At 47.5% G+C, this 141,835-nt stretch overlaps 4 protein-coding genes and 1 long non-coding RNA gene across 11 annotated transcripts; 3 read left to right on the top strand and 2 right to left on the bottom strand.

Moving 5' to 3' along the window:
• Positions 1-3,685: 3,685 nt before the first annotated feature.
• LOC143639807 (uncharacterized) lies at positions 3,686-9,603 on the top strand. Of its 2 annotated transcripts, XM_077107869.1 has the most exons (5): positions 3,686-3,712; positions 5,842-5,851; positions 6,938-7,057; positions 7,238-7,293; positions 8,547-9,540. In XM_077107869.1, the coding sequence occupies exons 1-5, from the start codon at positions 3,686-3,688 to the stop codon at positions 9,462-9,464; spliced, it is 1,131 nt and encodes a 376-aa protein (XP_076963984.1). In that variant the 3' UTR covers positions 9,465-9,540. The 2 variants fall into 2 exon arrangements, with proteins under 2 accessions (XP_076963984.1, XP_076963983.1); XM_077107868.1 differs by lacking the exons at positions 3,686-3,712; positions 5,842-5,851; positions 6,938-7,057; positions 7,238-7,293 and having other exon boundaries at positions 8,226-9,418; positions 9,459-9,603.
• Positions 9,604-20,676: 11,073 nt separating this feature from the next.
• Positions 20,677-23,092, top strand: LOC143639808 (uncharacterized). 2 transcript variants are annotated; one of them, XR_013154800.1, is made up of 3 exons: positions 20,677-20,760; positions 22,503-22,689; positions 22,886-23,092. It is a non-coding gene; the product is annotated as an uncharacterized LOC143639808 (long non-coding RNA). The 2 variants fall into 2 exon arrangements; XR_013154801.1 differs by lacking the exon at positions 20,677-20,760 and adding an exon at positions 21,110-21,162.
• A 5,593-nt stretch (positions 23,093-28,685) lies between these two features.
• On the top strand, positions 28,686-42,703 carry LOC143639806 (uncharacterized). Of its 3 annotated transcripts, none has more exons than XM_077107867.1 (4): positions 28,686-28,812; positions 38,355-38,430; positions 39,838-39,964; positions 40,769-42,703. In XM_077107867.1, the coding sequence occupies exons 3-4, from the start codon at positions 39,885-39,887 to the stop codon at positions 42,510-42,512; spliced, it is 1,824 nt and encodes a 607-aa protein (XP_076963982.1). In that variant the 5' UTR covers positions 28,686-28,812; positions 38,355-38,430; positions 39,838-39,884; the 3' UTR covers positions 42,513-42,703. The 3 variants fall into 3 exon arrangements, with proteins under 3 accessions (XP_076963982.1, XP_076963980.1, XP_076963981.1); XM_077107865.1 differs by lacking the exon at positions 38,355-38,430 and adding an exon at positions 40,141-40,201; XM_077107866.1 differs by lacking the exon at positions 38,355-38,430.
• Positions 42,704-62,200: 19,497 nt separating this feature from the next.
• LOC143639734 (arylsulfatase L-like) lies at positions 62,201-80,489 on the bottom strand. Its single transcript, XM_077107774.1, has 11 exons — positions 80,413-80,489; positions 80,263-80,307; positions 77,984-78,136; positions 76,879-77,000; positions 73,513-73,635; positions 69,889-70,309; positions 67,518-67,654; positions 67,088-67,222; positions 65,920-66,082; positions 63,905-64,032; positions 62,201-62,559 (listed from the first exon to the last, which is right to left on the bottom strand). Exons 1-11 carry the CDS (start codon positions 80,487-80,489, stop codon positions 62,201-62,203), a joined length of 1,863 nt encoding a protein of 620 aa, XP_076963889.1.
• A 29,265-nt stretch (positions 80,490-109,754) lies between these two features.
• On the bottom strand, positions 109,755-126,958 carry LOC143639769 (uncharacterized). 3 transcript variants are annotated; one of them, XM_077107830.1, is made up of 4 exons: positions 126,842-126,958; positions 113,506-113,632; positions 113,264-113,324; positions 109,755-112,692 (listed from the first exon to the last, which is right to left on the bottom strand). In XM_077107830.1, exons 1-4 carry the CDS (start codon positions 126,842-126,844, stop codon positions 111,195-111,197), a joined length of 1,689 nt encoding a protein of 562 aa, XP_076963945.1. In that variant the 5' UTR covers positions 126,845-126,958; the 3' UTR covers positions 109,755-111,194. The 3 variants fall into 3 exon arrangements, with proteins under 3 accessions (XP_076963945.1, XP_076963946.1, XP_076963947.1); XM_077107831.1 differs by lacking the exon at positions 126,842-126,958 and adding an exon at positions 116,091-116,147; XM_077107832.1 differs by lacking the exon at positions 113,506-113,632.
• Positions 126,959-141,835: the final 14,877 nt, after the last annotated feature.

The raw sequence follows: 141,835 nt of genomic DNA on the forward strand, positions 1-141,835 counted from the left end.
GAGGAAACAAACATACAATGCACTGGGCTGTTAATCCCAGATGTTCGCAGGTGAGATTTGGCAAATGCATTCCTCATGTACAGTATTTGGGGTTTCTGGATGTAACCCTATGTATAAGTCCGGGCACCTATGGAAACGCAAATATTCAAATTTCCAAATTAAAAACAAAAACCTTTTCTCCACCTCCAGCACCCTCAGGGGATTCCAGCTCTGAGTTGAGGGGGCTGAGCCTCCTGCTTATATTTTCAATCACACCCACTCCCCAATGATTTAGGGGAGCCTGGCAATATGGGAAACTCTAGTGTTCTATGGTAAAAATACAGAACTGATTTGGAATAGTGAAAACAGATTATCTGTTGCAGCAAAAGAACCAGGGTCCTGCCGAGAGCACCATCACACAGATCCTCAGTAAGAAGACACTTGGCCTCGGGTCCCCTTGGCTTAGTATGCAGATACCCCAGGCCCTGAGTGCAACCATGGAGCCTGGAGTCCAGCACCCTAGAGATTCCAAAAGCGGAGCCTGGTGGAGCTGAACACTCACTGATTCTCTGAGGCGGGTTATGCTGTCCCAAGACTTTTGGTGGTGAGAAACTGATGTGACTCCATTTTTAAAAAACCAGCCTCTACCTCAGAGCAGGACCTGTCCAAGGGAGGGGTGACTCTTGATCTTGGAAAACCCACAGAGCATTCCTAGGCAGTGTCTTTCTAATTTGCCTGAGGTCCCATTATATATATAAATAATAAACCCAGTGGGGCTTCACCGGGACCTCTGAGCTACATCCCCACCCTTTTCATTTTATTTTAAGAGAGGGTCTCTCGGGGCTGGGGTTGTACCTCAGTGGTAGAATGCCTGCCTCACACACATGAGGCACTGGGTTCGATCCTCAGCACCACATAAAAAGAAATAAATAAAGATTGTATAATCTACAACTTAAAAAAATTAAAAAAAACAAAGAGAGGGTCTCACTGTTTGTAGATACTGACCTGACCTTGGGCTCCACTCTCAACCTCCCTGAGAAGCTGTGCTTTGGGTTTTTTGTGTTTTGTTTTGTTTTGTTTTTTTGTTTGTTTGTTTGTTTTTTAAAGAAGGAGAGAGACAGAGAATTTTTTAATATTTATTTTTTAGTATTTGGCGGACACAACATCTTTGTTTGTATGTGGTGCTGAGGATCCAACCCTGGCCGCATACCCGGGCGACCGCCCTACCGCTTGAGTCACATCCCCAGCCCACTGTGCTTTGTTTTTGTGTTGAGGTTAAACCCAGGCCCTCGCCATGCTCAGAAAGCACTCTAGGGCTGAAGCCTAGCTCAGCCCCAGGTGTCACCTCTGTACCAGAGGCTAAGCCAAGGCTTCCCACGTGGATTAGTTCCCAGCACAGCTGAAAAGCTCTTGGGGGAAAAAGGCTAGGGCCAAGAATCTGTCACTCTACCCAGTTTCAGCCAGTGATTGGATGGTGTTAGCTGTCAATCACGATGCAGAGGCGGGCCTGGAGGCCATCCATCCCGGATGCTGGGGGAACTGTCCAATCAGTGTGCAGAGGGAGAGGAAAAGCGGGCTTCCGCAATCTCCGGCGTTTTTTCCTCAGCAACTCTGCTCCTCACCGAGAGTTCTCTGCTCCAGGACTCAGGTGACTTTGCGCAGCCTGTGTTCCCCCCCCCCCCCCCCCGGAGGTTCCTTGAGAGGACGCCGGGTCACCACAGAAGTCAAAAATGGTCAGTTTGCGACCAGGGCTGAAGGTACGCGTCACCACCTGCCTTGGGGCCCTGTGCCCTGGTGAGCTGGGGAGCTGAGCGGAGTCGTGGCCCTGTCCCTTGGCCTCGTGGGGTGACCTGGGTTTTGGGTTTTTGAGGTGAGGTGCTGAGCGTGGCAGAGTCCCCGCTGGAGGGTGGCCCTGGGCCTTGTCCCCTGGTTCCCTGGGTTTGGAAGGGCGGCTCAGGTCCCTGGTGTCCCCTTTGCTCCCTACTGGTGGCCCGACCCACTCTTCCCAACGTGGAGGAAGCAGGGCCACAATGCACCTTCCTCCTCCCAGGGGAGCTCCTCCAGAGGCTGCTGTAGGTCCTCCAAATTGCAGGCGCCTCCTGCCTTCTAAAACCCACCTTCCCCCCACCTCACAGCTCAGCCAGACGTTCGTTCTTCCCACTCGGTTCAAATGGACAACGTCCGCTAATTTTCATTATCACTTAGTGAAATATTGGAAAGAATCTCCCTCCGTCCCTCCGTCCCTCCGTCCCTCCGTCCCTCCGTCCCTCCGTCCCTCCGTCCCTCCGTCCCTCCGTCCCTCCGTCCCTCCGTCCCTCCCTCCTTCCTCCCTCCCTCCTTCCTCCCTCCCTCCCTCCCTCCTCCCTCCCTCCCTCCTCCCTCCCTCCCCCTCCCTCCTCCCTCCCTCCTCCCTCCCTCCCCCCTCCCTCCTCCCTCCCTCCCCCCCTCCCTCCTCCCTCCCTCCCCCCTCCCTCCCTCCTCCCTCCCTCCTCCCTCCTCCCTCCCTCCCTCCCTCCCTCCCTCCCTCCCTCCCTCCCTCCCTCCTTCCTCCCTCCCTCCCTCCTTCCTCCCTCCCTTCCTCCCTCCCTCCCTCCTCCCTCCCTCCCTCCTTCCCTCCTTCCCTCCTTCCCTCCTTCCTTCCTCCTCCCTCCCTCCCTCCCTCCTTCCTCCCTCCCTCCTTCCTCCCTCCCTCCCTCCCTCCCTCCCTCCCTCCCTCCCTCCTTCCTTCCTTCCTCCTCCCTCCCTCCCTCCCTCCTTCCTCCCTCCCTCCCTCCCTCCTCCCTCCCTCCCCCCTCCCTCCCTCCTTCCTCCCTCCCTCCCTCCTCCCTCCCTTCCTCCTTCCCTCCTTCCTTCCTCCTCCCTCCCTCCCTCCCTCCCTCCCTCCTTTCCTCCCTCCCTCCCTTCCTTCTTTTCTCCCTCCCTCCCTTCCTTCTTTTCTCCCTCCCTCCCTCCCTTTCTCCTTTCCTCCCCCCCTCCCTTCCTCCTTTCCTCCCTCCCTCCCTTCCTTCCTCCTTTCCTCCCTCCCTCCCTCCCTCCCTCCCTCCCTCCCTACCTCCTTTCCTCCCTCCCTCCCTCCCTTCCTCCTTTTCTCCCTCCCTCCCCAGCCATAACTTGTGATCCTCCTGCTTCAGCCTCCCACATATCTGGAATGACAGGTCTGTGCCACTGTCCCTGGCAAGTAGAACACTTTTGAAAGCATTTGTTTTCTATTTGTGAATATTATACCTGAGGGGAAAGAATAATCACTTAACACTTCCTTCTGTTTGGTCCAAATAACTGCCTTAAAGGGAATAAGGAGGTTGTTTATAGATCCAAAGGATATGGAATCCTGGGCTTCATCAATAGAGCATAATGCTCCCTTTGCTGATAGTCCATGATGTAGAGTCACCCCAGTCGTGTAGTCACATAAACACACCAGGTAATAATGATGTAGGGAGGAAGGAGAAAAGGCACTGAAGATAGCCAGAAACAGTTTTATCTGGCTGCAGCCAGTCTTGGCATTGATTTTGCTGTAATCAATCAATCAATCCCCTGAACCCTGAGTTCAGGTGGTTTTAGAATTTTATACCAAGCATGTAAGGGAAGGGGCTCAGAAGTTTACATTGTAATACCGAGACCCTCAAATAACTCTCAGACCACACAGTCTCATTCCAGTTAAGCCTTTATTGCTAGCTGGGGGCAGACACTCTGCTCTCAAAAGAATGAGATGGTCAGACTGATGCCCCTGCCTTCAGTTGGCTCCATATTTAAGCAAAAAATCCCACAAAAGGGACGTTTGGGGGTTCAGGCAATGCAAGCAAGCCTGAAAGTTGTGGTCAGTTAATCTCCACTTGGCAACATAGGTCACTCTGTGTTCTTGGGAGATTTTCATGAACAAAAGAATACAAACTGCCCCAGTTATGTCCTTTTTGAGTGTCATTGCTGATTTCACAAAATGGAGCTACATAGTCAAGTTGTGACATCACACACATAAAAGCAGCTTTTTCTTTCACTGTTCTGGCCAACTTAACCCTTCAAGGACAGCACCTGAGAAGGGGAGAGCTTCTTCTCCCCTTTCTTTCTTCCCCCACCAGCTGTTACCATGGAGCCCAGTTGGTAACTTCTCTGTGAAATCCAGCTCAAGGCCAGAGGCCTTGTTTGCACAATTCTACAAACTACTATACTGGATACAAGTGTGTAAAACTAGTAAGGGGAGTTTGAGTCCAGCACTTGGAGTGCTAATTTATCCCAGACTAGAGCTCTGCCAAGTAAAACAGGGCAACACAAAAATAGGAAGTTATCTACACTGAACTTTTTTGTGGAGACTCTTCTGTTGACAGTTATAAAATTAGCCATGGTGAAGATTTCTGGAGAAACCCAGTTAACATTTTCTGTGAAAAAAAGGGGATGCCACTACAATAATGTCTGATTCATTTACTGTCCTTCATCCCCAGCTGTTTTCAATATGATTTTCAGAAAGAATCTGGCTATGTTGCCCAGACTGGCCTGAAAGTTGTGCTCCTCCTGCCTCAGCTTCCCAAGGGATTAAAAGCATTGACAACCCCAGCTACAGAAAATAGTTCATTTTAACCCAAATATTAATGACCATACTAAGGAACATGGATTAAAGTTACCCTGAATCGTGTGTGTCCCTCCCTGGAAGAGATTACATCATTTCTTTTTTTCTTCTTCTTCTTTATTTTCTTTCTTTCTTTCTTTCTTTCTTTCTTTCTTTCTTTCTTTCTTTCTTTCCTTCTTTCATATACCAGGGAGCAAACCCAGGGCCACTTAAACACTGAGCCACATCCCCAGCCCTTTTTACATTGTATTCTCAGATATGATCTCACTGAGTTCCTTATGGTCTCACTAAGTTGCTGAGGCTGGCTTTGAATTTAGCAATCCTACTTTAGCCTCTCAAACTGCTGTGATTAGAGTTGTGTGCCTCTGTGCCTGGCCTATATGAACTTTTATAAAAGAAACTTGTGTATCACTACATTAACCAATTGCATTGATAGGAACATCAGATTGGTGGGGTACAGAAAAAAAAAGAAAGAAAATTTCTTCTCCATGTCTGTTATTGAATTCTGTGCTTTGGTAGATTTTGGAGACTAGGCATCTGGTAAGGTTAGTGATATATTCTGAGAAGTTTTGAGAATTGTGATATGATACAGAAATCAAGATAATTGGCTATGAAAGGACTTAAGGTAGCCCAAGATAATTTTTGCTCTCCATACAGAACCCTGCCTTTCCACCCTCATGGTGGTCTAGTTAGCCAAGTACTCTGAAGGTTGTTTGATGTAGATTCAACTGTATAGAGAACTTGAGTTCACAGCTGTAAAAATCTTCTGTTTCTCCTTTTATCTTCCTTAGGTGTAGACACCATGTCAGATTTCTTGGGCAGAGGGTCCCATGTCCTCAGTCACTATCCTCTCCTGGAGCTGCCACAAAGTGCCCACAGGTGCCCTGTGCCCTGCAGGGTGAACAGAACTTCAGGCCCTAAGTCAGCTCCTCCTAGAGGACAGCCTGAGGTGTGGGGTGCAGCCTCTCAGGGAAGCAACTGGGAGCTCTGGGCTGAGGAATCTCCTGGAACAGGCCTCATCTAGACAGCTACTTACTTGGGACCTTGTTTTCCCAAAGCTCTGTTATCATTCCTTGGAGACAGGTGGACAGTCAGCCTGTGGATGCTGGTGCTGAGGGGCCAAGTCACCAGTGACTCCTGCCCTTTCAGTCTCTCACAGTGTGAAGCAGTGAAACCTCTCCCAGAGCATAAGGACCACCCACCCCAGTGCAGAGCTGTGCAAACCTGAAAAAGCCTCCTAGAGTGGAGTAATGCTCCAGGTCTCTTGGAGGGTGATCCTGGAGGCTTTCAGTGAGCAAGACCAGGAGGGAGCATGTCCCAGCTGTCAGGGACCTTCCCTGCCCCTTGAGCCTGACACATGTGTGCTCCCTCAGCACCAAAGCTTTCTGTGAGTCACTTGAAATGATGTGCTCACTTATCTGAGGCCCAGGTTTATTTATTCAGAGCCAAATGGGATGGACTATTATTAAAGAGGCTAGAAAGAAGAATGAGCTTAATCTCTACTTAACACATTGTGACAACCTGTGTGAAAGGTTGTCTAAATGTTGTCTATAAAGGAATCTCCTCAGTGACCCCATGCCTAGAGGGTGTGGGTCGGGGCTGGTTCTAGGCATTTTTTTAAGTTGGAACAATAGACTTGCAGAGGAAACAAGACATCAGTAAGTACCATGTTGTCTATATTAACCTTGTAGGTACAGGGAGCCACTGTAGTTGGCAGAATCTCTCTCAAATGCTTAGTTTCATGATTCCTGCAATTTCCTAGGTATCACCTTTCTTTTCTAAAGATAAGAACTATCAGAAGTGCTTATGTTAGCTCTGTACCACACAGGATGTTTCTAGGACATGTAATAGAGGTGAAACCAACAAAGAAGTTAGGAGTGATGTGGGAACCTATCTTACTTCCTGTGAACTCACCAAAGAAAGAGTATAAAACACTCTGATGTTTATCTTCTGAAGAGCCAATTTCTAGTGTTGGAGTGGGTGTAAGAAATTGAGTGCAGGGCTGGGGATGTGGCTCAAGCTGTAGCGCGCTCGCCTGTTATGCGTGCGGCCCGGGTTCAATCCTCAGCACCACATACAAACAAAGATGTTGTGTTCTCCAAAGACTAAAAAAATAAATTAATATTATAAAATCTCTCTCTCTCTCTCTCTCTCTCTCTCTCTCTCTCTCTCACTCTCTCTCTCTCTTTTTCATAGTTCAGGACATCTGTTATTCTAGATTAGTTACTTTAAAAAAAAAAAAAGAAATTGAGTGCAGTAAAGATTTGATGGACCAAATTGTGGAATTAATCGAGAGGCCAGAGAATCATGTGAACATCATTCATGTTGCGTATAGATTTCTCATGCTGTCAATCTCTCCTGGCCTCCACTATACATTTGGTGGGATATTTTAGATCTCAGTGACCTTGGTGGATGTGGCTGTGAACTTCACCCAGGAGGAGTGGGCTTTTCTGGATGCTTCTCAGAAGAACCTTTACAGAGATGTGATGCTGGAAGTCCTCAGAAACCTGGCTTCTATAGGTAATAATGATGTTTTTAAAATTAATCATATAGAGAATTCATGCTTAATTTGGTCATTTATGTAGAAGATGAAAAGGGAATCAGTTGGTGAATTATTGCAGCATAAATGGCACCTACGATTTGGCAAAGCATTTCTAGCTCCTAAATATTTATAAAGATTGTTCTGTTCTCTCATTTTAGGAAACAAGTGGGAAGACAAAACCACTGAAGATCAAATTGAAAACTCTGGGAGTAATGTAAGGTAACTGTACTCACAAGAGGAATTTGTGAGAGAATCTGAAAACTGTTATATAAGTTTTAAAGCGAACCAACTGAAGAAGTATGCATAATTTGAAATGTATTTATTCTTTTAATATTTTTTACCAGAAATATATACTTAGCTGTAACAGGTATTCAGTTTTTTCAAAGTATTTGACCTGCAAAAAGTACTATGAAATTGCATATGTGAATATCACTATTTGGATAATAGCCATAGAGAAGCTGTGTTGCAAAGGATTGTTTCCTTTCAATCTATTTTCAGGCAAGTTGAACAAGTCAGAAAACCTAGCCTTTATGTGATGTTGGCAGTAATGTAAGGACCTATAAATAAATAGAACATTGTGAATGAATCAGGCACCAATTATATGCTGGTCACTTCTTCTTCAAAGAAGTCATATGGTAAATTTCAAAGGCACAAAATAGTGTGGGGAAACCTTCAAATTGATTCCAATTCTTAATTGAACAAAGAAAAATTGTAATAGAGTAAATCCATGTGTGCAAAGACTTCATATGTTCTTTATTCCTTCATAGGCAGATCACATCTCACTCTGGACACAAATACTTCAAGCATGAGGAATGTTCAGAGAAGCCATATGAATTTAAACAATACAGGAAATCTCTGGTTTCTCTCAAAAGTGTTCACACACAAATGTTTTTACAAACTGGAGATGGACCTTATGAAAGTACAGTATGTGGGAAAGTCATCAGTTGTTCCAGTGGCATTCAAAGACACGAAAAAACTCATACTGAGTGGCAACTCAATGAATGTCAACAATGTGGTGAAGCATTTTCTTCTCTCTCAGGTGTTCAAAAAGACATGAGAACACACAGTAGAGGTAAAACTTTGAAGAGTAATGTATTTGGGAAAGCCTTTCATTTTTCTTCTTTAGTTAGAAGACATGAAAGTACTCATTCTGGAGAGAAACTCCGTGAATGTAAACATTGTGTTCAAACCTTCTTTTCACTTGAAAGTCTTCAAACTCACATGATCAGGCACACTGGGCATGCACATTTTAAATGTAAGATATGTGGAAAAGACTTTGCTTACCCCAGTTTATTTAGAATACATCAGAGAACGCATAGTGGAGAGAAGCCCTATGAATGTAAGCAGTGTGACAAAGCCTTTGCTAGATCCAGTGACCTTCAGATTTATGGAAGAATGCATACTGGAGAGAAGGCCTATGAGTGTAAGCAGTGTGGAAAAGCCTTCACTCAGGCTTCTGGCCTTCAGTCACATGAAAAAAATCATACTAGAGAAAAACCCTATGAATGTCATCAGTGTGGCAAAGCCTTTGCTAGATCCAGTGACCTTCACAGACATGAAAAAATACATACTGGAGAGAAGCCCTACGAATGTAAGCAGTGCGGCAAAGCCTTTGCTAGATCCAGTTACCTCCAGATTCATGGAAGAACACATACTAGAGAGAAACCCTATGAATGTAAGCAATGTGGCAAAGCCTTTGCTAGATCCACTGACCTTCAAACACATGGAAGAACACATACTGGAGAAAAGCCCTATGAATGTAAGCAGTGCGGCAAAGCTTTTGCTACATCCACTGTCCTTCACAGACATGAACGAACACATACTGGAGAGAAGCCCTATGAATGTAAGGAGTGTGGCAAAGCCTTTGCTATGTCCACTAACCTTCAGATTCATGCAAGAGTGCATACTGGAGAAAAGCCCTATGAATGTAAGCAGTGCGGCAAAGCTTTTGCTAGATCCACTTTCCTTCACAGACATGAAAGAACACATATTGGAGAGAAACCCTATGAATGTAAGGAGTGTGGCAAAGCCTTTGCTGTGTCCACTAACCTTCAGATTCATGCAAGAGTACATACTGGAGAGAAGCCCTATGATTGTAAGCAGTGTGGAAAAGCCTTTGCTACATCCAGTTACCTTCACTCACATGAAAAAACTCATACTGGAGAGAAGCCCTATGATTGTAAGCAGTGTGGAAAAGCCTTTGCTACATCCAGTTACCTTCACAGACATGGAAGAACACATATTGGAGAGAAGCCCTATGAATGTAAGCAGTGTGGCAAAGCCTTTGCTAGGTCTGCTAACCTTCATAGACATGGAAGGAAACATACTGGAGAGAAGAATGTGGAGGATTGGATATATCCTGTCAGTGTAAGTATGAGTGTATGAGTGTAAGGAGTGTGGAAAAGCCTTCACTCAGTCCTCTGGCCTTCACTCACATAAAAAATTTCATACTGGATAGAAGCCTTATGAGTGTACGCTTTGTGGCAAAGCCTTTGCTAGTTCCAGTGACCTTCAAAGACATGGAAGAACACATATTGGAGAGAAGCTCTATGGTTGTAAATAATGTGTAAAAGCCTTTGTTACATCTTCTCAGCTTCACTTACATGAAGGAAGCCATAGTGGAGAGAAATCATACTCATGAAAACAATTGGCAAAGTCTTCTGTTAATAATGTTTCACTCATTAACATGTAGTAAGTTTTCTGGAGAAAAATTCTCTTGAATGTGAAATGTGGTAAATCAATATTTCTTGTCAAATTCAAAAAGAATAAAGTGCTCACATGTCTGAATCATTCAATCAATAAATGTACCTATCTATCTATTTATCTATTTTTCTGTCTATAAATTGTACTGGGGATTCAGTCTGAGGATCCTCTATCACTGAACCATATCCCTTTTACTTTTTTTTTTAAAGAGAGAGGGGGAGAGAGAGAGAATTTTTTTTTAATATTTATTTTTTAGTTTTTTCGGCGGACACAACATCTTTGTATGTGGCGCTGAGGATCGAACCCGGGCTGCACGCATGCCAGGCGAGCACCCTACTGCTTGAGCCACATCCCCAGCACCCCCTTTTACTTTTTATTTGAGTCAGGGACTTGTGGAGTTCCTTGGTGTCTTCCTAAGTTGCTGAGTCTAGCTTCACATTTGTGATTCTTCTGCCTGAGCTCCCCAAGACTCTGGGATTAAGGGCATACATGACCACATCTAACTGAATAATGCTTTAAATGTAAAAAATTTAGAAAATCATTCCATTTTCCCTGCTGCCTTCATAGCCATTTTACTCACACTGGGACAAAAACCCTCAGAATGTGGAGGATTGGATACATCCTATCAGCTTCCCATCTCAGCCCTGCTTTTCTTCTCATATGAAAATACTCGTGGAGAGAAACCTGAGAATGTGAGAAATGTGGGAAGTCTTCTAATTTTCCCCCATTTTTCTAAGGACTGGGAAGATACTCCTTGAAAGATTCATTTCAAAATGAATAAATTTTATGCAAGTAAGAAATAAAAATGGCTCAGGTGTTCCAAAGACATAAAGAGGATTCACATCTAGGAAAACCCTACTGCTCTTTAAACAATGTGGTAACAGTTTCACCTTTCCAGTTTCTTTTTGAGTATTATGGGAGAACTCACTCTGGAGAAAAGCCTTGTATATAAAAATGTGGTGAAACCCTCAGTTGTTTCAGTTTGTTTTAGACTTACTCATCAAGCTTGAGGGAATTTTTTACTTTATTTTATTTTACTTGTTTTGGTACCAGGGATTCAGCTCAGAGACACTTAACCATTGAGCCACATCCCAGTTCTTTTAATTTTTTTTTCAAATATTTAGACATGGTCTCACTGAATTGCTTAGGTCCTCACTATGTTGCTGAGGTAGACTTTGATCTTGTGATCCCCTGCCTCAGCCTGCTTTGTCACTGAAATTAGTCAAGCAACCCATTCTGCAAGGAACCTTTTTTCTAGAAAACCACTGTAGGTATGTAAAAAGGGTGTATGACTTCATTTTTTTTCTTTTTTATCTATTCAGAGGTAATGAATGCACCCTGGAGTAGATGTAGGGATTATTTCAGCATAAAGATGTGAAAGCAACATGTTTCTCCCAGTTAAATATCTCTTCTTGTTAGATATAATTTTTCTCACTATATTTTTTGCATCTGCAGTCAACTCTCCGATATGATGACATAATCTTATATTTACTTTGTATGTGTGTGCAAAATCTAGTGTGTAATATGATTTTGTACATACAAGTATGCTATACAATAGTACACAAGGTTTGTGGTTAAAATATATTAACCTGTATTTGTAGTATTTTAATTCTTTTTTAGAGTTTTCATCTCTCTTTTTTTCTTGAGTCCATTTTCTCTCATATTGCCCACTTTGATGACTTTTATATGTGTTGTGACAAAATAAAAATTGTGAGAGGTTTTAAATATAATTACCAGGGTCATAGAAGAGAAAATAAACATTACTATTGTAATTATCATCATCATCATCATCACCACCACCACCACCACCACCACCATCGTCATATCTAAAGTGCATAAGCCCTGATCCCATCCCTACCCCTTTTTATTTATTTATTTATTTTTTAACTTTTTATTGAAGTGCTTTTTAAATTCTTCCCAAGGGGCTCAGTATATTGGTGGGGCTGGGTTTGAACTTGTGATTCTCATTCTATAGCCACTGGGATTACAGATGTGCTATCATGCCTGGCTCCTGGATGTTTCTTGAAACTTTGATGTAAATCAATATGTGCCTTCTTTCTGAGAGTTTCCAAGTCCTAATTGATTCACAGGCAAGAATTACTTTTTAATGTGTTTATGTATACTAATGCCCTTCAAGCTCTAAGACTAGAATGATTCTGAGCATCACAAGGACATTAATTCACACCTTATACTTCAAATTTTTGTATTTCCAGTTGGAGTAAACTGAAGTCCATTTAAAAAAAATTTTATTTTAGATAATTTCTGTTGAAAACAGGGTGGGAGAACTGCTTTAGTATTTAAGGAATCAAACTATTTATTTCTGTTAAGATCTTATGATAAAATGAAATGTAAGTAATCACTGAGTATTACAGAATTTTTTTTTAACAAACAATTTTATTTTCCCTCTGTGCACCAGACACCAGCTAATCAATTTTGCAGAGTCTCAGAGACTATGGAAGGTGGACTGTTGCTCATGTGAGTGTTCTCTAGAGCACCCAGTGAAACTACAAAAGCAAACACCTGGGAGGGGTGAGTTGTGTCACCCACACATGCACACTCACACCCACGTACACACGCATGTACAGGATCAAGTCACCCTTTTCTCTACATACCCTCCCTAATGCAGTTCTTTCATCCTCACTGTGTAATGCAACTATTGATTTCTTCAACTTTTCTCAAAACGATGCTGCCCACTACTTTTTCTCAAAAATTATTATTACTTCATGACTTCTCAATTTATTCTTTTGTGTCTTTCTAAAGTTTGGATACACATTGTGTATGTGAGTTGAGGTCTGTGCACTCCACCATTCTGTACAGATTGGCTAAATGTCTCTTTTTTCCTCCTTTGCTCCCTTCTTTCCTTCAGATTTCACCCAGGAGTGCTCCACCACTGAGCTTCCTCCTAGCCCTTTTGTTGTTATTTTTTGAGATGCGGTGATGCTAGTCTCAAACGTGTGGTCACCCTGCCTCAGCCTCCTAGCAGCTGGGACCATAGAGATGTGCCCTTTTGTGCTCTGTGACTGGCCTCTTCCTTTTCCTTGGTGTCTTATTGTCCTGTTGATGACTCTGGGACCACCACTCTGTCACTCATGTTTCTTCTAAGTCTCATGTGTTGTGTTGTATGTAAGCATATTAAAGGGCATTATAAAAGTTGTAATTTGTATGTATTCTTTGGAGAGGCATCTTCTCAAAATATACTTTGCCCTGTACTACTTGAGTGGCTTTCTATTTCTTTTCTTTCCCTGGTGCCAGGGACCCAAACCTGCCTTGTGCCTGCTAGACAGGCGCTCTAGAACTGAGCCCTCCCCTAGCTCAGGTGGTGAGTTTGCTGCTGCTGTGTGTGTGGACCCCACTGATGACCACTTTGGTAGATGCAGCTCTGCATGCCTTCCCCCGTGTTTTCACCTGGTCCCTTTCTTAAACATCTTTTACAGCAGGGAATTTTACCCACTGACATCCACCTTAGCTTTTCTTCCCATGACTAATACTTAGGTGAAATATGTCAGAAAACCCAGGCTGGACTTCTCTCTGTGTTCAGGGAACCTCAGTAGCCCTGGGAACATCATGTGATGATTTTCTTCATACACAGCATGTGATCAAAACTAGGTAAGGAGGGACCCAGTCGAATGTCCTAATGTATTGGTGCCCCCTTCTGCACCTAAGAATCTTAAATAAGCTTCTTCAGAGACCCTCACCATAATTTTCTTTAAAACAAATATCAGGAAAAGGTTTTCAAAAGGTATCAATATGTGTTAGAATGAAGATGTGATGATGTTACTTTTTTTTTTGAAAGTTTGAAAGTTCTCTGAATAATCTAAAAAATAATTAAAAATTCACTTTCTTTGAACAACCAAAAAAAATTTATGTAGACTCCTACAAAAATAAAATAAAATAAACCTCCACCCCCTCCCACTGGGTGTAAAGATAATGAAATTCCAACATCAAGGTCCAGAAAATTTTAGGTGATACCCCTCTGAACCCTGCCGCTAATAAGTCAGCTCCCTGAATCTTCCTCAGGTGTCCAGCCTCACCTGCCCCACATCACTTATAGAGCCTCAAATGGCAAAAGATTTCACATGGTACCCAGGAATTCTTTTAACATTAACAGCAGGGTCTCTGATTGGAATTCAGGATCACTGGTTTCAAGGTTCCTAGACACTTTAGAGCTTCCTTACCCAGCAGTCATGACCCACACAAAATCCACAGTGGGTGGATTTTGTTTCAATAATGGGAGGGTGGTCACCCTTCATGAAGGCAGTACACCTCTTGACCTTACAGACAATAAATTTCCAGGAGTCCTGCTTGCCAGTGCTTGCTCTGTGCTTCAGGGGGTCCTAATGTTGCTATAAACTCTGGGTGTTCTTGCTGTGCTCTGCTGGGGTCATTCTATCCAGGAGGCCTGGACACCACTGGTCCTGGGGTCTATTAATGACTGTGGAGCAGGAGGCACTTGCATGGATGCCCATTTACTCCTGGGTCTGATGAACTTCCTGGGCCATGACCACCCAGTCGTGCTTGGATCTGCTCTTCACTGTCACCTTCTTCCATGCACTGCCTGAGCTCAGAGTCCCCTCAGTTTTCCACACTCATGTTCCTCTTTCCTGATGGCCTTGGTGGCCACCAGGGACCGTACCTCCTCTTAGCCTCATGGGCTCCCTCCAGACCCCTCTCAGATCAGGGTCACCATGGTGTACACCACAGGTTTGGCATCTCCCCCTTCTGTGGAGTCTTGATACACTGGGCCCTAGGGTCAACCTGGTGTGTGCCGCAGGGTGGGCATCTCTCCCTGTTCTGTGGAACCTGGTACACTCTGCCCCTACCCTGGGTACCCTGCAGGGAGGACAGAGGGCCTCTAGCAGAGAACCTGGGTTCTGATCTGCTGTGATAGTGTGATTTAAGGACCTCCATTGACCTGTCCTGTGCCCACCCTAGGGAAGACTCTGCAGGGCACCATGGATGTATTATGCTCCCTGGAACATGCCCCCAGGGAGAACTGTGCTTGTGTCATCTGTGACTGGCTGTGATTTATAATTTGTTTTATTTATAGTCTGAGGTAAACATAAATTTCATTCAACCAAAAGTGAGTTGACCAAATGAGAAAAGGGACTTGGGAGAGAAAGATTTCTTTTTCTTTGAGAGCATATTTCTTGATATTATAAGTGCTGCTGGGATGGAGAAAGCATGATTTGGAGGGAACTTGAGAAAAGCAAAGCAAGTGAAAACATTGTGACATGGGCTTCTGGAAAGGTGCTTTCAGCTGCTTCAATGGATAAAAGTGAAATTGGACCATTGATCTCAATTTGATGTATTTTTACATAAGAAAAAAGACCCTCCCATTATTGAAACAAATTCATGATGGTTAAGGCTGCTTCCATGTGAGGTGCAGACTCTGTTTTATTAATATAACATTAAAGATAGGTGTTATAATGTTAGCAGACTGGAACACAAGTAAAAAGCAGATGCTGTGGTAACATTTTTGACACACAAGAAAATACATCCGATTTATGTGTCATTCATTATCTCTCTTTCCTCTCTTTTTCCAAAATTTTAAATCAGAATAATTATGACATATCATGATAGGTGAGTCATGGATATCTGTGACTCACATTTGATTTACCCAGGGGTACCTAACCCCTGAGCCCCATCTGCAGCCCTATTTTGCATTTTGGGGTCTCACTGAGTTGCTTAGGGCCTCCTTTTGGCTGAGACTTAATTTGAACTCAAGATTCTCCTGCCTCATCCTCCCGACTGTTGGAATGACAGGCGTGCCCAACCATGCCTGGCTTTGTGCGTGGGTTTTAACACCCACGATGTCTGAGGGTCCTGAGGGGGTGAGGGCATAGGATACCCTGTTCTGAGCACACACTGCAGGAAAGTGACAGGAGGGCACATTAGCCTTCACTTTACCAGTCTCTCTGGGATCGCTACCCAGATAGAGCAGTGATGGGGTCTAGGCTGCTGGCTGGAGCTTCTGACCACCGTCCCCAAGTCACCCACCTGATTAGAGGGCATATCTCCCAGTGAGAAAGGCTTCTCTTCTTGGGGTGCAGAGCATGGCGGCTGCCAGTTGCTGGGTGAGTCTCACGCCATCCTCCGCCAGCCGTTCGATATTGGGGGTCCTGAGCAAATCAGATGAATGTCATTTGGGAAAGGGATGGAAACACACTGGGCTCCCAAAGAGGCCAACATGGAACTTCCCGGGGATGCATGGCACCTGTCTTAGTGCGCCCAACTCTGAGTTTGCAAAGGACAGATGAGGCTCACCCTGGGCAGTTCCTCCTACAGCCCTCCCCCACCTCAGCTGTTGCCAAAGCAAAAAAGGGCCCCCAGATTTTGAATTTTGACTTTGGCCTGGGGGCTGGCACACAGACATCTTGCTGATTTCACTTTCGGGGGGTGACGAATGACAGATGTTGAACAGTGATTATAAACACAGGCTGCGTGAGAAGCTTTTGTCCAGCCAGGAATGAGGTGGGTTCTAACCCCGCTTGAGGCAGTCTGGGCTCAGCCAGGACCTTGGGTGGGTTGTGGGTGAAATGCACATCTGCATGGTGACATTCTCCACTTACAGTGGGTTATGGGGACATCTTGTCACAATAACTCTATGGTTACATCACAGGTCTTCTTAGGAAGATGGATCCCAAAAATATTACGTTTGAAGGAAGAGATGACCAATGTCTCACACAAAGGCAAAGTTTTTGGCTTTTTCTTATTTTTTTTGGGGGGGTATGCAACCCATGGGGCTTGTGTGCTTTGAATATCCCATCAACATTCCTGAAGGGTGCATCCTGAGTTTCCTACCAGCTTTCTCAGGTGAAAAAATCAACGAGAAAATGAAACACTTCACCTAAGAGCTTTTGCAGTCAGATGTGCAAAAATTGATTGAGAATCTCACTATAGATACAAATCCCAAAGGCAGTGACCAAGCCCCTAGAGCTCAAGGAATTTCCCCACATATTGGCAGATGACAGATGCTAGTCTCTTCTCTTCTACCTTGGAGGAGGCTGCATCTGGTGGGAGCGAAGCTATACAAGCTCAGACCTTGTTCTTCATGCACCCAAAGCTGACCACGTAATGGTCCCCCATAAGGACAGTTCTATTCCCCTGAGGACAACTGGCAAAGTGCAGAGACACTGGTGATGTCCCACTTTGGGATGTGGTGCTATTGGTGAGCAGCAGGTGGAGACCAGAAATATTGTTCAACATCCTACAATGAACAGGATGGGCCCATCACAGAGAGTGATCTGGGCCAGTGCACCAGTAGGACCAAGGCTAAAGAACCCAGCCTTAGCATGAAAATCTGTCAGTCCTTCCATTCATCCAGCCAGCCAGCCACCCAGCCAGCCAACCATCCATCCGCCCATCCATCCATCCATCCATCCACTCACCCACCCACCCATTCATCCACCATTCAACCATCCATCATTCATTTATCTATTCATCCATTCACCCATCCACCCATTTGCCCATCCACCCACCCACCTGCCTGCCCATCCACCTATCCATGCATCCATCCATGCATCCATCTATCCATCCACCCATCCATCCATCCTTTCATCCACCGAGACACATACCCAACATCCATCCATCCATTAATCCATTCATACCTCCGTTCATCCATTCACCCATCCACCCATCCATCCAGGCAACCATCTATCCATCCATCCATCCATCCACCCATCCATCTATCTATCCACACACCCAACCATCCATCCATCCATCCAGGCAACCGTCCATCCATCCATCCATCCATCCATCCATCCATTGATCCATCCATCTATCCATCCAAGCACCCATCCATCCATCCATCCACTCATCCACCCATCTATCCATCCACCCACCCATCCATCCCCCCTCTATCCATCCATCCATCCAGGCAACCATCTATCCACCCACCCATCCATCCATCCACTCACCCATCCACCCACCCATCCATCCATCCAGACACCCATCCACCCACCCACCCATCCATCCATCCACTCACCCATCCACCCACCCATCCATCCATCCACTCACCCATCCACCCATCCACCCATCCATCTATCCACCCACCCATCCATCCATCCACTCACCCATCCACTCACCCATCCATCCATCCACTCACCCATCCACCCATCCACCCACCCATCTATCCACCCACCTATCCATCCATCCACTCACCCATCCACTCACCCATCCATCTATCTATCAACCATGGGTGGATGGGCAGATAGATGAATGGATGATTCCTGGATGAAAACATGGGCAGATGGGTGGTTGGAGGGATGGCTCATTCACGGATAGATACATAAGATTCATGCTGATGGATTTGGGGTAAAATTCTAGTGATTTGCTAACCCTGAGAATAAAGGGCTCAGAATGGAGGACAATTTTACAAGCCTGTGTGTAATCCTCTATACAGTTTAGCCAAAATAAGAAAATACCCCACACTCTCTACGATCCTCTGGCCTCCAAAGACCCCCATTCAGAACTTCTCTTTGGCCCCCATTTTGGCCCTGGCTCCCCCACTCCCCACTAAGACATGATTTTTGCCCTAGTCCTCAGTCATACTGGGGATCAGGGTTTCTGTGAACACAGAATATGTGAGTATCTTTTGGACTCACGGCTTTCAAATTCTTTGGGTCTGAACCCAGCAGTGGCATTGCTGGGTCATATTATGATTCAGTCTTAAGCTTTTAAGGGGTCACCATATTGTTCTGCCAAGGGCCACCTGGAACCCCAGGAGCTGAGAGAGGCAGGGGAAGCCTCCCTGGAGCCTGTGGAGGGAGCTGGACACCATTGTAAGAGGCAGGTCCTGTCCACACCTTGACCCCAGAACCTGTGAGTGGGACCTTGTATGGAAACAGGGTCTCTGCAGAGGTCGTTAGTGAAGGGTCTGAGATGGGCTCCTCCTGGGTCAGGTGGCCCTCATGTAATGGCCATGTCCTCACAAGAGACAGAGGAGGGGACCCAGACCCAGAGAAGGAGCCACATGGAGATGGAGGCAGAGACTGCAGTGAGGGGCCACCAGCCCAGGGCCTCCTGGAGCCCAGGAGCTGGAGAGGCAGGAGGAGCCTCCCTGGAGCCTATGCAGGGAGTTCAGGCTGGGACCCTGGTCCAGCTTCTGCCCTCCAGGGCTGGGGTAGGGGGAGATGGTTCCTGGATTACTTTTAAATCTCTTTGTTTTGGGTTATTTATTACAACAGCCCCAGGAAAACCCTCACAAACTCAGCCCGGCCTCAAATTGTTTGAGAGGGCTATTTTCACTCTTGGAAAAGAATCATGTTTGGTGCTGAGTTCCGCAGCACTAAGAAATTTCATTTGCACTGGTCAATTTTAAGTGAATTATTCCCCTAACTGCACACACACAACACCACCCCACCACCCAAACCGCACTCTACCTCAGTGTATGGTTCCCATAGCAACCAACATCCCGGATGCCCAGATCATCTGCCAAGATCAGCAGGATGTTTGGCTTGGAGGCGTTCGGTGATTTCGGCTCACAGGTCTGCAGAAGCCAACATAGAAGGAGGAGAAGCAGCGTGGAGTCCCTGCAGAGGAAAACAAAAGGCAGAAAATAAATGTACAAGATTTGGCATGCAAAGTATACACCATGCACATGTAGATGTCAGGGGTCTATCTATCTCCTATGATGCTAACTGAGCCCCGAGAGAATTATCCAGCTGTGGGAAGCCTCTGGTTTTGCACGGGGTCCAACAGCCCAAAGCGAACCAGGGTGGAGTCACTACTGCTCATGGCCACACAATCAAGATGAGCTGATAGGCTCATTTCCTCCCTGCACCCAAACTGGAGATTCTCAGCAAGCAATCAGAACCTGAGCCCTCATAATAAGAAGGTTCCCTCCACTTCAACCCCATGAAAACAGAGCAGAGGTCCCCTCTTTATCCTCTGGGAACACATTCCAAAACTCTCAGAGGATGTAGAAAGTTCAACTAGTACCTAACCCTATATAGACTACACTTGTCCAGTATATATAGATGCCTGTCATAAAGTATGATTTATAATCTAGGCATAGCAAAGGATGAACAGGGCAAATCATAACCAAAAAATAAAACAGTTGTAACAATGTGCTGTGACAAATGCCTGACTTACAAGTTTTTCACTTTCTGTTTTTTTTCCACTTATTTTTGCACATTCGGGAACTGAATCCTGGGAGATTTCTGACCACTAAATTAAGGAACAATTACTGAGTGCATTTGTGGTGACCTTTTGTCGCTACCAACACACCGGGGTGACCCTGGAAACACCCTTTCTTGTCGTGAAAGTCATGGTTTCTTTGAGTTTGTTTTGTCACTAAATGGGTCCTCTGTGTTAAGGTCTTTTGAGCTCAACTCTCAGTACTGTGCGGGCGAACTTGGTGAGAGTTGGGGTTCAGAGCCTGGGGCCTGACGTTTGGGGTCCTCGGTGGGTCAGAAGGCAGCTGATGGTTGGCAGGCGCCTTGGCCCACAGTGCGCAGAGCCAAGGCTGCGCTAAGCGGCAGGCAGGGCACTGGGAGGAGGGGACCGCAGGGACACAGATGGGGGATTCACAGCAACCCTGGAGACGCAGTGCAGCCGGCAGAGAAGAGAGTCCCTGAGCGTCTCAACAGGGGGCCAGGCGCCCCACCGCCCCAGCGGCTACTGGGAGCATCGCTGGCTGGCGGGTTCTGGGCTCCACCCGCCCCAGGACCCAGAGGGACCCAGAGGGTTGTCGAGGACACGCTGGGCAACCGGGGAGGGCGGGCGGGCGGAGTTACTTGAGTGTGGACGGGGGAGGGTAGCCGGAGGGAAGAGGCGGGGGTTCCCATAGATCCTGTGCGCCTGGGGGTGGGGGACCGGAACCCAGTCTCACTGCTGGAGAGACGGGGACACGCGAGGGCGCAGTGGGCGGACTGGAGGACCAGGAGCGGGACGGCGAGTCCTAGCGCTGGGAGGGGGATCCAGCTGTGGCAGGGGACGGGGATGGAGAGAAGTCAAGGGTCCGCACCCTGCTGTGTGGGTGGGTCATAAGGCCATGCACAGCTGCGCTGGGGCGGGATGGGGGACTTGGGAGCCAGGAGCAGGACGGGGCTGTCCTAGAGTGGGGTGGTGGGCGTGCTGGGGGTGGGACAGGGACCAGCCTGAGTGTTGGGCACCACGAACTGGGGCTACGAGGGGGACGCGCCCTGGAGCTGGACTGCGCCTTCCTAGAGGGACACAGCGTGGAGGGCGGTGCAAGGGTGTGTTCTAACGTGCGCAGTGGACTCCAGGGGGCGGCGCAAGGGGCGTGCCCTAGAGGGGGCGTGCTGGGGTTGGGGCAAGGGGCGAGCCTCAGTGTGGGCGGGCAACGCAAAGCTGAGGCTGGGAGGGGACGCGCCCAGGAAACCACCAGGGCCTGTCTAGGGGGAGACTAGGCCTTAAGGTGGGGTGGCGCAAGGGGCGTGCCCTAGGATGGATGGACTGAACATGCTGGGGGCTGGACAGGGGCGGGCCTCAGTGTTGGGCTCCCGCGGAGCTGTCCGGGGTACACACAGGGGCCCAGGAGCGAATTTGGGGAGTGACTTAGAAGGGGACGGGGCGGCGCAGGGGTCCAGTGGCGGCCCTAGAGTTGGAGGGACGGTCAGTGCTGGGGGGGGGCGGAGGGGAGAGAGGCCGGGGAGTGGGAAAGTAGTGGCTTAGACTGTTCCTGGGGGCTCCCCAGCAGCATCAGGGAGGGGGCGCGGGGCGTGCGGGGGAGACTCAAGCCGGGCCCGGAGTCGGGACCGGGTGGTTTTCTGGGAGTGATGGGGTGAAACGGCCTTATGGGGAGGGGACCGGACAGGAGTCTCAGCCGGGGTCAAGACCGTGTTGGAGGAGGGGCAGGATTGTGTCTTAGAGTGTGTGACAGGCCATGGCTGGGGGGGGGCGGACCAGAACGGGACACGGAGTGCTTCCAATTTGTTGGGGAGACACGGGGCATCGGGCCGCGTGTCTTAAAAGTGTGTGTGTGTGTGTGGGGGGGGTTACAGCAGTGTCAGAGTGGGGCAGGGGACGTGCCTTATAGAGATTGTGGGACTTGGCCATGGGGAGGGGTCCCGGCTCCGAATGGGAGGGGCAGAGCAGGTCTTAGTGGGGGGACACTCCAGCGCATCTGTGCCGACCTGGTGTGGGGGACACAGGCCATGAGGGGGCAGAGAGCGGGTCTTGGAGGGGTTCGGAGGCCCGAGGGTCTCAGCGTGGGGAGGCGAGTCTCTGAGGCCCAGGGGTGGGACCCGGGAGCGGCCCCGCGGGCGTTGCCAGCGCAGTTTCCGCGGCTCGACCTGGGCCCCTTTGCTGCTCGGTTGGCGACCCCTCCTCCTGTTCGGCCCCCCACCGCCCTCTGCGCCCCTCCCCAGCGCTGCTCTCTGGGCTGTGCAACCTTCGCTTCCTTCCCAGGGTCTCCCGCTGTCCCCTCCCCAGACCTGAGTGGCTCTGCGTCCCAGGGTCCCACGCAGAGACACTTCCCCTGGGCCTGCGAGCGGCCCTCTGCGTGGATCCCATGGCTGTGCGCTGGGATCTGGGCGCTGTCCTCTCCACCCACTGGGCTGCTGGGCGTGCTCCTGGACCCTGGTGGATCCGATTAACCTCGGGAGTGGCGCCTGAAAACAGGTTCTCCCGGGTCCCCACGGCCTGGTGAAGCTGGGGCTTCTGTAACTGCTTAATCTGGATGGAGCCCCAGCAGAGTGACTGCCCCATACAGCCAGGGCATTAGGGAACCCTCCTCTTTTTTTATTCCTTCCAAAGGTCTTGGGACAGCCCCACCCCCGTCATAGAATTGGTGCGAATTCAGCTCCACCAGGCTCCGTGTTTGGAATCTCCAGGGTGCTGGACTCTTGCTCCTTTGTGCACGCAGGTCCTGGGGTGAAGACAGAATTAAACCGGCAGTCAGTATAGACAAGGAAATGGAGTGAGGCCAATTCTGATGAGTCTGGCAAGTTGGAGACTGTTCCCTGAGGGATTGAAATGTTAGTTCCTTCAGAGCCCTCCCTCCACCCTTATGGAGAACCTGCCCTTGAGCCAATCTGCTGCTAAGATAGCTTGTCCCAGGAATTGCCCCTCCCTATGGGGAGCTACAAGGTTTTTGATTAATTGTCCTTGGCTGCTCCATCCTGCCCTTCCCCCTTCAGCTCATCTGGTTCCCACCTTTGGACCAGCTCAGGAGCATCCCTGGGCCTAGTCAGGTTCCCAGGAAGGAGGAAGATGAGGGGAAGAAGGCCGCAGAACCAAGGAAGCCTAGGACACATGAAAAGGGCAGAGCACCTTGCTTCTTGGGATACCAGGACACCAGCTATGGCCCCTTCTCCCTCCCAGGAGAAGTCTGTGTCCCCCCTTTTTAAATAAACCCTGCTTTATATGCTTGCTTCCGCGTGCTCCTCTAATGTTCAAACTTCAACATGTGGGAAGGCAGAACTCCTCACCAGTAACCTCGGTATCATTTGGAGGTCCTAGGAGCTCCTGATGCTTAAGTGCAGTTAGTGCAGCTGCCACTCTTGAAGACTGGGGTGAAGGGCTTCCACGCCTAGGCAGCTCCCAATCACCTGTTAAGTGTTTTGTTTATGATCCTCATGATATGGAGAACAGGGTACCCGTCAATCAATAATAAAAGCACATGTAGCCTGAGAATGCAGGAAAATTCCCAGAATGAGGCCAAGGACACAATTGAGACAGGCCCCAAGGTGTGTTTCAGTATCTCTCAGGATACAAACAATAGTGTTCTTCCTAAAGAAATTCACAGAGGGCAGCAGCTGGGGATGTGGCTCAAGCAGTAGTGTGCTCGCCTGGCTTGCCTGAGGCCCGGGTTTGATCCTCAGCACCACATACAAACAAAGATTTGTGTCCACCGAAAACTAAAAAATAAATATTAAAAAAATTGTCTCTCTCTCTCTCTCTCTCTCTCTCTCTCTCTCTCTCTCTCAAAAAAAATTTAAGGAAAAGGAAATATGTGGGGAGCCACTCTGAATGACCCCCACCTTCCAGTCCTGAAGCAAGAGGCTCTGACCAATCACTACATTTCATGGTGACTTGGGCATTGTCCCAGCTCAGAAAGTCGAGGCATGTCTTCAGATGTAGGTGTCACCCTGAGGTTGAGCTACACTCACCTGTTCCTCTGTAATCCTACCCCCTTGCCCCGTTTGGGATAGAATGGTCCATGGAAACTCCCTTTGTGTGTCCCCTGCTCTTGCTCTGCCTTTGGGTGTGGCCTTCCTAGATGTCAGTCAACCTGCTGACACAGACATCAGGAAGTTAGACTCAGCCCCCTGAAACCTGACCCCTTGCCTCATTGGAATGGCTTCTCCTCAATAAAAGGGTTCAGCGTGTGTGTGTGTGTGTGTGTGTGTGTGTGTGTGTGTGTGTGTTCATTCTCTCTCTCTCTCTCTCTCTGTCTCTCTCTCTCTCTCTCTCTGTCTCTCTCTCTCTCTGCAGACCCTTACGGTCAGAGGAGCCATCACAGAACCCCCCCAAAAGGTCTCAGTGTCTCTCGTGTGGTTATTCCGTGCAGCTCAGTTCCCCTGGAGTGACCCTGAGTGTTTCCGTGTGAGGAAGCGGCAGCCAGTGATGCAGACAGGGTCCCTGTCCACTTTCTGATTCTTCGAGCTGTCTGAAGTGTGAGCTTCACCCAGACCAAGGCGGCCCCCCCTTCACTTTGAAACCGTCCAAAACGGGGCTGGCAGGACACTTCTCGTTACTTTTCTGGCCAGGGGTGGGCAGGAGAGTTTCAAATTTCAAATCCCCCTCCCAGGGAGCACTTGGGAGGCAGTTGGCCTGGCCCTTCTGCCGGAGGAAGAGCCCACCTCCAACCCCAAGCCCTTCCTGGCTATCCTGACCAAGGGGACCTGGTCTCTAGCAGGGCTTCCCCATCCCTCTGTGGTCTCCCCTTCCTGATCGGAGTCTTGTTGGAAGCCAGAGCCCCAACCTGCATTCACTCAGGCAGCCAGGAGGGAGATCTGGGGCAACGTTGGGACTAGTTTGCTCATTACGTTTCCTGATCTGGGTCTCAGGTGCTGATCAAAAGTGGGCCTGGGGGGTTAGCCATGCTGGGATTGTCACTCTCTTGAAAGTGCCTCTGTGTAGAGCCCTCCATCACCTTTGCAGCCCAGGGAGCCTGGGACACTGTCCCCAGTCACAGACCTTCCTGTCCCCTCCCCCTTGCAAGAGCAGCCTCCAGAACCCAGCCTCTTCGTGGGAAGAAGATGTGGCGTGTCTGTCATCCTGTCATTGCCTCCCCTCCCATTGTCCTCGTGGCACCCCACTCTTCTGTGCAGACACCAGGCCCTTCTTCAGGCCCCAAAGTAGCTTGTGATGGAAGTTGAGCCTGGAATGTTCATTTTGGTCAGAATGTGAAAGGATGCTTCCATATCCACTCTCCACGGAGGCCCTGAGGGCAGGAGGATCATGACGTCAGAGCCAGCCTCAGCAAAGACAGGTGCTAAGCTACTCAAGGAGACCCTGTCTCTAAATAGAATACAAAATAGTGCTGGGAGGGGGCTCAGGGGTTGAGTGCCCCTGAGTTCAATCCCTGGTACCCCACCTCTCGCAAAATCAGCCCCCTGTTCCTGCTGATCAGAAGAACCATGGCCTCTAAGAAGCTCCCCTGCTTCTCCTTTACTAACAAAGCAATAAAACTTATCTTCCCCGCAAAGCTGTGTCCTGATTATTGGATTGGCACTGCAGACAAGGATGGAGTTTTCAGTAACTCCTTAACCTCATGTATTTTGGAAAAGAATGCATGTGCAGGTCAGCATGGTTCGCCCCATTTTACAGGATTATTCTCTTAACCTTCTGTTCCCACCATTATAGTGTGTATCCCCTAAAAGACTAAGAGACACGGGTACACACAGCTTTCGCAGAGAGTCTTTCAGGATGGAACACCTGGGGGAGCAGGCAAGTTGCAGTCAGCATTTTATCCTCTGGTTCACAAGGTCCCCGCTTCCCACCCCAGTTCCTTGTTGGCAAAGTACTATGGGATGTACCAACTTCCAGATCTTCACCTTGGTTTCCCACTGGGCTGTTTAAAGAAGTATGCTGCTGGGCAGAGTGGCACATGCCTGAAAACCCAGTGGCTTGGGAGGTTAATGCAGGAAAATTGCAAGTTTGAAGCCAGCCTCTGCAGCTTAGTGAGGCCCTAAGCAACTTAGGCAGACCCTGTGTAAAAGTAAAAAAGAGCTGAAAATTTGGCTCAGTGGTTAGGCAGCCCTCAGTTAAATCCCTGGTATCAAAAACCCCACATATTTTTATGTAAAGCAATACACCATTAGTTGTCCCCACCTCCTTTTGTCCTTTTGTGCCAGGAAAGTCTTCTTGGATTGAGTGCATCTTGGACATAGACCATTTTTACTTTCCTAAATCAACACTGTTTCTTTCTCTCTTGGTCAGGGTGACCCCTCCCCTACCTCCTGTGTGTCCAGGGTGGTTCAGGTGCATGGATTCGGCATCTGCCACATCCACAGTCTGGGGCTGTATGGTAATTCTCCATTTTACTCTACTTGCCCTCAGGCTGCCTTTCTTAAGTCTCAACTCTACATTTAAGGCAACATACTATATTTTAAATATAGATCAGTGGACTTTTTATTTCTCACACCAGGTACATCTAATCAGAATAAGCGACTCATTCATACTAACAACTCCAGCTAAATAGAAAACCATTATCCTACCTAGCTCTCCATCCTTCCACAAACAGTTGTAAGTCCTTTTCTACATTCCATTTTTGTATACTTAGTCTTATACATGTCATATCTCTAAAATTACAAACTAAATAGTACCTGGCTGGAAAAGTTATTGCATCAGGACATTCTAAATTCTAACTCTTTTGAGGAAGTTAAAAGGAGACCAGTGATGTAATTAAGAATATTGTTTATTATTTTTATTATTTATTTATTTATGGTGCTGGTGATGGAACTCAGGGGCACTTGGCCACTGCACCACATACCCAGCCATGTTTGGTATTTAATTTAGAGTCGGGCTCTCATTGAGTTGCTTAGCACCTCATTTTTACTGATGCTAGATTCGAATGAGCAATCCTCCTGTCTCAGCCTCCTGAGCCACTGGGATTACAGTCATGAACAAACATGTTTGGCCTAACCCTCTTATTTGTCAGTTTCTTCATTTGATTGATAGTAGATTAGAGTCACCATATGGAGTTATTCTCTCAGGCCCATTACAGTAATGCTCACACCCACCTTCTTTGAACCACAATAAAAGGGACGCTCAGAGGCAAATTGCCTCTGCCCTCAATTCAGTCTCTACCATGGGGGACAATAAAAGCTCCTGGAATTCAATTTTCAGCCCTGGGCAGCTATGTGCCCACTTTTCCACACCGGTGGGAATATGACTTCTTACACAATAGCCCCCCTTGGCCATGGGCAATATTGTTAGGTAGAATGAACTTGGGCCAGTGAGGAGGATGTGAAAGACTTCACAAAGCCCAACTTAAGAGCAGAGAATAAAATTGTACTTAATTTCCAAGAGGGGGGTAGACATGACAGGCAGTATTGGCCCCAAGTGGCAATTTTTTATGGTTTATATGCAGGGTTAATGGGCCAAGCTGAGCAGGGTTTTCATTTCTCTCTGGTTTGACTATCAGTTGAAACCCAGGAAGCTGAGAGTGCTGGGTCAGCTTCTCGAGGTATATTGCTTCCTAGGGCTTGTGGCTTTTCTTGAAAACCTTGAAATGGAAAGAATACACTGGAGGGGGACTTGTTCCTGACAAAGTGAGGTCAGTCTGTGCAGTAGAGTGACATGTGTCAAGGGGGCAAGTGAGCTCACAGACATGTTATAAGACCACAGATGCCTGAAGCTTAAATCCTACAGATAATACTAAATCCTAGATACAATTTCCCCTATACATACATGCCTAGGATTATCCTTCTATAAAACCTCAAAGTCCTTGTCAGCACCTGAAGACAGCATAAGGACAGGGTTTCCTTGTCTTCCTGGTGTAGCTGCCCTGGTCAAAGTTTCTTTCCTGCTTTGCATCATGACCTTTTCTGTTTGATTTTGGGGCAAACACCTGACCAGACCTGTGGGATCCCCAGAGTCAGGTCTCTGCATGAGACTTCCTAACAGTCGAAGTAGAACATCTACACTAAGCACGAGGCACCCATTTTATTTCCACCGCACATTGCTGCCCTAGAGGACTGCCTTCCTTCCTCCCCCACCCTCTCTGCTGGGGATGGAACCCTGCGCATCAGAGCCAACCCCAACTGCTTCCTTTCATAGCTCAGGCTGCCTCCTCAAAGCAACAGAGGCCAGGAGGTGAAGAGAATTACTAAAATAGATTTCAAATTGTTCTCATTTTTATATATTATATATGGGTCATACATATGATACCTTTAAATAGTGTTTCAAAAACTTGGAGACTGTGTCTTTCTAAGTCTCTAGAGGTCACATCAGCTGGAAAAAAATATATATCACATAGTTCTTTCTTTTTCTTTGAGGTACTGGGGAATAAACCCAGTGGGGCTTGACCTGGACCTCTGAGCTACAACCCCACCCTTTTCTTTTTATTTTAAGAGACGGTCTCACTGACCTTGGGCTCCTCCAGCCTGAGCCTCCCTGAGAAGCTGTGCTTTGTTTTTGTGTTGAGGTTAAACCCAGGGCCTCGCCAGGCTCGGAAAGCACTCTAGGGCTGAAGCCTAGCTCAGCGCCAGGCGTCACCTCTGTACCTGAGGCTAAGCCAAGGCTTCCCACCTGGATTAGTTCCCAGCACAGCTGAAAAGCTCCGCCTGGAAAGGGCTGGGGCCTAGCATCTGTCACTCTACCCAATTTCAGCCAGTGATTGGATGACGTTGGCTGTCAGTCACGATGCAGAGGCGGCCCTGGAGGCCGTCCATCCGGGATGCTGGGGGGAACTGTCCAATCAGTGCACAGAGGAAGGGGGAGGGCGGGCTTCCGCAATCTCGCGGTCTTTTCTTCCTCACCCACCGGGCTGCTCCTTCTCCAGCCGAGTTCTCTGCTCCAGTAACCCAGGTGATTCTGCCGCTGCCTGTGTACCCGGGGATCTCGGGTGCCCGGAGGTTCTTCCAGAGGACACTGGGCACCACGGAAGCCAAAAATGGTGAGTTTGCGACCAGGGCTGAAGGTGCGGGGTCAGCACCTGCCTTGGGGCCGGCGGCTGAGCTTCAGAGGGCGGGAGTCCACGCTGCCGGGTGACCCTGGGTCCTGTCCCCTGGTTCCCTGGGTTTGGAAGGGCGGCTCAGGTCCCTGGTGTCCCCTTTGCTCCCTACTGCTGGCCCGACCCACTCTTCCCAACGTGGAGGAAGCAGGGCCACAATGCACCTTCCTCCTCCCAGGGGAGCTCCTCCGGAGGCTGCTGTAGGTCCTCCAAATTGCAGGCGCCTCCTGCCTTCTAAAACCCACCTTCCCTCCACCTCACAGCTCGACCAGACGTTCGTTCTTCCCACTCGGTTCAAATGGACACCGTCTGCTAATTGTCACTTTTCATCTAGTGAAATATTGAAAAGAATCTTCCTTTCCTCCCTCCTTCCCTCCCTCCCTCCTTACTTCCTTCCCTCCCTCCCTCCTTCCTTCCTTCCCTCCCTCCCTCCTTCCTTCCTTCCCTCCCTCCCTCCTTCCTTCCTTCCCTCCCTCCTTACTTCCTTCCCTCCCTCCCTCCTTACTTCCTTCCCTCCCTCCCTCCTTACTTCCTTCCCTCCCTCCCTCCTTTCTTTTTTCCCTCCCTCCTTCTCTCCTTTCCTCCCTCCCTCCTTCTCTCCTTTCCTCCCTCCCTCCCCAGCCATAACTTGTGATCCTCCTGCTTCAGCCTCCCACATATCTGGAATGACAGGCCTGTGCCACTGTCCCTGGCAAGAACAACACTTTTGAAAGCATTTGTTTTCTATTTGTGAATATTATACTTGAGGGGAAAGAATAATCACTTAAAACTTCCTTATGTTTGGTCAAAATAACTGCCTTAAAGGGAATAAGGAGGTTGTTTATAGATCCCAGGGATATGGAATCGTGGGCTTCATCAATAGAGTATAACTGCTCCCTTTTCTGATAGTCCATGATGTAGAGTCACACCAGTCGTGTAGCCACGTAAGCACACAGGGTAATAATGATGTAGGGACAAAGGAGGCAAGGCACTGAAGGTAGCCAGAAACAGTTTTATCTGGCTGCAGCCAGTCTCAGAGGGCACTGCTTTTGCTGTAATCAATCAATCCATCCCCTGAACCCCAAGTTCAGGTGGTTTCAGAATCTTATACCCAGCATGTAAGGGGAGGGACTCAGAAGTTCACATTGTAATACCGAGACCCTCAAATAACTCTCAGACCACACAGTCTCATTCCAGTTAAGCCTTTATTGCTGCCCAGTTGCAGACACTCTGCTCTCGAAACAATGACATGGTCAGAGTGGTGCCACTGCCTTCATTTGGCTCTATATTTAAGCACAAAAACCACAAACGGGACGTTTGGAGGTTCAGGCAATGCCAGCAAGCCTGAAAGTTGTGGTCAGTTAGTCCCCAGTTGGTACCATAGATTTCTGTGTTTGGGGGGATTTTCATGAACAAAAGAATGCAAACTGCCCCAGTCATGACCTTTTTAAATGTCATGACTGAGTTCACAAAATGGAGTCAACATAGTCAAGTTGTGACATCACAAACATAAAAGCAGCTTTTTCTTTCTCTGTTCTGGGCAAGTTAACCCTTCAAGGACAGCACCTGATAAGAGGAGAGCTTCTTCTCCCCTTTCTTTCCTCCCCCACCAGCTGTTTCCATGAAGCCTAGTTGGTGACTTCTCTGTGAAGCCCAGCTCAAGGCCAGAGGCCTTGTTTTCACATTTCTATGAACTACTATACTGGATACAAGTGTGTAAAACTAGTAAGGGAAGTTTGAGTCCAGCACTTGGAGTGCTAATTTATCCCATACTAGAGGCCCAGTAAAATAGGGCAACTCAAAAATAGGAAGTTTATCTACACTGAACTTTTTTGTGGACACTCTCTTGTTGACAGTTCTAAAATTAGCCATGGTGAAGATTTCTGGAGAAACCCAGTTAACATTTGCTGTGAAAAAAGAGGATGCCACTATAATAATGTCTGATTCATTTACTGTCCTTCATCTCCAGCTGTTTTCAATATGATTTTCAGAAAGGACCTGGCTATGTTGCCCAGCCTGGCCTGAAAGTTGTGCTCCTCCTGCCTCAGCTTCCCAAGCTGTTGAGATTAAAGGCATTGACAACCCCAGCTACAGAAAATAGTTCATTTAAACCCAGATATTAATGACCATACTAAAGAACATGGATTCAAGTTACCTGAATGATATATGTGTCCCTCTTTTCTTTCTTTCTTTTTTTCTTTCTTTCTTTCTTTCTTTCTTCCTTCCTTCCTTCCTTCCTTCCTTCCTTCCTTTCTTTTCTTTCTTTTTTTCCTTTTCTTTCTTTTCTTTCTTTTATTTCCTTTCTCTTTAATATACCAGGGATTGAACCCAGGGCCACTTAAACACTGAGCCACATCCCCAGCCCTTTTTACATTGTATTTTCAGATGTGATCTCACTAAGTTCCTTATGGTCTCACTAAGTTGTTTGGCTGGCTTTAAATATAGCAGTCCTCCTACCTTAGCCTCTCAAGCTGCTGGGATTACAGTTGTTTGCCACTGTACCTGGCCTACATGAACTTCTATAAAAGGAACTTGTGTATCACTGCATTAACCAATTGCTTTGGTAGGAACATCAGATTGATGGGGTACAGAAAATAAAATAGAGAAAATTTCTTCTCTATGTCTGTTATTGCATTCTGAGCTTTGGTAGATTTTGGAGACTAGGCATCTGGTACGGTTAGTGATATATTCTGAGAAGTTTCGAGAATTCTGTTCTGATACAGAAACCAAGATAATTGGCTATGAAAGGACTTAAGATAGCCCAAGATAATTTTTGCTCTCCATACAGAACCCTGCCTTTCCACCCTCATGGTGGTCTGGTTGGCCAAAATCAAGTACTTTGAAGGTTCTTTGATGTAGCTGCAACTGTATAGAGAACTTGAGTTCACAGCTTCTCCTTTTATCTTCCTTAGGTGTAGACACCATGTCTGATGTCTTGGGAAGAGGTTCCTTTTGGACACCTCACAGGGTCCCATGTCCTCAGCCACTATCCTCTCCTAGAGCTTCCACAAGGTGCCCACAGGTGCCCTGGTCCCTGCAGGGTGAACAGAACCTCAGGCCCTGGGTCAGCTCCTCCTAGAGGACAGCCTGAGGTGTGGGGTGCAGCCTCTCAGGGAAGCTGCTGGGGCCCCTGGGCTGAGGAATCTCCTGGAACCGGCCTCATCTAGACAGCTACATCCTTGGGACCTTGTTTTTCCAAAGCTCTGTTCCCATTCCTTGGAGACAGGTGGACAGTCAGCCTGTGGATGCTGGTGCTGAGGGGCCAGGTCACCAGTGATTCCTGCCCTTTCAGTCTCTCACAGTGTGAAGAAGTGCAACCTCTCCCAGAGCATAAGCAACACCCACCCCAGTGCAGAGCTGTGCAAACCTGAAAGTCTCATAGACTGGAGTCATGATCCAGGTTCATGGGAGAGTGATCCTGGAGGCTTTCAGTGAGCAAGACCAGGAGGGAGCATGTCCCAGGTGTCAGGGACCTTCCCTGCCCCTTGAGCCTGACACATGTGTGCTCCCTCAGCACCAAAGCTTTCTGTGTATCACTTTGAAATGTTGTGTTCACTTATCTGAGGGTCAGGATTATTTATTCAGAGCCAAATGGGATGGACTATTATTAAAGAGACAAGAAAGAAGTGGATTTTAAAAAATCTAGTTACATTTCCATTGTTAAAAATCCCAACTTATAGCCGGGTACAGTGGTGCACACCTGTGATCCTTCCTGCTCCACAGGCTGAGACAGGAGTGTTGCAAATTTGAGGACAGCCTTAGCAACTTATCCAGGCCTTATGCAACCTGGTAAGACTGTGTATCAAAATAAAATATAAAAATGACTGGGGATGTGGATCAGTAGTAAAATGTCTCTGGTTTTCATCTCGGGGGTATCAAAAAAGAAAGAAAGGAATGAAAAAGAAAACATCTAATTACCTAATTTACCTTTTGCTACCCCTGAGTATGTATAGAAATTTTGTTAGACTCAATCTTGTCTTTTCATTGATTTCAAATTGAAATCCAACCCTAGATTCCAAAATGCCACGTAAGATACAGAGAAACTCTGTCTTGCATTGTTGCTGCAGAATTTGAGTCCAATTCTACAAAAATAGTGGTGGATAACTTTATGAATGTGATTTCATGAAAACTAGTATCTGTCCTTCACAAGGTGATGACAAAGGGATGACGGTTTTTCACTGTTGTTGTCTGGACTTGGCAGGTACATGTTAACTGTGGTTTTTTGGTATCAGGCATGGAACCCAGAGTTGCTTATCCACCAGCCCCTTTTTAATTCTTTGTTTTGGTACAGAGTCTTGTTACATAGCCAAGGGCCTCAGACTCCTGAACCACTGGGGTTACAGCTGTGCACCATCACACCCGTCTTCATTGTAAATTTTAAGGACAATTTTGGCAATACCTGAAATATCCAAGTATGATCATTTAATCACTGAATATCAGTGAATTAGTAAATGACACTCATTTTCTGGAAAGGGGAGATACATGTGTCTAAATAAGGGTGCTGATCCCCTCAAGAGCACTTCCACTATGTCACCTGATTCCTGTTCCCTCCTAAATGCATCATCCTAGGGCCACCTCTTTGGGAGCTGGCCTTTTAGCTTATGAAATTTGGGTGCAACATAAATGGTCTCTCTCTATTCTCTCTGTCCTGTACAACATTTTGGCTGGTCTTAGATACAGTCTACAATTTTTTAGATGTAGTTTTTCTTATGTTTACCTCCAAAATACAGTAAATCATGCCCTAAATTTCACAGAATTTACTGAAATGCTCTGTGTTTTTTAAGAGAGTGTAGATCATGGGAATATTCAATCTTCTTTGTGAGAAAGTGTGTTGTTTATCCATTGATTTTGTTGTATTTTATGCCTCTAATTGTGTACCTTTTGTATTATAATCATTTTTATCTCTCACTACTTGTATTTCAGTGTGTGTGTGTGTGTTTGGCCTGCTGGAGATTGATCTGAGGGAGGACCACATACATGCTTGGCAAGTTTTCTACTACTGAGCTACTCTCCAACCCAAGAGAATTAGTATTGTAGACTGTTGTTTATTTATTTGCTTACTTATTGAGTGCTGGGGATTGATGCCATGGACTTGCTCATGCTTAGTTATCCTCCAGAAATGAATTTCAATTTGTGAGCAGCATTCTGGAGTTGGGCAGGAGTTTTACTGGGGAATAAACCAACAAGCACTTGACCACTGAGCACATCCTCAGCCCTTCTTATTTTTTAATTTATTTTTCTTTTTTATATTTTGTATAGTTTTAGATGGACAGAATACCTTCATTTTATTTATTTTTCTGTGGTGCTGAGGATCATACCCAGTGCCTCACACGTTAGCAAGTGCTCTGCCACTTAGCTACAGTCCCCGACCCCCTTTTTATTTTTGATGAAAACCAGTCTCACTAAATTTCTGAGTGTCTTGCTAAGTTGCTGAGACTGACCTCAAACTTTTGCCATTTCTCTGCCTTGACCTCCCTAGTGGCTGAAATTACAGATGCACACCTCTACACCAGCAGTTGGAATGAGTTTTGAAGAATTATAATCCAAATTTCTCCAGATGAAAATAGTATTCAAAATCAGTTTCCTTGCTTTTGCTCATAGTTTTTAAATTTGTAACTATGACTCTTCCTCTTTGCTTTATTTTTGCATTATTATATAAAAGGTACTTAGCATATAATATTGTTTCTTCTTATTTTTTTTTAAAGAGAGAGTGAGAGAGAGAGAGAGAGAGAGAGAGAGAGAATTTTAATATTTATTTATTTTTTTTTTTTTTTAGTATTCGGCGGACACAACATCTCTGTTTGTATGTGGTGCTGAGGATCGAACCCGGGCCACACGCATGGCAGGCGAGTGCGCTACCGCTTGAGCCACATCCCCAGCCCCATAATATTGTTTCTTATGTATATATTTGTAAAACTTCATGGCTTGGTAGTTTATTTACTTATTTATTAGATAAATTTTGTTTTTATGAGCAATTTTAGGCTTACATAGTTTATTAGTCAGTGTTCTCTAGAGGAACAGTATCAAGAGGAAGTATGATTTTAAAAGGGGAGGCCTCCGAACAAGAGGGATCAATGGTGCTGTAGTCCAGACCAAAGATTCTGGAAACTCCCTGGAGAATCACTGGCAGAGTCCACTTTGGGAGAGTGAAGAAGACAAAGCCTGATATCCTTAAGCCATTGCAGCAGCCATCAAGAACCCATTGAGGGCTGGGGATGTGGCTCAAGCGGTAGCGCGCTCGTCTGGCATGTGTGCGACCCGGGTTCGATCCTCAGCACCACATACAAACAAAGATGTTGTGTCCGCCGAGAACTAAAAAATAAATATTTAAAAAAAAAAAAAAAAGAACCCATTGAGGGGGCTGGGGATGTGGCTCAAGCGGTAGCGTGCTCGCCTGGCATGAGTGCGGCCTGGGTTCGATCCTCAGCACCACATACAAACAAAGATGTTGTGTCCGCTGAAAACTAAAATAAATAAATATTAAAAAAAAAAAAGAACCCATTGAGAAGAAAGGAGCTTGCTTGCTCTGCTGCTGCTTCCTTCTTCTTCCAACTTTTGTTCCACCCAAGACAGGGTCCTATTGGATGGTGGTGCCTACCTTAAGGAGGTTCTTCAGTTTGGTTCACTGTTCCACATGCCAATCATTTTAGACACATCCTCATGGACACACCCTCACGGACACACCCAGAAGCTGATTAATCATCGGTATCTTTTAATCCAATCAAGGTGACAATTTAATGTGACATTACTCATAGTATCGAATACCCCTTCTCTCCAGCTGATAGTCTCCACTGTTTTCAACATATTGCATTGGTGTAGGGTGTTTGTTACTTACTAAACCAGTATTGAACATTTGATAAATAGAATGGATGAAGCAACACATTTCATCCTTTACCTTAGGGTTCCTCGTCTGTGTGATGTGATTGTGTGTGTCACATAGTATACAAGATAATGTCATACAGAAGAGTTTCACTGCTCTGGGAATCCTGTGTTCCCCCTGTTCATTACTCCTTCTCATTCCTTCATCCCTCTCTGCTCCCTAAGTCCCTATCATCCATTAGTTCTCTAGTGCATCTGTAATGTTTTCTTTTCCAGAATGTTCTTGACTTGGAATATTACTGCACTTGGCCATTTCAAACTGGCTTCTCTCACTTACCAGTCTGCCTTTAAGTGTGCTGTATCTTTCTAGACTGCAGAGCTCATTTTCTGGGTGATGTTCTTTGATGTGAATAAACTGCAGCTTTTCCATTCATTATTGAAAGGTGCATCTTCCTTGCGTCTAGCTTTGGGCAGCTCTGGAAATGGCTGCTGTAGTCACTGAAGTGAGGGTTTCTGTGCCCATAATTTTCACATCATTTGCATAGACACCTGGAGTGTGATGGCTTGATTGTACAGTTTTTTGCATTTATTTATTTATTTATTTTTAGAAAGAGGAGAGAGAAACAGAGAGAATTTTTAATATTTATTTTTTAGTTTTTGGCAGACAAAACATCTTTGCTTGTATGTGGTGCTGAGGATTGAACCCGGGCCACATGCATGCCAGGCGAGCAAGCTACTGCTTGAGCCACATCCCCAGCCCAGTTTTTTGCATTTATGATTATGAGCATCATTCATAGTTTTCTATTTAATACTTTTCTTTATCTACTTAATTTGGATAATATGGTAACTTATGCTTCAGAAAGAAATAGGAGGTGTTAACTCAGCTTCTATGTTCTGGGAAAAAAAATTAGAAAATTGGTGGCAGTTCTTAAGTGTCTCATGGAAGCCTGTTTGAGATGTCAGAGCCTTGCCTTGCCTTTTTGGGTAGTAATTAGTTATTGATTCTGTTTTTTTTTTCAGCAGCCATGGGCTCATTTGTTTTGTGTATTCCCCTTGTGTGTAAGTTGTAGGAGACTGTCTCTCTCAAAGAAATGGTTCAGTTTCTGCAAGTTTCTAATTTGTGTCAAGCATGTTTATGATAATCTTCAATTCCAATGCATTGTTTTTGTTTTTGTTTTTGTTTTAATTTTAATATTTTATTTTTTAGTTTTCGGCGGACACAACATCTTTGTATGTGGTGTTGAGGATCGAACCCGGGCCGCATGCATGCCAGGCGAGTGCGCTACCGCTTGAGCCACATCCCCAGCCCCAATGCATTGTTGATGATGACACTTTTAAATCTGTTAGTAGGTTTTCAGTTCTTTTTGCTTTTTTCTTTTTTTTTTTTTTTTTAAAGAAAGAGTGAGAGAGAGCGAGAAAGAGGGAGAGAGAGAGAATTTTAATATTTTATTTTTTCAGTATTTGGCGGACACAACATTTTTGTCTGTATGTGGTGCTGAGGATCGAACCCGGGCCGCACGCATGCCAGGCGAGCGCGCTACTGCTTGAGCCACATCCCCAGCCCGTTTTTGCTTTTTTCTTTAATTTTTTTTTGTATATTTTACACTTTTATTTCTTTCTATTTATGTGTCAGTGAGGATTGAACCCACTTTCTACCGAGCACTAGGCAAACACTCTTCCACTGAGCCACAACCCCAGTCCCGGTCCTCTGTATTCTTAGCCTTATGTCAATTTATCAGTGATGCTAATGTTCATGAAGAACTTGATTTTGCAGACTGTTCATTTCCTGGTTGCAGTTTCATCAACACCTTCTGTTAATTACCTGTGATTAATTTAGGTTTCCTTGCTCTTCTTTCTCTGGTTTTTTGAAGCAGCAGTTTCAATGGTTGCTTTTAGCTCCTTTTCAGAAATTTGCATTGGATGACTTAGATACCAATACAGCACCACATCTGGTGCTCTCTATGAATTTCCCATGATGAACTTTTACATTGTATTCCTTAAAAATGGTCACCTTGGTACTGGGGATGTGGCTCAAGCGGTAGGTAGCATGCTCGCCTGGCATGTGTGCGGCCCGGGTTCGATCCTCAGCACCACATACAAACAAAGATGTTGTGTCTGCCAAAAACTAAATAATAATAACAAAAACAACAACAACAAAAAAAAAAGGTCACCTTTTCTCTTGAGTCACCTTTTTGTCCTGTGTTTGTTTAGAGTCCTGTGTTTCAGGTCCCCTTCCCTGGAGGCTTTTCAGCTGCTTCTGATCTGATTTCTGCTTTAGCTCTCATGTTCTTTGAGCGTACATGGGATTTCACTTGTAGTGTAGCACTTGTAGGGGTGTGGCTTATTTCATGTGAAGTGTTGATGTGACCCTGAGACCTCAGTGTTTTTCCCCTTTGGTTGAAGCCTGCCGCAGCCCGGCTGCAGCAAAATAACCGGGGGGTGACGAATGACTTGTGTACGTTGATGCAGCAGGAATGAGAGCCGTTTATTGTAGGATAACAGAGGTATTTATACATTTTGCACAGCTTATCTTAATTAGCATAAACTAGATACAGCAGTCAACCAATCAGGAATCTCCACACTTAATGGCTCGCTTTTGTTACTTTACAAACCACTCCCTCTGGCATTTTGCCAGGCGCCATCCAGTCTTGTTTACAGACTTTAACATTTCTCTGGCAAAATACCAGGTGCCATCCTGACTTGTTTACAGACTCTAACAGAAGCCCATGAAGCCCTCCTGTCTCCATCATTGTCCTCACAGAGGTAGGCTGCTGTCTCTGGGTGTAATTGTGCATTCTTGATTGTTTGGGGTGCTTCTGTATGTTTTCAGTCCTTGAGTGTGGTTCTGTGTCAGTGGCAGGGACATTTTCTTTTTGCCTGTTCCATCACTGTGCAGACATCATAGCATGCTTACTGATGTGCATGGTGGCCTTTTCACACCCAGACTGTGTGGCACAGTTCAGGAATCTGGGCTAGAAACTTGTTGCTTTACCACACTCTGGAAGCGTTTCTGCCTTAGGTTTGTTTGCAGCGCCATTCCTACACCCAGGATGAATGTCTTTCACAACAGACAACCATTGCACATGTGGCCCAACATTGATCAAAATGTCCTTGAACAGAGCATTGGTATGTGTCTCATGACTGTACATTATGGTAGTGAACCGGCTGCTGTTAAGAAGAGTTTGAGAGTCATTGGACATTCATTATTGCTATGAGACTTAGAAAACTAGTACCTGCTGTTTATTAAGAAGATTGTTTTGAGAGTTATAAAACTTTGTAAGACTGTCACTTGGACAAGGTGACATTTTTGGGTCATCGAGTTATTTCTAAGACATGTGCCATCTTTCACTTACTCCATTCTGGTTTTACAGTAACCACAGGAAATTATAAAATTATTGTGTTTATTAATAAATTAATCAAATGGAGAACTCATGTTTGTTTTGGTCATTTAATACTAAGCTAGTTGACTAATTTGTTCTTGAGTAAAGCACCTGCAAACTTCTAGTTGTTCTTAGTGTAATCACACAGGATGAGCTCAATCTCCAGTTAACACATTGTGACAACTTATGTGAAAAGTTGTCAAAATGTTGTCTGTGAAGGAATCTCCTTAGTGACCCCATGCCCAGAGAGTATGGGTGGGGGCTGGTTCTAGGCATTTCTTTAAGTATGGAACAATAGACTTTCAGAGGAAACAAGACATCAGTAAATTCTATGTTATCTATATTAATCTTGTAGGTACAGGGAGCCACCAGAATGTCTGTCAAATGGTTAGTTTCATGATTCCTGTAATTTCCTACTCATCACCTTTCTTTTCTAAAGATAAGTACTATCAGAAGTGCTTATATTAGCTCTGCACCATACAGGACGATTCTAGAACATGTAATAGAGGTGAAACCAATAAAGAAGTTAGGAGTGATCTGGGAGTCTTTCTTACTTCCTGTGAACTCACCAAAGGAAGGATATAAATCACTATGATGCTTGGCTTCTGAGGAGCCAATTTCTAGTGTTGGAATGGGTGTAAGAAATTGACTGCAGGAAAGATTTGATGGACCAAATCATGAAATTAATCAGAATTTCAGACAATCCTGTGGACACCAAGCACGTTGAGTACATATTTCTGATGCTATCAATCTCTCCTGACCTCCAGTAAACATTTGTGGAATATTTTAGATCTCAGTGACCTTTGAAGATGTGGCTGTGAACTTCACCCAGGAGGAATGGGCATTGCTGGATCCTTCCCAGAGGAACCTTTACAGAGATGTGATGCTGGAAGTCATAAGAAACCTGGCTTTTATAGGTAATTATGATTTTTTTTAATCAAATAGAGAATTCATGTTTATTTTGGTCATTTGTACAAAACATGAGAAGGGAATCCATTGTAAAATTATTGCAGCATAAAAGGCACCTACAAGTTTGGCAAAGCATTTCTGTCTCCTAAAAATTCATAAAGATTGTTCTGGTTTCTCATTTTAGAAAACAAATGGCATGAAAAAAACATTGAAGATGAGATCAAAAATTCCGAGATTATTCTAAGGTAATTTTGCTCACAAGAGGAGTTCTTGAGGGAATGTGAGAATGTCATATAATTTTTAAAACAGACCAACCCAAGAAGTATGCATAATTTGAAATGTATTTATTCTTTTAAGAGTTTTTTTTACTAGAAATATATACTTAACGGTAACAGATATTCAGTCTTTTCCAGTACTTGGCATGCCAAAAGTATATGAAATTGCATGTGAATATCAGGATTTAGATAATTAGTATAGGGGGGCTGCATTGCAAAGGAATGTTTCCTTTCGATATCTTGAGTTTCAGGCAATTTGAACAAATCAGAAAACCTAGCCTTTACCTGATGTTGGTAGTGATGTAAGCCTAGGACCCATAAATAAATATAAAATCATGAATGAATCAAGCATTGATAATGTGCTGGTCATTCTTCAAAGAAGCCATGTGGTAAACTTCAATAGCCAAGAAGATAGTGTGGGGAAACTTTCAATGAGATTCCAGTTCTTAACTGGACAAAGAAAAATTTTAATAGAGTAAGTCCATGTGGTTGTTATATGTGTGCCAAGGACTTCATATGCCCTTCATTCCTTCATAGGCAGATCACATCTCACTCTGAACACAAAAGCTACAAGCCTGAGGAATGTGAAGAGAAGCCATGTGAATTTAAACAGCACAGGCAATCCCTGGTTTTTCTTAAAAGTGTTCACACACAAATGTTAATACAAACTGGAGATGGACCCTATGAAAGTACAGTATGTGGGAAAGTCACCAGTTGTTCCAGTGACATTCAAAGGCATGAAGATACTCATACTGGGTGGCAACCCTATGAATATCAACAATGTGGTGAAGCCTCTTCTTCTCTCCCAGATGTTCAAAGACACACGAGAACACACAGTGGAGGAAAACCTTTTCAATGTGAGGTATGTGGGAAAGCCTTTAATTTCTCCTCTTTATTTAGAAGACATAAAATAATTCATTCTGCAGAGAAACTCTATCAACATAAACAAGGTGGTCAAACCTTTATTTCACACACAAGTCTTCAAAGGCACAGGATCACACACACGGGGAATGCACGTTTCAAATGTAAGGTATGTGAGAAAGATTTTGCTTATCCCAGTTCACTTAGAATACATCACAGAACACATACTGGAGAGAACCTGTATAAATGTAAGCAGTGTCCCAAAGCCTTTACTACATCCAGTTACCTTCAGATTCATGGAAGAACGCATACTGGAGAGAAGCCCTATGAGTGTAAGCAGTGTGGAAAAGCCTTTGCTACATCGAGTATCCTTCACTCACATGAAAAAACTCATACTGGAGAGAAGCCCTATGAATGTATGCAGTGTGGCAAAGGCTTTGCTACATCCACTTCCCTTCACATTCATGGAAGAACACATACTGGAGAAAAGCCCTATGAATGTATGCAGTGTGGAAAAGCCTTTGCTACATCCTCTTCCCTTCACATTCATGGAAGAACACATACTGGAGAGAAGCCCTTTGAATGTAAGCAGTGTGGAAAAGCCTTCAGTAGTTTCTCTGGCCTTCATTCACATAAAAAAATTCATACTGGAGAGAAGCCTTATGCTTGTAAGCAGTGTGGAAAAGCCTTTGCTAGGTCCAATAGCCTTCGCAGACATGAAAGAACACATACTGGGGAGAAGCCCTATGAATGTAAGCCGTGTGGCAAAGCCTTTACTAGATCCAGTGAGCTTCACTTACATGAAAAAACTCATACTGGAGAAAAGCCCTATGAATGTAAGCAGTGTGGGAAAGTCTTTGTTAGATCCCGTTTCCTTCAGATTCATGGAAGAACGCATACTGGAGAGAAGCCCTATGAGTGTAAGCAGTGTGGAAAAGCCTTCACTCGTTTCTCTGGCCTTCACTCACATAAAGCAATTCATACTTCAGAGAAGCCTTATGCATGTAAGCAGTGTGGCAAAGCCTTCGCTCGTTCCTCTGGCCTTCATTTACATAAAAAAATTCATACTGGAGAAAAGCATTATGCATGTAAGCAGTGTGGCAAAGCCTTTGTTACATCCAGTGGCCTTCACAGACATAGAAGAACACATACTGGGGAGAAGCCCTATGAATGTAAGCAGTGTGGCAAAGCCTTTGCTAGATCCAGTAGCCTTCACTCACATGAACAAACTCATACTGGAGAAAAGCCCCATGAGTGTAAGCAGTGTGGCAAAGCCTTTTCAACATCCAATTACCTTCAGGTTCATGGAAGAAAGCATACTGGAGAGAAGCCCTATGGTTGTAAAAAATGTGGAAAAGCATTTGTTACATCTGCTCAGCTTCACTTACATGAAGCAACCCATAGTGCAGAGAAATCATAGTCATGAAAACAATTGGCAAAGTCTTCTGTTAATAAGCTTTCACTCATTAACATGTAATAAGTTTTCTGTAGAAAAATTCTTAGAAAAAAAAAGAAAAATTCTTTGAATGTGAAATATGGTAAATCAATATTTCTTGTCCAATTCAAAGTGAAGAAAGTGCTCACATGTTTGAATCTATCTATAAATAGTACTGGGGATTTAGTCTGGTGGTCATTTATTACTGAGCCATGGTGAAGGCGATTTCCCACTCACTGTTTTTTTTTTTTTTTTTTTTAAAGAGAGAGAGAGAGAGAGAATTTCAATATTTATTTATTTATTTATCGGCGGACACATCTTTGTTTGTATGTGGTGCTGAGGATCGAACCCGGGCCGCACGCATGCCAGGCGAGCACGCTACCGCTTGAGCCACATCCCCAGCTTCCACTCACTGTCTTGACAGGGTCACAGTGACAATTAATGCTGGCAAAGCCGCACTGGTTGGTGGGAATCCGAAACCATGAGACCCTCTTTTTATATAATTGGGACTTTTCATTTTCATGCTTATGTTTCTGACAGGAGGCATGAGTATGTTAAATGCCGCACGCATGCCAGGTGAGTACGCTACCGCTTGAGCCACATCCCCAGCCCTTAATTGAATTTTTTTCCTCTGTCTGACTAGCTCGAGAGGCCTTCTCTTTTACATGAATTTTTTCCTCTCACTAGCTCGAGAGACCTTCTCTTTTACTTGAATTTTTCTACTCTAACTATAATACAACCCAAGAAGATAATGCCAAACAAAACTGAAACAGAGTGAAACAAAATTGGAACAACAGAAAATCATTATAATAGCCTTTCTATCCTCCTGAAATGTCCATCCATCCTTTCTCCCTATCTGTTCCTCAGATGTGAGCGGTTTTTCTTCCATCTCACTCATCTCCAGGGACAGGCAACTTAAAACAAAAGTGAAGCAAAACAAAAGAAGAATCTTAAAATGGCTACCCATCCTCTCACCCTGCCCTCAGGGGCAAGCAATTTACCTTATAAATTACCCTCAGTCGCTCCCCGTGCAGCCCACCAAATGCCGCAGTCTGGCTGGGCACAATTCAGGAGCCACTTGTCAAAAGAAACTAACTTTATTTTTAGAACCACACACGCCAAACAAAACAGCTCCTCAGGAAAAAACCCTCAGAGCCCAACTGCCACCACCAGCTTCCCACAAGCCACTCTCACACCCACCAGCCTCTTCACCTCCCACAATCCTCCTGTTCTTGAGGCCGATTGGCTGGGTAGCGTGGGCGGAGCCAAAAAAGTCCCCCAATGAGTAGCTCTGTGGTCTGAAAGGGCAGGGAAATAGCCCAATGAGCATCACCGCAGAGGAGCCAATCAGCTAGATGTTGCTGGGGCCACTGTGAACCAATCATCAGCTGGTAGTCTGAAAGTTTGCTGGGGCCCCTTCAGCTGTGGCTCTCAACACCAAAGATAGGATAGTTGTTGTTATTGTCTCTGTTCCAGACTTTTGCTGTGTCTCAGTGTTCATTTGGAAAGGAAGGCCAAAAGAGCATGCTGTGGCACTTCTGTTTTTAATAGACACAGCTTAAGCCATCCAGTAGCACTTCATCTTTAAAACATAGTTTTGAATGTTCCCCAGGATTACTGAAAACTTTCTTTCCACTTAATGAGACAGTGTGGCAATTTCCTAGTTTTACATCTTTGATTCACTAGAAATATTGCATAGTGGTGTGTGAGTACTTGACACAGTCTGGACTTCGTTCTAATAAATCCATTTGCCAAAGGCTTGCTCCTGGGCAGTGTGAAGAACTGGAGTGAATGCAACTGTCCTGGGGTGTGGGTATTCTTTGTAGGAGTTCAGTCTTGGTGAGCACATCAGTGCAGGAATCAGACTCCTAGGAGGGCTACAGAATCTCCTGACAGGACTGCCTACATCTTCTGGGCAATAGTGTTGGCATGTGAGCTGGCAGGTGTCCTCAGCCAGAGCAGCATATCAACACATGTGTGGCCACCTCCTCCTCTGACTCCCCTTCACCAGAAGGAAACCAAGCCTCTGGTGAGAGACACCTATCACAGGGAGCAGGGATGGAGCCTGGACCCCTGTCCAGCTGTATGACTCCTGGAACCCAAGTGTAGCCTGAGCTTTCCCCAGAACAAGGCAGAACTCCCACACCCAGTATCTTTAATTTTCCCTTTAAAACTAGGAAAAGAGGGCTGAGAGGATTCCTCGGGGTGCTTTCTGGCCAGGCATCTAGTGTGGATGGGCTGGCACTGGGGTGGGCAGCAGAGTCTCAGTCCTCTCCTCCCACTCCAAATCCCCCTCCAGGGAAACCTCTGTGTCTTGGCTGTTGTGCTGCCCTTGCTGCCAGAGGACAGCCCCACCTCAACCCCCAAGCCCTCTGTGGCCGTCCTGACCATGGGAAAGCTGGTCATCCCTCAAGGCTGTTTGACACATCTCTGGGTCTCATGTTCCTACTTGATTCTTTGAATTGCCCAGAGCTCAAGGCTGTATGCACCCAAGTAGCCAGAACTGAGATCTGGGGCAGAGTTGGGTCCAATTCTCACCATATTTCTTGTTCTGGGTCCCAAGGGCTGATGAAACATGGGGATGAGGGACTTAGGCAGGCCTGGGATTGTCACTGTCCTGGAAATGGGTCTTTGAGAGGTCTGTGCAGAACCCCAGATCACATGGGCAACCCACGTGGCCTGGGACCTGATCCCCACTTTAAGATCTGCCCTTGGCAGGAGCAGCCTCCAGAACTCAGGCTTCACATGGGAGGAAAATGGCATGTCTGTCATTCTGTCATTGCTTCCCCACTCGTTGTCCTCGTGGCACATGACTCTTCTGTTAGACATGAGGTCCTCTTTCAGGTGCCAAAGTCACCTTGCATTCTCAGCTGACCCTGAAATAGTTCATATTGGTAAGAACATGAAAGAAACTGACAGGTTGCCTTTATGTCCCAGGGAGGCCACAAGGTTGGATCACCTAACATTGTGTGGACTCTACAGGCTTTTGTGTCTCCTGGAATGTGCTTTGGGTTTCTGCAATAGCAAACCAAAACAAACACAGAATAACTGAATTCTAAACTCTGATTGACATCATTCTAAGGACTTTCCATCTCATTAATGAAATATTTTGCTTTGTGCCAGGTGTGGTGGTGATGCCTCAATCCCAGCCTCTAGGGAGGCTGAGGCAGGAGGATCAAAAGTGTACAGCCAGCCCCGGCAAAATCGAGATGCTAAGAAACTCAGAGAGACCCTGGCTCTAAATAAAATACAAAAATGAGGCTGGGGATGTGGCTCACTGATTGAGTGCACCTGAGTTCAATCTCCGGCACCCCCATCTCCCCAAAAAGAAAGGCCAACTGTTTCTTCTGATTGGCAGAATCCCAGCCTCTGGGACAGTAATCATGTGCTGCTCCTTTGCTAGCAAACAAGTTTGTTTTTTTCCCTGTAAACTCACAGCTGTGTCCTCATTATTGGATTGGCATTGGGAAAGAGGATGGAGCATTCAGGAACACCTTAACCTCATGTGTCCATGTCTCACAGCTGATATATCTCAATAAATTTTAGTTTTGAAACATTTTGCCTGATGTTGGGGAGGTAGTATAGTAGAGATCACCCATGGTGTCTCTTTTCATGGTGTAGGACTCACATCCTCTTATTTTCAGACTCTATCCATTTGTATCCCAGCAGTGACCCCTGCACATAGCACAGAATTGGACCTTGTTTTCATTCTGTCTGCTGATCTCTACCTTAGGATAGGATTGTTCAGTCAATTGCCATATAATGTCACTATTGATGTAGTTTGATTTATGTCTGCCCTTTTACACTCTTTTATTTTCTTATGTCTTTTTTTTTTTCTCTGTGTTCCTCTTCAGGGTGTTTTTTTGTTTTTGTTTTTGTTTTTGAACCTGACTATTGAGCCCAGTGGTGCTATAACACTGAGCTACATTCCTGCCCCTTTTAAGTTGGGGTGAGAGGGTTTTTTTGAGAGCTGAGGCTATGTTTCAGAGGCTGGCCTAGAATTTTTTACCCTCCTGGCATGGTGTGCATCACCATTCCAAGATACTGTTCTAGTTTTGTTGTTGTTGTTGTTTTCTAAGAAAGAATGTATTCAATATTTTTTTCCAGTTTTTTAATGTATTGGCCTAGAGATATGTCATTAAGTGTGGAAATATTCTCACTTGGCCAAACCCAAAAATGGCCTTGTTAGAGACCTGGCACTGTAAAACCATAACACAAGAAAAAGACCACAGACTCCAATTTTGTGTGAAATTAAAGCAAACTTTTATTTATGTTCCCAGGAGCTGGCCATGTCTGTCTCTCCCCAACCCCAGGCTAAAGATACCCCAGCTCTCTAGGAACACAGTTTTATAGCACAAAAGTTGTAAAATGGGATGTCTTGAGAACTTGCAGATCACAGGATTGGACAAGCCTAATACAAAGGCAGATTCTAACTTAATAATCAACATGGCTTAACATTTCAATGTAGGGAATAAATTCAGATCCCAACCTCAGAATTTATGAGGTGCCACTGAGGTTCCACAGAGGGTTGTTATTTGGTCAGTGGGAGGCAGGATTTATGAAGACCCACAAAGGTTCTGGAGAAGATTGTTATCTGGTCAGGGAAAGCCAGGCATAGGTGAGTAGAAGGCCCAGGCATGGATTGCAAACAAGTTTAGAAATTGCAGTAATTTATAGTAAAACAGAAATTAACTCTTCCTGACTTGATGATGAGATGGCTCCTAATCTTAAAATGGAATTAGGTTGGGTTCATCAGAGTTTCGTTCTCAAATTCATTACATTTATGCTCCCACCCACCTTCTTTGTACCACAATATAAAGGGGGCTGGGAGTGTTCCTCAGGGTTACAATGCTCCTGCCATGGATTCAATGCCCAACACTGAGTGTTAGACCAGGATGCAAGAAAAGACCACTGACTCCAATTAAAGTCAAATTAAAGCAAGCTTATTATTTCGACCTGCCGTGTTGTCTCCCCCACCCAAAATGGCGGGAACAAGACAGCAACCCCACGTTTCCTACAGCCCAGCTTTGTAGCCCAGAAAGTTACACAAAAGGGGGTTACAGATAACAGAACTCTGACAAGCATCACACTAATGGTAGTTTACTTTTTTTTTTTTTTTTTGCTGGGCCCAATTCAGAATTTATGGGACCATTAGAGCCTCAGAGAGGGTCATTGTCTGGCCAGGGAAGGCCAATATTTATGAGGTGTCACTACAGTTTAAGAGAGGGCTGCTATCTGGTCAGAGAGCCAGGCACGGGTGAGTTCAAGGCACGGGCAGGCATTCCAAGCAGGTTCAGAATTTGCAGTAATTTATAGTAAAGACAAAATTATCTTTTCATGGCTTTGTGGCAAGATGGCTCCCAATTTTAATAAAAGATCAGGTTGGGTCTATCATGAGGCGGGGGGCGGGGGAAGCACCTGGGGTTCAATCCTCAGCCTTCAAAGGATATGTGGCCACTATTCCACATTTGTGAAAATGCGACTGTGTATTTGTTATTCTCTCCCCGCCCCCGCCATTGTGCATGGGTGATATTCCTAGGTAGAATGACTTTGGGCCAGTGTGCAGGATGGGAAAGACTTCACCAAGTCCAAGTTAAGAGAAAAGAATTGAATACAATTGAATTTACTTTCCAGGAAGGGGTAGATACTGAAGCCAGAATGAGACAAGCAGTCCTTACAGACAGGTAAATGGAGTCAGGTCTGATCTAAGAGGCCAATTTTGAGTGAGTCTGGCAAGTTGCAGACTGTCCTCTGAGGGATAGAAATGTTAATTCCTCCAGAGCCCTTGCTTTATGCTCATCAAGGACCTGCCCTGGCTCCTTCCTGTTGCTAAGGTAGCCTGTCCCAGGAATTGCCCCTCCCTACAGGCAGCTTTTAGGGTGTTAATGTGTCCTTAGCTGCTGCATCCTGACCTTCCCTGTTCATCCTCCTTGTTTGTCACCTTTGTGCCATCTCACCAAGCATTCCTGGGCCTAGTCACCAAGGCAGGAAGGAGAAAGATAAGGGAAAAAGCATGGAGAACACAGGAAGCCTAGGACTCATAGAAAGACTGAACCCCTTGCTTCTGGGAACACCAGGATACCCCCTCTCCCTCCTGAGGAGAAGTCTATGTTACTCATTTAAAAATAAACCCTGCTTTGTGTGCTTGCCTGGGCTTGCTTCTCTAATGTTCAAACTTCAACATGTGAGGGGGCAGAACTCCTCCCCAGTAACCAGCGGTATCAACACCACAGGCCATATGTGCCCCAAGTGGGGTTTCATATGCAGGCTTCATGGGCCGAGCTGAGCAGGGTTATTATTTCTTTCTGGTTTAACTATTGAGAAACCAGCCTCTACCTCAGCGCAAATCCTGTCCAAGGAAGGGGGCGTGACCCTTGTCCTTAGAAAGACCCACAGAGCACTCCTAGGCTCATACCCACCCTGCTGAGTTGTTTATCTACAAATAACAGGAGAGATCTGCAGTCCCAGGTGTCCCTGACTCATTCAGGCTAGGTAGGGAGCCATAGCAAACCCCTAGCTGCCACCAATCAGCATGACACTCGGAAATACCTGGGATGTCAGATGACCCTCCCAGTAGTTTATGGTGGTTGATAACATGTTGGGAAACCATGTAGTTCAGCACATACTCCCTTCATGGCCTAAATAAATCACTCTATGGAGAAGGCAGTGGAGTCCCTGCCTTCCCCAAAGAGTGTATAAAACTGCTGCAAACCCTGGGCTCAGGACCTCCCAGCGTCACCAGCTGAGGTGTGTGTGTGGAGGACCGAGCTAGCTCGCAATGAACACTTCTTTGCAGCTTACATCGATCTTGGTCTCTGGTGGTCTTTTGGGGGTCCCAAATTTGATGATAACACAGCTAGAAGGAGGAAAAAGGCAGTATCTTTTCCAAGTGGCCCTTTAATATTTATTAACATTTTTAAACTTTATGGAGAAATAGTTTACAGAACAATTTTAACAATGATCATTGGGTAAAGGAAGATAAGTACACTAATTAGTAAAGGGATCTCAACACAAAAACTCATTTTCCCTGGAAGCAATGCACAGCAGCAGACGCAGCGACACAGACATGGAAGAGTGCACCAAATGAGGACGACCTATCACAAGCACGTGAGGATTGAAGACTGAACACCACGGAGGAGGCTTGTAAAACCAGCGGTCATAACGCAGGACGGCCAGAAGGGGGCACTCTGCTCAAGGCGAAGTGTTGAAAACAGGCCCCCTGCATCAAGGACAGGACTGTAAACTCAGGAAACTGGATGAAGCCTCTGCACAGGAGCACAGCCCAGAGAGCAGAGAGTGACTGCAGAGACGTGAAAGAGAGGTCCCGCGAGGTGTTGGAAAGGAAACCCTTTCAATCTAGAGACCTCTAGGCCAGCTAGGGATTAAATTGGCAGTAAGAGAGATTCAGGGAGAGAAGCTACTCAGTCCTTTGCATGTGCAGGGGCATCTTCCTCAAGTAGAGACCCAGAAAAGGGCCAGGTTGCTGAAGACTGCGGAGCCCCTGGAGTACAGAATGGAACCAGCGGGTGTCAGGATGGTGGAGAGGATGACAGGAGGGAAGGGAGCTGGGTGGGGGAGGAGGGGACCTTGCTGTGCAGACAGGTCTCGGGGTGTCCGAGCTGGCGGGAGCAGCCCTCTTCCTGAGACTCCTTCACTAGCACAGGTTCCCTCACACACGGGGTCTTCAGAGCCACTCCTGTGCCCACAGTGGCTCATAAGAACAACCTTGGAACCAGCGGGCATATTGGGGGCCTGCTTTGGTCTCCTGGAGTCACAATTCAGGGTGGCCTGTGGTGAGCCTCAAGGTTGGGCTGATCCCTCTTTCTCTCCAAGGCACCCACGTGGGAAGGGTCGGCCAAGGCCGAGGCTCCTGAAGGCCTCCTCTGGCACAGTCCATGGGCCCAGTTCTGTTCCCCTTGTGCGGTCCCCACACAGCCACCGTCCCTCACTGCAGCATGCAGCACCCTCATGCGTGTTCTGGGTACATCATGTCACCCCACTCTGGAGGCCCCCTGAGTCTACTGCGTTCCCTTTTGGATGCTGTGGTGAAGACACCTGGCGAGAACCGCTGAGAGGGGAAACGCAAATTTGTTCTCATGGTTTCAGAGACTTAGTCCATGGCCAGCCAAGGCCACTGCCCTGGGTGGGTCTTTGGGGGCAGAGCATCACCTTGGAGGAAGGGCGTGGAGGAGGGGAGATGCTCAGGGCGTGAGGTCAGCTTCTGCCACAGCAATCACTTCCCACCCGCAGAAGAGGGTGTCACATGCCATCGCTTTTGGTTGTGGTCCACGCTAGGTTTTCTCTGTGTCTAGGGTTTCTTTGGGGGGCAGTCTTTTGGTCAGTTTTTCCATAGTATTATTTATTTATGTTTTACAGCATACAGTGACACCATACAACACATAGTCATGACATATAAGCCTTTGTGTTCGCTCTTCCCTGCAGCCGAGGTGTCCAGCACAGGTGGCAAACCTCACCCCAGTCCTCCCCACTGCTGGGCCTTCTTTGGAAAGGGCAGCTATAAGGTGCCCACTCTGCATGGCCACCCACAGTGCTCTTTGTCTTCTGACTCACATTCAGTTCCAGGGTCATCTCCAAACCTGGAAGATGAAGTCCATGTGAACGTTCAAATGTGGTTTTTGTAAAATTGCTTCTATGCCAAAATGAAATTCGGGTGGTTTAGACGGCTTCCCTTTTATTGCTCTTATTTGGAGATCGCAGGAAGACATTTGGACTGAGGAGCTACAGTGTGCTGTGCAAGCCCCCCACTTCTTGGAAGTTTGAGCAGGAGGTCTCTTCATTGCGTGATCCAGGCATGGCCATCATGCACAGCCACCCGCAGAACAGTGTTGTCCTGATGGTCCTGTTATGCTCGAATTCAGGACCCCCCAAAAGACCACCAGAGACCCAAGATCGATGGAAACAGCAAAGAGGTGTTTATTGCGAGCTACCTCGGTCCTCCACAGGCACACACAGCAACTGGTGACGCTGAGAGGCCCCAAGCCCAGGGTTTGCAGCAGTTTTATACACTCTTTGAGGAAGGCAGGGACTCCACATGCATCATAGCATCTCTTAGCAAATCATCACACACCGCGGGAAAATCATAAAACAACCCTAAAACATGATTAGCACACTGGCTCGTGGGAACAAGTTGGGTGGAGGTGATTGGTTACTACAAGAGAGGGATTCGTTTGAACTGATTGGTTTAAGCCAAGAGGGGTGTTCCTGCTGAGCTACGTCGTTTCCCAACACCATAAACTACTTGGGGGTCATCTGGCATCCCAGGTATTTCCCTGTCTCATGCTGATTGGTGGCTGCTAGGGGGTTGCTATGGGTCCCCCCTAGCCTGACTGAGTCAGGGCACCTGGCACAGCAGATCTCTCCTGTTACTTGTAGATAAACAACTCAGCAGGGTGGAAATGTGCCTAGGAGTGGTCTGTGGGTCTTTCCAAGGACACGGGTCACACCCCCTTCCTTGGACAGGCTTTGCTCTGAGGTAGAGGCTGGTTTTTCAGTCCTGGCTTGGAGACCCATTCACCTGCTCAGTGTGATAGTGACAGCCACACTGAGAGCCCCACAGAGCCGACTGGAGACGGCTGACCCAAGGCCCTCAGGTAAGACAGTCCAGACAGCAGTACTTTGAACTTTTCATAATTCCATGGTATCCACGTCGAACACGTGTAGTACAGCTGTCTGTGAAAGGTCTTGTCGCTCCCTTCAACTTACAACTGGCAACTTCCATCAGCGGTCCCTGAGCCCCTTCCCCAGGAGCTGGGCACTCTGTACAACCTTTGGAGGCCATGACTGCAGCCCTGCTGTGGCCCCTTCCCCCTGTGCTGCTGAGACATGGATGAACAAGGGCAGTGACCATCTTCGTGGGAAGAGCCGGAGCCCGGTCCAAACAGCTTCTCACATTGACCTCAGGCATCCATTCCGAGGTCACTAGTGACTCCCCACATCAACATGAAGTCACAATGCACAATCCTCATGGGCCACCCTGGGCACCCAGCAAAGAGCCCAGGACCTCCTGCAATTAGAGGCTGAGACAGAGGACCCTGGTCAAGCCTGGAGGAGGCCACTCTGCAAACAGAAGGTGCTTCCAGGTTGCACAGATTTGCAGGTGCGGTGGGGTGGGGAGCCCCAAGGGACAAACCTGACTCAATAAGACGTGGCATGTGCCAAGGGATCAAGTCTCTGCTTCTGGCTTTCGGTAGTAATGAAGGCTCCACCCTCAGGACCCCCTGTCCTCCCCAAAGCCCTGACTTTCTAACACCCACACTCAGGTCATTTGCCTGGTCCAGGGCTGGGGGTCACTGTGATGTCTTCCTGGGCTGCTGTAACAAGACACCCCAGCCAGGGGGAAGGGGGGTGGTGGCTACAGACCACAGACCCCGACTGCCCTCAGCTCTGCGGACTGCTGCCAGAGATCCAGGTGTGGCAGACCCCCCTGGGCCTCTGAGGGCTGCTTCCTGCTCACAGATGGCTCCTTCTCCTGGCTCCTCACATGTGGAAGGGCAGCAAGCTCTCTGGGTCCACCCTCCTTCCATGCATGGCTGCACCTCAAGAGCTCAGCCCCTCCCAGAGTCTCACCTCCAACCCCAGCCCCTGGGATTTGGATCCCACGCAGGAAATAGTGAAGACAGCAGAGGAGCTCACAGAAGGACCTTTTCAAATTCTGGAAATGGCCCTCCGACCCTAGGGGTCCCTGGAAAGAGAGACAGCCGCTGGAACTCGTTATTCTGATAGAGGGGACACACAAAGGGAGATTCCACAGAATATTCTATCCCAAGAAGTGCAAAGGGGTCAGGTTTCAGGGGGTGGAGTCTAGCTTCCTGATGTCTCCTGTCAGCAGATTGACTGACAGCTAAAAGGCCACGCCCATCTCATTTTCTGTGTGGGCATCATAGGCAGAGCAAGGGAAAGGCCACCTACATCACCAGCCCAGACAGAAGGGCAACCCGGTTTAGTCCATCCACTCTCCACATTCTCATTGCTCAGTTCCTGTGTGGCAGCTCCAGACACTCTGAGGTCATTGCACTGGTCAGAGGACTCCTGGTCACTGTATTAGTCTTCCTGGGATGAGGAAACAATCCATACAACATACTGAGCTGCTAATCTAGGATATTCGAAGGTGAGATTTGGCAAATGCATTCCCAAGGTACTGTATTTGGGCTTTCTGGATATAACCCCATCTGTAAATCCGAGCACATATGGAAAAGCAAATAATTTAAATTTGCAAATTAGAAAAACAAAGACTGTTTCTCCAATCCCAGCACCACCTCTGGGGATTCCAACTCTGAGTTGAGAGGGGTGAGACTGCTGCGTGTATTTTCAACAAATGCCCCACCCCCAAGGGTTTAGGGCAGCCCTGACCTTTGGGAGGCTCCGGTTTGGTTTGGTAAAAATACGGAACTGGCTTGGGACAGCGAAAACAAGATTATCCGCCTCTATGGAAGAACCAGGACCAAGGCCATCATGCAGGTTCTGCGTTCCAAGTCCCTTGGCCCAGGGTCCCTTTATCTTAGCACGCAGCCACCCCAGGCCCTGTGCGCAACCACGGAGCTCCAGTCCAGCACCCTACAGGTTCCAAACGCGGAGCCTGATGGAGCTGAACTCGCACCAATTCTATGATCGCGTAGGGGCTGTCCAAGACCCTGGGTGAGATGAAGAAATAGGGCCCCCTGAGCCTCCCTGGCTGCCTGGAGGCACCTTGCTCGGGCCCCCCCCCCCCCCCCCCGGGTTAAACAGCTCCCGAAGCGCCAGCCTCGCCGGGCAGCCGGGACCAGGGAAAACCTGTTTCCAGGTGCCAACACCCAAGGCCCAGAGTTGGGAAGTTAATCATTTTAAGCCGCCGGGGGTCCAGGCTGCGCGCCCCCAAACCCGATGGGAGGAGACGCCACGCCGCCGCAGGTGGGATCGAGCGCCCAGGTCTGGGGTCAAGGTCCTGCAGCGGCGCCAGCGCGCAGCCTCGGGATCCCCGCAGAGGGGAGCCCGCAGGGCCAAGGGACACGCGCTTCGGACACCGCCAGGTTCGCGGACCCCGGGACTCGTCCCACTCAGGCCCGGCGAGGGGACCAGCGCGAGCCTCTGGGAAGGAAGCAGAGGTGCCCCGAGAGACAGCGGGTCCCCGAAACCCAGCCCCGGACGCCTTCTCTGCGCAGGGCTGGGGTGGGGCGCAGAGGGAGGTGTGGGGGGGGGCGAGCAGGAGGGGGGGCACAGGCCGAGCAGGAGGGGGGGTGCCCGGATCGAGCCGCGGAAACTGCGCCTGCTACGCCCGCGGGACGCTCCAGGGTCGACGCCCCCCTCCCCACGCATGCACTTTTTAAGACACGCAGCCCGATGCCCGTGTCTCCCCTATGAAACCGAAGCCCGCTAAGTCTCGTCCGGGTCCTCTCCCCCGCCACGGGCTTGGGTTCCCTCCCCAGCCACAGCCTGTCACACACATTCAGTAAAACACAATCTTGCCCCTCCCCCAACATGGCCGTCACTCCCGCTGAGACTCCTGTCCAGTCCCCTCCCCATATGGCCCTCTCCTCAGCTCACCACCTGAAAAGCACCTGGTCCCCACCCGGGACCCACCTGGAGCCCTCCCCACCCCGCACGCCCCGCGCCCCCTCCCTGATGCTGCTGGGGAGCCCCCAGGAACAGTCTAAGCCACTGCTGTCCCGCTCCCGGGCCTCTCTCCCCTCCCCCCAGCACTGACCGTCCCTCCAACTCTAGGGCCGCCACTGGACCCCGGCGCCGCCCCGTCCCTCCTAAGTCACTCCCCAGTTCTCTCCTGGGCTCATCAGTCCACCCTGGCGCAGCTCCGCGGTGCCCAAACCAAAGGCCCGCCCCTGTCCCGCCCCGTCCTGCTCTGAGGTCCCTAAGTCCCCCATCCCGCCCCAGGGTAGCTGTGCCCGCCGACACCCCTCGCCCCCTCTGGACCCTCGACTAAAAAACAGGGACTGCGGACCCTTGACTTTCCCCCATCCCCCATCCCCGCCCCCCATCATGGCTAGGTCACGCGGGTCCTCCAAGTCGCCCACTGCGCCCCCGGCCCTCCAGCACTGAGCCGAGCCTCAGGTCCCCCACCCCCACGGCGCCTCGTCCCCTCTCCCCGCGCACACGATCTAAGGCAGCCCCCGCCCCTTCCTTCTGGCTACCCTCCCCCAGCAGGGCTTGGTCCCCTTCCCCCCCACACACACACAGTGACGTCCGCCAGCCCTCCCTCGCCGGTTGCCCCACCCCCAGCGCGTCTGGGACAGCCAGTCCCTCCGGTCCTGGGGCGGGTGGAGCCCAGGACCCGCTCTGGTACCCTCCTGGTGGCCGCTGGGGCGGTGGGGCGCCTAGCCCCCTGTTCTGACACTCAGGGAGTCTCTTCTCTGCCGGCTGCCCTGCGTCTCTGGGGTTGCTGTGAATCCCCCATCTGTGGTTTAAAATCCTAGTGTCCCTGCGGGTCCGGTCCTCCCAGTGCCCTGCCTGCCACTTAGCGCAGCCTTGGCTCCGCGCACTGTGGGCCAAGGCGCCTGCCAACCCTCAGCCGCCTCCTGACCCGCCAAGGACCCCAAAGGGCAGGCCCCGGGCTCTGAACCCCAACTCTCTCCACGATCGCCCGTGCTTTACTGAGAGTTGAGCTCAAAAGACCTTAACAAGGGAGGAGCGCAGACAGGTCTGGTGACAAAACAAACTTAAAGAGACCGAAGGGTCACCGGGGTGTTTTTGGTGAGGCCTGCAGTAGCGACAAAAGGTCTCCACAAATGCACTCAGTGGTCAGAAATCTCCCAGGATTCAGTTCCCCGATGTCCAAAAATAAATGGAAAAAACAAAAACAAACAAACAAACAAAAAAAAAAAAAACAGAAGTGAAGAACTTGTGAGGCATTTGTCACAGCACATTGTAATAAATGTCGTGTTTTATTATGATTTGAATCATACGTTTTGACAGGCATCTATATATACTGGAAAAGTATAGTCTATACAGAGTTAGGTACTAGCTGAACTTTCTACCTCCTCTGAGAGTTTAGCAATGTGTCCTGCGAGGATCAGGAGGGGGCCTCTGCGCTGTTTTCATGGGGATGAAGTGCAGGGAACTTTCTTATTTCGAGGGCTCAGGACCCGGTTGGTTGCTAGGAATCTCCAATTTGGGTGCAAAGAGGAAAAGGGGCCTCTCACAGTTCATCTTGATTGTGTGGCAGTAACTGCTACTCCTTCCTGGTTTGCTTTGGGTTGTTGGACCCCGTGCAAAACCAGAGGCTTCCCACGGCTAGATAATTCTCTCGGGGCTCAATAGGCATCACAGGAGTTGGGTAGTCTACTTGTTTTCTACTTGTTGGATGCCAGGATCAAGCCCTCCCCAGACCTCAGCCTTCTAGATGTGCGTCCTGTTCACACCTTACTTTAGGAAGTTGCTCTGCAGCTTCTACTTTGCACACCAAATCCATTTATTTTTTTGCCTTTTGTTTTTCCCTGCAGGGACTCCACGCTGCTTCTCCTCTTCTCTTTGCATGCCTCTGCAGACCTGTGAGCCAAAATCACCCAACACCTCCAACGTATGTGTTCCCACGTCTCTTCGTGATCCATGGTCACTCGGCTACCTTTTCGCAGCGGGGAGAGACACGGAATCAACACACAGACTCCGGGAAGTGGTGAGAGAACTGGCTGGAGACCCACCTCAGGCCACCCTCCAGTAGCTCGGTTTATTTTTGGAATGCGCACAACTGTCATAGGGTTCGAGTGGGGCGTGCCTGCCAGTCACACACCAGCACCTTAACATCTATAAGCCAGTCATCTTCTGCCTGATGTAACCGCACTATGAGGAAGCAGTAGATATCGCTGCCGTGAGGGAAGGCAGTCTGGAAGGGTCTTTGTCCCTAAGGGAGGGGGGCCATGACTTGGGGGATTACGTGCCCTGAAACATTTGACTCTTGGTTTCCTGACCTGGTAGTCTGGTAGCTTGACCACGCTGACCACAAGTGCTGAGGATGTGGTTGCACACTCACTGGAGCAGAGTGCCCCGTCCTATAGGTGTTCCTGTCAGACCCTGGGCTGGTGGCCCCTCACTGCAGTCTCTGCCTCCATCTCCATGTGGCTCCTTCTCTGGGTCTGTGTCCCCTCCTCTGTCTCTTGGGAGGACACAGCCATTGCATGAGGGCCCCCTGACCCAGGAGGAGCCCATCTCAGGACCCTTCACTAACGACCTCTGCAGAGACCCTGTTCCCACACCAGGTCCCACTCACAGGTTCTGGGCTCAAGCTGTGGACAAGACCTGCCTCTTACAATGGTGTCCAGCTCCCTCCATGGGCTCCAGGGAGACGTCTCCTGCCTCTCTCAGCTCCTGGGCTCCAGGTGGCCCTTGGCAGAACAATATGGTGACCCCTCAAAAGCTTAAGACTGAATCACAATATGACCCAGCAATGCCACCGCTGGGTTCAGACCCAAAGGATTTGAAAGCCGTGAGTCCAAAAGATACTCACATATCCTGTGTTCACAGAAACCCTGATCCCCAGTATGATTGGGGACTAGGGCAAAAAGCATGTCTTTGTGGGGTGTGGGGGAGATAGAGCCAAAATGGGGGCTTATTGAGGCCAGAGGATCTTAGAAAGTGTGGGGGAATTTCTTATTTTGCCTAAACTGTGTACATGATTTTATAAAGCTTTGTAAAATTGTACACTGTTTTAAGCCCTTTATTCTCAGGGTTAGCAAGTCACAAGAATTTTACCGCAAATCCATCAGCATGCATCTGTCTATATATCTATCCATCTGTCTATGTACCAGCCATCCCTGCTTCCACCCATCTGCCCATTTTCTCACACATGCATGATGTATTGGTCTATCTACCCACCCATCTACCCATTCATCTAATCATCCATTCAGACATACATACATCTTTCCATCTGTCCATTCATCCTTCCACCCACTCACCCATCCTTTTTTCACCCATTCATGCATCCACCTCCAACTCATCCACCCATCTACCCATTACCAGACCATCCATCCATCCATCCACCCATCCACCTATCTACCCATCCACCAATCTATACAGTCATCTACCCATCCACCCATCCATCCACTCATCCACCTATCCACCAGCCATCCACCCATCCACTCACCCACCCACCCACCAATCCACCCATCCATCTACACCTATCCATTCATCTGCCTCTCCATTCACACATCCACCAATCTGTCCATTCATTATCTATTCATCCACCATCCAACCCTCAAACCACCCATCCACCATCCACCCATTCATTCATCCATCCAACCATCTACTCACCCACCCACCCATCCTCTTATCCACCCCTCCATCCACCCATCACTAATCCATCTTTCATCCATGCATCCTCCCCTCCATCTACCCATCCACCTATCCATCCAACCATCCAGCCATACACCATTCCAGCCATCCAACCACACATCTACCCATATATTCCTCCATCCATCCATTCACCCATTTACTCATCCACAAATTCATCTTTCATCCACTCATCCTCCTCTCCATCACCCATCCATCCATCCTTCCAGCCATCCACCCCTTCATCCAACTATAAACCCATTCATCCATCCACATGTCCATCCAACCATGCATCCACCCATCTATCCTTCCATCTACCCATCCACCCATCGAACCATCCACTTCTCCATCCACCCATCCACCCATCCATTGACTCATCCATCCACCCATCCAACCATCTGTCCACCCATCCATCCACGCATCCATGCCCTCATCCACCAACCCATTCAGCCATCCATCCACTCATTAACATATCAGTGTGTTTGTCTGTCCATTTGTCCATTTATATACCTACACCTACATACATACTAAACATACCGGCCTTAACTGTGGTTTCCCAATCCAGCTGGGCCTGCAGGAAGTGAGACTGTCTGCAAAAAAGTGAGACTTTTTTTTTTTTTTAGTTGTCAATGAACCTTTATTTATTTACATGTGGTGCTGAGAGTCTAACCCAGTGCCTCACCCATGCCCGTGGGTGCTAGACCCTCTCCACCAAGCCCTGGGCACACCCAGGTTTTATTCTGCTCATGAGCCCCAGGTCATGTGCAGTGCCTCCCTGGGTCTCGGGAAGAATTGCACTTCTCTCCCTCGCTCCCTGGGTACCTTCAATGTCACATGCTGTGGGAGCTCCGTCCTCCAGGGAACTCCCAGCCCAGGAGCTCTGTTCCAGCCCATTTAAAGATGAGGCCCTGAGCAGCCCAGGGAGACCCTGTCTCTAAATAAAATACAAAGTAGGGCTCTGGGTGGGGCTCAGGGGTCGAGTGTCCCCGAGTTCAATCCCTGGTTCCCCGGTGTCATGCTCAAATTCAGGACCCCCAAAAGACCACCAGAGACCAAGATGGATGTAAGCAGCAAAGAGGTGTTTATTGCGAGCTAGCTCGGTCCTCCGTGTGCACACAGCAACTGGTGACGCTGAGAGGCCCCGAGCCCAGGGTTTGCAGCAGTTTTATACACTCTTTGGGGAAGGCAGGGACTTCACATGCATCATAGCATCTCTTAGCACCACCACGGGAAGATCATAAAACAACTCTTAACATTGATTAGCACATTCACTGGCGGGAACAAGTTGCACAGGGGTGATTGGCTGGTATAAGAGGGGGATTCATTTGAACTGATTGGTTTAAGCCAAGAGGGATGTTCCTGCTGAACTATGGGGTTCCCCAACACCATAAACTACTGGGAGGGTCATCTGGCATCCCAGGTATTTCCCTGTCTCATGCTGATTGGTGGCTGCCAGGGGTTTGCTGTGGGTCCCCCCCTAGCCTGACTGAGTCAGGGACACCTGGTGCAGCAGATCTCTCCTGTTATTTGTAGATAAACCACTTAGCAGGGTGGGCATGTGCCTAGGAGTGCTCTGTGGGTCTTTCCAAGGACAAAGGTCATGTCCCTTCCTTGGACAGGCTTTGCTCTGAGGTAGAGGCTGGTTTTTCACCCCATTCTCCCCCCCCAAAAAAAAGCCCCCTGTTCCTGCTGATGGGCAGAATCATGGCCTCTGGGACAGTAGCTCCTGTGCCTCTCCTTTACTAACAAAGCAATAAACTCTGCCCCCACCAAAGCTGTGTCCTCATTATTGGATTGGCACTGGGGACAATGATGGAGCTTTCAGTAACTCCTTAACCTCATGTTTCCACCCCCCACAGCTGTTATCTGTCACTAAAGTTTTGGTTTTGAAACATTTTGCTGATTTTAGTAGATGCTGAAGCACAGCCTTCTCGTGCTTCCTCAGAGGACCCAACTCGGGGCACTCCACCACTGAGCCAGGACCCCTGTTGTGTTTTCTATGGTAGAATCTCAGAAAGGAAGTATGTTGGGTGCTGCTAGGTAGACTATCAGATGTTCTGAGCATGACCCTGGGTTACAAATGCTCTGGGGTCAGAGGGAACTGCTTCCCTGTGCAGAGGTATTTGAGGCAGGTTGCTTAGATAGGGGAAGGTGAGAAAGTTCAACACAGCACATAACAGAGAGCACCGTTATCTAATAACAGTTAAATCATAATGCAACAAAACATAAGCTCTACATTATGATTTCCAGCCTATTTTAATGCACAATGTCAATAATCATGTTGAAGTCAGCTGTAGTGGTGCACACCGGTAAATCTAGTGACTCAGGAGGCTGAGGAAAGAGGACTGCAACTTGGGAGTCAGGCTCAGCCACTTAGCAAGGCCCTAAACAACTTAGCGTCTGACTCAGACTAAAATAATAACAGTTAAAATAAGAATTTTCTTGATACATTTGCAGAATTCAAAACTTGGCACTTAATGGGTTAAGAACACGGAGCCTCTGTGGGGACTTGGGCGTCAAAGTCACCAGAGTCAAGGGTGTGGCTGGGTCTGAAGAAGGTGACCCCGCCCAGAGGATGCTGAAGAACTCAGAGGTGACAAGTTGGAGCTGGTGACAAGGGACACAGCTGGCCCACTGTGCTGGCTTTCTCTTCCACACAGCATGGGTGGTGGGGAGGAAGCAGGGCTCCTAGCGATGGCCAGCTGCCATGTCTTTCCTCATCCCAAGATCCACTGGGCTGGAGATGGCTGTGGCCATCAGGCAGAGGTGGAGCTGACTTCTGGTGGTGGCCTGAGGTCATCCATGAGCACTCAGGGTCTGGGGGTGTCTAATCCCCTGGGCTGGGGTGTCTTGTTACAGCAGCCCAGGGAGACTAATACAGTGACCAGCAGCCTTCTGACCAGTGCAATGGCCTGAGTGTGGGTGTTCCCCAAAAAGTCTTTTATAGAAATCTTTACCCCCCCCCACCCCGTGATGCTGTTAGGAAGAAAGGGCTTTGGGGAGGAGAGGGGGTCCTGAGGGTGGAGCTTTCCTTGCTACTGAGAGCGATAAGCCGAGACTTGATCCCTCGGCACGTGCCATGTCTTATTGAATCAGGTTTGTTCCTCAGGGCTTCCCCCCCTCTGCACCTGCAAATCTGTGCAATTTGGAAGCACCTTCTGTTTGCAGGGTGGCCTCCTCTGGGCTGTCCCAGGGTCCTCTGTCTCAGCTTCTAATTGCAGGAGGTCCTGGGCTCTTTGCTGGGAGCCCAGAGTGGCCCCTGAGGGTGCGTTTCATTCAGTGTGCATTGTGCATTGTGACTTCATGTTGATGTGGGGAGTCACTGGTGACCACCGAAGGGATGCCTGAGGTCAGCATACGGAGCTGTTTGGACCGGGCTCCGGCTCTCTCCACGCAGATGGTCACTGCCCTAGGTCCTCTGTGTCGCACCAGCACAGGGGGAAGGGGCCACAGCAGGGCTGCAGCCACGGCCTCCACAGGTTGTGCAGGGTGCCCAGCTGCTGGCGAACAGTGCTCAGCGACCGCTGATGCTCCTCCACGGCCTGCCGGACTCTGGCCACCACTTGGTGGAACCGGGGCTCAGAGTCGGGCGTGAGGACATGAGACTCAGAGGGATCTCTGGAGAGGTCAAAGAGCAAAGGCGGGTCGTGCTGGACCACTCCTTCCCCAATGCAGGGGCAGACCACTCTCCCGTAGCAGGCTCCAGCACCCTCTGGCTGGAAGATCGGCGTCACAAAGTGCACTTTCCACAGGGTTGCTCCTGATGGGGGGACGAGAATCACAGAGAGATGATGTCAGGACAACAACAGGACTCACCCACGTGTCCATCGAGAGGTGAATAGCACCAGGTAAGGTGGCCCATGCCTGTGATCCCAGTGGCTCGGGAGGCTGAGGCAGAAGGATGGAGAGTTCAAAGCCAGCCTCAGCCAAAGCGAAGCCCTAAGCAACTAAGTGAGACCCTGTCTCTAAATAAAACATAAACTAGGGCTGGAGATATTGCCCAGGGGTTGAATGCCCCTGGGCTCTATCCATAATTACCCCTCTCTCCCAAAAAAGACCCGAATAGATATAATTTAATGCAGCCACTCTGTGGAATATTGCACAACCCTGAAAAAGAAGGAACCTCTGACATTGGCTATACCATATGTGAACCTGGAAAACACTATGCTCAGGAAAAGAAGGCTGATGCAGAGCCTGTGCAGGACTTTTTGTATGAAATGTGCAGAAATGAGCAGATCCACAGAAACAAACAATGGTTCAGTGGGCCCAGTGGCTGGGGAGTCTGAGGAGGAGGAGTAAATACTAAGTAGGACGGCTCCCTTTACGGTGAGGAAAATGTTCAGGAACTAGATTGGGGTGGTGTTGTACTACACTGAATGTACTGCCCCTCAATTGAACATTTGAAAGAATCCAGTTTTATGATGTGCTTTATTTCATTATTATTATTATTATTTTACTGAATTGCTTGCTTTCTTGATGCAAAACAGTTGGACGTGACTGCATCGTGGTCCAGAAAGCAAATCCACAGTAGCAAAGAGACAGGAAGGCAAAGGGATAGAGAGGGAAAGACAAATGGGGGGGGCAGAAAACAAGTATTGTTAAATGGGAGAATTACCTGATTATGAAATTCTGAGAGCTGGATTGATTTTTTTTGTTGTTGTTGTTGTTGTTATTATTATTATTATTATTATTATTATTATTATTATTATTTAGTCCTGGCAATTGAACCCAGAGGTGCCTTACCACTGAGCCACACCCCCAGCCCTTTCATTTTTTTTTTTTTAATTTTGAGTCAGATTCTAACTAACAGGCTGAGGCTGGCCTTCACCTTTCGATTCTCCTGCCTCAGCCTCCTGAGTTTATAGGGATGCACCCCTGCACCTGGTCAAGCATTGGATTTTTAAAAAGAAGAATCAGTACTGCTGCTGGGAAGTGGGTGAGGCAGAGAGGGTGAACATGGCCATGGGGAGGGGACAGTGAAAATGTGGTCAAGTGTCACTGAGTAAATGTGACACCAGGAGCAATCATGCACTGTCTAGAGACACCAGAGGCCTCGTCACAGGGTGCTGGGTGTCTGTGTCTGTAGGGGGCCTCGTTGTACTCACGGTCCTGGTCCCGTTGTTGCCACCGGGCTGCGTGCAGAAACCTCTGGCAGTAATGCAGCAGGACCTCATGGTCCGAGTGCTGAGTGGTCCCCAGGAGCAAGGGCAGCAGGTCCCGGCCATCAATCACTCTGCAGGGAGCACATGACACTCAGCACAAGGGGGCGCCAAGGGGCCCTGCAGAGCATATCCCAGGAGAGGAAGGAGAGTTGTGCAGGTGTGGAAGGGCTGGGGGGCCTGGGGGGCCCAGAAGCCTGGGGACATCACCTTGGATACAATGTAACCAGCTTGTTGGTTTGATTGGCATCACTTTTAGATACAATGTACCCAGCTCGCTTGTCTTGATGGGTGGCACCTTTGGATACAATGTGACCCGCTCACCTTTTTGGATTTGGTGTCCCCGAAGTTGCCTTGAACCGGGAAAACAAAGCCAAGCATTGAGGAAACGCCTCTCTATTTTACACGCCATCGACCTTGAGCCCCGTAGAACATGCCATGTCCTTAGACAAGGCCGGGCAGCCCTGGCTCTTGGGGATGGTCACAGGGGCTGGCATCTCCTTATCTGTCTGCCCTGTCTTCTGCTCTCTGCAAATACAGCTCATCCGACAGCCCTGCCCTGTTCGGTGTGGGAGGAGGTCGGCTTAGGGTACCAGGGTCCTTGTCTGCAGGCTTGTGCCACCAAAGGCTGCATCTACCTCTTCTGATTGGCAGTCACAACTTTGCATAGTGCACTGCCCATCACTGTCCTGCAAGGGGGACAGAGCCCAGGACCCCCCTGGACCCCAGTCCTGCAATCGGAGGACACCTACGACACTCATTTAAATGGTGTAGTATTTGCTAATAACCCATGCCCACGCTCCTACATACTTTAAAAAAATTGCAAATGCCTCATAATGCTGAATTCAGTGTGAACTCTGTCTAAATAGTTATTCAGGACAGATTCAATTTTACTTTTTTTTTTTTTTTTTTAATTTGGCTCCAGGGATGGAACACAGGGGTGCTTAACCACGGAGCCACAACCACAGCCCTTTTTTTTATTTATTTATTTTCGAGGCAGGGTCTCATTGATTTGCTTAGAGCCTTGCTAAGTTGCTGAGGCTGGCCTCCACCTTGTGATCCTCCTGCCTCAGCCTCCTGAGCCACTGGGATTACAGGCATGCCCCACTGTGCCCAGCAATGACAGTACTTTAATAATAATAATTAACAGGGCTGGGGATGTGGCTCAAGCGGTAGCGCGCTTGCCTGGCATGCGTGCGGCCCGGGTTCAATCCTCAGCACCACGTACAGACAAAGATGTTGTGCCAGCCAAATACTAAAAAATGAATATTAAAATTCTCTCTCCCTCTCTCTCCTCTCTCTCACTCTTTCTTTAAAAAAAAAATAATAATAATTAATAATAATAATAATAAGGCGGCTAATGGGGTTGTTAAAAGAAAACATCATGAAGCCTTTAAAATTGCTATCTACACAGTTTCCTAATAAATATTAGAAGTAGATTTCTAGTGTATATATTAGAATGAATGAACATAATTAAATGGTACAGCTTTGATTCGTATTTTTATATATATCATGAATGGATCTGAAATGTGAGCTGTATGAATACATGTGCTAGGTGTTTCTCGTGTATAAATTAGATTCTGCTGCAGTATATTAAAATTCATGGACATGTGATTCAATTGCATGAGATACGTGCATAAATTCATGTACATACTTATACAGCTCTTGCAGTTGGATGTGTCATGGGAGATATGCAAATACATGATAGGGTATATATTTGAGGATATAAATTTGAGTATATCAATTAGACCATGTATACTGCATTGCACATAGCACCATGATTAAATTGCATGAGGTAGGTGCATATATTCAGATATAACTGAATATATACCTTCACACACACACACACAGAAGTATATCTCATGCAATTGAATGTGCAACTTGAGATCTGCAAAGACATCTGCACACACACGTATTTTCTGTCCACAAGGTGGAATTGCTTTCTTTGGTCCCTTCTCTACCTGTCCTGGGGCACCTGGCCGCCGCCCAGCTGGACCACGGTGGGGAACACGTCCATCAGACTGGTGGGCTCCTGGATCACTCGACCGGCAGGTAGCACCCCGGGCCACCGGAAGATCCCGGGGACACGGATGCCCCCTTCCCAGCCGCCCATGCCTTTGCCTCCTGCGAAGAGAAAATGATGTGATATGAGATGAGCACGCGTTGACCCAGGTGACTCCGAGTGGATGCAGGCTGGAGCTACCTTTGTCTGCTCAGGTGCGTTCAAATTGGCAGAATGGGGAAGACAGAAGCAAAGGGTTTGGAAAGGGCCACGTCACTGACCCTCTAGGGGACAGAGATGGAACATCGGCAGAGATGGAAACAGACTTGGAGCCTGGCTTGATCCTGTGCCCCCCTTTTGTCTTAGGTTCATTGACAAGTCCCAACCTCCAGGAAACCTTCCTCTAAACAACTCTTTTATTAAATAATAAATTAAGGCTCCTAGGGGAAAAGTCAAAGGCCAGCACTGTCCAGCCATGTTCTTCTGGATGCCTCAGATAATGCTCAGGATCCGTGGAGCCCTGGATCGAACACAATGAGGCTGCCAGGTACCCACCACCTTGAATGCATCCCTCCTAAAATCTGAACCCGGCATCCTTGGTGTGGAGGATCCACTGGAGGGCAGATCATTTCTATGAAAAGGAACCAAGGCCTGGCATATCGTGCAACAGGATCAACTTTGAAAACATGGTTCTTCAATCAAAGAAGCCCGCCACCAAGGGCCACACCACGGGGAACCTTCTATCTGGAGCAGGAAGAGATGGAGGAAGAGGAGAGGAGCTGGTGGTTGGGGAGGCGGGGCACCCGCGGATCAAGGAGTGACTACTAAAAGCACGGGGATTTTTTTTTTTCCTAAGACGATGAAAATATTTTGAAATTCTACAGTGCTAATGGCCGCAGAGCTCTGTCAATGTCCCAAAAACCACGTGTGCAAAAAAATAAAAAATAAAAAAAAATCTGAACTTGGGAATTAGAGTTTTTACAGTGTTTTGGGCTGGAAAGAAATTCAAGTCCATATGCACCTGTGTTTGCAAATTTGGGGGACAGTGGTGCCTTTTCAATGCCAGGGCTGGGAAGAGCTGAGGAGAGACCTGGCCAGAGCGGATTGGGGCCCTTTGTGAGCCTCACCCTTGAAGACTCCATTCCAGCCTCCATATTGGTTGGTTCCCAGGCGAGACTCCAAGGATCCCCCGTGGTCCGAGGTGAAGTAGACGAGGGTCCGGTCGGCCAGACCTTCCTGGTCTAAGGTGTCAAGGATGTGTCCTGCAGAGGGCACAGCGTTGGGGCTGCTGGCGACAGAGTCGCGCCCAGAGCCAGCTACTGGGTGTGCCGTCTCATGCATTTTTTGAAAAAGCTGCACAAGTCAGTGGGTCGTGTCCGTGTCTAAGGGGAGCCCACGGGGGCATGATGGGGACAGCCTGGGCACTGGTGACCTGGGGCATTATCCCGTCTCCCAGAGGGGTTGGTCCGAGGGCATCTCTGGGGCCTGGCTTGGTCTACATGCAGGACCAGGGCGTGGGCACCTCTCCCCGGGTCTTCTCCGGGGAAGGACACTCACCCACCATCCAATCCATCTCCTCCACGTTGTCCCCGTATAACCCGTGACGACTCCTCCCTAGGAAGCCTTTGGTGGTGACCAGAGGGACATGGACGTGCAGAAAGGAGACGAAGAGGAGGAAAGGCCCGTGCTTATTCCTAAAAGTGAATGAGAGGCGAGGAGGGTTGTCCTTGTTATTGTGACAAAATCCATACTGACGGCCAGGGGACCCTGAATACGGGTCTAACCTGCCCCCTGCCTTTGCTTTTGTCCCCACAAAACTGCTCTTCGGCAGGAGGAGGATCTCATGTTTAAGAATCTTAAAGGGTAGGGCATGGTGACACATGGCTGTAACCACAGCAACTGGGGAGGTTGAGGCAGGAGGATTGCAAGATGGAGGACAGCCTCAGCAGCTTAGTGAGGCCCTGAGCAATTCAGCAAGACCCTGTCTCAAAATAATCAATCAATCAATCGAGTTGGGGGACTGGGGCTCAGTGGTGAAGGACCTCTGGGTTCAATCCCTAGTATAAAATAAAATAAAATAAACTTATGCCTTTATCTAGTGATAATTTTCCCTTTTAAACTACACTTGAAAGTCCACATCACACTTTTCCATCTGAATGCTGTAAGTCTCAAACTCTACATACTTAACAGTCCAGGAATAAAGGACATCACACTGCCGTCTGTCTGCACAAGCGTTTTGTTAAGTTATTCACAAGTTGCCTCTGCTTATAAACGTGGGTTATAGAAGAAGCGATATTGTACATGAAATTTTCTTTATAAATGCTGTCAGGTCATGAGTTCTTTCTCTTTTTTGTTGATGCAGTACAATTATACATAATGATGGGTTTTGTTGTTACATATTTGTACATGCACAGAAGCTAACGGTAGAATTTGGTTAATACGAAATCAGCTATATAATGAATATTTACAATAGGAAGTAATCATGAAAAAACATGCTTTAAAAATGAGGCATGCCACATTCATGTTTATGGCAGGCCAATTCACACAACCCAAGCTACTGAATCAACTGAGGTGTCCACCCATGGATGACTCAAGAAAGAAAATATGGTGAATATATGCAGTGGAGTATTACATAGTTAGGAAGAAGAATGAATTTATGGACTTTGCAGGTAAATGGATGGAACTGGAGAGCATCATGCTAAATGAATCAGCCAGACCTACAAAATCAAGGGTCAAGGGTCAAACGTTTTCTGTGCTAGGCAGAAGCCAGATGAAAAATAAGGGGGAAGAAAAAGTAAAGAAGATGGAATATGATCAGAATAGAAGAGAGATCCATGGAGTGGAGGAAAGGGCCCTGAGGGCGAGGGAGGAGGATGGGGTTAGAATGAATCCAACCTCATTTTATTGTGTGCATCCATGAACGTACCACAGTGGATCTCACCGTCCTGTACATCCACAAGATGCTAATTTAAAAGAAAAAAAAATCACGATAAGAAAATAGGCAATAAAGGCTATAAGGTAAAAGGAAGGACTGAGATGTTGAGAGCCAAAGCCGAAGGGGCCCCAGCAAACTTCCAGCTGCCAGCTGATTGGCTCCTCTGCGGTGATGCTCATTGGGCTGTTTCCCTGCCCTTTCAGACCCTGGAGCTGCTCATTGGGGGACTTTTTTGGCTCCGCCCACACGACCCAGCCAATCAGCCTCAAGAGCAGGAGGAGTGGGGGGTTGAGAGGCACGTGGGAAGCTGGTGGTGGCAGCTGGGCTCTGAGGGAATTCCTGAAGAGCTCTGTGTGGTGTGTGTGTGTGTTCTAAAAATAAAGTTCGTTTTTGCTTGATGAGTGGCTCCTGAATTTTGCCCAGCCAGACTGTGGCACTGAGAACTGGATTAGGACAGGGTCTGTTCCATGCTTTTTAAATTAAGTCAGAATGAATCCTGAAGTTATGTATAACTAAAAACAACCAAGGAAAATGCAAAATGGGGCTCGCTAGGTTATTGGTTTGGATGGGACCTCCAAGGCCCTCCTGTTGCCTTCGGAAGGCTCACATGGTCTCCTGTCCATGGCTCGGGTCTCCAAGTGGAGGAGAAGTCTTAGCCTGAAAGGGAGCACATGCTTCTCCCTCGGTTTCATTTGCAAGTTCATGTCAAGCGTCAGACCCGAGCTGCACCAGGGGATCCCACCGCAGACTCCCTGGGTGACTGTGGGGTCAACTGAGCCCCGAGTCAGCAAATTCCAACTGGACGGCCACCGTGTTTCTACGGGCATAGTGCAAGGTACGCAGCTCGGTCAGGCCATCTCCCGTGTCCCATGTTGCCAAGAAAGGTCTTTCTGAGCCCGGGATGGGCCAGGCCTCAGACACACATGACAGAAGAAGGTGCTGGACATTGCACATGGTCAGGGGCTGGGAGGGCGCGGGCCCCCCTGGGCTCACCTTTGCAGGAAGGAGGAGACTTCCTGCAGCAGGAGGGGCGTGACCCTGTCAAAGTCCAGGGGCTGCTGGGTGACCGTGTGGTTCCTCATCAGGAAGCAGTCTGCGTGGACGATCAGGTGGCCCACGAAGCGCGAGGCTGTGAGGAGGACAGCAGCAGCCAAGGCGGCCCCGAGGGCGGGCACCCAGGAGCTGGTCAGCTGGGTGAGGCGACCCACCATGAGTGTGAGCGAGGCCACGGCCAGGACCTGGAACCAGAGGCCCAGGGTGCGCTCCAGGCCCACACGCTTCTCCGACAGCTCCCACCAAGCGCAGTCGGCCATCATGGTGAAGGGCATTCCAAGGAAGCTGTCGAACCCGTGGGCCTGCGGGTGGTGGCAGTGATCGCGGGAAGACTCACAGTTCAGTCCCAGGTGCCATTTTCCTGGGGGAAGGAGATGCACACAGTAGGTATCACATATATTATGGTTTGGGTCTGCCATGTCTCCACAAAGCTTCCTGCACTGCAGCCTTAGACCCCAATGCAGCAATGTCCAGAGGTGAGGTTTAGGGATGGAGTTGGTTTAGGTCAGCTCTGGCCTCATGGATGGATTCGTCCAGTGAAAGATGTAATACAGTTACACAGACCCTGGGAGGGGGGGCTCTAGGAGACGGTGACTGGAGGAAGTTGGTTGGAAGGACACACCATGTCCCTGGCCCCTTCCTTTCTTTCCCTCAGCTTTCCGTCTGCCATGAACTGGGCTGCTTTCCTATACCATGCCCTTCGGCCATGATGTTCTGCCTCACCCCAACCCAGAGCCATGGAGATGTGGGGCACAGTTGGAGGAAGTAGGACACTGGAGACACGTCCTTGGGGACTCTATCTTGTCCTTGGCTCCTCTCTCTCTCTCCCTCTCTCTATGCCTCTCTGCTCCCTGGTGCCCTGTCCTGAGCTGCTCTCCTCCTCCAGGCCCTGCCGCCATTTTGTTCTGCCTCCCTTGGGCCAGAGCCATGGAGTCGGCCACTATGACTGAACCTCTGAAATCATGAGCCCCCCCAAGTAGACTTCTCTGCTTCGAAAAGCTCATGTGTGAGACACTACAAGAACCTTCAGAGGTGAAATGATTGGGATAGGAGAGGTCTGGATTAATCCACTTGAATGGACTCACTGGGTGGTGACTGCAGCAGGGATGGGGTGTGGCTGGAGGAGGGGGTCCCTGGGCTGTGCCTTTGGGGTCTCTGTCCTGTCCCTGGTGAGCAGAGCTCTCTCTGCTCCCTGGTGCCCTGTCCTGAGCTGCTCTCCTCCTCCAGGCCCTGCCGCCATTTTGTTCTGCTCCCCTTGGGCCAGAGCCAGGGAGTCAACCCACCATGGACTGAACCTCGGAAAACATGAGCCTCAAATAAATCTTTCTTTCTTTAAATTGTTGTTTCCTGCATATTTGGCACAAAAAGGTGGCTACCACAGCATGCTCGCTGCACTCGAGGTCTCTTCCGGGAGCTGGGGGAGTGTAGGCTGTGACATCAATGACCACACCACCTGACCTCATCCTTGTGGGAACAAGGGCCCCGAGAGGAGGCATTTCCCTGAGTATTACTTTCTCGTGAGAGGTGTGACAGAGTGCCATAAATCTGCTTGCTTAAAACATCAGGGGATGGTCCTCTGTCACATGTGGACAATCCACTCAAGGTCCTCTACAGGCTGTGTTTCCACATGAGGTCCCACAGGCAGCCCTTGATTGTCTGTTGGCATTCCTGCTGCCGATCCATCATGGATAGAAAATGTTAGGGGGGAAATTTGCAGCTTCTCTGAGCACAGGCAAATTGCTTTCCTTGGTACTCAACATCGTTTTGGGTATTTTAAGTCCTATGAAGGTGATTTAAAGTCTACAGGGGGATGTGTCCATGTTCTATGCCAACACTGTACCATGTGATTTAAAGGAGTGGAACCTCCAAAGATTTGGGTATCTAGGGGTTCCTGTAGCATTTAGCTCCTGATATCCTTGGGAACCTTGCTCGGACTTCACCTGGTCATGGTGCTGTATAACAAAAGAAGGATGTATTCACAGTGATCAGGCTGTTTCTGAAAGCTCAATCTTCCAGAATGAACATAGAACAAAGAGTTCTGGGCTTTGCGAGTGGGAGGCCCATAATAGAGGCCAAGTTCAAAGTGGGAGACTGTTTCAGAGCTCAACTTTCAACTCCAGTAAAGAAAGTTTTTGTCTTCTATGCAGCCACTATGAGGGTATTAATAAAAACCACATTGCGTGTCTTCTTGTGCCATGGGGTATTTGACATTCGGAAACTCCATGAGATTTCCCAGGCATTGATAGACGAGTCTACCTTAAGATATAATGGTCTATTGATTTTCTGTCCCACATACCAGCTAGACATGTCCTCCATGATCAACAGATGTAATTGCTGATAAAAATTATTACTACAGAGTTGAACACCGTGGCGCATGCCTATAATCCCAGCAGCCTGGGAGGCTGAGGCAGGAGGATTGTGAGTTCAAAGCCAGCCTCAGCAAAAATGAGGCTGTAAGAAAGTGAGCAAGATCCTGTCTCTAAATAAAATACAAAATACGGCTGGGGGTGAGGCTCAGTGTTTGAGTGTCCCTGGGTTCAATCCATGCTACCAAAAAAAAAAACTTATCACTACAGGTGAGTGAGGATCATGGCAATGTGGTCCCCTTTCCCTTCTCCCTGTCTGTGGTCTAAAGTTTCATTTACTTACTTTTTGTTCAATATCTAATGTGGTTTCTTGGCATATAGAAAAACACGTTTATTATGGAAGCACAGAGCGAGGTAAGTTATCTGCAAACATTTGATCGATGAGCATCTAGTTTATGTTGTTTTGATATTTATTTTTTGTGTGATGGGGGTCTCGGTATGTTCCCTAGGATGGCCTCCAACTTCTGGCCTCAAATGATCCTCCTGCCTCTGCCCCTGGAGTAGCTGGGACTACCACCATGCCTGGCCATACGACTATTATTTTTGAATGTTGTTGACTTTTAATTTTGTACCAGGGATTGAACCCAGGGTGTTAGAGTCTGTAAACAAGTCAAGATGGCTCCTGGCAAAATGCCAGAGGGAGTGGTTTGTAAAGTAACGCCAGCGAGCCATTAAGTGTGGAGATTCCTTATTGGTTGACTGCTGTATCGAATTTATGCTAATTAAGATAAGCTGTGTGGAATGTATAAATACCATTCCTGTCCTACAATCAATGGCTCCCATTTCTGCTGGATCCATCTACGCAAGTTGCTCGTCACCCCCTGGTTATTTTGCCCAGCCAGCCGGACTGCGGCACCAGGGATATGCTCTATCATTGTGCACCCTCCCCATCCCTTTTTATATTATTATTTTTTAAAATTTTGAGACAGGGTCTTGCTAAGTTGCTGAGGCTGGCCTCCAATATGCAATCCTCCTGCCTCAGCCTCCCAAGTTGCTGATTATAGGTGTGTGCCACCGCACCTGACCAGTTGACATTTGTTGAATAACTTGTGGTCCCCGTGCACCCTGGGAGAACACATCATTTCTGTCATCTGGGAAATTACCTGGGACCTCATTGGTTGCCTTTCCAAACATTTGGAGTTCAATAGACCCTTAAAAGAAAAATAGTGAGCTCCAGAGTTGAAAGAAAGGTACCTACCTATTAGTCCAGTGGCGTAGCCTTGGTCTCTCAATATTTTTGCAAAAGTTATCTCACTGGTGGGCAGGCCCCCGGATGCTGCTGTCCACTGGAGAACACGGAAAGCATTGCTGGAAACCATGCCTTCGACCAGCCAAGAAAAAGAAATAAGTTACTATTATGTATTTGCTTTTAGTTGATGATGATGATGTTCACTCTTTTAAATTTAGAATATTCTGTAGAACTCTCCATTATTGAAAATTACATTGAAAAGTTCCTTCCTGCAAAGACCTGCCTCACAGAACCACATATTTGGCAGGGAAGGTCATAATGAAATGTCAATGATGGAGAGAAGGTGTCTGGTCTTGTGCAAGTTAGGTCACTAAAGGAAAAAAAAAAAGAATTTAATGGAAAAGGAATGAGAATTTAAAATGCATTTTGATTTCTCCAAATTCTTGCTATCACCGAAGAGTTTTCACAGTTATCTGTGAAATGATGTGCAGAGCTTCTAGGTACGCTCATGGATGGTTATTACTCCAGAGAGTGCACAGGGAGTTGGCCTGGTGTGGATTTTGGAATGATTGAAAGATGCATTGCGTCAAGTATGGTAGTGCACACATGTAATCCCAGTGGCTTGGGAGGCTGAGGCAGGAGGATTGCAAGTTGGAGGCCAGCCTCAGCCACTTAGTGAGGAACTAAATAAAAAATAGAAAGGGCTGGGAGTGCGGCTCAGTGGTTAAATGCCCCTGGGTTTAATCCCTGGCATCAAAAATAAGTAAATAAACAAATGAAGATTTCCTGGATAGTTCTATACACTGGCAAACCATTGAGCTCTTGACTTCAACACAGGTGTGTGTGTGTGAGGGGGGGTGCTGGGTATTGCACCCACTGTTGCTCTACCATGAGCCAGAGTCCTAACCCTTTTTTATTTTGAGTGTCTTGCTAAATTGCTGAGGCTGACCTTAAATTTTCAGTCCTTCTGCCTCAGCCTCCTGAATTGCTGGAATTTCAGGAGCGCACCACCCTACCCAGCTATGCAGAGGAAAAGGAAGGTTTTCTTGCTATTTAGGTGTAGCAGGGCCACCAGATCAGGGGATGAGTACCACTGAAAGTAGGGTTTGTGACCATTTGCGAGAAGAGGGGATATGGCAGGCCATGGGGTATCATCAGAGAGGCACTGGGGTAGATCAGGAGGCAGAGGGAGTGAGGAAGAAATTTAGGGAGATGCCTCCGTTTTAAAATTTTTATTTTAAATGGAAAGAAAGAAGCAAGGCAGAGCAAGACGTTTTCAAATCTGCCAGCTTTAATGATTTCCGTCTGCTCTGGGCTGCAGGGGCTGCTCACTGCCCCAATTTCCTGGTTGCAGAACCTGGGGGGATATTCACCCAGAGGACACGGGCAGAGGATCTGAAGGTTCCACGTGGAGAACAAGCTCACATGCACATTGCTGTTATCTCTAGGAACCAGCCAGCATCCAGAGGATCGGCTCCCCGAGGGCCAGTGAGGGCCATGAGATCAAAGCATCAGAAAGCAAAAAAATACAAATATATGTTGAATGCATGCTTAATACTGCAGCCCAGAGAGAGATGGACGGATGGATGCAGAGACAGGTGATGAGTGGGGATACGATACAGATGATAGATCCAGTTGCTTCTTTTTCCCGGGAAATCCTTAACTAGTCCTGGGTGAGAATCTCCCCTGGAGTCTGGGGCAGATTCCTCAGCCTCAGGGTCCAAGAGCAGAGAGGACAATACACAGAGTTCTGAATTTTTGATCTACTTCCTACCCAACTCCCTTGCAAATGGCAGATTTTAAGCTAAACAGTAACATATATATCATGTCCAAAAATAATCTATAAGACATGAAGGGCCCCTGAGATGATTGAGAAATCTCTGCCTTGGAAAGAGAAAAATATCTTGCCACAGGACATCCCCCCACGGACCACAGAAAACAAAGACCATCCTCTTTCCATTAAGAGGGCAAAAATTTACAAACGAGTTTCAGAAACACATTCATATTTTTGCTCTGATTAAACACATTTGTTTAGTTCTTTTTTTTTTTTTTTTTTTGCACATTGCCTAATGTATACCTGATGTCTGTGATAGGAGGCTCAGCAAATGGCCTGCTGCCTATTTTTGTACCCCCAGCCAGTGAGAAATGGATTGGTGCTGCTGTGGTTTGGATTCGGTGAGTCCCCCCAATATGCTGTGTGTGGGAGGCCTGGTTCCCAGCTGATGGTCTATTAGGACGTTAGGGAGCCTTTAAGAGGTGGAGTCTACTGGGTGGAAGTGAGGTCATGGAGGCGTGGCCTGGAAGGGGAGGGTGGAGCTCCACCCCTCCTTCTGCTTAAAGGATCCTCCATGTTCTCCTGTGACCATGTGCTGGCTCACCACAGGACCACAGCCAAGGAGCCAAGGACCAGGAGCAGAGCCCTTCCACACCTTGAGCCCAACAGAGACATTTGGATCTCAATGAGCTTATTTCTGTCACAAAGCTGACTCATCCAGGGTCTTGGCAGATAATTGGGGAAAAGTAGAGAAGATTTCATAACCTGTTCTTTCAGTTGGTACTTTTCACTACTGTGGGAGAAAAAAAAAAGAAAAAAAAAGACCTGACAAGAACAAATTTAGAGGAGGAAAAGTTGAATTTGGTTCATGGTGTCCGAGATTCAGTCCCTGGTGGCCAACTCCATGGCTCTGGCCCAAGGGGAGGCAGAACAAAATGGCGGCAGGGCCTGGAGGAGGAGAGCAGCTCAGGACAGGGCACCAGGGGGCAGAGAGAGCTCTGCTCACCAGGGACAGGACAGAGACCCCAAAGGCACAGCTCAGGGACCCTCTCCTCCAGCGACACCCCCACCTGCTGCAGTCACCACCCAGTGAGCCCATTCAAGTGGATTAATCCACTGATCAGATCACACCTCTCCTCCTCTAACCATGTCACCTCTGAACTGTCTTGCATTGCTTCACACATGAACTTTTTGGGGCACACCACACCTCTAAAGCAGAACACCTGTGAAATGGTAAGAAATTCAAAACGCAACATACATGGATAAAGTTTTATTAGGACACGGCCACAACCATTTTTGAGTGCACTGCCCATAGAGGACTTCCAAAATGCAGTTGAGCAGCTGTCCCCAAGACTGTGGGGCTTGCAAAAATGAAAATATTCGCTACCTTGCCTGCTACAGAAAATGTTATGTTCATACAGTTAAATCCCAGCCGGGGTCACCTTGTTCCCCAAGGGGCTAGAACACCAGGGCTGGCTGCAGTGTCATGGAAGAACTCTGTGGGCTGGGACCCATCTTTCCCCATCTGGGTGTCAATGAGAAAAGGCTGCGGGTGGACATGCTCCTGTTCCTCCCCAGGTGGGTTTCACAGTAGGACTTACCTGAGCGAATGGGGTATCTGCCGGTCAGGAAAGCAGCCCTGCTCGGGGTGCACACGGACGCCGCGGCGATGTGCTGGGTCAGGAGCACCCCGTCTTCTGCAAGCCGGTCGATGTTTGGAGTCCTGCCGAGAGAAAAAATAATAGTGCTGTGTTCTCCTAAGAAACCTGGATTTTCATTAGCGTAGGGTAAGCTGCTGGTCATCAGTGAATGCATCAAGATGTGCTCAAGAATGATCCAGAACCTCAAATGTCCTGAGGACCTTCAAAGAAACAGCATCCTGATAGATCATGGTGAGCCCCGTGTCCACCAGGCACTGCTGACCCTGAGAGACACACAGACGGGCAGTTCAGAAGTGGGAGGCTGCTTCTCACTGGGCCGTCAGGGACTGCATGGGCAGGTCCAAGGTCACGGACACCCGTGAGGGTACCGGGCCAGGCACACCCAGCAGGGCCCGTAGATTCAGCTTCATGCTGGGTCTCAGGGGACATTAGAAGAATCGAAATCAGTCCTGAGTGGGTGGGCTTGGCTGGATGGAAGAGGGGCTGGGAGTGAGGGGCAGTTCAGCATGGCTTTGAGCTCACAAGCAACAAAACTGATTTCCAAGACACCCTCCATCTGTAGTGGCTGGGTAAGAATCCTATTTTCAATCCAAGTGAGTAGATGGTTGGCGGGGTGGATTGGAGCTGGATTTATGTTTGCATGTGCAGCCTTCTGAGAATGTCCCCATTGGCCATTCCTAGGGTTGAATGCATCCTCAAATGACCTGTGTGGGTAAACGTCACCCCCAAAACCACATCCGTGGTACTTGAGAGCGAGACCTCTGGGTGGTGACTGGGTCCTGGGGATTGTGCCCTCAGCGTGGGTTAACGGATGATCAGAGTGGGGGGTAATTGCTATAATGCCAGCTCTGTCTCTCCGGGGTGCCCTCCACCACCAGGAAACAACAGGATGACTGAGCCCATCCTGAGGAGGAGCGGTCACCTGCTCTTGGATGACCCTGCCTTCAGATCTGGGGGCTGCAGGACCCTCTATTCCTATAGGAATCACCAGATCTACGACCTGCTCTTTTCTCTGGTCCCTGAGAACCCATTTCCCGTTCCTTGCCTTAGGGTCTTGTTGCCATAGCAGCCGAGGTCTCCAATGCCAAGGTCATCCGCCATCATCAGTAGGATGTTGGGCCTCCTCGAGTCAGCCGCATCCCTGCAGGTGGACGGTGTCCCTCCCAGCCACAGACCCAGGGCCACGGCCAGACAGCTCCTGAAACACAGGCTACACAAGCATGCTCAGCCCTGTAGTACGCGCCATCGGTCAGACATTTGCAGGGGGACACGGCGTCAGTGTTTAAGGGTTTGATGGGTTTAGGGTTTAGCTTTGAACCTATGCCCCAGGCCTTTGATTTTCTTTTTTTTTTTTTTTTTCAATTAAAATTGCTCATGCAGTTGATGGTCTTATTTGGACTTTCAAAGTAATTTCAGAGGCTCTAGAATGTTGTTGAATGGTTATGGCAATAGCAACTTAAAAAGCCTTATTTAAGCTCCCTTAAAATGTATGGATCTGTTTCCAAGAACAGCTTCTGCACCCTCCCCTTCTCCAACTGGCTTTTCTTCCTCTTCCTTCTCTCTCTCTCTCTCTGGGGGGAGAGGGGTATGTTGCCTGGGATTGAACTCAGGGTCCCTCAACCAATGAGTCCCATCCCCAGCCCTATTTTGTATTTTATTTAGAAACAGGGTCTCACTGAGTTGCTTAGGGCCTCGCCGTGTCTGAGGCTGGCTTTGAACTCAAGATCCTCCTGGCTCAGCCTCCTCAGCCACTGGGATGACAGGTGTGTGCCACCACGCCTGACTCTTATTCTTCTTTCTTAAATGGAAAAACTGTGTTGGATTTGTGTGTTGGGGGTACCTTGCTACAAGTTGGAACACTGAGTAGACACAAGCTCTGGGCAGTGGCCAGTCCCAGTGAAGCCGGAAATAGATAGACAGTGTAGATAGGTAAATCAAGTCAGGAGGCCAATTTTGAGTGAGTCTGGAAAGTTGAAGACTGTCCCCTGAGGGTTACCGTTTACTCTAAAATTACCCCAGTGTCAACCGTAGTAGGACCACTTGTGAATAAGCAAGTGGCTTTCATCAAGGACAGAGTAAACACAGTTCAGATGATGGTTCTGTATACCCACCATCAAGCCCTAGACCCAGAAGAAGATGTAGGGCCTGGCCATATAGACCCTATATAGACCCCCAAGTGAGGGAAGTTTCCAGACAAAGAGGGGAATAAGAAACTGATGTGACTCCATTTTTGAGAAACCAGCTTCTACCTCAAAGCCTGTCCAGGGAAGGGGACATGACTCTTGTCCTTGGAAAGACCCACAGAGCACTCCTAGGCACATATCCCCCCTGCTGAGTTGTCTGTCTCCAAATAACAGGAGAAATCTGTGGCGCCAGGTGTCCCTGACTCAGTCAGGCTAGGTGAGGACCCATAGCAACCCCCTAGCAACCTCCAAACAGCATGAGACAGGGAAATACCTGGGATGCCAGATGACCCTCAAGTAGTTTATGGTGGTTGATAACATGTTGGGAAACCATGTAGTTCATCAGAAACACCCTTCTTGGCTTAAACCAATCAGTTCAAAGAAACCCCCCTCTTGTACTAGCCAATCACCCCTACCCAACTTGTTCCCGCCAGTGAATGTGCTAATCAGTGTTAAGAATTGTTGTCTGATTTTCCCATGGTATAGAGTGATTTGTGATGTTGTGACGCATAGAGTATCCCCCCAAAACCTATCAAATCTCACTGAACAAAGGACCCGAACTCACTCCCTGGGACCGCTGCAAAGGGAACGGTTGTGAGTCCAGGCTCGAGCTTGCAATAAAGACTCTTAAGTGATTGCATTGGATTCAGCTCCTGGAGGTCTATTGGGTCCCATGAATCTGCCATCACATGGGGAAGCTGGCAACGTGAAGCCAGGAAGAAGAGGAAAACCCTGAATCTTTTATCCCATGATACTGTGATGCGCAGGTGGGCTTCTGAAGTGATGGAGGTCCCGGTCCAGATAGTAAAGCAACAGGTCGCCTCCATAGTGAGGCAGAGCAGAGATGCACCCTGGGTCTCCAAGGAGGTTCGCCATAGGGGCTGCGGAGAGCCAGGCGCCTGGCCATAGGATGCCCTTGGCGCTTCCCACCAGGTTTGGGACTGATCTCTCCTGAGGCTGACTGGAACTCTCCCAAGATACGGGGGCTTGGAGCCCTCAGACTGATCGTGATCCCCGTGCCCAAGGCTCCAAGGTCTCCTGGGTTCCTCACTGAGCAGAGGCCCCGTGCTTATCTGTGGATTTGGGGAGAGACAGGAGGAAACGCAGGCGGGGGCCTGGGGACCACACCGTCCTGTCTTACCATGAATATCCCATCCGCTGCATGGTCTCGCTCCTGTCGTGTTTCCTGTAGAGAAACGAAGGGGTTTAGAAGATCTGGGGCAGCAGGAAGCACCTCCTTCCTAGAGGTGAAAGATCGGGATGGAGCTCCGTGGAGAAGCTTGGCTCTCACCATATCAGCTCCAGAAGAAACTTAAAACCACGGCAAACGCTCGTGAGGCGGTGCTCAAGCACGGGGTCTACACACATTGGCACGCTCTATCAAAGAGGTGGACAAGCCCACGTGGTGGTGAATGGCTGTCATCTCTGCAAATGTGGGAGGCTGAGGCCGGAGGATACCAAGTCAGAGGCCAGCCTCGGCCCCTTAGAAAGACCCTAAGCAAGTTAGCGAGACCGTGTCTGAGAATTTAAAAAGTAAAATAAAAAAGGGCTGAGGATGTGGCTCAGGGGTGAAGCACTCCTGGGTTCGATCCTCATTAGCAAGAAGTGTCTTTGTGGGTCCAGAGAAGGAGCATTTGGGGCTTTGCAATGCAGATAGTTCCTGTTGCAACCAGCCCATTTGCCTGCTGTAGGGAGAATGTGGGAGTAGAAAATTCAAGAATGAATGGACTCCCCTGTCTGCAGCAAAACCTTGCTGAGCAAGAGAGAGAGAGAGCTGGGCTTGCTCACTGAGCCCTGGCAGCGCCGGAAGAGCAAGTTTGCACTTCTCTTCACTTTTCTGTTCTCTGCACGCACCACTATTTGCCTATCTGCCCGCCTGCTGCAGGACAGGAGTGCTTACACCTGTGAGCCGTACTATGCTTTTACGAGACCTATTATCTGTGCAATGCAGAGGGACACCTGTTCCACAAACCAGGTGGGTCCTGACAAGACAGTGTGCCCCTTGGGTGTGCAATGCTCTGAAATCCTGAGCTTTCCTTCCTGATCATGGTGCAATCGTTGGCCAGAGACCAGATGTTCTCTGGACCCCAGGCTCTGAGCATTTTGTCAACACATTTCCCAGCACACAGGGATGAGGGGTTCTGACTGTCCCCAAGGGGTCTTGAGCTGCCAGACCAGAGCACCTGACCCAGGAGCTCTGTTTCCAAGTCCTGTCTCCCTGTCTGAAGCTTCCTCTCCATTTCTCTTAAATTGTGCACAGATGCTCCAGGGACCCATTAGCTCAGAGCGTTGGGTGTCTCACAGGCAGCGGGGACAGCCGAGCTGGCCGTGTCTGCCACAAGGAAAGAGCTTGGTGTTGTCTTGTGGGCTCTGGGCTTGGGGACCTGGGGAGGAAGCAGGGTGAGGTGCTGAGCGAGGTGACATGCTGAGCGGGGTGACATCTGGATGTTTGTTAGAGTCTGTAAACAAGTCTGGATGGCGCCTGGCCAAATGCCAGAGGGAGTGGTTTGTAAAGTAACAAAAGCGAGCCATTAAGTGTGGAGATTCCTGATTGGTTGACTGCTGTATCTAGTTTATGCTAATTAAGATAAGCTGTGCAAAATGTATAAATACCTCTGTTGTCCTACAATAAACGGCTTCCATTCCTGCTGCATCAACGTACACAAGTACTTCGTCACCCCCCCCCCCCCCCCCCCCCCCCCCCGTTATTCTGCTGCAGCCGGACTGCGGCAGATGTTCACCTCTGCATGGGCAATGGCGTGATCTGGACAAATGCCCTTTTTAAGAAAAAGATCAAGTTTGCAGCAATGTGGGGGCCAGTCAGAGCAAGGAGGGACCCAGGGCTCAGACATGAGCCAGGAGAGAATCCACCAAGGTCACACCAGCCGGTAGGAGGGTAGGAGTTTAGGAGAGATGACTTTCAAAGCCCTGTGGCCAGCGGGTCCACAGACCTGGGAGGGGAGAGGAAGCAGGTTGAGGGGGCACTCTTTCCACCCCCCTCACCTGAATGCCAAAGAGCTACAGGGTGAGCATCCCTTGTCCAAAAGGCTGGGGACCGGAACTGGCTCAGATTGCAGATTTTTTTTTTTTTTAAATTCTGGAGTATTTGCATTTGAAGACATCTTGGGGACCCACGTCTAAACATGAGGTCATTTTTGTCTCATGCACACCATGTACCCAGCCCCCATGGTAAGTGTGGGACTCTTTGGGGGTCTGCATTGCCTTGAGGTCTGGTGGGGAATCGCCTATGGCCGAAGTCCTGCCCGTGCTGAAGTTGGAATGAGGGACGCTCAACTAGTGAGCGCATTCAGGGGACAAAAGCAGATTCCTGCAAAAGACAATGGACATTAGAAACAAAGAAGAAGGCCAATTATACAGGAAGTTATTAAAGAAGCCCAGAAGCAGCGCGCTGTGTGTGGCTTTAGGTCAGATGCCAAGACTACCAGAAAACCAAGCAGGCTGGGAGGAGATGTATCTGTGGGGGGGTGAGGAGTGAGATTTGGAATCTTTTTTCGGGACAGCAAGATCTTCAACAGAAAGGCATTATTATGGCAGTGTGAAATGAGTATTGCCACACTATTTATTGCACACGCAAAAAAATGCTGTTGGAAATTTCCAGTTGGAATGTGTTGGTATAGTGCATGTGCATCTTTTCTTTATAGTACTGGAGATTAAATCCAGGGGTGCTTAACCACTGAGGCACATCCCTAGCCCTTTTCATTTTTTATTTTGAGACAAGGTCTTGATAAGATGCTTAGGGCCTCACCAAGTTGCTGAGGTGAGGTCAGCCTCAAATCTTTGATCCTCCTGCCTCAGCCTCCAGAGTTGCTGGGATTGTAGGTGTGCACCCCACCATTTTATTAAATACACAAATTTAATGAAAGAAGGAAGGAGGGAGAGGAAATGAACATCTCTATGATAACCCCTTCACAGGTTAAATGAAACAAATAGAAATAGTTCTAGTAGTAAAAGGGCTAAACTAAAAAGTCCTCAGCTACTTTGATAAAGGAAAAGATGTCTTAAAAAGACTGAATTGTACCACCTCCAATGATACTTTATCTGTAGAAGAAAATGTCCCAGGTGTCACCCGGGATCTATTATTTAGAAAACACAGGTATGAGCCAGGTGCGGTTGTGCATACCTGTCATCCCAGCACTCTGGAGGCTGAGGCAGGAGGATCGTGAATTCAAAGCCAGCCTCAGCAACAGCGAGGCGCTCAGCAACTCAGTGAGACCCTTTCTCTAAATAAAATGCAAAAGAGGACTGGGGTTGGGGTTCTGTGGTTGAGGGCCCCTGAGTTTAATTCTTAGCACCAAAAAAAGAAAGAAAGAAAGAAAGAAAGTTAATGCAGGTAGGTTATAAGGTTTGGGGTCTTTTCTCTGAACTGCAAGATTTTCACCAGAAATGCAATAGTTATTCTTGATGGTGTACTGATTTCTGTGTTGCTAAGGAAATGCATTTTTTTTTTTTTTTGCAGTGCTGGGGACAGAAACCAGGATCCCCTGCATGCTAGGCAAGCACTCGCCACTGCGCTGCACTCCCAGCCCCAGGAATCAACTGAAAACCCCGCACCAGAGAGAAGCAGACACACTGAGAATTCTAAGAGGCTCAGTTTTGTTTTTCTCATGCAGGTTGGCAGTCTGCCAATGCCTGGGAAACTGTGATTTTTTTTGGGGGGGGGGAAACATAGTGCACAATTCAGCACAAAGGGAACAACTGACACCAAGCTGTTGGAAGCTTCTGGAAGTCTTGCTGGCTCAGAATGGTTTGTGCCTGGGGTGGGGGTTGGGGGCTGTTCCTGGCTTCTTTCCCCTGCACCTGGAGTGTGCTCCTCCTGTGGATTTGGGGAGGAGGAGCTGCAGGCTTTGCAGGAGCTTAATTTTGGAGACAGAGGTGCTGCGGGGAGTGTGGTTAGTCCGCGGGGATTTGAAGAGCTGCTAACCTCTTAGGAGACTGAATTGTCTACTGAGTGATATTGAGTTTCCTGCTTGCTGGGCATTTGACCGGGGACAGAGAAGGGGCCTGGGCAGGGAGGTAGAGTCAACACAGAAGGTTCAAGAACAAGCACAAAATGGTTGGACCCCCGTGTTTCCCCCCCTGAGCTCCTTAATCAAGTGACCAGAGTTTCCCTCCCCAAGGAAGCAAGAGTGAAGGCAGAATGCGTGTAAGATGCTTTGAGCTGCGTCACACTTGGTCTTCCATGTCCAGAGGAGATGAGAACCTGGACAGACAGGGGGAGCTAGGTTGTCATTGATATCCCACCATGGGGACCTCAAAGTCTCAAAGCCATCATTGGGTACTAGAGGTACTTAGGGGCACTGGACCCCTGAGCCCCCTCCCCAGCCCTATTTTGTATTTTATTTAGAGACAGGGTCTCCCTGAGTTGCTTAGGGCCACGCTTTGGCTGAGGCTGGTCTCCAATCACAATCCTCCTGCCTCAGCCTCCTGAGCTGCTGGGACTACTGGTCTGAGCCACCTCACCTGGCCCTCCTCGCTATCCTGAAACACATAATACATTTTATTTATTTTTTTCACCCCTGTGCTGTAGGTACCCTCCTGGATCGTTTTTGATCTACGAGGTTGGAGGATTCCAAGTTTTTCCACTTGATACCTCTTCCCAAAGTGCATCAGCAGTCCGGGCACTGAGTCCAAGAAAGATCCAGGGGCCATCACAATCATTGAGTCCCTGACACCCTCCTCCATTACACGGAAAATACCTCCCTTCTGGACTTGGACATGGAGGATGCCTGGGGCCTGACTTGTTTATACAAGCCGATGATTTTGCTGGTGCAATGGATATTGGCAGCAAAATGTGTTTTTTTTTTTTTTTTTTTTTTTTAGCACAGGTGTGGTGCCTACCTAGTGTTTGCTACACTTTGTGATTTTTGGTTGCAAACTGAAATCATTACCATGAGGTGGGGCAGTGGAGGGGGAGCATAGAAATACTTTTATATGAATTTCAAGGCACTCATGCATCACCCAACCAGGGGATGCCTTTAGAGGAAGTGGCTTAAGGCCTTTTCATTGCTGTGCCAAACTATGGGAGCCTGTGCTAGGTACCTGGCTGGACCACCCGGTCCCCACCGGGGCTGGGTGTCAGAGCCTGTAGTGTCTAGGCTGCATTGTATTGTAGTGTCCAAGCATGCTACTGTATTGTAGGCAACTGCAACACCGTGACATGTCCTGGTAATATCTAAACACGGCCTAGGCAAAGAAAAGATTCCGTGAAACATCGTCTAAATGGTTTATGAAAGGTGCTGCTGTTTGGGGCTGTTCCCACGCACAGAGCTTGCAGGATAAGTCTTCCTATTGAGTCTGTAAGCGCTGAATGAATGTAAAAGTTCTACAAATGCCGGCAGCTCTAGTATTTATGAATCCTGTGGGCATGCCATAGACAGTGGCACCGGCCTCTAATCCAGAGGCTTGAGAGGCTGAGGCAGGAGGATTGCAAATTGGAGGCCACCCTCAGCAACTTATCAAGGCCCTCAGTTACTTAGTGAGACCCTGTCTCTACATTAAAATAATAATAAAAAAAATCTGATGAGTTGGTAAAGAAAATGTACTCTATATACACAGTGGATGGAGCTGGAGACTATCATACTAAGTAAAATAGGCCAATTTCCCAAACACCAAAGGCTGAATGTTTTCTCTGATATGTGGATGCTAATTCATAATAAGGGGAGGCTGGGGAAGAATAGAGGTAGTTTGGATTAGGCAGAGGGGAGTGAAGGGAGGGGAGGGGTATGGGGTGGGAAGAATGAATGGGACATTATGACCCTGTGTGCATATATGACCACAGGACCAGGGTCATTCTACACCATGTACAACCAGAAAAATGAGAAAACACTATGTCCTTAGACTAGACTACACTTATAATTTTTTTCTTCAATAATTCATTAAACCGAGTTCACTGTAACTTTTTCACTTCATAAACTTGCATTTTTTTTTTTTAACTTTGGATTCTTTTGTAAGGATGCTTGGTTAGAAGACAAACGGCATGGTTAAAAAATGGAACTTTTGAATGTTATTAAGACCTTGACGGACACCTATGGATACTGTCAGTTTCCAGTGCACAGCTATGAGTCTGCATTCCTACACGTTTTGCATGCAGCTTCTCTAATATCAAGTGGCTAGGACAGGCATCACAAAGTCGGTTTTTATTCTTTATAAAATAGACACTTGTATATATTTTTTCCCTTTTTCTTGCAGGAAGATATCCCAGGGGCCTCTGCCCACGCCTCTGGAGGACAGTCTGGCTGTGCTGGTTTTACTGGGCTCCTTGCATTGGAGACCAGAGACAAAGCTCAGCCTTGGCTGGGGAGTGAGTCAAGATAAGGCGACTTGACTCTGTCGGCTCAAAGGCCTGCTTCTGCCCGGGACACGTTTGCATCTCAGCCCCTGGGAGGCAGCCCTCCCCGCCACGCTGGCCGGTGGCCACCTCGTTCACCGCTGCCCAAGGGGGACGCAGGAAAGCAGCCCGCGCCCGCCCTGTCATTCAGCTCACTGAGTGTCCTGCGCGACAATGCAACTGCGCCCTTGCTCTTCCCCCAGTGCTGGGTCCCCGCCAGGCCTGGGCTGGGTGGCCACGTCCTGGCAGCCTGTGGGCATCCCGGAGACGGGACCTCGCAGAAGGCTGGCCCCTCCTGCCCCTGGCCGCCCCTGCCCCGCCCCCACGGGCACGAAGTTTCAAACTCACCAAATAAATAGCCCCCAAGGGCCCCGCGGATTGTTTTCAGTCGGACAGAAAAACTTCCAAGAGTTGCCAGAGTCGCCAGGAGACGGACAGGCTGCGGGGCAGGGCGGCCTGCGGCGGCGGGGACCCGGCGGACCCGGCTTTACCTGCAGAGGGGTCTCGGGGGGGAGCCCAGCTCAGCTCCGGGGACGTCAGATCCTGCGGCACCTCGGCTGCGGGGTCGCCTGGGCTGCGAGGTCCTCTCTGCTGCTGCGCGCGCCCCGGGGAGGCTGTCCCTGCGCCGCGCACCCAGCGCAGCCCGCGCGACCCGGCCAGGCCCCGCGCGCTGCCCGCCCTCCCGCGTGTGCAGCAGGTTTCCGGTTCTTTCTTGCAAAGAGGAGCCTCCAGAATACACGAACCACAGGTCTCCAGCCCCGGCCTCCGGTTCAGCCCCCAGGCGGGGGGGCGTTGGCTGGCTGTTCCCGAAGAGGCCAGTGGGTGGCTGGTCTCCAAGATCCTCCTTGCATGCAATGGCTGCACACCTCACCTCTTCCTTTTGATCCTTGTTTAATGATTTCCTCCCTAGATGTTGCTTCAAACCTAAGAAAAAAGTCAGGAGCAGCCGGGGATGAGGCTCAGCGGTCCAACGCGGGCACCCACAGACCCTGCATCCCACCCAGCAGTGCCAATTAAAATAGGCCCATATTTTTATACAAACACATATGTAGTTACAGTGAAACGGATTTTATATATCTTATGTAATGTACACGGTATATTAAATATATTTATCTTTTCATATTTGTATATTTAATATCCATATTGCTGTATTTAATATTTAATATTCATCTAATCGTGATATATGATGGTCATGATGTCCATCTCATTCCACCATCTTTCCTACCTCCTTGCTCCAGACCCACCATTTGCCCCATCCCAAGTTTCTCCATCCTGCCCATCACCCCAACCCCCCGCATTTTGGATCAGATCCACTCATCAGAGCAAACATTTGGCCTTTGGATTGGGGGGAATTGGCTAACTTCACTTAGCAGATATTCTCCAACTCCATCCCTTTAACTGCAAACGCCATAATTTCATTCTTCTTCATGGCAGAGTAACATTCCATTGTATATATGTACCTCGTTTTCTTTATCCATTCATCTGTTGGAGGCTACCTAGGTTAAGTCCATAACTTGGCTATTGTGAATTAAGCTCCTATAAACATGGATGAGGCAATGTTTATAGTAGCTCAATTTATGGTTTATACCCCCAAAACTTAAAATCAGCACACTACAGTCGTAGTACTGTATAACCTGAGGAGTGGGATAACTGGGTCAAATGGTGTTTCTATTCCACGTGTTCTGAGGAATCTCCATCCTGCTTTCCAGAGTGGTTGCACCAATTTTCAGTCCCACCAGCAATGTGTGAGTGAACGTTTGCCCCACATCCCTGCCAAGATTTATTGTTCTTTCTATTCTTGACGATTTCCATTCTGTCTGAGGGGGATGGAATCTCAGTGTAGTGTTCGTTTGCATTTCTCTAATTTCTACAAATGCGGAACATTTTTTCATATATTTGTTGATTGATTCAGAGATGCTACGCCTAAGAAAGGAGAAAGTGGGCCCAAATTTTCATGCTATCGGATCAGGCTCCAACTCCCTTAGCGAGACTCCTAAAGCGCAAGAGATAAAATGAAGACTCAATAAATGGGATGGGTTCAAACTGAAAAACTTCTTCTCAGCAAAGAATGAATCCATGAGCTGAAAAGAGAGCCCTCAGAATGGGATCCGGATCTTTACCACCACCGGCACATCAGACAGACAGCGCACTCAGCTCCAGGATATTCAAAGAACTCAAAAAATGTAACACCAAGAAAACAAATAACCCCATCAATAAATGGGCCAAGGAGCTGAAGACACTTCTCAGAAGAAAAAAACACAATCGAATAACAAATAGATGAAAAAAAATCCTTTTCTTATTCTCCCTCCCCTCTCCTCCCCTCCCCCTCCTCCCCTCCCCCTCCTCCCCTCCCCCTCTCTCCTCCCCCTCCCCCTCCTCTCCCTCCTCCCCCTTATTCCCCTCCTCCTCCCATCTCATTACACTTCTTTCCAGTGGAGCTCAGAGCACAGAAGTAGCAACCCCTCCTGGACAGAGTCCCCTTCCCACCAGCGGCCCCTGTCGTCCCCGCCCTTTTCTCCAGGAACCTGGGAACCCCCCGGGGCTGTGGTGGAGCCACCAGTCACCCCAAGCTCAGCAATCTCAACACGCACATTCCTTAGGTGATTGCTGCAGGTCTGATGGTACTAAGATAAAACCAGTGAGTTTTACCTTAATGCCATCCCACCTGTCATCCCAGTGTCAACCTGGCTCGCAGGGGCGGGTGCCCTGTTCTCATGAGAAAGTCTCTCCTACTAGGCGACATATCAACAAGATGACCTATCAGGGGTGGGGGCCCTTTCCCTTCCCTCCTTTCTGCAGGGCCGGGCTTGTCTCAGCAAACCCCACTGCTCTAGCTTGTCCTCATCGGATCCTGTGGGATCTCAGTGGCGCTGCAGAAATCCCAGGGCTTCTAGGTTCAGCGCTGTGAATTTCTTGCCCTGTTTTGAGTGTCCTAGACATTAAGAGGAGAAAAGCACCTCAGCTCTGTCAATGGCCGCTTTAGAAGGTCCAGGAAGCCAGTGGAGAGGAGCCCAGCTTCGTGACACACCCACCTGTCTGGGGCTGGGGCTGGGGCTCCGTGGCAGAGCGCTTGCCTAGCATGTGGGAGGCACTGGGTTTGGTCCTCGGCACCACATGACATTAAATAAATGAGACAAAGGTATTGTGTCCAAAAAAATTAAAAAGGGAAACAGAACCCAGGGGTGATGGCTCACACCTGTCATCCCAGCAACTCAGGAGGTTGAGGCAGGAGGATCACAAGTTAGAGGCCAGCCTCTGCCATTTAGTGAGGACCTAAGCAACTTAATGAGGCCCTGTCTCAAAATTTAAAATAAATAAATAAATAAATAAATAAATAAAAAGGGCTGAGTGAATGGAAAGTGAGAAAGCAGGAAATGGGAGTGAGAAGTGAAAGACAGAGACTAGGCAGAGGTACACATGACAGTTTATAAATAAAGGCCATCTGTCCACAGAGGCAGACAGGCAGTACAGGCTTTGTGCTGGGGATTTTTTCTGGGGAGGCTTAGGGATTAGAGCCGGCAGGCCCTAATGCAGGTGGTGAAGGGTTGGGTCGGTACAAGGGAGTGGCGAGCCTTTCTCAGAAACACCCTTGGGTGGGAACGCAAAACTTTCAGAAACTGTCACTTAAGATGGCCATCCAGATGCTAAGCAGGGACCTCACATCCTCCCTCCCCCTCCCCCCCTTTTTTTTGTATTGGGCCCCTTAGGGATGAGGGACTTAGGTCCATCTGCTGTAACTGCACCCTGCTGGGAAGGAGCTGCATTTGAATCCTTCTGTAGGGGCCCAGGATGTCCTTGGAACCATGACAGAGGTTGAGTGATGGTGGAATGCTGTCCCCAGTGCCCCAATTTCTGGTGAGGGATTGGTATTTCTGTAACAAAAGCTGTTTTAGAGTTTGGTCCGAGATTTTTTGGATCTGGTCTTGAGCCAATCTAATGGCCCAGGGAACAAGCATTTATAGAAGGCCTATGACAAGGGGAGGGGTCAGGAAGGGAAGTGTTCCGCCGGAGAAGGGGTGACTTAGCTGCCATCCCTCAGCAGAGGGATGTTCAAGGTCCTGTTGGAGTTGTTTCGTCTTGTCCTTTACTATGCCGGATTGAGGACTGATTGACCTAAAACAGCATTCCTGGTGGGTGGGGGCGGGGGCTGGGGCTGAGCCCAAGAGCGCTCACCTAGCACGTTCCAGGGCCTGGTTTCAGTCCTCAGCACCACATAAAAATAAATAAAACAGAGGCATTGGTTCCAGATGCAACTAGAACAATAAATACTCAAAAAACCCCGAGCGTTCCTCCTGTCGATACTGACGAAGTTCACGGTTTGGGCCTGAAGAAGATCAAGGCCCCTTGGACGGGGATGGCCTGGTTAACGTGCTCTGCCCCGCGGGAGGAGGGAGGAGGAGAAGTGACCGCAGTGTGCTCCTGGTGCTCAGAGACTGAAGGAAGCTCTGGGAGAAACGCAGCTTGAGGGGGCCTGTGGGGGTCACTGTAAAAAGGGGTGGAGAAAAATGTTGTAAATGGGACTTTTGAACCCAATATGGCATGCCACCAAGGCGGGCCGCAGAAGGAGTGGAAGAATGACGGGACAGGGTGATAGGGTCAAGTCCATTTTGCATAGGATTCGGGAGGGGGGGGGCTGTTGGAGGGAATCAAGGTGTCCCCAGGAGACACAGGAGAAGGGGAAGAGGCAGGGCTAGGATTTGCCAGAACAGCATCGCTGTATTGCCAGAGAAGGTTCCAGAAAAGAGGAGGAGCATGGGGCACTGGAGACTCAGGGGAGGTGAGCTGGGCAGGGAGGTGGGCCTCCAGATAGGAGCTCAGAACGGGAGATGGTGAAGGCTTCTTTGGGAGGGCCATAACGTAAGAAGGGCCAAGGGAAGGACTTTGTCCACTCTAAATGTAATTCAAGGGATAGTTTAGTGAGAGTGTCCCCCAGGGCCCGGTTGGTGGGTTCCCCTTGGCAGAGCCCTGAGCACCACAAGGGATGTGAGACTGGCCGAGCCTGAAGGAGATTCAGGACCATTATCACACTGGAGCCAGCAGCGGAGGCCGAATCAGGAAGAATGTGTTCCAAGAGGATGCTGGCCACCTTCAGGTCACATAAAGCGAGGACAGGTGGGGGGAGACGGGAGGTGGGCTTTAGTTTCCCCATGGTGAGTTGGAGTGCTGGAGTGTCTAGAGGCAGGTGTCCCCAGGACTAGGCCAAGCCAGAGTGGAGGACACAGGAGCCAAAGGGGGTCAACACCACCTGATTCACTGGCCCAGGGGCTGAAGCCTTTTGGGGACTGAAGAAGGGGGTCGTCACCTGCTACTTCCATAGTCCCGGGCTTTGCCCATCTAGAGTCTTGGTGGCTGGCCAGGCCTTCTGTGTGCTCTGCTGAGGAGCTGAGAACAAAGACCCAGGGGGGAAGTGGCCAAGGGGTAGGGATGGGAAGGTCGGAGTCTTGGTGCTGGGCCAAGATCTAAGTTAAATCTTGTGAACTACAGATTAGTCACTGCCAGCTCCAGGGAGCCCACTTGTGAGAGGGAGGGGAGGGGGAGGGAGGAGTCACCTACCCCAGTGAGGCTGGTGTGCATGGAGAAGAGGCTTGGCGACTGCAGGATGGGGTGTGGCGATTATCCTGGGCCCTCAGGCCACGGCTCTGAAGCAGCTCAAAACCAGAGGGGACAGCAAGATCCACAGGAGCGCCTGGCCACAGGTACCAATGAAATAAAGGTGGTGCAGGACGAATCACACGAATACCCGGGAAAGCAGAAGTCAGGCTGCTCTACACAGAGAAAGGACAGCAAGGGGCATGAGCAGGTCCAGGGAGTCCCTTTCACAAAAGGTCCTGAGTGACAGGCTGTAGCCCAGGAGGAGTTTTTGGAGGGACAGCGGCTCTTGTGATTGGGCCAGAAGACGGCAGGGGTCTTTGAGATGGATGTGAATGGGCACTGGTGGAGTGAGGCCATCGCAGGACTTGAAACATCCCAGACAGCAGGGTCCACCTGGGAAGGGCTAATGGGAAGGCACTGGCAGGCAGAAGGGGGATGGCCCTAACGTCAGGGTGAGGCTCAGGGGGAAGGCAGGCCAGGCAGATGGCCACATACGCGAGGGGAGAAGGAAAGCCAGGACCCCAACTTTGGGAGGATGTCCCTTGCCATAAGGGGAACAGGGCACTGTGGCCAAAAGGAGTGAGTAGGTAAGAATTAAGAGAGTCAAAAGCGCAAACAAGGCTGGGTATCTGTAAGGGCTGGCAGGTTTACCTCTACCTCACAATACAGGTCATGGAATGAGTAGCGCGCCTCCAGAATGCCTTGAGGACCAAATATGAGGTCCCTGTGTCTAGGGAGAAGGAGACAGGCCACCTGAAATACGCAGGGTGACCCTGGGTTCCCGGGGAGTGATGGTAGTGGTTGGGGGACGGGGAGCCGGGCCTCATCAGCCACCTGCAGCCAGTCCTAAGAGTTGGAAAGGGGAACGAGAAGGGCCAGATGGCTGTGAGTTGCTGTGAGCTCGGGGACACTCAATGGCCCCGTGTCCCATCTGATGGCATTTAGAACAAGGGTCTGGAGGCTTGCAAGGCCCAGTGACGCGTCTGACCACATTTAAAGTGGGGTTCAGTCTGCCCTGGGGGACCCTTCCCAGGGCCAGTGGAACCAGGGACCGGGCAGAGGCAGGATGCATGGCTTGAGCGAGCATCTGGTATTTGGGCTTTCGGACCTTCTCCCCTCTCCCATGACACACCTTGAAGGCCACTCTCAGAACCTCAGCGTGGGGAGTCAGGGGCCCCCTCTCGAGGCACCTTAGTTTGGCCTCAATTGCTGGGAGCCATCAGCCAAGTAGGTATGACAAATTCCTTGCCAGCTTACTCCCATGCTGTCTAGTGGAAGGACTTCTGAAAGGTGACCTTGCTCAAGGACCAGGGCAGGATCCGTGTTTAGGGTGTTCCCCCTTTAGAATAGGGCGGTTTAGCATAATAGGAGATTAGGGTGTTCCCCCTTTAGAATAGGGCGCATCCTGCTGCTGAGTTCCTCTTGAGTGCTTAGGGTCAGACAGTATATTTTGGGAGACAGAAGCCCATGCGGAGTGGATTTGGGCAGAGAACGTGGATTCCCCCAGAGCGTGTTTGTAGACGGCCAGTGTGAGTTCGGGAATAAAGAATTGCTGTTTGAATCTACAAGCTGTGTGGAGACTCGTGATTTGTGCCCAGCCAGAGACTGCGGCACTCAATATCAGGGAAACTCTGGGAGGAAGAGTAGGTCATGGGTCGTGGCCTCCCACCTGGAGCCTCCAGGTCTAGGTTAGTGTATTGTAATAAAGCCTTGGCCGGGGCGTCTGAAGGCTGAAGGTTTTCATCCCTGTCTTGGAGGACTTCCTGGAGCCTTTCATAATCGACAGCCTATGGGCTGCCTTTCTAAGTCCTGCCGTGAGGCACATCATGAATTGGTTTCTGTTAGTCACTCCTCCAGACAAATTATGATCCCAACTGGTGTCCCGATCAGGGGCTGCTCCAGTGCCGATCAGGTGGGCAGGGGAGGTCTGAGGTACCTGATCAGCATAATTCCTACCTTGCTCTCACACTCCCCCATGCTCCCCAGACAGGAGGGTGTCGACAAGGTCATGTGGACATCGTGGAAGGGCAAACTATATGATTGAGTCGGATATGGAGACTCTTTGATATGTACGACCCAAGCTGCTTGAAATAATAGGACCCAAGCTGCTTTTCTATCTGTGCAAGGTCTCACGAAGAGAACGGTGCATGAGCCCCGATTATACTGTCTACCCCAGCCACTTCGGGTAGAGGGTGCAGAGTTGTGGGTTGGGCAGGGGCAGCCCTGTGAGCACGTGGCAGTAGGAGAGAAGGACAGCAGGGCCAGTTGCTGTGGCAGCTTCGTTAGAAAGAGAGTTGTGGCATGGCTCATCCACTGGGTTGAAGGAGAAGGAGTCCTGGGTAGGGTCTTCTGCCCCTCGGAAGCAGGCGCAGGGGAGGTGCGAGCTAAGAGGACTTGTGCGGGAGAGCAGGAGTTGCAGAGAGAGGGCTTACAACAGAGGAGAAGGCCTGAACATATGATATCTCTTTTCATTTTTCAAATGCTCGAAATAGTTGAAAAGATCCATGATAATATTGGGATCTTGAGTGCCATTAAGCAGCCATTTAGAGCCAGATGTGATTGTACAAGTGAAGGAGGTTTGGGGTGTTTAGGTCCAGGGTGAGAGAGAGAGACCCTAGGTTAGCCAGGGGGCAGCCTGCGGGACTATGGGAGGGAATGGATGAGGAGCAGGGCAGGAGCCCGTAGAGGCACTTGGGCACGCAGCGTGGATTAGAAGGGACAGAAGCCTGTAGAGAGGAACCCAAGGTCAAGAGGTCTCGCCAAGAACAGCTCCTGATCACGCTTGGTGATTTTTCTCAAAACCCAGGACCCAAATAAAGAACCACCTATAGGTCGACAGTAGGGATCAGCGTAGCTGTGAAACCTGTGTCTGGGGTGCCCTGACCACACGGGAACCCTGGGAGTGCTGGATGTTCCCTTCCCAGGACCCCAAGTCATTGCTACCAGTCTCAAGTAGGTTGGGATCCACCTCCCCCTTTTCCGCAAGCTTGCAGGTGCCAAGTTCACTGGCACGGCTGTCCTCTCTTGCGGCCTACAGGGAACTGTGGGAGCAGACTTCACCTCCAGAAAAACTGGCTCATCCTTCATGTGTTGAATTTTGTTCTCTGTTCTAAACTCTCGTAAATGTCTGTGATTATTTTACTTTCCAATGCTGAATTCCAGGGAATATTCTCCGTCACCCTGCTGGGAAATGGGACTCCTGCTGGGATCCCATGCAGGGGCAGGTGGCACCTGAGCCTTGTCTTGTCCACCTTCCCCATGTGGAGTAAATATCTCCTCCAACCCCTTCACCAAATTACAAGGGACATTCATCTTTTTTTTTTTTTTTTAATTTTTTTTAGTTGTAGGTGGACACAATACGTTTATTTTATTTATTAATTTTTTTAAATTGATTTTTATTGTAGGTTGTTCAATATTTATTAACTTTTGTGTAATGCTGAGGATCGAACCCAGTGCCTCCCACATGCTAGGCGAGCGCTCTGCCACGGAGCCCCAGCCCCAGCCCCGACATTCCTCTTTTCTGATTGTGGAATAAGACTGCTTGCTTTCCACATGCAACTACATGATCACTGTGCATTCGTCTGAATGGATAAGGAAATCAATCCCCACTTTCAAACACCCATTTCCTGAGGACCTCTTCCTGAAACAGACATCATGGGGAAGGCAGCCTTACTCTGTAAGGCAGAAGTCACTCAACGCTTTCCGCGTGTGTGTGATTGTACCACTGGCAGTTAGATGCTTATTTGGTTTCTGAAATGCTGGGGACAGTAAAGGCCACTCTGGGGTGCTCTTGGAAAACCACCGGAAATTTGCCAGGGATCTCAGAAGATATGCAGTGCTCTCCTGGTGGTCGGAGTCAATGGCATCAACGGGGTGCATCCTCTGAATGCTGTCTGGAAGCTGATCATCATAAGGGCTGCCTACAAGCCTATCTTCCTCCTGAACACTGCTTTCATTCTGTTCTACTCTCCAAGACTGCAGAAAACCCTGTTACTGGTAGGTGACAGAAAGGCACTGGGAAACTGATGTGACTCCACTTTTGAGAAACCAGCCTCTGCCCCAGAGCAAAGCCTGTCCTAAGGAAGGGGGCGTGACCCTGGTCCTTGGAAAGACCCACAGAGCACTCCTAGGCACATACCCACCCTGCTGAGTTGTTTGTCTGCAAATAACAGGAGAGATCTGCAGAGCCAGGTGTCCCTGGCTCAGTCAGGCTAGGCGGGACCCATAGCAACCCCCTAGTAACCCCCAATCAGCATGAGACAGGGAAAATACCCGGGATGCTAGATGACCCCCAAGTAGTTTATGGTGGTTGATAACATGTTGGGAAACCATGCAATTTAGCATGCACACCCCTTGTGGTGGCTTAATCCAATCAGTTCAAAGGAATCCCCCCTCTTTTACTAACCAATCACCCCTACCCAATTCACCCCTGCTAGTGGATGTGCTAATCAGTGTTAAGAGTTGTTGTGGAATGATTTGCTGTGTGATGTTGTGAGGTATACAGTATCCCCCCCAAAACCTATAAAATCTCACTCGACAAAGGACCAGGACTCTTCCCCTAGGACCGCTGCCTTGGAAATGGTTGTGAGTCCAGGCTCGAGCTTGCAATAAAGACTCATTTGTGATTGCATCAGATTCAGCTCCTGGAGGCCTATTGGGGTCCCAAGAATCTGGCATTAGAAGATCACATAGGGAACACACTCCTGGGTGACTGTTTTCAGCTCTTCAGTGCCAAGCAGCTGAGATCTCACACCTGGATGGACTTGTCACGATCTCTTTATTTTTTTTTTTTAAGTGAAAAATATAAGAGCAAATAAAACTAAATAAACAAAGCTTATCCTTCTTTTGCATCACCACGCACTGTGGATCATTCAAGGAAGGCTGTTTGTTGCCATGCTAATCCTCAGAATAATAAGTGATGTATCAAAAGAAAGGTCAAGTACACACCTTGCTCACCATTCTTGGTGGCAGGTCATGTTGCCAGGGAAGCTGTAGTTTGCTGGTTGTAGAAGCAGGAAGATGAGTGGCCTTCCTCCAGCCAAGAACTCTGCTCTGGAATTTCCGATGGCCATTTGTCTCTCACTCTTGTCTCCAGAATAGGCCCAGCCTGAGGCTGGTGAGTGTGAGTGTCTCCCCTGTGCCATGCAGCAGCAGAGACACTGGGAGAGAAAGAGGGAGGGGACCCTTGAGTTTCCCTTTCCCTACTTGACTCCAGAGAGCCTCAGTGGCCCTGAGGACAGTGGTTTGTGGAGCTGACATCAGTCAGGTGGTCTCCCCAGTAAGGAACACCGACTGCTCCCGGTGAAGCCAGAAAGAGATGTTGGTATAGGCAGGGAAATCGAGTCAGGTCGGATCAAGGAGGCCAATTGGAGTGAGTCTGGGAAGTTGGAGAGAGCCCTTCCTCCAGCCTCACCAAGATAACCTGCCCCTGCTCCCGCCTGTTGCTAAGGTAACCTGCCCCAGGAATTGCCCCTCCCTGGGGGGAGCTGCAAGGTTGCTAATTAATGTGTCCAGGGCTGCTCTCTCCTGCCTTTTCCTGTCCATCTGCTCCCCCCATCTCGGCCATCCCAGGGAGCATCTCCTGGGCCTAGTCATGCACAAAAGAAGGAGAGAGAGGTAGTAGGGAGAGCAGGGGAACAAAGCAGGCCTGAGACCCATAAAAGAAAGCAGAGCTCCTGCTTGTTGGGGATTCCTAGGCAGTAGTTAGGGCCCCTTCTCCCTCCCAGGAGAAGCCTTTTAAAATAAACCCTGCTTTACCTGCTTGCCTTGGCGAGCTTCTCTAATGTTCTACTTGGACACAGGAGAAAGCAGAACTCATCTCAGGAAACAGCGGTATCACCAGGAGGGCGAAGGGGGCCAGGGCTGGTATCCTGGTGTCCCTAGAAGGAGGGTGCTCTGCTGTTTGTAGGGCTTAGGCTTGCTTTGTGCTCCTGCTCTGTCCCCCTCATCTCTCCTTCCTGTGTTATCTTGATAGGGTGGGGGAAGGGCTCTGAAGGCATCTCCATCCCTCAGGGGACAGCCTCCAACTTTCTGGACACACTCAAATTGGCCTCCTTGATGCCACCTGACTCAGTTTACCCACCTTCCCTGACTCCTGTCTAATTCTGGCTTCACTGCTACCTGCCTTGGCCTTACGTCTTGGCATCCCTCTGTCCCTACTAGTGAAAGGACACTCACACAGTGTCCAAGGACCACACAATGCACCCGAATCCCACTGGAGAGATTGATTGCCAGACCATGAAGCAAACTGACAAGGCAGTCTTTCCAAGGAGAGCAGCAGCCTGTGGGCACTCACAGGGCAGCTTTATAGCCTGCAGGAGGAATGTCACCAGCAGGCTTAGGGGTTATGTCATGGGCTGGGGTGGCACAAGTTCTTAAGGGACGCTAAGCAGCATTGCCTCAGGGTCTGCAGATTAAATGACTCTTAATTGGAAATCTGGGAATCCCTAGATAAAAATGCATGTCCAATTAAAATGGCAGATCGGATGCTAATTGCTAGAGTTGTCTGTAATTACGTCCTCCTCAATGTCCCCAGGATAAAGAGGAATCTCATTGAGGGCTATTCAAATTGCAACAAATGGGGGGGGGGGGACTGGGGATGTGGCTCAAGTGGTAGCGCGCTCGCCTGGCATGCGTGCGGGCCCGGGTTCGATCCTCAGCACCACATACAAACAAAGATGTCGTGTCCGCCGAAAACTAAAAAATAAATAATAAAATTCTCTAAAAAAAAAAAAAAAAAAATCATCCTCAGGCCAGGGCTGTGGCTCAGTGGCACAGCACTTGCCTAGCATGTGTGAAGCACTGAGTTCGATTCTCAGCACCACATATAAATAAATAAAATATTAATAATAAAAGAAGTTGCATTACTTTATATTAAAAAAAAAATCATGCCTCATACTCTGAGCGTGCTGTCTGAAGTCCTTCACACTTGATGACAAAAATCAGAGTTTGAAGGGGGTGTCCTTTCCAGTTGCCCTGATGACGTCTGTGCTGAAATACTTAGAGTTAAGCAAACCTCCTTTCTTACCTGGTCCTGGCCAGCCTGGGCGGACTCACTGAACTTGCACCCCACCCTAATCTTGTCTTAATAACAGGCTGCCTAAAGGCCAGGGGCTGGTGAACCTGGAGTTCACATGCTGGCAGAGTGCCCGCCAGACCACCTCTGACTCCATTCCAATGACACACTTGAATATTCCTGCCCTCAGCAGCCAGTCTTCCCCCTCATTCCTTTGACCCTACATTAATTGCTGCCTCATTTGAAGGGTGGGAAGTTCACTTAGGAGTCTAGCTTTCACTCCTCCTGATCTTGGCCAAGAATCAAATTCTCCTTGGCTTCTCAATTGGCATTCGATTCTGTTGCAACTGAATGCTCAGCTCTTGTCCCCAGAGCCAACTCCATAATGAGGACACAGTTATGAGAAATGGAGGGGGGGGGGATGTTTTCTTGCTTTGCTAGCAAAAGAGAAACACAAGGAATTCCTGTTCCAGAGGCTGTGACTCTGCTCATCAGGAGGAGCCACAGGGAGGTTTTAAAGGAGCTGTTCAAAGGCTGCAGTCCAGGAGAGCCCTGCCTGGGGGGGACCCAGGGCGCCCCCTTGCTGTGTTAGAATTCACTTGTTAATTTGGGGGCTATTTACTTCCCAGATGCTGTGGTAGACTTCTTCCTTTCCTTAGGCACATATAACTCAAAAGTCACTCAGCTCTCTTAGGTTAGGGAAGGGCAGAGGGAGAAGAGGAAGAGCAAACCGAGTGCCCTTTCAACATAAGCCTCAGAGCTCTTTCTAAAGGCGCAGTGGCCCTCTGTTGCGCTGTTGCTGCTTCTACAATTCAGAGAGGAAAAGAGGACCCAGGCTTTGGGTCAAAATTTGGCAACACTTTGTTCTCTTTTTGACATTTTCCAGTGGCTGGAAGTTTGGCACCTTCCAAGCTGCTTAGGGACAAGGGGGCATGGGGTCCACTCAGAGCACCAGTGAGCTTCTTCCAACAAGACGAGGGTCCCAGGGGTCCAGGAGCTCTGCCCACTCCCAGGAACCTCTCCCTGGGCAGGCTCAGCTCCAGCAGGTCTCCTGGGTTTCACTCTGGGGAGCCTCAGAGGGAGCCCCTGTCCCTCACTCACCCCCAGCCTGGCCACACCTTAATCCTTCCCACAGGGGACTTGCTCATTCACACCTGGGCTCCCCTGAAGCCCAGGAAGCCCATCCTGGGAGCTCTGGTTTGCTTCCACTTAACCCCATCCTGGGCCTGGTGCCTTGGGACTTGAGGTGTGGAGAGGAGGAAATGAGAGCTGGGGACAGCACAGGCCAAGGAGGTCTGGGACAGCACGGGGCTGGGAAGGGCTGTGGTGACAGAGCAGCCTGTGCCCCCTTTCCACACCTCCTTTCCCTGGTCTGTGAGGCTTTCTTGCTTTTTCCTAAAGGTGTCTGCCCTCAGGACAAAGGGGACAGCACCTAGGTCCTCCAAATGTGACCTGAGTCCCAGGGGTGGCCATACCTGGGGGAGGAGGGAATGCAGACCCCCGGCCCTCCCAGGACCCCTGAATCAGAGTGTGCCTCCCAGCTCTCAGGGCATCTGTGTGCACAGGAGGTGGAGGAGCCCTGGGGAGTGTCTGCCTGTCAAGGGCTGGAGGGCTTCTTCATATTGAAAGTCGGCTGTGCAGTGGGAACCTCAGGGATTGGAGTCAGACGCGCCCTGGCTAAATCCTGGTTCTTTTCTCCTGAGCGAAGGATGTAACCATCAGTTCTCAGGCACCAAGCAGATACAGTGGGAAGGGTGCCAGGCACACTGGCCTCTCACAAGCACAGAGGTGAGATAAAGTGGAAGCGCCAGGTGGAAACCTGTCAGACACCAGGTGTTTCTCACAAACAAAATTAAAGCACAACTGCAGAGTCAGCATGCTTCAAGGTTACGACAAACCCAGCCTAATTCCCTTTTAAGATTGGGAGCCATCTCATCACAAAGGCATGGAAGGTTAATTTTGGCTTTACTATAAATTACTGCGATTTCTAAACCTGCTTGGAATGCCTGCCCGTGCCTTGACCTCACCACCCAGGCCTGGCTTTCCCTGGCCAGATAGCAGCCCTCTCTGAAACTTTACTGGCGCCTTATAAATTCTAACACTGTGATCTGAATTTACTCCCTAAGTGCTGGACCATTAACCTACTACCAGGGCTTCGAATCCTGCGTGGAGGTGACTGCTCAGGCTTCTGACTCCCAAGAGGAAACCCAGGCTCCTGGGACCCCCAACAGTCCTGACCCCGGGACCCTCTCCTCACAGTGGAGAGGAAGTGACCCAGAGACACCCCAGACAAGAGGCACCCTGTGCATAAAACTTCCCCTGGAGGATGCGGGGATGTGCTCAGAGGAGCATCCTGGGTCCTCAACCCTAGGGAGCCCCTCACCCTCTTCACCCAGCATCCAGAGTGCTCCCTTGTCAGATGAAATACGAAAAAAACCTCCCATGAGATCAAGCTAAAAAGAACACAGAAATGAGACAATTTCTTTCTTTTTTTTTTTTTTTTAAAGAGAAAGGTGAGAAAGAAAGACAGAGAGAATTTTTAATATTTATTTTTTAGTTTTTGGCGGACACAACATCTTTGTTTGTATGTGGTGCTGAGGATCGAACCCGGGCCGCACGCATGCCAAGCAAGCGCGCTACCGCTTGAGCCACATCCCCAGCCCCCAATGAGACAATTTCTATGACAACACATTCACCATTATTTTTACCAACACGTCACAATTTCCAACTCATGATGTAAACCAAGGTCGTGGAGCTGTGCTCCATTAGGTCATGGCTCAGGCTCTGAGTCGATGGGGACAACTTCAAGGAACACCCAATTAAAGCCTGTGACGTGCCCACCCCGGATTTTGGACAGTGGGGGAAGAAGCAATTTTTGCTTCTGTAGACCATGGGACAGTGGGACCCTGTGAGCACTGCTGGACCCGGACACTGACGGCCTCAAGTTCCTCCCACAGCTTTACCCAATCAAGAGCTTCTGAAGGAAGAGGTTCTGAACAATTTTTGCGTTTCCCAGGAATTTAGGTTTTACCTTCACTCTGATACTAAGACATTGCCCCCTGGGGTTGAGTTACACTCACCTGTTCCTTTGTAATCCTACTTGGGTTTTTTTTTTTTTTTTTTTGCCCTTTTTTTGGGATAGAATGTTCTAAGAAATAGCATCCCCCAATATTATCTCCTTTCCACCCCTTCAGCGTGACTTTTTTCAAGGCCATGTGCCAGGGAAAGCCATTCAGAAGCTTATAAAAAGCTATTCCATGGGCTGGGGATGTGGCTCAAGTGGTAGCGCGCTCGCCTGGCATGTGTGCGACCCGGGTTCGATCCTCAGCACCACATACAAACAAAGATGTTGTGTCCGCCGATAACTAAAAAATAAATATTAAGAAAAAAAAAAAAAGCTATTCCATGTCTACGTGGCATTTTGCACCACCCCAAATTCACACGAGTGACTTTCGTTCAGTTTCCCTGCTGAACGGGGGCAGCAGATTGGCGCCCGAGGAGGGACACTCATTGTGCATTTGGTGGGCTGACTTTGGTTAAGCGCACTTAGAAAATTCAAGTGCCTTGGATTGGGCTGGGAAGGAAAACAGATTGCAGACGGAGAGGGAGGGACGCCAAGAATAACAGGGGCAACTCATCCTCTCAGAGAAGTGGACTGAATGAGCCTGGAGGCTTTAATTAACCGTAGTGCAAAACAGATCAAAAGAGCTCAGCTCGCTCCGTTTCTAAAAAATAGTCAAGGATGTTTGTCCCCGGTTTTAAGAGGAAGAATCGCCAAATTTGCGAAGTTGGGAGAGGCTAGGTAGAGAGCTGTTTAAAGGTTGTCTCTCTGCTAAACTCCCCAGAAGTACAATAGGGAACATTCAGAACATCTGGACTGCCTTAGCAATGTGTCCTTCTGCTGACCAGGAGGGGGACCAGTGGTCCTCGGAGAAATTGTTGGAAGGGCTGCAGAATGCACGAATAGGACCCCTGAGCAAGGCAAGACAGACAGACTTGCCCGGCTCCAAGATGAATTTCCTGCCTGGAATTGGACTAGGGTGGAGTCAAGTCCCGCCCAGTCTGTAGCTCCTGAACCCCAGACCGAAAGCCTGGGGGTGGGGGTGGGGGACCTGAAACTCCTCCAATTACAACAGATCCGGGCGGAGCAGAGGTAGGCGGGAGATTCCCAGTCCCATGCGGAAAGCGAGCTGGAAGCGGGTTTGGGTCATCTGCACTTGGGGAGCCCTGCTTCCCCCATTTGGATATGGCTGCTCCCCTGCGGGAGGACCAGGCTCTGCCTCCCCCATGTGGCTCACTATGGCCTCTGGTTGGGGGAAGGGGAAGACATTACAAGTTTCCAGCTTTTTCCAGTTTTTGAGCAGGTAGAGAGCAGAACCCTCTCGGCTGTGGTTCCTTTTAAAAGTATGAAAGGGGCTGAAAAATGCTTGTTGCACTTATGGTCCCAATTCAACTTTTGTTCAAAGCTTGATTGAATCTGAGACACTGATGTGACTCCATTTTTGAAAACAGCTTCTACCTCTGAGAAACAAATGTGACCCCCATTTTAACAAATAAATAAATAACAGCAGCTTCTAGCTCAAGGCCTGTCCTAAGGAAGGGGGCGTGACCCTTGTCCTTGGAAAATCCCACAGAGCACTCGTAGGCTCTTCCCCCCCCTGCTGAGTTGTTTGTCTGTAAATAACAGGAGAGGTCTGAGGCATTGCCAGGTGTCCCTGACTCGTCAGGCTAGGTGGGGACCCATAGCAACCCCCTAGCAACCACCAATCAGCATGAGACACGGAAAATACCTGGGATGCCAAATGACCCCCAAGTAGTTTATGGTGGTTGATAACATGTTGGGAAACCATGTAGTTTAGCACGTACACCCTTCGTGGCCTAAACCAATGAGTTCAAAGGAATCCCCCTCTTGTACTAACCAACCACCCCTACCCAACTTGTTCCCGCCAGTGAATGTGCTAATCAGTGTTAAGAGTTGATGTTTGATTTTCCCACGGTGTGGAATGATTTCCTGTGTGATGGTGTGACGCATAGAGTGTCCCCCAAAACCTATCAAATCTCACTGAACAAAGGACCGGGGATCACTCCCTGGGACCACTGCATAGGGAACACTTGAGTGTCCAGACTCAAGCTTGCAATAAAGACTCTTGTGTGATTGCATCGGATTCACCTCCTGGAGGTCTATTGGGGCCCCACAAATCTGGCATTAGAAATCAATCTCCAGTGGGCCATTACCACCCCATGACTGGATTAGCTAGCCAAATCCTTGTCTATCTGGAGGTGATGTTTTATTATGGAGATCGAACTTTGTACTGAACAAGGGGAGAATAATCACAGGCATCTGCAGATTTAGAACAACAATTAAAATATGATCTATGGGGCTGGGGATGTGGCTCAAGCGGTAGCACGCTCGCCTGGCATGCGTGCGGCCGGGGTTCAATCCTCAGCACCACATACAAGCAAAGATGTTGTGTCCACCGAGAACTAAAAAATAAATATTAAAATTCTCTCTCTCTAAAAATAAAACAAAATAAAATATGCTCTATGGATTGATGATCCAATTAGTATGTGTGCCACGAGAGCCTGGAGAGAACTATCAAATAAAGATGAATAAATTTTTAGATTTTACTCAGATTCAGCAGTGACCAGAAGAAAAATTCTCAGAATTTGTGGCAAGTCTTCACCAGGCAGCTAATTGGACCATTGGTGACTCAAATGCTTCTGAGTCTTTGGTCAAATGATTATGTTTTGAAAATATCAATGAAGTTTGCCATGAAATCATTCAACCCCATAGGAAAAAAAAAAGGAAGTGTTTCTGAATTTATTCGCCTTTGCTCTGATGTGGATGTGATACAATTACAATGTTTGACCGTCACTGATGTTTCTTTTTTTTTTTTATATTTATTTTTCAGTTTTTGGCGGACACAACATCTTCATTTTGTGTGGTGCTGAGGACTGAAGCCAGCGCCCTGCGCATGCCAGGCAAGCGCGCTACCACTTGAGCCACATCCCCAGCCCGAAGCTGATGTTTTAATGCAAGTTTTGCAGCCTCCACCCAGGAGATGCCATTTACAGAGGCACTGTTTTGACTGTGAACAACTGGACACGTGGCTAGGGACTGCAGAATAACCTGGGGGGATACAGCTGGTTCATGCCACCACCATTGGAGAGGTGACCACATGACGTGGGGAGGCTCCAGCATGCATGGTGAAGTGGCCAGCCGCCGTTTGCAGCTTCACTTCTGTCCTCACCACCCCAACCCCACCCCACATTATTATCCTTCTGGGATGTTTTTGACCCAGCCTCCTAGAGCTTGGGACTCTGACCAGCATGGGACTAATTTTAACTCCTGAAATGGGCCCACAGCTTGTCCCTACTGGGGTTCATGGCTCGCTACTGTCAAATACCATAGGTCCAGTGTTGGGACGAAGCCATTTAACTCAGAGAACAATTCAAGTATTGCCAGGCATTTTTGATACACATTTGAAGGAGAGAGGAAGATTACAATTCAAACAAATTGTGCTGTTCAGCTTTTACCAGGAGATGTGTTAACACAATCAATATTCTTGCCTTGTTCCTCCACAAATGACCAGAGTAAGATTCCAACTTCTGGGTCCCCTGAATGGGCATAATGGGCTCAGTTGGTTAGCCAGGAGCGCCCTCTATTGGATCTTAAAATCAACATGAAGATTGCAGAGCTGTGCTTGGCTTGGGAGCAGATAAGTCAGATATTTCTAGCAGGGACTGGGCAAAGAGGCGGCCTTTAGACATTGCACCTGGTAGCTTAGGAGGGATTGGCCAACTTTCCCAACCTGCAGAGTGCTCAGTATCCCTTCTGTGGGAGGGTAAAGATGGTAACTCCGGAAACTTTAAGCCTCAGGTTCTAGACACTTTGCCAATAAATTTATGTTGTCGAGATATTCTAAGCAGCTGGGTTTATTATTAATGACTCCAAACTCCATTCTGTCAACTCAAGGACTTAGTCAAAAATTTATTTTTGAAGGGAATTTACATGAAGGGTATTCACCTATAACCCAGTCTTCCCAGTGATTAGTTAATTCACACAGTGAAAATTTTTGGCAGGGGAACAGACTTTCTTTGTAGCCCCAAAGCTAGCAGAAGTGCCAATTTAGGTGTGTAAGTGGCCCTTAATGGGAAAAAATTTAAATAGCCAATATATTGGTTTAGGAACATCAGGTTGGCCATATAGAACTTACTCTTAGTCCCTGGAATATACCAATTTTTGTAATTAAGAAAAAGTCTGGTAAATGGAGATTGGTGCAAGATCTCAGGGCAATTAATTATGTTATTGAGCCCATGGGAGCTTTACATCCAGGGCTTCCTTCAGACCATTATCCAATCATGATAGATCTGAAAGACTGTTTTTTTTCACTATACATTTGCACCCAGACGACTGTAAAAAAAAAAATTGCTTTTAATATTCCAACAATACATTTTAAAGAACCACTTAAGAGATATTGCTGGAAGGTGTTAGCTCAGGGTAAGTGTAATAGTTCAACTCGTCAGAATTCTGTGGCACAGATTACCATGACTGTGAGAAAGAAATTTCCTGACGCATATATTATTCATTTGATGCATCCATAAATATACCTTTAGCTCCTGCTACTCCAGATGTACTTTTAAAATTCTTGTTCAATTAGAAAATTTACTTACTGCCCTGGGTTTGGGCACCGTGCCTGAAAAGGTGCAAAAAGACATCTACTTTTGGGTATTAGGTAGTAGTAACATAATAGTAGGGTGAACAATTTGTCCTCAAAATATAAGCATCAAAAAAAATTCTTAATGATTTTTAAAAATTATTAGGTGATTTTAATTGGCTAAGACCATCTTTAAAACTTAACTTTTTGCAAACTCGAGTCCTTTGTTTCAGATCTTACAGAGGACCCCTCTCTGACTTCTCCACCTCATCCCACACCAGAAAAGGGAACGGCCTTAAAGAAGGTCGGACTTGCTATTTAAAATGCTCAGCTTCCCAGAAGGAACCCATAGGAGCCTACATGTTTATCACTATGTCCCACGGCTCACGTTCCTACAGGAGAGATAGGGCTCCACTGGGAGTCCTTGAATGTCCCAATTAGCTCATTCTCCTCAAAATTCAACTCCTTTTCCTGACTTTTCTTGCTCAGTGGGTTATTAAAGGCAGAATGTGAGTTTTACAGCTGGTTGGATCAGAACCTTATGCTATTATCATCCCATATTCTACTCCATACAGTGATTGGCTTTTCCAAACGTCTAATACTTGGCAAGTAGCTTTTGCTAATTTTCCTGGTCACATAGAAAGTCATTATCCTCATGATAAAATTTTTCCATTGGTTTTAGTAACTACATTTAATTTTCCAAAAATTGTGCATGCTCAACAAATAGTTGGGGCACTATCAGTGTTCACAGATGGATCAAGCTCAGGTAAAGCAGGTATTTATAGTGATTCTCATACATAGGTAATGCAAACCTCATGTACTTCTACACAACAACAAGAACTTCAAGCTCTCATTTGTGCTTTAAGTCTTTTGCAAATGAGCCAATTAATATTTATTCTAATAATTTACATACAATTGGAGTTACTAAAAAAAAATTGAATCTTCAATTATTGGGTATACACCATTGCAAGAGTTATCAATTTGTTTCACGCCTTGCAGAAGATAATCCAAAGGCATCAACATTCGTGTTTTGTAGGCCATAGATGGCCCACAGTGATCTCCCAGGGCCTTTAACATCAGGTAATGATGAGACTGATAAACCCGTTGCTCTGTCAGCAAATGTCTTTGTATGACTGTGCATAATTTTTACATTCTTTGCTTCATCAAAATGCTTCTTGTTTGCATAGAAATTTTAATATTACTAGAGAGCAAGCTATCAAGTTGTATGTCAATGCCCCGAATGTGTTATACACTTCCCATTTTTACCATCTGGGGTAAATCCCCATGGGTTCTGATGATGTCAGTTATGGCAAATGGATGTAACTCACATTTCTCAATTTGGCAAACACTTTTATGTACATGTAATTGTAGACACTTATTCTAGATTTGTCTCTGACATAACAAATACATGGCCAGCTGACTAGACCTAAGCGAGCTCTTGGACTCTTCATACTTGGAGTGGCTGCCTTAGTTTCATTTATTGCTTCCTTGGTCACAGCTTTGGTGGTCATATGTCAAAATGTCCAGCCTGCAATTTTTTTGAATAATTTGGCTCGGAACACTTCCAAAGGTCTTCAAAATCAGATAATTGTTGATGAGAAGAATGAAGCTAAGTTAAATGCCTTAGAAGGTACTGCCATAAATATTGGTAATGAGCTTTTCAGCTTTAAAGTTCTAGAAAAGGATCAAATGTCACACTGATTATAAATATGTGTATGTTACTGCTGCCAAATACAATGCTTCCAAATGGAATTGGAAAAAGGTTAAAAACCATTTATTGGGTATTTGGGCAAAGAATAGCAACAGCTTGGATCTTTTGGAGTTACATTATCATATGCAAGATATACAAAAATGTAAGGTTGATTTATCAGATTCTACCTCTTTAGCCAATCAAATACTTCAAGAGTTAAATGGGTTTTTACCCTGGAAACATTCTAAAATATTATGCATAGTAGATTATATTATTATCTTTGCTGTTAATTCTCTCTTGTATTGTAATCATAGGATGTTGTACCTTCCAAGCAAGAATTCGGGAACTGGAGAAAGAACTCATCACTTACTTTTTCAAAGAAGCGGGGATGTGTGGGGAACCACACTGAATGAACATGCCTTTGAGTCTTGAAGCAAGAGGTTCTGAACAATTGTTGTGTTCCCCAGTAACTTGGTTTACCTCTGCTGGAATAATAAGGCGTGGCTCCAGGAGTAGGCATGGCTCCAGGAGTAGGCGTGGCTCCAGGAGTAGGCGTTGCCCCCTGGGGATGAGTTACACTCACCTGGTCCTTTGTAATCCTATTCCTTTTGCCCTTTTTCAGATAGAATGTTCTAAGAAACAGTGCTCCCCAATGAAAGGCCACTTCAGAAAGTGCACTCTCTCTGTCAGTCTCTCGTGATTTTTTTCTTGCCCCTTTGGTGAGAGCCTGAGGCTGAGAGCTGGGGAAGCCATCATGAAGCTTATAAAAATGTCTGTGTGTCATTTTGTGTCACCCCAAGTTCACACGAGTGGCTTTAGTTCAGTTGCCTGCACTGAACGCGGGCACCAGCACAGCTCCCATTCCGTCCAACTGGAAGAGCTGAGCTCCAGATTCGCCCTGGTGCCTGTTGTGTATGAAGAAGAGACTGCAGCTCAGGGAGAGGAAGTGGACATGCGCTCTACCGTCTACATGCTTCGGTCTGTGTTCAGATACAAAACTCAGTGTCGTCTTTTGGAGGGCAGTCATAATTAAGAAAACTGTATTGTATCTGTTATTGGACAAACAGCAAAAAATTTACCAAACAGTTAATAAATTATTGAAAATGTGAAGGAGGCACACAGGCTCAATACCTACTCTGACGGCATCTCAAAGATCCCAATAGAATCAGAAAAAGCACCTGAGTGTGTGTTTCCATCATCAAAACCCATATTGTAATCCCATCATCACATGAGTTATGCTTGCTACTGTGGAAAATAGAAAAAAGATTTGCACACATTATTTTAATGTCATTTTTCTCATGTGTTATTTGCTTACACAAAGAAAGACAAATTGGAATAAAAAAATTATGTATTTGAGATTATAGAATTTAAACTTTTTTAGGGAGGAGACAATATCCAAATATATATATATTATAATTAGGGTGGATTTCATAGGACACACTATACCTTCACAGGACAAGAACCATGTTTGCAGGGTGACCCAGTTATAGGAACTGCAGAGAAGCTTGTGTTTAGAAGGTGAGCAGCACAGCCCCTGGGAGAAGACCCTGGCCTCATCAGCTACAGTTCTGCTGGTGGGGAGAGAACAGCAGGAACTAGTGATGGGGAGAAGACAAGGTCACTAATGCAGATTCAGGCACCCACGGAACTTCTGAGCCACCTAGGCTATGACTGTGGTGAACATGAGTGCTGAATGGGTCTGGGAAAACAGAACCCTGGCTTCCTGAGGTGCTGAGACTGGTGCAGAGTTCTCAGACATGCTCCTGCCAGGAATCTCCAGGAAGGGAGCCTCCTGCAGCAGCAATTGTGTTTGCTGGGTGTTGTGCTGGACTCTGTATTCCAAGATCGTTTGTGTGTGTGTGTGTGTGTGTGTGTGTGTGTGTGTGTGTGTGTTTGTGTGTGTAATGACATAGTCACCAGAAACAACTGGGGCAGGAACATTCAACTGATCTCTCAAAGTCAACACAAGGAAAGGTACAGGTTGAGGCAAAAACAATTCTGAACAAGTACTAACAAAGACAATTTCTTCTTGTTTTCCTTTAGCGTTTCATTCCATGTTGAATGCTCAATTTTTTCTTTCAAGGAATTTGAAGTAGCAGGTTTTCACAGAGAAATGAAACCAAACTTCAAATGACTTTATTTGCTTGAGATTGTTTCCACAAAACTAGAAAGGCCTACCTCTGCTGCTCTTGCTCATCTTCGTGTTTGTCCCTGCCCATCTGGGGAACTCAGAAATGACTGGCCTCATCTTCTTGGATCCCCAGCTCCTCACCCCATGTACACTCTCCTCAGCGCTCTCCCTTAGGGACCCGATGTCACTGTTCTCAAGGTGGCCCTCAACTTTCTCTCTGGCCAAAAAAAGCATCTCTGGACTGAACTTGGGTGAGCAAGTCTTCTTCTTTATGATCATGGCAAGTTCTGATGGCTTATTGCTGGCCTCCATAGCCTATGACTACTCTATTGCCATGTGTCACCCAACTGTTATTGCATACATATGAACAAACAAGTTTATGTTAAGATGATTCTGGGGTCCCAGCAAGTCACTGTCTCTAAATACAAAATAAAAAGAATTGGGAATGTGGCCCAGTGGTGAACGCCACCAGACTAAATCCCCAGTACAATATCTGTATATATATGAGCCTTTTCTTCTATTTGAAGGTGAGAAGGAATAGTGATTTACCACATTTCACACTCAAAGGATATTTCTCCAGTAAGCTTCCTACATGTTTACGAATGAGATAGTAACAACAGAAGACTAAGCCAGTTGCATTCATGAGTGCGATTTCTCTGCAGTGTGAGTTTGTTCATGTCTCCGAAGGTAAGTGGTTCTAGCAAAGGCTTTATCGCATTGTTGACATTCATAGGGCTTCTCTCCAGTATGTGTTCTTCCATGTCTGTGAAGGTGACTGGATCTAGCAAAGGCTTTTCCACATTGTTGACATTCATAGGGCTTCTCTCCAGTATGTGTTCTTCCATGTCTGTGAAGGTGACTGGATCTAGCAAAGGCTTTGCCACACTGCTTACACTCATAGGGCTTCTCTCCAGTATGTGTTCTTCTATGTATGTGAAGCTCACTAGATGTAGCAAAAGCTTTTCTACACTGCTTGCACTCATATGGCTTTTCTCCAGTATGAAACCGTTCATGTACCTGAACGGAAGAGAATGTAGCAAAGGCTTTTCCACATTGTTGACATTCATAGGGCTTCTCTCCAGTATGTGTCCTTCCATGAATCTGAAGGTTACTGGACCTAGCAAAGGCTTTGCCACACTGCTTACATTCATAGGGCTTCTCTCCAGTATGTGTTCTCCCATGTATGTGAAGCTCAGTGGATGTAGCAAAGGCTTTTCCACATTGTTGACATTCATAGAATTTCTCTCCAGTATGTGTTCTTTCATGGATCTGAAGGTGACAGGACCTAGCAAAGGCTTTGCCACACTGCTTACATTCGTAGGGCTTCTCTCCAGTATGTGTTCTTTTATGTACATGGAGCTGACAGGATGTAACAAAGGCTTTTCCACACTGTTTACATTCATAGGGCTTTTCTCCAGTATGAATTCGTTTATGTATCTGAACGTAAGAGGATGTAGAAAAGGCCTTTTCACATTGTTGACATTCATAAGGTTTCTCTCCAGTATGAGTTCGTTCATGTGACAGAAGGGCAGAGGGTTTAGCAAAAGCTTTGCCACACTGCTTACATTCATAGGGCTTCTCCCCAGCATGTGTTCTCTGATGTATTCTAAATAAACTGGGGTAAGCAAAGTCTTTCCCACATACCTTACATTTAAAACGTGCATTCCCCGTGTGTGTGATTATGTGACATTGAAGACTTGTGAGTGAAGTACAGGTCCGACCACCTTCTTTACATTCACAGAGTTTCTCTCCATAATGAGTTCTTTCATGTCTTCTAAATAAAGAGGAGAAATGAAAGGCTTTCCCACATACCTCACATTGAACAGGTTTACCTCCACTGTGTGTTCTCGTGTGTCTTTGGACATCTGTGGGAGAAGACGAGGCTTTGCCACATTGTTGATATTCAGAGGGTTGCCACCCAGTGTGAGTATCTTCATGCCTTTGAATGGTACTGAGACAGCTGAAGACTTTCCCACATACTCTATTTTCATAATGTCCATCTCCAGTTTGTGTTAACATTTGTGTGTGAATGCTTTTGGGAGTAACCACAGATTTCCTGTAATGTTTCAATTCACATGGCTTCTCTGCACATTCCTCATGCTTGTAGGGTTCATGTCCAAAGTGACATGTGACGTGCCTATGACAAAATGAAGGACATATAGTCTTTTGCACACATAACACAGTTACATGTATTTACTGTATTAAAACTTTTCTTTGTCCAGTTAAGAACTGGAATCTCATTGAAAGTTTCCCCACACTATCTTCTTGGCCTCTGAAGTTTACCCCATGGTTTCTTTGAAGAATGACCACCACATTATCAATGCTGGATTCATTCACATTGTTCTATTTATTTAAAGGTCATAAGTTTACATTACTATGAACAACAAGTAGAGTCTAGGTGTTCTGACTTGTTCAAATTGCCTGAAAATCAAGAGATTGAAAGGAAACAATCCTTTGCAACACAGCTTCCCTATGGCTATCATGCAAATAGTGATATTCATATATGCAATTTCATAGTACTTTTTGCATGTCAAGAACTTTGAAAAGACTGAATATCTGTTACAGTTAAGTATATATTTCCTGTAAAAAAAAAAATCTTGTAAGAATAAATACATTTCAAATTGTGCATATTTCTCTGGTTGGTTTGTTTTAAATATTATATGACATTTTCAGATTCCCTCCAGGATTCCTCTTGTGAGAACAATTACCTTAGAATGCTCCCAGAATGTTCGATCTGATCTTCAATGGTCTTGTCTTCCCATTTGTTTCCTAAAATGCAAAACCAGAATGATCTTTATAAATTTTTAGGAGCTAGAAATGCTTTTCCAAATCCTAGGTGCCATTTATGCTGCAATAATTCAACAACTGATTCTCTTTTCACCTTCTAAATAATTGACCAAAATAAACACAGGTTCTCTATCTGGTTAATTAAATTAATTTAATTAATTACCTATAGAAGCAAGGTTTCTGAGGACTTCCTGCATCACATCTCTGTAAAGGTTCTTCTGGGAAGCATCCAGCAAAGCCCACTCCTCCTGGTTGAAGTTCACAGCCACATCCTCAAAGGTCACTGAGATCTAAAATATCCCACAAATGTATAGTGGAGGCCAAGAAAGATTGACAGCATGAGAAATCTACACACAACATGCATGATGTTCACATGATTCTCTGGCCTCCTAATTCATTCCACGAATTGGTCCATCAAATCCTTACTGCACTTGATTGTTCATGGCCATTCTAGCAGTAGAATTGGGCCACTCAAAAGGCAAACAGTAGAATGTTGTACACCCTTCCTTTGGTGTGTTCATAGGAAGTAAGAAAGCCTTCCAGGTCACTCCTAAATTCTTTGTTGATTTTAACTATTACAGGTTCTAACATCGTCCTGTGCAGTAGAGAGCTTATATTAACACTCCCAATATTACTTAAACTTAGAAAAGAAAGCTGACTGAGTAGGAAATTGCTGGAATCACAAAACAGCATTTCTGACCGATTCTGCCAATCACAGTGGCTCACTGGGCCTCCACAGTTAATGTCAACAACATGGAAATTACTGATCTCCCGTTTCCTTCTGAAAGTTTATTGTTCCCTCCTTAAATAAATGCCTAGAATTAGGCCCCACCTGCAACCTCTGGGCATGGGTCACTAAGGATCTTCGTCATAGACAATATTTAGACAACATTTCACACAGTTGGTCACAATGTGTTCACTGGGGATTGAGCTAAATTTGGATGATTATAACAAGAACAAATAGATGTTTGCAGGTGATTTACTCCAGAAGAAAATTAAGCCAACTAGTAATCAAACACAATGATTAACACCTTTCTTTATTTTATTTTAATATAATGCTGAGAACCAAACTCAGTGCCTCACAAATGCTAGGCAAGCAATCTACCAGAGAGCCACAACCCCAGCCCCAAGCACCATGATTAATAAACATGACAATTTGACAATTTCTGGTGGTTAATGTCAAAGCAGAATGGAGTGTGTGGCAAGATGGCATGTGTCTCAGAAATAACTCAATGTGCCCAAGATGTCACCTTGTCAAAACAACAGCCTTACAAAGCTATATAAGTCTGAAAAACAGCCTTTGTAAGAGACAGCAGAAAGTACTTTTCCAAACCTCATGTCAACAATGAATATCCAATAATTTTCAAATTCTTCTGAAAAGCAGATGTCTCACTCAGATGATGTACAACTATGAGACACACACCAATGTTCTGCTCAAGGACATTTTGATCAAGAATGGGCCACATGGGCAATGGTTGTCTGTTGTGAAAGAGATTCCTTGTGCCTGTAACACAGCTGGTGCAAAGAGACCTCAGGCACAAGCACTTCCAGGGTGTGGTAAAGCAGCAGGTTTGCAGCCCAGAATCCTGAAGCATCCCACGCTGACTGTGAGTGAAACAGGCCACTCCACGTATGTCTCTAAGCAGGCTATGATCTCTGCACAGTGTGGAACAGCCAAAGAGCTCACCTGCTAGACAGTGCCCCTGCCACTGCCACAGCACCAACTCAAGGACTTTAGATATATGACATTCTGAGCAGCCCAGTATCAGCAGAGGTTAATAAGAGTCCAAGAGAAAGCCTTGAGTGAGCTGGCCTCCATTACATGGAAATATTATGAGTGAGAGAAGGTGCCTAAAGACAGATCACAATAATGGTGGAGGCAACCTGGAATCTACATGGCAAAAGGTGCTCCATCCCTCTATTCTGCGGACAAAAGTCCATGTATTACACATTGAAATGTGAAAGACTAAAACACTTTTCAGAAAGTTAAAGGAAACATGGTTTTATTTATTTATTTATGGTGGGGCAGATTAAAAACATAGCAGAAATCAAATCCAATCCAGGGGATAAAAATCACGCAGCCACATCCCCCTCACATTTTTTTTTTTTTTTTTTGTGGATCAAACCCAGGGCCTTGTGCATGCAAGGCAAGCACCCTACCAACTGAGCTATATCCCCAGCCCTCACATTTGATGTTTTAAGACAGAGTTTTGTCTGTTGCTCACAGTCTCATGAGGTGCTGAGGCTAGCTTTTCAACTTGTGATCCTCCAGTCCCAGCCTCCCCAGTTGCTGGGAATAAAGCTTGCACCACTGCCCCCAGGGAAAATTAACTTTTATACAAGAATAAGCTAAACATTCCTATAAAAATGAAAGGCAGAAAAAAATAAAATAAATAAATAAAGTTAAAATTTAAAAATCCACCAAGACATCAACATGACACAACAGAGAGCCTGGAACCCCCACAGTACTACCACAAAATAGACCAGAACAGAGCCCAGAAAGAGACTCTCACAAATATAGTCAACTGACCTTGGAAGAAGTAATATCATTTACATCCAAGGTGATGATGACTCCAGAGACAGGGAGTGTTCCATACACATGCCCCGCAGAGAAAAGTGGAAACACGAGTAGAACCCTTAGAACAACAACATCACGGTACATGAAAGCCCCAAGAGGTTCTCCACAGCGCCATGAAGCAGTCTTGGAGAACAGTGAAGAGCAGCAAGCATGGTGTGACCTTCACTCACCCTTCAGAAAGCCCCTCTCTGGTGCAGGACAGGGGCCTGGCCACCCACTGTGAGATCCTGGTCACTGGCTACAGATTGCACACAGCAGATCTTTTCTAAGTTTTCTGCAATTTTCTATTAAAGTCATCACAGAACTATCTTAATGTCTAAAAAAAAGAAAGAAAGAAAGAAAAAAGAAAGAAAGAAAAGGCTGTCACTCTTTTAAGTCAGAAGTAGTCACTGAAAAGTGAGCCACATTTTTTTTTCTTAAGGAATTAAGTAAACACCCAGCCTGCATATAGGAAGAGGAGCAAATTATTGTTTACCCACTCAACCATGACCTAAAACCTAGGAAAGAAAGCAGAGGATAATTTCTTTTAGAAATCATGTTGTGAGGGCTGGGGTTGTGGCTCAGTGGTGGAGTGCTTGCCTAGCATGTGTGAGGCACTGGGTTTGATCCTCAGAACCACATAAAAAACAAAAAAAGAAATCATGTTGTTTATGTACCCAGGTTCAGCAGGATGAGGCAGGAGGATTGCAAGTTCAATGCCAGCCTCAGAAACTCAGTGAGGAGCTAAGCAACTGAGCAAATCCCTGTCTCAAAATTTAAAACAAAAATTAAAAACATGGGGGCTGGGGTTATGGCTCAGTGTTTAAGAATCCCTGGGTTCACCCCAGGGCATTCTCTCCCCAAATAAAACCACCCAGGTGTACTGAAGCAGTCAGGAAGCCCACACAGACCAGGAGAAACCCTTTCAGAGAGGACCAAACCTGCATGCTCAGCACTGGTGTCTCTGCAGGCTGGGGTGGGCAGAGTGCAGGAGCAGCAGAGTCTGAAGCAGTACCTGTCTGTGTTAAAGCAGAGGCCCCAGCACAGTCCCTGGAGGAGCCAGAGCACTGAGCTCTTGCTGTTTCCACTGCTCCTTCCTTGCTTCTGGTGAAGCAGCAAATGAGGGCAAGGACACCGAGATCTGGCAGCAACAGTTTAGTAGTGGCAGCAGAGCCCAGAGGAACAACTCCGAAAGCCTGAGCCTGAGCACATCAGGGCCTTTACTTTGGACACAAGAAAGACTTGGGAACACTGAGGCAAGGGAGTTGGTGCAATCTATTGCCATCTATTTGCTATGCCTTACAGGGACACATGCTTGTCCACCGCCCAGAGACTCAGCTGTTAGAGGCCAGGGCCTTTGGCTGCACTCAACCTAAAGAGGGGGTGCTCTGTCCCTGCTACTCTGTGGGCTGCTTCTGCTGCTTGGTTCTCTCCTTACAGGGACCTGTCTGCTGCCAGCCTGCAGGGTGAAAGGCCAGAGAGCAGAGCTGCTGGGTGATAGCCTGCAAATCCACAGCCTGGCAGCTCCCAAATGGCTGAAGCTTCCCTTCTGTCGCACCACACTGGCACTCAGGGGAGTCTAGAAATGGACTGAACACAAGCCAATTCACCACACAAACCACAGACAAGGCAGTTTCTAAGCAAATACATGAAGCCTTCAAGAAACAGAAAGAGCACCGTAGGAGAAAGGGGAGGACACATTTCCATTCACTTTTCAACCACAAAATGTACAAATAATACTGAATAACAGGAAGCCATGGCTCAGCAAAGGAAAATACATGATTTGAGATTGACCAACCCTGAGCAAGATCAGACTTCAGAATCCCTAGGTTAAATTTTCTTCCTTCATTTCTTTCTTCTTTCCGTTTTTTTTCCTTCTTTTCATTTCCTTTTATATACCAGAAATGGAACACAGAGGTGCTTAACCACTAAGCCACATCCCCACCCTTTTAAATTTTATTTATTTATTTTTGTTTTGAGATAGGATCTAATTTATTCAGGGCATCTCTAACATATTCTGAGGCTGTCTTTGTAATTGGAATCCTTCTGCCCATAACATGGGATTACAGGCCTGTGCTGTTTCTAGACTAAACTGTAAAATAACACTCTTAAATTTTAATATGCATGCAACTGAAACAAAGTGAAAAATACAATGAAGAATGCACACTCACACTGGAGACATCAGCCTAACTCTGTGGGATCAGAAAGGCAGACAGGAGGACTCCACTGGCCTTCAGTCAAAGGGGAAGCACACAGAGTTCTCAGGGTCACAGCAACACTCCCAGGACAAAGCACATCCTGAGCCATAAACCACACCTCTACAAGTGTGCAACCCCCCCCAAAATCCCATGTATGCTCAAAGAACATGGAGGGTAAAGCAGAAATCAGATAAGAAGCATCCAGAAAGCCTTCAGACAATGGGAGGTGATGCACAGGGCTCTAAACAGATCAAGAGAAAGAGGTGACTCAAAGAAAAGGTGACCATTTTAAAGGAAATAAAATGTAAAAGTCCACCATAGGAAATGTGTAGAAAACAGCACAGGGGATGCTTCATTGGTACCCAAGTCATCGAAAGCACATTTCAGAAAAGAAGAGCTAAAGCAATCATTGAAACTTCCACTTCAGGAGACCAGAGAAAGAAGAGCAAGGTAAACCTAAATCAAGCACAGGATAGTAACAGAGTGGCTGTTGATGAAACCACAATGAGGAAATCCGCAGTCTGCAAAATCAAGCTCTTCATGAACATCAGCATCACTGATAAACTGACATAAGGCGAAGAATAAGGAGGACAGGGATTGGGCTTGTGGCTCAGTGCAAGAGTGCTTGCTTAGCATATGGGAGGAACTGGGTTCAATCATCACCACCATGCAAACAAAATGAATAAAATAAAGGAATAAAATATACAATAACTTTAAAGCAAAGAGCAACAGAACTGATAAACTAAGAGAATTAAAAGTATCACCATGACAAATGCATTGAGATTAAAGATTTTCATGAATGTGTGCTTGAAACAATTTAGACAACTTAGAGACATTGGACCATTTCTCTGAGAGAGACAATCTCCTACAACTTACACACAAGGGGAAATACACAACACAGATGAGCCCATGGTTACTGAAAAAAAAAGACTCAATAACTAATTACTACCCAAAAAGGCAAGGCAAGGCTCTGACATCTCAAACAGGCTTCCATGAGACACTTAAGAACTGTCACCAATTTTCTTTTTTTTTTCCTACAACACACAAGGCAAGTTAAACCTCCTAATTCTTTTGAGACTTAAGTTAACATATTATCAAAATTAAATAGATAAAGAAAAGTATTAAATAAAAAAGGATATTATGAATGACTCTCATGATCATCAATGCAAAATTCCTCATCAAACATTACCGAATTGAAGCCAAAAATAAAATTATATACCACAGCAAAGAGGGAATTATTACAACTCTGTGAGGCTGATTCAAAACTGAAAAATCAGTTAACATTATCCATCATAACACAAAACTACATAATAAATATCATGATTACATCAATAGTTAAAGAAAAAAGTTAAGAATAATGGAAAAACACACTCAAAAAGAGAAAAACATCAATGTCTTTATAGAGAGACAGCATGATCCTCTTCTCTATGTGGAATCATGAAGAATCATGAAAAGGAATGAGATGATATTAGTGTTGTCATGCTAAATAATAGGACAATTATCATATGATTGACATCAGCAAGCTGGGCATGGATGCAATGTACATGGTCTCTAACACTCAGGGGGCTGACCAGGATGGTTACCACTTTGAGTCCAGCCTGTGCAATTTAGCAAGTCTGTGTTTAAAATAATAATAATAATAATTATTATTATTATAATTATTATTAAAAGAATTGGGAATGTAGCTCGATGGTAGAGCAGCCCTGAGTTCAACACCCAGCACCAAAAACAAAAACAAACACCTCTTATACAGCACCAATAAGAGAAATACTCATATATAAATCTTATATAAGAATTTATAAAAAAAACCCTGCATACTTCTAATGAGAGTGTAAAACACAGGACAAATACATGCAGATATTTCATGTTCACAGATGAGAAGCCTCAGGGTCATTATTAATTCTTAGCAATTTCAGTTATGGATTCAATATGATCCCAATAAAAATTACTTTAAGTTATGTTTTCAGTAAAAGATCAAGAACAACCAACACAGTAATGAACACTAAATTCTCAGGATGGACACCACCTGAGGTTAGGAACTACTAGAAATCTACAATCATCAAGACTGTGGTGAGCTGGGGATGTGGCTCAAGAGGTAGCGCGCTCGCCTCCATGTGTGCGGCCCGGGTTTGATCCTCAGCACCACATACAAACAAAGATGTTGTGTCCGCCGAGAACTAAAAAATAAATATTAAAAAATTCTCTCTCTCTCTCTCTCTCTCTCTCTCTCTCTCTCTTTAAAAAAAAAAAAAAAGACTGTGGTATTTGGCACTGTATAAATATATTCCACTGATTTTTAAAAAGGAGCAAAGAAAAAAATCAATGGAAAATATACTCTCCTGGAAAAAGTTGCCAAAGCACCTGGACATTAACATGCAAAAAAAGAAAACATATTCACTTCACAAATGTCACAGAATCAGCTCCCATTGGAGGCTCAGACTCAAGGTAGGACACAGAGCTGGGTTGCAGCTCTAGCACAGCATCTGCCTGGCACTTAGGCCCTGGGTTCACTTGTCAGCACCAAAAAAATTGCCTATACATCATAGTACAAAATGCAAACTTAAGAACTTCACTAAAATGACACAGAAGTACTTACAGAGAAATCTGGGCTGGCATGACAGCTTCATATGCAACATCAGACACATGATCTGTGAGTGACAAACTTGTAAAACGAACTTGATCAATATGAAGTTTGTTTTTTTCAAAAGATGCACTTGAGAGAATGAGAAGACATGCTGGAGAATTGGACAAAATGTTGTCACGACACATAGTGACACTGGGTTGGTATTCAACATACAGGAAGAACACTCAGTAAGAAAGCAAGCAACTAAGTTGGAAGTGGGCAAAAAAACCTGGAAAGACACTAATCCAAGAAATAGAGACAGTTAACACAGGTGTGAGAAGATATTCACCAGCATTTAATTAGGAAACTTTAAATTAAACAATAAGGTGCCACCAGATACCCCCTGGAGTGGCCAAATGCCAAACATTGAAAGCACTGAAAGACAGAAAAAACATGAATCGGCAAGAACTCTTTCCTTGCTCATGTGAACAGAAAGGATAACAGCCTCTCTGGAAGACAGTCACGCTCTTACCAAATAAACATGGTGCACTCCAGAATTAAGTGACCACACTCCCAGGTGTCTACCCAAATGAGATAAAAATTATGTGCACAGAAAATCTCATAGCTGTGACTACAGCAGCCATATCCAGAGCTGCCCAAAGCTAGAAACAAGGAAGATGCACCTTTTAATACTGAATAGACACACTGTGGCTTAATCACACCAAAGAATGTCATGCAGTAAATGAGCTCTGCAGCCTGGAAAGATACACCACCCTTAAAGGCAGACTGGTAAGTGAGAGAAGCCAGTTTGAAATGGCCAAGTGCAGTAAGATTCCAAGTCAAGAACATTCTGGAAAAGACAACATTATAGATGCACTAGCAGAACTGATGGTGCCAGGGACTCAGGGAGCAGAGAGGGAGGGAGGAATGAGGAGGAGTGATGAACAGGTGAAACACAGGATTCCCAGAGCACTGAAACTCTTCTGTATGACATTATCTTGTAAACTACGTGACACACACAATCACATGACACAGACGAGGAACCCTAAGGTAAAGGATGAACTTTGGCTTATCATAATGTGTTCCCCCATCCACTCTCTTCATCAAATGTACAACACTGGTTCAGTAACTAACTAATATCCTACATCTGTGCAAGATGTTGAAAACAGTAGAATCAGTGTATGATTTATGAATGTATGGGAACATCAAAGTGAGTCCCACTAATCTATACACTTAATATGTGTTAATAACTATAATAAAATTTCTATAAATAAAAAAAAAAACAGTGGAGACTATAAATTGGAGATAGGGATGTTTGATACTATGTGTAATGAATGGCTCATTTGAATTGTCAACTTGATTGGATTAAGAGATACTGATACTAAGGGGCTTCTGGGTGTGTCTAGGAATGATTGGCATGTGAGATAGCCAACTGAGTTGGAGAACCTCCTTAAGCTAGGCATCCCCATCCAATAGGACGGTGTCTTGGGTGGAACAAAGGTTGGAAGAAGAAGAAAGCAGCAGCAGAGCAAGCTCCTTTCTTCTCTCTCTCTCTCTCTTTTTTTTTAAAGAGAGAGTGTGAGAGAGAGTAAAAGAGAGAGAGAGAATTTTAATATTTATTTTTTTAGTTTTTGGCAGACACAACATCTTTGTTTGTATGTGGTGCTGAGGATCGAACCGGGCCGCACGCATGCCAGGCGAGCGTGCTACCGCTTGAGCCACATCCCCAGCCCTCCTTTCTTCTCAATGGGTTCTTGATGGCTACTGCAATGGTCTGAGGATATCAGGCTCTGTCTTCTTCACTCTCCCAAAGTGGACTCTGCCAGTGATTCTCCAGGGACTTTCCAGAACCTTTGGTCTGGACTAGGGCAGCACCATTGATCCCTCTTGTTCTGAGGCTTCAGCCTCTTGGACTCTGCAGCTACTACTTCTCAAGCTCTTCAGCTGCAGACGGCCACTGTGGACATCCAGCTTCAGGTCAAGTAGGCCAATCTAATAAGTCCCCTTTTATAATTACACTTTCTGTTGATACTGTTCCTCTAGCGAACACTGACTAATAATTGATGTAAGCCTGAAATTGCTCTGGAAAACAAAGTTTATTTAATAAAAAAAGTGGATAAATATCTTCCCATCGAGTCTCACAAATATATACCCAAGAAAAAATATTACATACTGAAAACTTTTTTCATAATAATGCAAAAATAAAGGAAAGAGGAAGAGTCATAGTTTCAAATTTCAAAACTCGAGAGAAAAGCAAGGAAATAATGTTTAATACTGTGTCCATCTGGAGAGAAATGGGATGATAAGTCTTTAAAAAGCATTCCAAGTGCTGGTGTGGTGGTGTTGTTATGAGCGAGGCTGTATGGACAATGACCAAACAGACTCCATTTTACCCTGAAACTCCATATCATGTAAGAAATGCTTCTCCCATGGAAAAGCCCCTCCTCTGTACCCCCTAATAGTTACCTAGCATAACATACTTGGCAACACAAAATAGCAATTCTTATATAATGTGAAATTGTTCTCTTTGGTTTCCATTTTTCTTGGGCAATGTACCTTTGCTGTCATTCTGGTTACTGATGTGGTCAATTAGTTTCTCAGCTACCTTAGTCGTGGGGGGGGGGGTGGGGATAGAGTGGGGCGTGCCCATGAATCGTACACAAGCAAGATAGTATCCATAAGCCAATCATCTTATGCCTAATGTAACCACACTAGGAGGGTGCTCTAAATATGGCTATCATCAGGAAGGGTCTTTGTCCCTAGGGAAGGGGGTTTCTAAGAAGTTCCATGTCGAAGATCCTGGCTATCAGTTTCCTGGCCTGGCAGCCTGGCAATGCTAACCACAAAGCTAAGGATGTGGTTTCACTAACGGCTCACTACAGCAGAGCATCCCATCCTGCAGCCCTTCCTTTCAGGCCTGAACAAGTGGAGATTCTTCAAGCACTCTGAGCTGCTCATAGCTGCTAGCTGCTAGCTGTAAACGAAAAGTCATACCTTGTCAGAGATTGATTGTCTAGATGTTAATAACCATTGTCTAACTTGTACTGAATTAGGGTCATTTTGATCCACTTCCCTTCTGCTGGCTTGCTGCTCCGCCAACCTGGAAAGTCCTGTGGGAAATATCAATGTAGCCACTGCATTGTCTCGCTAAATGCCCAGTCCAGCTTCTGCACCTGCTTCCTTATAGTTGCATCAACCCAGATGGAGTTTTTACCTTTAAATATCTTAAAATGCTCAGGCTTGGAGCTGTTCCTTGCAGAGAAAGTTATGGGTCCTGCGGGGAGCCATCACCGGCTGGCCAGATAAGTAAAGACTCTTCAATTTGGACAGAACTTGGACTTTATATGTCTTCTGAGAGACCTGCCCCGCAAAAATGTGCACCTGCAATTTTAGCAACTAGGGAGGTTAAGGCATAAAAATGGCAACTTTGAGGCCAGTCTCAACAACTTAGCAAGACACTCAGACATTTAGTGAGACTGGTCTTCATCAAAAATAAAAACAAGGGACTGGGACTGTAGCCAAGAGGCAGAGCATTTTCTAGCATGTGTGAGGCACTGGGTATGATCCTCAGCACCACAGAAAAATAAACAAAATAAAGATATTCTGTCCATCTACAACTATACAAAATAAAAAAAAATAATAAAATAAAATAAAAAATGAAAATAAATAAATAAGAAGGGCTGAGGATATGCTCAGTGATTTATTCCCCAGCAAAACACCTGCCCACCTCCAAAATACTGTTCACAAAGTTGAAATTCTTTTTTGGAGGATAACTAACCATGAGCAAGTTCATGGCTTCAATCTCCAGTAATCAGTAAGTAAGCAAATAAATAAACAACAGTTCATAATATTAATTTTCTTGGTCTGGAGAGTAGCTTGGTAGTAGAGAATTTGCCAAGCATGCATGTGGCCCTCATTTCAATCCCCAGCAGTTCACACACAAAACAAAACAAACTAACTAACTAAAATACATGTAATGAGTGGTAAAAAAAAAATGATTATAATAAAAAAGATATACAATAAGAGGCATAAAATACAACAAAATCATTAGAAAGACAACACACTTTCTCACAAAGGAGACTGAATGTTCCCATGATCTACACTCTCTGAAAAAAACACTGAACATTTCAGTAAATTCTGTGAACTTTAGGGCATGGTTTCCTGTGTTTTTTGGGTGAACTTAAGAAAAACTACATCTAAAAATGGAAATAGTAGACTGTATCCAAGACCAGCCAAAAATTTGTACAGAACAGAGTGAGTAGAGAGCGCATTTATCTTACTTCCAGTTTCATAAGCTAAAAGGCCAACTTCCAAAGGGGTGGCCTTAGGAGGAGGCAGTTGGCAGTGAACAGGAATTAGGTGACACGGTGAAAGTGCTCATAAAGGGGATCAGCACTCTTATTTAGACACATATATCTCTCCTACCCAGAAAAACGGGTGTCATTTACTATTTCACTGATAAATTATTCAGTGGTTAAATGATCACAGTTGGGTATTTTAGGTATTACCAAAATTGTCCTTAAAATTTACAATGAAGATGGGTGCAATGGTGTACACCTGTAACCCCAGATGTGCAGGGGTCAGAGGCCCTAGGCAATGTGGTAAGACCCTGGCTTAAAACAAATAATCTGAAAGGGGCTGGGAATGTGGCTCAGTGGTTAAGCACCTCTGGATTGCATTCCTGATACCAAAAAACCACACAGTTAACAGGAACTTGTCAAGTCCAGACAACGACAGAAACAAACTGTCATCCCCTGTCAAATTCTCCACCTTGTAAAGGACAGAAACTAATGTTTTCAAGAAATAACATTCATAAATTTATCCACCACTATTTTTGTAGAAATCGGTTCATATTCTGCAGCAATAATGCAAAACAGAGTTTCTCTCTATTCTAAGTGGCATTTTGGAATCTAGGACCTGGATTTCAGACAAAATTGAATCTCACAAACTTTCTATACATACTCAGGGTGAACTTAAGAAAAACTACAGGGGCGCTTGGGATGTGGCTCAAGCGGTAGCGCGCTCGCCTGGCATGCGTGCGGCCTGGGTTCGATCCTCAGCACCACATACAAACAAAGATGTTGTGTCCGCCGAAAACTAAAATAAAATATTAAAAAATTTTCTCTCTCTCTCTCTCTCTCTCACTCTCACTCTCTTAAAAAAAAAAAAAGAAAAACTACAGGGGTAGCAAAATGTAAATTAAGTTTTTTTGTTGTTGTTGTCGTTGTTATGGTATCAGGGAATAAACCCAGAGTCATTTTATCACTGAGTCACTTTCCAGCCATTTTTATATTGCATTTTGAGACACAGTCTCCTCAAGTTGCATAAGGCCCAGCTAAGTTGCTAATGCTGTCCTGAAATTTGCAATCTTCCTGTCTCATCCTCTGGAGCTGCAAGGATCACAGGTGTGTACCACTGCACCTGACTGTAAATTAGGATTTTTAACAACGGAAATGCAACTAGACTTTTTTAATCCATTTCTTTTAAAAGTGGTATTCTTGCCAGGGACAGTGGGAAGGGGTCTTGGGAAGTTGAAGAAGGAGGATCACAAGGTGGAAGCCAGCTTCCACAACAACTGGGAGGACAGCTCAAAATTAAATAAAAGGGGAGGCTGGGGATGTGGCTGATAAAGCTCCCCGAGTTTGGATCCCCAATTAAAAAGAAAAGAAACATTCTCTCCAATATTTCACTAGATGAAAAGTGACAATTAGCAGACGGTGTCCATTTGTCCCGAGTGGGAAGAACGAACGTCTGGCCGAGCTGTGAGGTGGAGGGAAGGTGGGTTTTAGAAGGCAGGAGGCGCCTGCAATTTGGAGGACCAACAGCAGCCTCCGGAGGAGCTCCCCTGGGAGGAGGAAGGTGCATTGTGGCCCTGCTTCCTCCACGTTGGGAAGAGTGGGTCGGGCCACCAGTAGGGAGCAAAGGGGACACCAGGGACCCGAGCCACCCTTCTAAACCCAGGGAACCCGGGGACAGGACCCAGGGCCACCTGACAGCGGGGACTCTGCCACGCTCAGCAGCTCACCTCAAAAACCCCAAACCCAGCTCACCCCAGGGAACCAGGGGACAGGGCCCAGGGCCACCCGCCACCGGGGACTCCTCCACGCTCTGCAGCTCACCCGCGCACAGGGCCCCAAGGCAGGTGCTGACCGCGCACCTTCAGCCCTGGTCGCAAACTCACCATTTTTGTCTTCTGTGGTGACCCGGGGTCCTCTGAGGAACCTGCGGGCACCCGAGATCCCCGGGGACACAAGCAGAACAGAGTCCCAGGGTCCCTGGAGCAGAGAACTCGGGGCCTGGAGAAGGAGTAGCCCAGTAGCTGAGGAAGAAAAGCCCGCGAGATTGCGGAAGCCCGCCCTTCCCCTCCCTCTGCGCACTGATTGGACAGTTCCCCTAACGTCCCTGATGGATGGCCTCCAGGCCCGCCTCTGCATCGTGACTGACAGCTAACGTCATCCAATCACTGGCTGAAATTGGGTAGAGTGACAGATTCCTGGCCCCAGCCCTTTTCAGGTGGAGCTTCTGGTCTGTGCTGGGATCTAATCCAGGTGGGAAGCCTTGGTTTAGCCTCTGGTACAGAGGTGACATGTGACTTTTTATGTGTGCAACAGCCATAGAGTGCTTTCCGAGCATGGCGAGGCCCTGGGTTTAACCTCAACGCAAAAACAAAGCACAGCTACTTGGGGAGGCTAAGGCTGGAGGAGCCCAAGGTCAGTGAGACCCTCTCTTAAAATAAAAGGAAAAGGTGGGGTTGTAGCTCAGAGGTCCAGGTCAAGCCCCACTGGGTTTATTCCCCAGTACCTCAAAGAAAAAGAAAAAAAAACTATATTACATATATATATATATTTTTTCAGCTGATGCAACCTCAAGCAACTTAGAAAGACACAGTCTCCACATTTTTGAAACACTATTTAAAGATATCATATGTATGACCCATACATACTATCTACAAATGAGAACAAGTTGAAAACCATTTTAGTAATTCTCATCACCTCCTGGCCTCTGTTGCTTTGAGGAGGCAGCCTGAGCTATGAAAGGAAGCAGTTGGGGTTGGCTCTGATGCGCAGGGTTCCATCCCCAGCAGAGAGGGTGGGGGAGGAAGGAAGGCAGTCCTCTAGGGCAGCAATGTGCGGTGGAAGTAAAATGGGTGCCTCGTGCTTAGTGTGGATGTTCTACTTCGACTGTTAGGAAGTCTCATGCAGAGACCTGACTCTGGGGATCCCACAGGTCTGGTCAGGTGTTTGCCCCAATATCAAACAGAAAAGGTCATGATGCAAAGCAGGGAAGAAACTTTGACCAGTGCAGCTACACCAGGAAGACAAGGGAACCCTGTCTTTATGCTGACTTCAGGTGCTGACAAGGACTTTGAGGTTTTGTAGAAGGATAATCCTAGGCATGTAAAGAAAGGGAAAAGTGTATGTAGGATTTAGTATTATCTGTAGGACTTAGGCTTCAGGCATCTGTGGGCTCATGTCTGTGAGCTCATACTCACTTGCCCCATTGACACATGTCACTCTATTACACAGACTGACCTCATTTTGTCTCTCAGGAGGAAGTCCCCCTCCAGTGTACTCTTTCCATGTCAAAGTTTCAGATGCACCAATATTTTCTAGAAAAGCCACAAGCCCATCTGCATCCTGCCTAGGAAGCAATGGAAGCTGACCCAGCGATCTCAGCCTCCTGGGTTTCAACTGATAGTCAAACCAGAAAGAAATGGAAACCCTGCTCAGCTCTGCCCATAAACTCTTCATAAAAACTTGCCACTTGGGGCCAATACTACCTATCATAACTATCCCTCTCTTAGAAAGTGAATACAATTTTATTCTCTGCTCTCAAGTTGGGCTTTGGGAAGTCTTTCACATGCTGCTCACTCGCCCAAATTTATTGTACCTAACAATATTGCGCATGGACAAGGGAGGTTTGTCATATTCCCACAGGTGTGGAAAAGTGGGCACATATCTACTCAGGACTGAGAATTGAATTCTAAGTCCCCCATATAAGATTGAATTGAGGGCAGGGGCACCTTACCACTGAGCTACTTCCCCAGCCGCCCTTTTCATTGTGTTTCAAAAAAAGTGCGTGTGAGCATAACTGTAATGGGTCTGAGAAAATATCTCCAGATGGTGACTTCATCCTACTATTAACCATATGAAGAAACTGACAAATAAGAGGGTCATGCCAAGCACGGTGGTGTATGCCTGTAATCCCAGAGGCTCAGAAGACTGAGACAGGAGAATTGCTAGTTCAAAGCCCGCATCAGCAAAAATGAGGTGCTAAGAAGCTCAGTGAAATCCTGAGTGTAAACAAAATACAAAATAGGGCTGGGGATGTGGTGCAATGGCCAAGTGTCCCTTAGTTCAATCACCTTTTTCAAAAATAAATAAATAAATATATAAAAAATGAAATTCTTAATTATATCAGTAGTTTCCATCTAACTTCCAGAAAAGACATAGAATTTAGAAATTCCTAATGCAATAACTATTCCAGCCAGGTCTGTTCAGTTTGTAATTTTAGAGATATGACATGTCTAAGAATAGTATGCAAAGATGGAATGTAGAAGGGGACTTACAACTGTATGTGGAAGGATGGAGAGCTAGGTAGGGCATGCCTTAGTGTTGGCGGGCACCAGGAGTTGGGGCTGGGAGAGGGACGTCCCAAAGAGCCCACAAGAGTCTGTCTAGGGGGAGACAAGGCCTTAAAGTGGGGTGGTGCAAGGGGCGTGTCCCAGAGTGGGGTGAGACCTGGAGAAGTGGGTGGGACAGAGAAGTGCCTTAGTATTGGGCACCACGGAGCTGGCACCAGGTAGATAGATGGGCCCAGCAATGGACTGTGGCTTGACTTAGGCAGCAAAGGGGCGGCGCCGAGGCCCTAATGTTGGAAGAACAGAGAGTTGGGGGGTGGGGGGGGGAGGAGGGCCCTGCAGCCAGACAGCAGTGGCTTAGACTGTTCCTGGGGACTCACCAGCAACATCAGAGAGGGGGCACGCGGCATGCCTGGGGCGCTTAAGCAGGGCTCTGGTGGGGACAGAGTGGTTTTCAGGGAGTGAGTGGGCATGAAGGCTGTCTGCAGAGGGGACAAGACAGGAGTCTGGGGGGGGGGGGTTAGGGCCATGTTGGGTGAGGGGTAGGATTGTGTGGGTGAGAGGCAGGATTGTGTGTGTGACATTACTGAGTGTGACAGGCCATAGTTTAGGGAGGGGACTCAAGCCCATGGTTGGGGAGACACAGAGGGGTTCAATTTCATAGGGCAGACACGGGCTGTGTGTTTAAAAACTGTGCATGTGGGGGGTCATGGCCGTGTCAGGGTGGCCAGGGGACATGCCTTATAGAGATTGTGGGACTTGGCCATGGGGAAGGGTCCCGGCTCCGAATGGGAGGGGCAGAGCGGGTCTTAGTGGGGGGACACTCCAGCGCATTTGTGTCGACCTGGTGTGGGGGGACACAGGCCGTGAGGGGGCAGGGAGCGCGTCTTGGAGGGGCTCGGAGGCCCGAGGGTCTCAGCGTGGGGAGGCGAGTCTCTGAGGCCCCAGTGTGGGGCGCGTAGCTCCGCAGGCGTCGCGGGCGCAGTTTCCGCGGCTCGACCCGGGCCCACCTCCTGCTCGGCCTGCACCCCCTCCTCCTGCTCGGCCCCCCACCTCCCTCTGCGCCCCACCCCAGCGCTGCTCTCTGCGCCCGCGGCTGGGTTTCCGGCGACTCGCTGTCTCCCGGCACCCCCTCCTCCTGCCCAGGGTCTCCTCCCCTCCCCGGACCTGAGTGGCTCCGCACCACGGAGTCCCGCACCTGACGGTGGCGGAGGCACATCCCTAGGGGCCGCGAGCGCCTTTCTGCGTGGTGGATCCCGAGCCTGCGCACCTGCGCCGGGGCAGGACCGGGACGCAGACCCGTCCGCGCTGGCGTCTCCGCCCCCACCCCACCCCACCCGCTCCTGGGCGCGCGCCTGGGCCCTGGACTTAATCCGATTAATTTCCGAACTCTGGGCCTGGGAGGTGGGGACGGGAAATTGGTTCTCCTGGGTTCCCACCGCCCGGGGAAGCTAGGGCTTCTGGAGCTGTTTAATCCGGTTGGGGCCTGAGCCACACCTTAATCCTTCCCACAGGGGACTTGCTCATTCACACCTGGGCTGCCCTGAAGCCCAGGAAGCCCATCCTGGGAGCTCTGGTTTGCTTCCACTATAACCCATCCTGGGCCTGGTGCCTTGGGACTTGAGGTGTGGAGAGGAGGAAATGAGAGCTGGGGACAGCACAGGCCAAGGAGGTCTGGGACAGCACGGGGCTGGGAAGGGCTGTGGTGACAGAGCAGCCTGTGCCCCCTTCCCACACCTCCTTTCCCTGGTCTGTGATGCTTTCTTGCTTTTCCCTAAAGGTGTCTGCCCTCAGGACAAAGGAAACAGCACCCAGGTCCTCCAAATGTGACCTGAGTCCCAGGGGTGGCCATACCTGGGGGAGGAGGGAATGCAGACCCTGGGCCCTCCCAGGACCCCTGAATCAGAGTGTGCCTCCCAGCTCTCAGGGCATCTGTGTGCACAGGAGGTGGAGGAGCCCTGGGGAGTGTCTGCCTGTCAAGGGCTGGAGGGCTTCTTTATATTGAAAGTCGGCTGTGCAGTGGGAACCTCAGGGATTGGAGTCAGACGCGCCCTGGCTAAATCCTGGTTCTCTTCTCCTGAGCGAAGGATGTAACCATCAGTTCTCAGGCACCAAGCAGATACAGTGGGAAGGGTGCCAGGCACACTGGCCTCTCACAAGCACAGAGGTGAGATAAAGTGGAAGCGCCAGGTGGAAACCTGTCAGACACCAGGTGTTTCTCACAAACAAAATTAAAACACAACTGCAGAGTCAGCATGCTTCAAAGTTAAATGACCCCCCAAATCAATGTCACATGTGAAAATGTTGACAAACCCAGAATCTTAAACCAGACATCAGGAATAATGAGGGTGTGACCTGTGTGGATCCTTCATGGAAACAGGCCCAGCAAAGACTCCCTTGACATCCTGATTCTGTGATCACATCAGAGAAGTTTGAGACACATGACTCAGAGTAACAGGGATAAGTTTACTCAGGTGATAGAAAAAAGGGAAAGGGGACACTCTCAAGGGAGAGAGTGGGTTTACTTGGTGAAAAGAGGTACAGTGTACCTTTCCTGCACTCTAGGTTTATTGGGGTCCATAGAAGTTTCCAGTTAGAACCATCCATGTTCACCTCTTGGCTTTTGACTGAGAAAAGGGTGACATCCAATTTTCAAGTCCCCACTGACATGGCAGCACAATGTCAACTTGGTGCTTGCTCACCAGTGCTAATTGGATTCTTAACTATGCATTCTTCCAGGTTTTATGGTTAGGAATTACTATATGTTTCAGAATCTGGTCTTGGACAAGGCTCAAAAAGTAAGTCTCTTTAAACTCTCTTGGGTTCCTCTCATCCATGCTGATCCCTGCCTGCATTTCCATGCAGACAACAGGTGCTTTGCTGGGGAATAACAGACCCTGTCCACTTCCTCCAGGCAGGGCTGCAGAGACATTGCTTTTGGGCAAATGAAGCACGTGGGGTCAGCACAATGGGCCACTATTATATAAGTATTCACTTAACCTAGTTTTCCTAGAATCATCATTTATCTGTCTCCCAAAAAAGGACAGAAAAAGACAACATGCTTCGTTGCGAGCCTATGGGAGGGAAATACCCAGCCATGCTGAACTCAGCTTTGACGCCACCCAGGAAGACACAGTGGTTCACACCAAGAGCCCTGAGAGAGCTGGGAGGTTCCAGCTAAAACGCCGAGAGCACCACCGTGAACTCAGCAAACTACAGAAGCAGGACCCGGGGGGCTGCTGCCAGTGTGGACCTGGCATGAGCCTGCGGGGTCAGGTGTGCACATCCGGGTGTGGAGGACAGGCCTTGTGCTGTTATAAAACCCACAGCGCTGGCCTTAATCAGGCCAGAGGCCAGCCCTGCAAGGGTGCTGAGAGCTGCAGGCGGACCCCTCATCTGCCTCATGGCTCAGAGGACATCAGTGGCCCTTATGGAGCTGACCCTGAGGCTGTGTGCTGGTCACTCCCTGGGGCCTCCCTCCTGTCCCCTTTTCTGTTCCCCAGCATCAGCCTTCTCACCTCCCTATTCCTGAGGGTGTAGATGAGGGGTTCAGGAGGGGGTGACGGGGTTGTAGAAGAGCATGAGGACCTTGCCCTGGCTGCATGCACTTGAAGATGATGTTCCCGTAGAACAGGGAGCCCAGGGGGAGGTGGGCCACAGGTGTGTTAAATCATGATGCAAATAAAGATGACTGACTCTGATTTAAATCAAACCAAAGCAAGCTGGTAATTCCCACCAGCCAGGGCTGCCTCTCCCAAAACCCGTAGGAACAGAAGACAACCCCGCAGCTTTCTAGAAGTGCAGCTTTATAGCACAGAATGTTTCAAAGACGGGGGGCGGGGCATGTCTTGAGATCGTACAGATAACAGGATTTGACAAACATAACACAAAGGCAGGTAGCAGGTTAATGGTCCAGCACTTAGGGAGTAAATTTAGATCCCAACATCAGAATTTATTAGGCACCACTAGAGCTTTAGAGAGGGACATTGTCTGGCTAGGGAAAGCCAGGTATGGGTGAGTTCAAGGCATGGGCAGGCATTCCAAGCAGGTTTAGAAATTGCAGTAATTTATAGTAAAGCTGAAATTAGCTTTGTATACCTTTGTGATGAGGTGGCTCCCAATCTTAAGAGGAAATTAGGCTGGGTTTATCAAGGTGTTATGATTCTGATTTTCTGTGTCTTCCTGAGTACGACTGTATTCTGAACACAGCCCGGATGATGTGGCCATAGGAGACCAAGAAGAAGACCATGGGAAACAGCATAATGCCCACAGCAAGGACAAGGACAGTGCCTTCAAGGGCCACCATGCTGACAAGGGCACACAGATCAGGGCTGGCACCTCACATAGAAAGTGTTCCTTCCTGTGCTCACAGCAGTGTAATCATAGGGTCACTGGCACATGAACAAGGAATTGTCTATCCTACAGCCCAGAAATCATGATCAGTGTGTAGGGCAGGGGCTTGCAGACAGCCACTAACCTGTCATAGGTCGTGACAGCCAGCAGCAGTCCCTCCACTCCACCCAGGCCCAGGAACAGGAAGAGCTGGACTGTGCCCCTGCAGAGCTGATGGTCTTGTCATGGCCACTCAGGATGTGGAGCAGCTGGGGATGGAGCTGGGGGTAAAGCTGAGGTCCAGGAAGGATGAAAGGGGTGAGAAGTACATGGGCATGTCGAGGTGGGGTCTAGCTGAGAAACCAGGATGATGGGGTGTGGCCCGGCAGGGTCAGCGGGTGGGCTACCAGGAGTACCACAAAGAGGACCCTCTTCATGTTGGGGCAATTGGAGAATCTCAGGAGGATAACAAGGCCCTGGGTGCTGCCATTGGTCCCATCTGGAGTGTGGGCTCCTAGCCAGGCTTAAGGCAGCACAGTGAGGACTTGTTTACTGACTCACATAACCTCTCTCTGTGCTGTGCAGGCTCTGCTGGGATTATTATTATTATTATCACCAATTTATAGAAAGAAAACTGAGGCACCTCTGTGTTAAGTCAATGTCCCATGTAGAGGGGCAGAGCTGGTCTGCACCCAGGGAACATAGCTGACATCTTCATCCTTGTCCACCCCTGTGGCTCTGTCATTCCAGAGAGGCAAGGCACACACCTGCCAGGCGCCATCTTTGCTTCTTCCAGGGTCAGAAATTCCTGAGCTTCTGTCAAAACCTCAAAGGCACAAAGAACACCCCAAACAACCACCTGATAGGATTTAGGAAACACCATGTGCAGCTGATCCTTGAACATCATGGGGTTGAAGTACAAGGGCAACTCATTCAGAAATCTCATTCACTAATGAAACATGTTTGGATATTTGCAAGAATGTGATAAACTCAAAGACAAAACATGTGACTAAATATTCAAATCTTTAACAAAAAATAGGATGTCATGAATGCATGACATCCATGCCTGTATTGTGACATTCTATTATTTACTATTGAAAAATATACCCAAATCTTATATAAAAAGTTAAAAATTTCAACATTTCCACAAACAGAGACGATACAAGGTGCCACTTGCAAAGGAGAGAAATAAAAACCAAAGCAAAACCGCAGCAGCAGCATCCCTGGAGGAGAGGAACTCAGGGAGCCTGGCACTGTGCCATGCCCTCAGCCACCCCTGTGGCGGGAAACGTGTCCTTCTCCTCACTTGAGCGATGGGGACAGGATCCTAAGCCCCTGGCCCCTGTGTGGAGGTGACTGCTCAGGCTTCTGACTCCCAATAGGAAACCCAGGCTCCTGGGACCCCCAAAAGTCCTGACCCCGGGACCCTCTCCTCACAGTGGAGAGGAAGTGACCCAGAGACACCCCAGACAAGAGGCACCCTGTGCATCAAACTTCCCCTGGAGGATGCAGGGATGTGCTCAGAGGAGCATCCTGGGTCCTCAACCCTAGGGAGCCCCTCACCCTCTTCACCCAGCATCCAGAGTGCTCCCTTCTCAGATGAAATATGCAAAACACCTCCCATGAGATCAAGCTAAAAAGAACACAGAAATGAGACAATTTCTATGACAACACATTCACCATTATTTTCGCCAAACACGTCACAATTTCCAACCCCAGAAGTAAACCATTGAGTTGAGTCGTCTTCCATTAGGTGATGGCTCAGACTCTGAGTCTGAAGGGGACAACTTCAAATAACAGGGGGGAAGAAGCAATTTTTGCTTCTGTAGACCATGGGACAGTGGGACCCGGTGAGCACTGCTGGACCCGGACACTGACTGCCTCACGTTCGTCCCACAGCTTTACCCAAGAGAAGCGACTGCATTTGTGCTGACTGCTCAGGAGACAGCCCCCTGGGGTGCTCCGACCACCACACGCTGGGCAGCTGGCCTCCAAGTCCACCAGGTAGCACCTCCTTGGAGTGGCTTCCTGAGCTGTGAATTCTGCTGCCGGGAGTCACTTTAAGTCCTGAGTAAGGAGTGTGAACAGCTGTTGTGCCCCACAACACATTGGGCCTCACCCCCACTTGGATACTGAGGTGTGGTTCCAGGAGTAGGGGTCACATGGTGTGGTTGAAGAACACCACCTATTTGTCATTTTACCCCTTGGCCTTTTGGGGATAGAATGTTCCATGGAACCTCCCCTTGTGCGTCCCTTTCCCTTGCTCTGCCCTCGGTCCCCACACAGCACATGAGATGGGCGTGGCCTTCCAAGATGTCAATCAATCTGCTGACAGGGAGACATCAGAAAGCTAGACTCAATCTCCCGAAATCTGACCCCTTGCCTCATTTTATTTTATTGATTTTATTATTTTTTTTAAATACACGACAACAGTGGAATGCATTACAATCCTTATTACACATGTAGAGCACAATTTTTCATATCTCTGTATATATATCTCTGTTCACATCAATTTATGCCATTATACATGTACCTTTTTTTGCATTAGAATTCTTTTTTTTTTTTTTTAGAGAGAGAGAGAATTTTATTAATATTTATTTATTTATTTTTTAGTTTTTGGCAGACACAACATCTTTGTATGTGGTGCTGAGGATCGAACCCGGGCCACACGCATGCCAGGCGAGCACACTACCGCTTGAGCCACATCCCAGCCCTGCATTACAATTCTTAATACACATATATACCACAAGTTTTCATATCTGTGTTTGTGTATGAGGGATGTTGACACCCAATTCAAGTCTTCATACATGTACTTCCTACAATGAGGGCCATCACACTTCACTGCCTCATTTGAATGGCTTCTCCTCCAAGCAGCCAGGCTCCAGGCCTGCGCTCTCTCTCTCTCTCTCTCTCTCTCTCTCTCTCTCTCTCTCTCTCTCTCTCTCTCTCTCTCTCTTGCCTGCCTTGCCTCCTTCTTGGGAGCTGGTTCAGAGAAGCCATCACAGAACCCAAAGAAAATGGTATTTCTCTGTCTCTGTGCGATTATTTCATGTGGGTCCAGTTCACCTGGAGTGACCGTGACTAGTTTAGTTGTGTGCCACAACATTCTGCTTTTCCTAGGAATCCCTCTCCTAGTGATTTAGGAGTTTAGGGAGCTGGTTGCAGGGAGGGTGCTGGGGGCAGAGCTGGTCTGCACTTAGGGCCTTGGTGCCTGCTGCCCCCTGACATCCATGGTACTAGTTTCCTTCAGAGGCTAGTGCTTGGTCCAGCTACTCAGCAGACCTGCTGAGAGCCTACTATGCCACAGCCCCTGAACCAGGGGTTACAAAGACAGATGATTCAGTAGGTCCCAGCTTGTCCCTAAACAGCACCCAGCTGTGCTGATGTGCCCAGTCGTGAAAGGTCCCTAGCATGCTTGGCTTATTTTCCTAAAGACATGGTAGCCTCGGCTGTCCTCATTGCCCACTGCCCACTCATTGTCCACTCTCTGCCCTGAGCTCCTCCTCTCAGCTCTCTGCTCAACCTGAGCCCACTGTGAGAGCTCCAGAAGGGGACATGGCCTCATGTCACACCCACTGGCCTCTCCCCTGGTCCCGACAGAGTCTGAGTCCTCACTCCTCCCTACACACTTGCCAGGGGGCCTGAGCTTCCGGAGCCCTCTTGTCTCTGCTGCTGCCCTGATGACCCGGGCAGGCTCCCTCCAGGGCTGACCCTGCTCCTCAGTCTGTGCAGAATGTTCCAGAGCCTGAGGGCTGCGGTAGCACCTCCTTGGAGTGGCCTCCACAGTGCTTCTGCCCAGCGGTCCCTCTGTCCTTACTCCCTACTCTATTTTCCTTTCTGCTACTGTGGCCTACATAACCTCCTAGCATACATTTGAGCTTCTTTAATTAGTAACTACAGCGACTTGTTGTTTTAAGAGCATATTTTAATGCCTAAAGCATGTGAATACCAAGCTGCTCTCCCCCAAACAGGAATAGCGAGCACATTTGCAGGGTGAATGCACCCTGATGACAGGGCTTGTGTTTTTCCTTTTCTGTGGGGACATGAGCTTTGTTTCTACAAGCTGTTGGAAGCAGAGGGGCCGGTGGTCCTGCGTCTCCTTCCTGGGCAATGACTCTGCTCCCGTGTGTTCCTGACCAGGCACTTGTCACTCTCAGTGCTGGTCCATAAAGCAGCTCTCAAAATGAAATCCCACCTTTCATCACAAGCTGTCTTTCACAATTTTCATATGTTTACCAATGAAATATGAGGCACTAATTTAAGTTACTAAATGTGAAAATTTGCAACAAGCTTCTAATTGCTATTCTTTCTGACTTAATAATTCTGAGGGACTAGCTTTCAGACAAAAAAAATACAAACATATAAAGCAGAAAATCTCATGCCAAGACTAGATATGGAAAGGAGTCAGACCCAGGAGAAATGTCACCATCACATTTTATATGTATTTTGGAGAATGCATGAAAGCAAAATATTCAAGTGCCCAACTGAGCTGTCATAAAGAGAAAAGAGACTGTAAGAGATGCGAAGATAAAATTCCCAAGTGAAGGCCTGGAGTGGAAAGGAAGAAATATATTATCTAGGGGAAAAAAAACCCCTCATTTTCATGTTGCTGTGATTTATTTACTCTGAACAATTAACATGATTTTTGTTTTACATTACTTAATAATTAAATATGAATAAGATTAATGTGTACATGTGAGCTACAAATAATGAATGTACCACAGTGTAGGGAGCCACCCTGAATGAACACACTAAAGTCCTGAAGCAGGAGGTTCTGAATGATTATTGGGCTCCCCAGTAACTTGGGCTTTACCTCTGCTCAGATAATAAGGTGTGGCTCCAGGAGTAGGTGACACCCATGGGATTGAGTTACACTCACTGGTTCCTTTGTAATCCTACCTCCTTTGCCCTTTTTTGTATTATTATTCTTTGGGAGGCACTCCCTGTGCATTTGGAGGGTGGACTTTGATTAAGCACACTTAGAAAATTCTGAGCAACTTGGATGGGCTGGAAAGACAGCAGGTGGCCGACGGGGAGGGAGGGACAGAGGCAGGGTTTGACTGTGGTGAGACTGGGCACGTGGCTAGGGACTGCAGGGCGGCTGCGCAGCCAGCCAGGACATGCCTGGTTCACGTGCCGCCATTGGAGAGGTGACTCCAATCCCCTGGAGCTTGGGACTCCGAAGAGCCATGGGACTAATTTGAACTCCTGAAATGGGCCACAGCTTGTCCCTCCTGGGGTTCATGGCGCAGCCAGCTGCTGCCAAATACCACAGATCTAGTGTTGGGACAAGCCATTGAACTCAGAGAGCAATTCAAGTGCTGCCAGGGGCTGTTGATGCAAATTTGAAGGAGAGGCGAAGATTACAGTTCAAACACATTGCGCTGTTCAGCTGTCCCCAGGACATGTGAAGCCTTGTCACTCCATGGACGGCCAGGGGTGCAATCCTAACTTGCAGGGCCCCAGAAGGGGCGCATGGGGCTCAGTTGCCTAGCCAGGAGCGCCCTCTACTGGGCCTGAAAATCAACATAAAGATTGCAGAGCTGGGCTTGGCTTGGCAGCAGATAAGTCAGATATTTCTAGCAGGCACTGGACAAAGAAGTGGCCTTTACACACTGCACCTGCTAGCTTAGGAGGGATTGGCCAACTTTCCCAACCTGCACAGAGTGCTCAGTATCTTCAATGAAAAGATAAAAATGATAACTCTGGTATCTTTAAGCCTCAGGTCCTACATAATTTGCCAATAAATTTATGGGGTCGGATTCTAAGCAGCCTGGGTTTGTTATTAATAACTCCAAAATCCTTTGTATCACCTCAGGGACTTAACCAAAAATTTATTTCTCATAGGAAATTTGAAGGGAATCCACGGGAAAGGTATTTACCTATAACCCAGTCTTCCCAGCAAAGATTAGTTAATCCACCCAGTCAAAATTTTTGGCAGGGGCATTGACTTCCTTCCTGGTCCCCCAAAACAGCAGCAAAGATTAACTGGCTTACTGGAGAGCCAATTTGGGTTTTCAGTGGACCTGAACTGTTGAGAAAGTTAATATAGCCAACTTGTTTTTTAAGGAAAAATGTCAAGCTGGTCATATAGAACCTACTCTTAGTTCTGGAATACACCAATTTTTGTAATTAAGAAAAAGTCTGGTAAATGGAGATTGGTGCAAGATCTCAGGGTAATTAATCATATTATTGAGCCCACGGGAGCTTTACACCCAGCGCTTCCTTCTACAGCCATTCCTTTAGATTACCATCCAATGGTGACTGATCTAAAAGATTATTTTTTCACTATAAATTTGCATCCAGATGACTATAAAATATTTGCCTTTAGTGTCAAATATTTTATTTGACACTAAAGGCAAATAAAGAACCAGTTAAGAGATATTGCTGGAAGGTGCTACCTATGGATGTGTGTTATAGTTCAACTCATTTTTCATGGAGGTACTGGGAATTGAACTCGGGGCACTCAACCACTGAGCCACCTCCCAGCCTTCTTTTTAATTTATTATTTGGGCTACTTTTTTTTTCAAATAATTTTTTTAATATTTATTTTTTAGTTCTCGGCGGACACAACATCTTTGTTTGTATGTGGTGCTGAGGATCAAACCCGGGCCGCACTCATGCCAGGCAAGCGCGCTACCGCTTGAGCCATATCTCCAGCCCCCTGGGCTACTTTTTTAGAGACAGGGTCTCACTGAGTTGTTTAATCTTTGTAATTCAGGTAAGCCACCTCACAAATCACAACCCTTGGGCTAAGGTTGTGGTTCAGTAGTTGACAACATGCATAGCATGGGTGAGGCACTGGGTTTGACTCTCAGGACTACATATAATTAAATAAATATAAAAATGTCCACTGACAGCTAAAAAATATTTTTTTAAAAGAAATGATAAGATGGGCTAGGGATGTGGCTAAAATGGTAGCGAACTCACCTGGTATGCGCAGGGTGCTGGGTTCGATCCTCAGCACCACATAATAATAAAATAAAGATGTTGTGTCCACTAAGAAATAAATAATAAAAAATTCTCTCTCTCTTTAAAAAAATGAAAAGTAATCATAATACTCTTGCCTAAGAATCTTGAGAAACTAGGATTTCAGGTGTGTACCACAGCACCTGGAGATTCACAAGAATTTTGAGAATTTCACAGTCTTTCATAAAATTTTAACAAGAGTGGAATTTAAGTCTGCTGCAAGTCTTTAAAACTTGTAATACACTGTACCATTAAAAAAACTCTCCATATTCATCTCAATTTGTTTCACATAAGCATCACAGTACAAAAGTTTGTGACAAAATGCATATATGAAAGGAAAATATGTGATTCAAGGTCCAAGAGGTGACTTGTTATCGTGGTTGGCCCCCAAATCATGTCTTCAGTATGACACAGAATATTTTAATTCTCTCTCATTTAATCATTATATATTCTCACTACTTGCTCATCTAAAAACCCAAACCCATCAGAAGGTGGCCATCTACTTGCCAGCCCACTATTGACCAAAAGGGTTAGGCAGATCCTGTCAGGAGACTCTGTAGTCCTCCTAGGAGTCTATTCCTGCACTGATGTACTCACCAAGACTGAATTTCTACAAAGAAGGCCAGCACCCTAGAACAGTTGCATTCACTCCAGTTCCTCACACTGCCCAGGAGCAAGCCTGCAACTACTGCCTTTGGCAAATGAATTTATTACAAAGAAGTCCAGACTGCATCAAGTACTCATACACCAGTATGCAATATTTCTACTAAATCAAAGATGTAAAACTAGGAAATTGCCACACTGTCTCGTTAGGTGGAAAGAAAGTTTATAGCAATCTTGGATGGCTTAAGGTGTATTTATTAAAAACAGAAGAGCCACAGCACACTCTTTTGGCCTTCCTTTCCAAATGAACACTGAGACACAGCAAAAGGCTGGCAAGAGAGAGAGCAGTGACAATCACCTCATCTTTGGCATGTTGGCTACCTTAAAAATTTGAACACAAGCATATAAGGAACTCTTAGCAATAATTACACAAGATCCATGATTCCTGAATAGGTTGCAGGTGAGGTTTTGTTCAGGATGCTTTGAGTCCTTAGGACAGGTCATTGAATTCTTTAGCCTGAGCAGAAACAGCCCTCTCCACATCATGTACTGCACAACATCACCTGGTTGGAGGCTGCAGCTCCATTAGTGATGTAGGGCACATGAGGCTAGACACCCAAGGAATGTTCCAGGAGCAGATTATTAGATGCAGGGTTCTGAGGGATATCACCTAAAATTTTTTGGATCACA

This window comes from Callospermophilus lateralis, chromosome Y (assembly GCF_048772815.1).
Source record: "Callospermophilus lateralis isolate mCalLat2 chromosome Y, mCalLat2.hap1, whole genome shotgun sequence".
Taxonomy (NCBI): Eukaryota; Metazoa; Chordata; class Mammalia; order Rodentia; family Sciuridae; genus Callospermophilus; species Callospermophilus lateralis.

Excerpts from the sequence above, each read along its gene's own strand:
- LOC143639807 (XM_077107868.1), top strand. The coding sequence starts at position 8,301 with ATGATCAGGCACACTGGGCATGCACATTTTAAATGTAAGATATGTGGA. Across the intron at positions 9,419-9,458 it reads AAACATACTGGAGAGAAGAA|GTATGAGTGTAAGGAGTGTG; the intron begins TGTGGAGGATTG and ends GTAAGTATGAGT.
- LOC143639806 (XM_077107865.1), top strand. Across the intron at positions 39,965-40,140 it reads AAGAAACCTGGCTTTTATAG|AAAACAAATGGCATGAAAAA; the intron begins GTAATTATGATT and ends TTCTCATTTTAG. Across the intron at positions 40,202-40,768 it reads AATTCCGAGATTATTCTAAG|GCAGATCACATCTCACTCTG; the intron begins GTAATTTTGCTC and ends ATTCCTTCATAG.
- LOC143639734 (XM_077107774.1), bottom strand. The coding sequence starts at position 80,489 with ATGTGTGTAGACCCCGTGCTTGAGCACCGCCTCACGAGCGTTTGCCGT. Across the intron at positions 67,655-69,888 it reads GTCTCCTCCTTCCTGCAAAG|GAATAAGCACGGGCCTTTCC; the intron begins GTGAGCCCAGGG and ends ATTCACTTTTAG. Across the intron at positions 62,560-63,904 it reads GCAACAACGGGACCAGGACC|GAGCAACCCTGTGGAAAGTG; the intron begins GTGAGTACAACG and ends TCCCCCCATCAG.
- LOC143639769 (XM_077107830.1), bottom strand. Across the intron at positions 113,325-113,505 it reads CAGAAACCTTGCTTCTATAG|GAAACAAATGGGAAGACAAG; the intron begins GTAATTAATTAA and ends TTTGCATTTTAG. Across the intron at positions 112,693-113,263 it reads CATTCTGGGAGCATTCTAAG|GCACGTCACATGTCACTTTG; the intron begins GTAATTGTTCTC and ends ATTTTGTCATAG.